Source organism: Phoca vitulina, unplaced genomic scaffold (genome assembly GCF_004348235.1).
Source record: "Phoca vitulina isolate PV1807 unplaced genomic scaffold, GSC_HSeal_1.0 scaffold34, whole genome shotgun sequence".
In the NCBI taxonomy this organism is placed as follows: domain Eukaryota; kingdom Metazoa; phylum Chordata; class Mammalia; order Carnivora; family Phocidae; genus Phoca; species Phoca vitulina.
The window spans coordinates 9,706,944-9,849,794 of NW_022589737.1; the positions used below are offsets into that span (position 1 = coordinate 9,706,944).

The 142,851-nt window shown below is 47.2% G+C and overlaps 2 protein-coding genes across 3 annotated transcripts; one reads left to right on the forward strand and one right to left on the reverse strand.

Moving 5' to 3' along the window:
• The first annotated feature begins 13,015 nt into the window (after positions 1-13,015).
• Positions 13,016-67,887, forward strand: LOC116645800 (beta-galactosidase-1-like protein 2). The gene is made up of 20 exons (XM_032426212.1): positions 13,016-13,101; positions 25,920-25,967; positions 26,400-26,597; positions 28,018-28,086; positions 28,626-28,721; positions 30,420-30,528; positions 42,163-42,255; positions 45,058-45,139; positions 50,771-50,841; positions 53,858-53,942; positions 55,546-55,683; positions 56,265-56,345; positions 56,761-56,867; positions 57,539-57,679; positions 61,038-61,109; positions 61,394-61,472; positions 63,674-63,761; positions 64,058-64,169; positions 64,610-64,726; positions 65,004-67,887. Exons 1-20 carry the CDS (start codon positions 13,016-13,018, stop codon positions 65,088-65,090), a joined length of 1,959 nt encoding a protein of 652 aa, XP_032282103.1. The 3' UTR covers positions 65,091-67,887.
• A 246-nt stretch (positions 67,888-68,133) lies between these two features.
• Positions 68,134-98,910, reverse strand: B3GAT1 (beta-1,3-glucuronyltransferase 1). Of its 2 annotated transcripts, none has more exons than XM_032426138.1 (7): positions 98,653-98,910; positions 77,786-77,881; positions 77,474-77,620; positions 73,685-74,193; positions 72,728-73,024; positions 71,869-71,969; positions 68,134-70,563 (listed from the first exon to the last, which is right to left on the reverse strand). In XM_032426138.1, exons 2-6 carry the CDS (start codon positions 77,853-77,855, stop codon positions 71,883-71,885), a joined length of 1,110 nt encoding a protein of 369 aa, XP_032282029.1. In that variant the 5' UTR covers positions 77,856-77,881; positions 98,653-98,910; the 3' UTR covers positions 68,134-70,563; positions 71,869-71,882. The 2 variants fall into 2 exon arrangements, with proteins under 2 accessions (XP_032282029.1, XP_032282030.1); XM_032426139.1 differs by having other exon boundaries at positions 77,769-77,881; positions 98,653-98,767.
• Positions 98,911-142,851: the final 43,941 nt, after the last annotated feature.

A 142,851-nucleotide genomic window follows, 5' to 3' on the forward strand; every position in this document is an offset into this window, starting at 1 on the left:
TTAGTGGTTATAGGTCTGTTCAGGTTTTCTATTTCTTCCTGGTTCAGTTTTGGTAGTTGATACATCTCTAGGAATGCATCCATTACTTCCAGGTTATCTAATTTGCTGGCATAGAGTTGCTCATAATATGTTCTTATAATTGTTTGTATTTCTTTGGTGTTGGTTGTGATTTCTCCTCTTTCATTCATGATTTTGTTGATTTGGGTCATTTCTCTTTTCTTTTTGATAAGTCTGGCCAGGGGCTTATCAATCTTGTTAATTCTTTCAAAGAACCAGCTCCTAGTTTCGTTGATCTGTTCTACTGTTCTTTTGGTTTCTATTTCATTGATTTCTACTCTGATCTTTATTATTTCTCTTCTCCTGCTGGGTTTAGGCTTTATTTGCTGTTCTTTCTCCAGCTCCTTTAGGTGTAGGGTTAGGTTGTGTACTTGAGACCTTTCTTGTTTCTTGAGAAAGGCTTGTATTGCTATATACTTTCCTCTTAGGACTGCCTTTGCTGTATCCCAAAGATTTTGAATAGTTGTGTTTTCATTTTCATTGGTTTCCATGAATTTTTTAAATTCTTCTTTAATTTCCTGGTTGACCCATTCATTCTTTAGTAGGATGCTCTTTAGCCTCCATGTATTTGAGTTCTTTCCGACTTTCCTCTTGTGATTGAGTTCTAGTTTCAAAGCATTGTGGTCTGAAAATAGGCAGGGGATGATCCCAATCTTCTGGTACCGGTTGAGACCTAATTTATGACCTAGGATGTGATCGATTCTGGAGAATGTTCCATGGGCACTAGAGAAGAATGTGTATTCCGTTGCTTTGGGATGGAATGTTCTGAATATGTCTGTGAAGTCCATTTGGTCCAGTGTGTCATTTAAAGTCTTTATTTCCTTGTTGATCTTTTGCTTAGACGATCTGTCCATTTCAGTGAGGGGGGTGTTAAAGTCCCCCACTATTATTGTATTGTTGTCGATGTGTTTCTTTGCTTTTGTTATTAAATGCCTTATATAATTGGCTGCTCCCATGTTAGGGGCATAGATATTTACAATTGTTAGATCTTCTTGTTGGATAGACCCTTTAAGTAGGATATAGTGTCCTTCCTCATCTCTTATTACAGTCTTTGGTTTAAAATCTAATTTGTCTGATATAAGGATTGCCACCCCAGCTTTCTTTTGGTGTCCATTAGCATGGTAAATGGTTTTCCACCCCCTCACTTTCAATCTGGGGGTGTCTTTGGTTCTAAAATGAGTCTCTTGCAGACAGCATATTGATGGGTCTTGTTTTTTAATCCAATCTGATAGCCTGTGTCTTTTGATTGGGGCATTTAGCCCATTTACATTCAGGGTAACTATTGAAAGATAGGAATTCAGTGCCATTGTATTGCCTGTAAAGTGACTGTTACTGTATATTGTTTGTGTTCCTTTCTGGTCTATGTTGCTTTTAGGCTCTCTCTTTGCTTAGAGGACCCCTTTCAATATTTGTTGTAGGGCTGGTTTCGTGTTTGCAAATTCCTTTAGTTTTTGTTTGTCCTGGAAGCTTTTTATCTCTCCTTCAATTTTCAATGACAGCCTAGCTGGATATAGTATTCTTCGCTGCATATTTTTCTCATTTAGTGCTCTGAATATATCATGCCAGTCCTTTCTGGCCTGCCAGGTCTCTGTGGATAGGTCTGTTGCCAATCTAATGTTTCTACCATTGTAGGTTACAGATCTCTTCTCCCGAGCTGCTTTCAGGATTTTCTCTTTGTCTCTGAGACTCGTAAGTTTTACTATTAGATGTCGGGGTGTTGACCTATTTTTATTGATTTTGAGAGGGGTTCTCTGTGCTTCCTGGATGTCTGTTTCCTTCCCCAAATTAGGGAAGTTCTCTGCTATAATTTGCTCCATTATACCTTCTGCCCCTCTCTCTCTTTCTTCTTCTTCTGGGATCCCAATTATTCTAATGTTGTTTCGTCTTATGGTATCGTTTATCTCTCGAATTCTGCCCTCGTGATCCAGTAGTTGTTTATCTCTCTTTTTCTCAGCTTCTTGATTTTCCATCATTTGGTCTTCTATCTCACTGATTCTTCTGCCTCATTTATCCTAGCAGTTAGCACCCCCATATTTGATTGCACCTCATTGATAGCCTTTTTGATTTCTACTTGGTTAGATTTTAGTTCTTTTACTTCTCCAGAAAGGGTTTCTCTAATAACTTCCATGTTTTTTTCAAGCCCAGCTAGTATCTTTAAAGTGATGATTCTGAACTCTAGATCTGACATCGTACTAATGTCCGTATTGAGTAGGTCCCTGGCAGTCGGTACTACCTCTTGTTCTTTTTGTTGAGGTGATTTTTTCCGTCTTGTCATTTTGTGCAGAGGAGAATAGATTAATGAGAGAACAAAATGCTAGCAGGGTAACAACGTCCCCAGAAAATATACTCTAAACAAATCAGAAAAGACCTGAAGCAGTGGGAAAAGAAAGGGAAAGAGAGAAAAAAGAAAAGGAAAGAAAAAAAGAAAAAAGAAAAAGATAAAGATAAAAACAAACAAAAGCAGAACAAAACAAAACAAAACAAAAACAGAATGTGATCAAATATGATCAGGCTGGATTATAGATCAGTGCCACACACTAGATTTTGGGTGTATTTTGGTCTGTTAAAAGAAAGTCCCTCCCAAAATTTTAAAGAAAGAAAAACTTATATATGTACAAAAATAAGGGTTGATATGATGAAGGGATGGAATATGACTGTAAAGATGGAAATTATAAAAAAATTTTAAAAAAGGATTTGATAAGTTGTTTGAAAAAAGAAAGAAGAGGATTAAAAAAAAGAAAGAAAGAAAAAAGGGAGAGAATGTGATCAGGCAGGGGAGTAGAAAAAAACCATACACTAGAGATTTAGAGTATATTTTGATCTGTTAGAAGAAACTATCTCAAGATTTTAAAGAGAGAACAACTTATATATATATGCCAAAAATACGGGTAACTACTATGAAGGGATAGAATATGACTTTAAAAATGAAAAATAAAAATTTTTTTTTTTTAAAAAGGGATTGATAAGATGTTGGTTGAAAAAGGGAAAAAGAAAAATTCAAAAAAAAAGAAAAAAGGAAAAAAGAAAAAAAGACAGTTAAAAAAAATAATTAACTTTGAAAGACTAAAGAATCATGGTAAAAAAGCCATGAATTCTATGTGCAGTATTCCCCTAGCGCTGGAGTTCTGCCGTTCTCATTGATCGGTAAACTTGGTCTTGGCTGGCTGTTCTCGCTGATCTTCTGGGGGAGGGGCCTGTTGCCGTGGTTCCCAAATGTCTTTGCTGGAGGCAAAATTGCCCCGCCCTTGCCTGGTCCGGGCTAAGTAATCTGCTTGGGTTTGCTCTCCGGAGCTTTTGTTCCCTCCAAGCTTTCCGTACAGCTTTGGAGGCGGAGAGTGAAAATGGCGGCCTCCCAGTCTCCGCCCCGGCGGAGCCGAGAACTCGGGGTCCCGCTCCTCAGCGAGCCCCCAGAGAAAAGCAGTCAGTCACTACCGTCTCCCCGGTCTCTGGCCACACTCCGTGCTCACCCGGCCTGTGACCGCGCCTTTCTATCCGGCACCCGACCCCGGGTGGAGTCTCCAAACCCAGCAGATCCCTGCGGTGCGCTCCCGCACCTCTCCTCCCGGGGGAAGAAGGTGAGTCTCCCCGGATCTGCCGCTTGTTGGGTCCCTGCTGGAGGAGCAGTGGCCCGACTGTGCCGCGGATCACGGTTTATGGCAACCCCGAGCTGAGAGCCCGCGCCTGGGCTCCGTCTCTGCAGCCGGCTTCCCTGCTCCGATACTTGGGAGCTCTGCCGCACTCAGGCACCCCCGGTCTTTCTGTGACCCCGAGGGTCCTGAGACCACACTGTCCCGCGAGGATTCCACCCCCCACTTCGCCAGCAGAGTGACGTCCCTCAGCGGAGCAGACTTCTAAAAGTTCCGATTTTGTGCTCAGCTGCTCTATCACTTGCCAGAAGCGGCCGACGGAGGCCCCTCCCCCGCCGTCTATCCTCCCGAATATCGCCTCGGATTCACTTCTTCGCACGTCCTACCTTCCAGAAAGTGGTCGCTTTTCTGTTCAGAGAGTTGTTGCTATTCTTTTCTTTGATCTCCTGTTGAGTTTGTAGGTGTTCAGAATGGTTTGATCCCTATCCAGCTGAATTCCTGAGAGGAGACGAAATCCAGGTCTCCTACTCCTCCGCCATCTTCACTCTGCTTTAAAGCAAATATTTCTTGTTCTATATATAGAAAAAGACAAATAGAAGTACTTTACATTTGAGAAAAGTTTTTGAAATTGAGATATGGTTCATATATGAGAAAATCCACCCTTTTAAAATTTACAATTCAGTAGTTTTTAGTGTAGTATATTCATAAAGTTGTTGTAACCATCTTCTAAATCCAGAACATTTTCATCCCTCTGAAAAGAAATCCTGTACCCATTAACAGTCACTCCCCTGCACCCCTCCCCAGCTCCTGGCAACATTAATCTACTTTTCATCTCTATGTATTCACCTATTCTGAACATTTCATGTAGATGGAATCATACAATATGTGGCCCTTTGTGACTGGCTTCTTTCACTTGGCATAATGTCTGTAAGATTCATTCACGAAGCATACATCAGTACTTCATTCCTTTTTAGGGATGAATTAAAATCTGTTATCTGGATACCACATTTGGTATGGATATTGTGAATATCCATTCATCAATGAGTGGACATTTGAGTTCTTTCTACTTTTTGGCTATTGTGAATAATGCTACTATGAACATTCACACTCAAGTTTATGTGTGAACGTATCTTTTCAGTTCTCTTGGGTATATACTTAGGAGTGGAATTGCTGGGACATATGGTAACTCTATGCTTAAGTTTTTGAGGAAACACCAAACTGTTTTCCTAAGTTGCTGCACCACTTTATGTTCCCACCAACAATGAATGAGGGTTCTAATTTGTCCACATCCTCACTAACACTTGCTTTAATCTTTTTTTTTTTACTACTATAGCCATCCTAGTGGGTGTGAAATGCTGTCTCATTGTCGCTTTGATTTGCATTCCCCTAAACATGTATCCTTTTAAATACTGAATGTAAAAATGTAGCAATGGAGTAATGTAACTATACTTTGAGATAACAAAAATAATCTCTGAAATTTCATCTGCATTTCAGCTTTCATTTTCACAGCGTACTAGTATTCCTCAGCATGTGTTATGTTAGATAACTTTTCCTCTCAAAGCATATCAATGTGTTCCTTCTTCAGCAGGTTCAAGAAAATAAATCATTTGCTGTTTGTATGGCCTCCTATGTTGCTATTATTTTCTGTAAAGTATAGTATTAAGGCTTTCTTTTGCTAAAGCTTAAATTTTTTTTTTTAAACATGCATTAGCTGCTACTCAATCTTTCTGAACATCTTGCATAAAGTAAAAGGACAAGAGAGTTTCAAACTATCTTGTGTGTCAAAGAATTTGTTTTTGGTTGAAAAATGCTTACTTTATACTATGCTGAAATTACTTTCTAAATATGGAGCTGAAGGTCATAAATGAAGCTACACATTTGTAATTCCTAAATCATTTATGGCTTTAGCCATGTTTGTCCTTTGCCAATGACAAATACATAGCACCTGTATTTCCTAATTTTTCATTTTATAAATATTTCTTAGTTTGCTGTGCTAGACTTATTTCTTAATCATGGTAACAAAGTAAAGGAGAAGCATAGCTAAATTCATCATTAATTTATTATGCTGTCAAGCTTTAAGAAAATTTCTGTTTGTTCCTATATGTCCAGATATCTGATATACAAAATATGGATATTTCATATCACTAACTGGTGCATAGCAAAATATAATTTGGGAAAAAGGTTTTCAGTGACATGTATTGTAGAAGGAACTTCACACCTGGGAACCATAAGTTGGGCAGATTGAAAAAAATCTTTTGGCAGTTGGAAATGACTGAAAATAGCAAAATAGAGCAATTATTTTGAGACTTTACTTTTAGCCTCACTAGACTCAAATCTATAAGAAATTGTCTTCTTAAAATATTATAAGTCTGTCTTTTTGAAGTTTGGTAGTGAGAACAAAGTGTGCCTAATTTTTGTTTAATGCTTTCATCCTTTTTTCACATGTTGTTCATTATTTGTTCTATCTGGATTGAACATGATTGATCATAGATGTAGCTGTATATCATGTTGTAACTCTTCCTCCTCATGAAATTTCAAGGTGGCAAGAATTCCCAAAGAAGACCTTTTTCCAAGACTCACAGCTGCAATGAAATTATGTGATACAATTAAATTCAGCTTACAAAAAGTATGCTGTTTAATGTTATGAATGGTAGACATCAAACAGTTCTAAAGTGATAAAATTGTGATATAACAATATTGATAGCTCTTAATTATTATGTATATTTTTAATTTTTATGCTATATAAATATATGTCTACTTATTTTTTTTAAGGTTTATTTATTTATTTTAGAGAGAGAGAGGAGAGAGAGAGTGCATGTGGGGGGAGGGAAAAGGAAGAGGAAGAGAGGGAATGTTAAGCAGACTCCCTGCTGATCGCGGAGCCCAACGCGGGGCTCAATCTCATAACTCTGAGATCATGACCTGAGCTGAAACCAAGAGTCGGATGCTTAACTGAATGAGCCACCCAGGCACCCCTATCTTCTTTATTTTTTAAAGATCGTCTATTTACATACATTTGTTGGCTCAGAGAAGATATCATATTCTTTCTTAGAACTTATAAAGGTAATGTACTCTCTTAATATTCTTACTGGCTATTAATGTATTTCTCCAGGTGCTTAAGAATTTGAAAGTTCTTAATAATTACTTCTGTACATTATGGACACACATATCCCAGAATATTATTAAGCCACTTGCAACAACATGGATGGACCTTGAGGGCATTATGCTAAGTGAAATAAGTCAGGCAGAAAGACAAATACTGTATGATCTCACTTATATGTGAAATCTAAAAAACAAACAAATACTGAACTCAGCTACAGAGAACAGATTGGTAGTTGCCAGAGGCAGGGAATGGGTGGTGGGTGAAATGGGTGAAGGAGGTCAAAGGTACAAACTTCCCGTTATAAAATAAATATGTCATGGGGATATAATGTACAGCATGTTGACTATAGCTAATAATACTGTATTGTATATTTGAATGTTGCTAAGATAGTAAATCTTAAATGTTCTCATCACAATAAAAACAAATTTGTAACTATACGTGGTGATAGATATTAACTAGACTTACTGTGGTGATTGTTTTGCAATATATACATACATTTAAGCATTATCTTATACATCTAAAATGAATATAATGTTATATGTCAATTATATCTGAATAAAAAATTATGAACATGCAAAAAAATTACTTCTGTACATTATGGTAATAGTTTTCATAATAATCATTAATCATTACTTTATTTTGCTTAAACTTATCAATAAAATTTTAATGTTTTACTTCATGTCACATCTGAAATGTATACCTACATTTTAAAGTTAATAATCAGATATTAACAACAAATTCATATGATGAGTCCAGTTCTCATTTCTGACAATGTTGCACTGTCTGTATTTGAAATTAACCTAAGTGATCATTCTATCACAGAGAATACAGTGATACCTTAAATGATCCTATATATGCTGACTCGGTCACCAGCCCCTATCCACTTCACCTACTCAAGGATAAAGGATATTGCTCCAGAGATTCTGCAAGGGCTCTGCTACTTCACAGTTTTCACTCTCTTTTGATCATGATCACTATCAGCATACAAGTATGTGGTAGTTTCTATCTAAAATAGAAATGAAGATAGAATACTACCCCTGACTCCAAGTTAAAAACCACCAGCTACTGTTCCAATTATTGATTCCCCTTTCACTCTTAGATTCTTCATCCTCTCTAAACCTATTCCAGTCAGCTTCCCTGACCCTAACTCCCACCTCCACCTAAGCTGCCTGCATCCTAGTCACCAAAACCCTCCATGTACTGAATCCACTGATTCTTTTCAGCCTTTCCTTAACTTGACCTGTCAGCACCATGTAACATAGGTCATTACTGCTTCCTCCTTGGTAACTTCTCTTTCTTGGTGTTCAGGATGCCATCTTTTCTGGGTGTTCTTCCTGCCTCACTGGCAGCTCCTTCTAGTTCAACTTTGCTGGTTTCTCCTCTTTTCTCAGTGTCAGGTGCCTCAGGGCTCATCCTTGGTCCTCTTTCTCTGCCTGCACTTACTTCATTGGTGATCTCACCCAGGCTCATGCCTTTAAATACCAACTATATATCAATGTCTAAATTTATATCTCCATGCCAGACCTCTCTCTTGAACTTCAGGCTTGTGCATTCAATAGCTTACGTGATATTTCTACTAGCACGTTCACAGATATCTCAAACTCAACCAGCCCAAGTTGCGCTTCTGATATGTTGGAGTCATTCTTGAATCCTCCTTATTTCTCTCGCCTGACAAATGATCCTGGAATCACGACAATCCTCCAGTCTCTGCTTTCAAACTATTTCCAGAAATCCAACACTTCCCACCACCTCCTTCCTGCCACCCATGTGAGGGCCAGCATCATCTCTCACTGGGATTGCTGCCTCAAAGCGGGTCTCCTTTCTCCTGCTCTTGCCCACTTCTGGTGAACCTCAGCACAGCACCAGAGGAGTCTTTCAAAGCATAATTGATGTCCAAAGCCTGCAATGGCTCCCATTTCATTTGGAGTCAGAGTCCTCCTCTGAAAGGCCTTCCATCATTAGGCCCCTGTACTTCTCTGACCTCACTGTCTGTAGTTCTCCCCCTCCCTTTCACTTCCCACGGGGATCTTGCAGTTCCCAGAACACCCTGTCATGCTCCTGCCTGAGAGCCTTTGCACTGTGGGTTCTCTCTGCTTGCATAGTCCTTCCTCCAGATATTTGCATGCATGGTTAACTCTCACCTCTTTCAGATCTTTGCTCAGTTAACATTGTTTCAGTAAGGCTTCCTCTGTGCACGCCCCTCCCCCCAACGCTCACAATCCCCTTCTTTTATCTACTTTCTTTTTGCAGTGCAATTTATTACCTGTGGACATACTCTACAATTTATTCATTTCTTAATTTTTGTTGTCTTTCTTCCTCAGCTAAAGTATAAATTTCAAAGGGAAGGACCCTCATTTGTTTTGTCCACTGATGTACTGTAAGCACCTAAAACTGTTCAGCACATAGTAGTCATTAAACATTTGTTGCTTACTTCTTAATGAATGAAATATTGAATTAGGTCTTTGGCTTTTCTGCCTTCCAAAGGCTGAGGCTGAAAAGTGATATTTTTGGACTACAAAGGCCAATGATGAAGTTCAGTGCATCCCTCCCCAATGGATACAGGTCCCTTCCAGTCCCACTGACACATCTCTTGGAGTGAGAAGCCTTGACTACTTATCTTAACTTGGATCTGCTTTCTATTTCTTTTTCCAAAGCCAAAATCACCTTCCCGGGACTTTCTATTTTCTTTTTTTTTTGTTTGTTTTTTGTTTTTTCAAATTTTTATTTATTTATTTGACAGAGAGAGACACAGCGAAAGAGGGAACACAAGCAGGGAGAGAGGGAGAGGGAGAAGCAGACTCCCAGCTGAGCAGGGAGCCCGATGCGGGGCTCGATCCCAGGACCCTGGCATCATGACCTGAGCCGAAGGCAGACGCTTAACGACTGAGCCACCCAGGCGCCCCTCTATTTTCTTTTTGTCTATGGTTGAAATTGCCCTCATTTATTCCCAGAAATTCCCCCATGTTCTTAATTTCTTTGCTCAAGACTCTTTCGCAACTTGACATCATAACGGGTCTTGTCACATAACATGGAGCAAAAGAGCTGGAGAGGGTGGGTGGGGAGGGCAGGTCCAGGTGTCTGTCTATAAGGAGGAGGGTGAAGAAGAGCTGGTTGTATCATGGTCCAGGGACCCAAATAGCTGCTCTACAGAAGCCACATTTTGCATCTTTTTCTCATGACTTTAGGAAAGACTTCATCAAATGTTTTTCTAAAATTCAGACACATTATACTCAAGGCATTAGCACAGTGCACTAAAAAATAAGACATGTGAATAAATGAATAATTGATCTATAAACCTGTTTGTTACCTGTTAAAAATAAAAATAAAACAGCCAATAAGGTTAGTTTGATATGATTATTTTTCTTGAGAGCCTCCACTGTACTGATTCTGAATGACTGTAGCTTTTATTACCGTTCCCCCCCCCCCCCCCCCCCCCCCCGGCCCAGGGTTCTTTGTATACTATGTGGGAGAGGTGACTTCTCAAAGAAGGAACTGTGCTCTCTGGGTCTGTTGGAGCTCTAACTTAGAGTCGTGGGCTGAGGATGTCAACAGGATTTTATTAAAAAAAAAAAAAAGTTTTGTATGTTTTCTAAACCAAAACCCTGACACCAGAAAGGTAGCCTATGAAGATTGATTCCTGAGCATCAGGGATTTGTTTCCATCCATGAGCCTTGCCAGACCACGTTTTTACATCTCCACCAGGTCAGTTCATTTAACTGTAGCTTCTGTTCCCAGGATTTGAGTATTTCATTGTCTGCTTTGGGTTAAACTCACTACACATTTTGGAAAGGAGTATTTTGAAGGAGTATCTTGCTAATATTTTAAAAACCAAAAATCTCGACTCCTCAGCAAAACACCTCTCAGATTAATGCTATCTTTGTAACACTCTCTGTGGTATCATTAAAGCCAGATAAAGTGAAATTGTTCCTAAATTGTGGGTAGCTGTATCTATAGTTCTGAGCTTCCTAGAAAGTTAAGGGCTAATGATTTTTTTAAAAGAGCTATTTATGTTGGGTGCCTGGGTGGCTCAGTTGGTTAAGCGACTGCCTTCAGCTCAGGTCATGATCCTGGAGTCCCTGGATCGAGTCCCACATCGGGCTCCCTGCTCGGCAGGGAGTCTGCTTCTCCCTCTGACTCTCCCCCCTCTCATGTGCTCTCTCTCATTCTCTCTCTCTCAAATAAATAAATAAAATCTTTTAAAAAAAAGAGCTATTTATGTTTCTTTCATAAATAAAAACGAGGGATACAGGGATGGGCTAAGAATTTCAGAGGTTTTATAGCTCATGTTAACAGGTTTTTACTAATATCTGAAAAAAATATGGAGATGCTGGTATTGATTATTAACTTCAGGATATCCTGATGTGTAATAGATTGTACTACTGCCCAGCAATACACAAGGAGTGAGGGGTGAGTGTTGGGTATGTGCCAGGAATAGGTCTCCAAAGGTAAAAAGGGGGCTAACCTTTGATACTTTCTCCATGTCTCATGGGCTAGCTTTTATCCCAATTATATCAGAATATTTTCATCATAGTCCAAAATACTATGAAGCAATTATATGTCTTTAAAAAAATGGACTGAGGGTTGCTGGAGTGGTGGGGGGTGGGAGGGATAGGGTGGCTGGGTGATAGACATTGGGGAGGGTATGTGCTATGGTGAGCCCTGTGAATTGTGTAAGACTGTTGAATCACAGACCTGTACCTCTGAAACAAAGTATACATTATATGTTAAAAAGAAGAAGATAGTAGGAAGGGAAAAACGAAGGGGGGGGGGAAATTGGAGGGGGAGATGAACCATGAGAGACTATGGACTCTGAGAAACAAACTGAGGGTTCTAGAGGGGAGGGAGGTGGGGGGATGGGTTAGCCTGGTGATGGGTATTAAAGAGGGTACGCATTGAATGGAGCACTGGGTGTTATATGCAAACAATAAATCATGGAACACTACATCAAAAACTAATGATGTAATGTATGGTGATTAACATACATAATAAAATAAAATAATTATTAAAAAAAATAAATGGCTGCCTAATTACCAAAAAAAAAAAAAAAAATGGGGAAAAGGTACTGATTTTGTAGAGTGTGAAAGAGGAGCTACTTCCCTCTCTAAACGTCTCCAGGAATGTTTCTGGCCCTGCTATCCGCCCACCCCCCGCAACTTGTTTGGTTGTTTTTTCCTCTCCTTGGTTTAACTTTTGCTCCATACTAAATATTTGCCTAATGCTAGTCAAAGGACCCTTCACACCAAACTCTGCATGTCTTTGTTCTGAGAAGTAAAATCTCATTTTGTTCCTATCAGCTTTACAAGTTCAAAACTATGTACAAGTGTAGGAAGTGGTTTTGAAACATGCAACAGGGGATATTTTCTAGAAACTCGGATGCTCTGAAAAAACATTAGCCTTCCTAGAAAATGTTTCAGATTTTTTGCAGTAAAATCTGAATTTTGTTCTTGGGATGAATTGGGCATATGATTTTTAGAAAGCATAAGTTTGCCCAAATATTACACAATATCCTTTGTGACATAATTCTGTACCCATAAGAATTGTATTCATCCTTTCATAAAATTTGAGGGTTTTATCTGGACTTTTTTTAAAGATAAAAAATTGAAAGTGCTGGGAGTCAGGACCAGAATAAGAAACTAAAGGCAAGAAATATTTTGGTGCTCCTTCTTGGGCACCTCACCACCCCTCATGCTACACTAAGTCATAAAATATGTCTAAAGGAAATTCTACAATGTTCTGACTTTTCATATGATACTTCACTACTTCAAATTTTTTTTCTTCAAAATCTGAATTGTTTTAAAACATCGTATTGGCTTTGCAGGCGCCTTTAATACATGCTTGCTAATGTAGCGAGGTGGGGGGTGTGCTCTACGATGCGCAAGGACTGGGCAACACTGGCCCAGTATTTTTGCACCTGTTTGCATATCTCGTGAAGTAAAATAGAAACAGCCAGCGCCTCCCTGAGACTAAGGGCAGGTGGGCGGGGGAGACCCCCAAAGCCTCCCGGGAACGTTCCGGGAGCTGGAAACTGCTCCGGGAGGCAGCCCGCCCCGCCTCCGTTGCAGGCCCCGCCCCCGCCTACGCTAGGCTGGCGACGCATGGGACGGGGCCGAAGGCCTCAGCCAATGAGCGCCTGCGGGCCGGGCGGGACGCGGTCCGGTCGCCCGGGCGACCAGAGTGCGGCCCCGCCCCCCCGTCCCGAGCCTCCCGCGCGCGGCTGAGTCCCGGCTACAGTGCTAGCTGCGGTCCCTGCGCGCTGCGCGATCGCGCGATGGGCAAGTGGAGCATCGGGCGAAAGCCGGGCCGCACACTCGGACTCGTGCTGCTGGTGATCTTGAGTTTCCTGGTGCTCTGCAGGTGAGAGATCCCCGCCCGGCACCTGCCGGACTCCAGACACCTCAGCCTTCCACACCCGCAGTTTGCGTCTCCCCTCTCACCTGAGGGAGGCAGCCCCGGGAGTCCGCGTCCCGCGAATCGCGATTCCCCACCGGGAATGGGTATCCGGCCTCTTCTTTGTTGGGTCTGGCATCCCTCTCCACCACTAGGCACTCTGCTTCTTGCCTCGAGATCCAGGTGACACTAGGTGCTGTCCTCTCAATCCCTAGCGTCTGTGTCGAGCTTCCCCACTTTCTCGAAGCTTGTGATGCCCGGGCTCTGCTTTCTTCGTGGATACTCCCAGCTCTCTGGGAAGGCCAGCAGAGCTAGCCATCAGGTCTCTTTTCAGATGTCCCCCGATCACTGCTCCGCCCCTAGTCCTCCTTGGGGAGCCTGCTTCTGCTGTTCTCCCGGGTCCCCACATTTCCTACCAAGCCTGCTGGGAGGCTTCTCTATTCATCAGAAGCCAGAGCTCCAGGGCTCACAGCTATGGTCGATCTCACTGCCCAGCGCAGTCATGAGATCGCTGTCCTTTGGGTCCTTCAAGATCTTCAACCCTGGATTTACTAGCCCCACTTTAGGATTGATATGTCTTCTCTCTCCACTTGCCCGCGTTGGTCAGTCATCAGCTCACTCCTTCCCAACCCCCTTTTACAAAGTGTTATGTTTGACAAGTGGTTGTGTTTAGTGGTAGAAGGACCTACCCACAGCCTGTGTGGGTGCCCTAGCCCAGAACTTTTGTAAACTGTTATCTATTTATAGGATTCTACAGTCCTGACCATGTCTTTCAGGTCGATGGCTGGCACTTTCCATATTCAAAACCTCCAGTGTTGCTGGGAAAGCAGACCAGCAGTATCAAATGCTTTGGCACTGAAAGTTAAGTTTGAAGCAGGTGATGTGGGGGCAGACACACCACCCCTTCAGCTTTATCTTTTGCTTCTTCCAATCCCCTTTGTTAGTTTCTCTGACTCTCCTCTGGGAGATAGGGAAGTTTTTGATGGAGATGAATATTTGAATGTTTTTGCTGCCACAGAACACAGTCAGAAACTATTTCCACCTTTTTAAGACATGTGTCTTTGTTTTACATCTTCTTGGCTTTGGAGTTGGTGAGGATGTCATAATATTGTTTGAGAGAAAGAAATGGTGCTCTTCTCACTCTGGGGCCCAGAAAACTTAAGAGGCATTTTGTTTTCTGAGTTGCTCCTAAGACTTTTTTCCATCTTGTCAGTGATCTCTAATCCATTCCTTTCTGAAGGCTGATCCTGGCTCTTGTAGGATGCTCAGCCTTCCTCCTGACGCAAGGCTGATGCAAAGCCCAGAAGGATTACTCAAAGCAGAGGCAACAGGAGCCTCCAGCATGCAGCAGGGTATCAAGGAGCCCACACCCCAGAGAGAAAGGCCAGAGGTGTGCAAGTAGCATGTGGTTTGCTCATTGTTGGAGGTCAAGGATATGGCAGTCCATGCAGGGGCATTGAGGGGCAGCTCTGAGGGGCTTGAGTTGGGCCAGGTAGTGCACCCTAATAGTCCACAGGAAAAGGTGTGGGAAGGAGGCTGGGTGTTTGTTGGTGTCTGGCAGAAAAGAAGATGAGGTGTCAGGTAGCTGACTGGCGGTGAAGAAGCCTGAGCTTCTCATAGGTGAGTTAACCATGTCCCTACCTGGGTTGGAGTGGCCATAGCAGGAGTCAGTCAGGGGCTGATGGAGGTACCTGGGAATAGCTACAACTCAAGCCTGAGGAAATAGTTTGAAATGCTTAGTAAAGTCATTTTTATTCCTGATATCCCTCCTTTCTCAGCAGGTAAGACAGAGGCCAGAGAAGCTCTGACCCAAATTCAGGGCCATCTCTTAGGGTCCTTCAGAATATGTCTTTTGGGCATCTTTTTAATTTTATTACCCTCATGGTATTGGGCTTTTTGCCATGGGCTGGACACCAAGGATTACCTCTGGAGGGCAGAGGAGAATACACTCTTTGTTGCTTCCTCTTTTTGCCTTGCTCTAGCTTTGACTGGATCATTAACTGAGTGGGAGGTGGGGACCCCTCCCAGCTGTTGCTGGTAATGTGGATATGGCCAGTGGAATATAGGTCACATGGGAATTGGCTACTCAGCTGGCAGCTTTGTGGAGCTGAGCTGTCAGGATCAGCCTTTTCCTGTACCTCAGAAGGCAGGTATTTGGGTAGGGGGTGCCTGCTGGGCTCCAGCTTTTGTTTTTTCCCATGAACTTTACCTTGGGCTGGGTTTCATAGCTGTTTGACTATATCACATCCAAGAAATAGGAGGACCAAGATGACTTTTGAGGATGATTTCAACCTTTGATATTTTTTAGCTTGAACGATGTTCTGAAATTTACCTTTATTGCAGTATAATTTTCATGCAATAAGCTGTACATGTTTAGCTTGTACAGTTTGATAAGTGTTGGTGCACATATCCATCTGTGAAAATACCACCACAGTTAAGAGAGTGAAAATATCCATCAGCCTTAGAAATTTCCTTGTGCCCTTGTGCATCTCTCTCTCCTGCCCTTCTCTGCTCCCCCACTCCTAAGGACACTGATCTGTTGCTTTCTGCCACCATATATTAGTTTGCATTTTCTAGGGTTTTATGGAAATGTAGTCCTAAAGTATGTACTCTGTTTTGATTTGGCTTCTTTTACTCAGTATATTATTTGGAAATCTTTGATGCATATCAGTGGGAACCATGTCTGAGTGAGTTGCCTTTCCTTGTCTTTCCTCCTCCCACTCCATGGACGCAAGAATGCCTGCTTGATATGATCAAGGCATGGTTCCCACTCATGACTCTTTTCCTTAATATAAATACATCACTGAGCAATAATACAATGAACTCTGCATCTCTTATACCTCATATATTAGCTGGCAAAAGTCAGGAGAGGAAATTGGCCAGGTAGGTACCCTGCATCATGCCTTCTTAAAGGCAAGTTCATCTGTTTGCCCAGCTCTACCTCACTCAGTGCTCCTACAGTGGCATTATTTGGATTCCAGACCCCAAACTCTTCCTGAAGGAAAGAAGAGGAGCCTATCAAAATCTTCTTTTTAGAGAAGGTGGATGACTTAGCAACATGACCTGGTCACCTTTGATCCAAATCATGGCCAGTCCTGCCTTCCAAGGATGTGTGGGCAAATTGTGCCTCCTTTCCTGGGCTTCTGTGTGGTCACTGATTTTATGAGCTTTGCCTGTTCTAGGACTCTACCCTGTGAAGCCTGAGTCATATTCCCTGGAATGTTGGAACTCTTTGAACACTGTTCCTTTCATCTTCTAATAGTGAAGTTTTCAGCATCTGGGAAGTGTCTCTTTCAGCAGGTAGTCATTTATCTGACACAAGTGGAGAAACATGGCTACCTGGGCAGTGGCTCAGTCAGAGAGAGAGAGAAAGAGAGAGAGAGAGGTAGGATGTCTGAACCACCCTGTTCTGGGAAGATAGAGTTGGCATTGGGATTCTTTCACTGCCATACTAGCCAACTGAAGGGGACCAGAGTGTCTTAGAGCAAGAGCATGGACATTATTACTGTATTGTAATTAAAGGGACTGGGATACCCAGGAGATTCAGGGAAAAAGCTACACAGCCTTGGCAGCAGAAGTATCAGAAGGTTGGCCAAAGAGTTCTCTGTACCTTGGGTCAAGGAAGTAGCAAGTGAAATAAAAGCACTTAATCTTTGATGAAATGACTCAGAGTTCCATTATATCACCTTGAATGCTATTCTAATGAAGATTCAGGAGATGCTGGAGTTTAGAGAGGTCTTTTCAGAACATTTAGCACCTGAAAAAGACTCTGGAGGCCAGCCCCCATCTCCCTGGTCCCTCCCCCATCATCCAGCACAGTTCTTCTGGTATAGGGACATTTGCTGCTTCCTCCCCACTCAGTTTTATTTGTTGCTTAAGCCTTTTGCTCTGGATATTAAAGGCCATGTTGAAAAAGAGTTCCCATTGTGTGAGACTTCTCCTGGGAAAGAAGGGCAAGGGTATTTTTAGAGGCTAATGGTAATGAAGCAAATAACTCTTGACGGGTCTGCTAGGTAGAGACTCTTAGTTGGTGATGCTGCTTTCATAGTCACACACTCAGCAAGACAGATAGTGGCATTTTTCCTTTCAAAAACATGTTTTCCTGCAAAATTTATTTTGTAAGTAATCTATGTAAAGGATTAAATATTCAAATAATATAAGGAGGAGAATAAAGCCCCCACTCCTGGCCCTTAGGCACCCCTCTCCGCCCCACCAGAGGTGATTACTAATAATGGTTTCTCCCAGGGCTATTCTGTGCATATAAGAAGGCAGCTATATGTATTACCCTGTTTGTCCGTTAGGGGTATAATTTATTCAAACAGTTCCCTATTGATGGGCATCGATTGTTTGCAATCTTTTAGCTACTGCAAAGTTGCAATGTATGTTAACTACACTGGAATTAAAATACTATAAAGTAAAAACAACAACAAAAAACCCCCCAAATTGCAATGAATATCCGTTGGGTATATTTCTGTCCCTAGCATTGCTGACCATATGAGGTATTCATTTTAAATCCTGGTAGACTTTTTTTTTTTTTAAAGATTTTTATTTATTTATTGGAGAGAGAGAGATAGCTAGAACCCACGAGTGAGGGGGGAAGGACAGAGGGCGAAGCAGACTCCTCGCTAAGCAGGGAGCCCAATGCAGGGCTTGATCCCAGGACCCTGGATCATGACCTGAGCTGAAGGCAGACACTTAACCGACTGAGCCACCCAGGTGCCCCTAATCCTGATAGACATTTAAAATAAGTAAGTAAAAATAAGTTAAAATAAGTAAAATAGCACATTCTATTTCTGTTGGATCAATGTGAGGAAGATTCTGAGCTCTATAGTCTGAAGGGGAAATTCTGTTTATTCTTCATGTGTATAGGTTCTTTGTATCTTTAAGAACTAGTCCATCTCTTACATATCTATGTACATAAGCCTCGTGTGGTGGATTTTAAAAAATATTGAACATATTTATGTTTCCCGTTTCACAAATCATTCTATTCTGATTCCACGAGCATCTCTAAGAGCAGTCTTTTTTTTTATGTTATGTTAATCACCATACATTACATCATTAGTTTTTGATGTAGTGTTCCATGATTCATTTTTTTGCGTATAACACCCAGTGCTCCATGCAGAACGTGCCCTCTTTAATACCCATCACCAGCCCATCCCCCCACCCCCCTCCCCTCTAGAACCATCAGTTTGTTTCTCAGAGTCCATAGTCTAAGAGCAGAGTCTTGCTATCAATAGAGTCTTTTAGGTTATCTAACAGAATTTTCACCGCTTTCTAGGTTGGGATATAACCCTTTTTTATTTATGATGCCGCAATGGAAATTTTCCCCCAAATGAAAAATTTCTGTCATATAACATCAGGATATTTTTTATTATTAATATGTGGTTGATTACTATTGTTAATATATAGTTGAGCAGTTTTGTTGCTTCACCAATGGGTCTCAAGGTTTTGGTCTAATAAGTGTTCATTAAATTTCCTGCAGTATTTGGTAGACATTGCCCTCTGAACCAGCAGCATGTCCCTGGATCATGTAGACAGCCACTTGGCCTGACTTGCTGGAGCCTGGGTGCTAGGCCATTTCCTGGCTTACCAAGAAGCCTTTTCAGAGGGAAGGACAGAGGTACTAAGGTTGCAGTAGTGCCGTTGACCTGCAAAATGCTGCAAAATGACCTCGCATCTCTGCAAAATGAGTATACTAGCTTTTGGAATGGAAGGTTCAAGCCCTTTGGAAATATTTAATGCTGTTCCAGCAAAGCAGGAGCCTAAAGCATTGGGCCCAGGCCAAGGATCACATTTAGGAAGCTGGATCAGCTACAAAGACAGAGTTCCATTTTGCTGGGGCTGAAGTTCTTGGGGTTCCAGGATTGATCCAAGAGCCATTATTCTGGATTAGAGGCATTAAGGGCACTGGCCTGGGCCGCAGAGTGGGCAGCGCCTTCCTTTGGCCCTCAAGCTCCCCTGCTGAGGGAGGAGTGTACAGCCTAAAGACTGGTAAGGCCGAAATATCCTCAAGTGGGCAGTTGAAGGGAATGGAATGCCCAAGGCAATGGGACCTCATGGGAACCTGTAACCATATCAGAATCTTGGAGTGATGACTAGAAATTTGTATTTTTGATCCAAGTGAGGAAATTTCTATGCATGATGATGTCTTTTGGGCAGTTTAACATAACTGCCATCTAAATAATTGTCTCTGGGCATGACCACTTGAATGAACGAAGAGGTGAGTGTTTTCTTGGTCTTTAATATGATGCATTGGACTCAGATGCAGGTGAACCTCTGCTTAGGGTAGCCCTAGTAGGATCACAGTGCACCTGGAAATTGGATTTGTAAGTTATCTCTCAAGTATACATTATGTATAGTGGCAAAATAACCAATCCCTAGGATCAGCGAAGACTTATGCTCTGTGAATTGGAGGACTATTTCTGCAGATTCCTACCTTATGTACTGAGCTTGTCCACACCCTTGGCCAGCCTAAAATTGCATGGGCATTGCCTGGTCTCTGCTGGGGGCCAATATGCCTCAGAAGTTGATGATGCTCTCTCTGCCCCATCTGGTTGGGTGGATACTACCTTGTCTGAATCTGGTCAGATTGTGTGGTATGACAGAAGGCTGAAGGAGATGGCTGTGACTCCAAGTGAAGCCTCCCAGTCCTGCTATGGCCCCCATTACTGATCAATATTTGCAGGATTTACAGGTGACACAGGGATGACTTCTGGCATGGCAAGAGCCATTTCAGACCTGCCTTGATCTTTAGCACACTCTGTTCAAGGAGATCGTTCAAGTAGGTGACTGGATCTGGCTCTTCTCCCACCGCACCTGGAAGACCGTCTCTGAGAGCTGAGAATCAATTCAGGGGCCCATTTCACATGAAAGAGGTTGTAAGCTTGTCACCAGCTCATCTGCCTTTTTTCCATATTCAAGCATACTAACCCAGCACTTTTGACCATGTCCAGTGACATCCGGCCTGTGTGGAGCCTGCACTGTGTCCTTTGTCATCATGATCCACGACAGTGATAAAGTATAAGAAGGATTCGTTCCTCTACCCCCAGCATCCTCCCAGTCACTGCCTGATGGCAACTCCTGACCATAGGGAACTCAGGCCCCAAGCCCTCTGCCTGTGGTTTCCGCTGTAAGCTGTTGTTGTGTCTCTGGCTTGCACAACCTAATATCACCTGCCAAAAGGGATGGTAGTGACCAGAATACAGAGGTCTTGTTACATGGTGTGAGGCCCTGTCAGAAAGCGTGACGCATGTGCCTTCTTCCAGGAACCTCACTGTGGACTGTGGACAGAGTGTGGCTCTGAGCAGAGCAAACCTGAGGACAGGTCAGGTCGGTGACCAAGGCCTGCTCTTCAGTTTATTCTCAGACTGAAAATTTACTTAGCCTACAATGAAGCAAAGATACAAAGGCAACAAAATTTCCAGGAAAAAGTAATATATGCTCCAGCCAGAAAGAAGGCAGATGCCCTGGTCTCAACAAAAATGTTTCAACAAGGGGCGCCTGGCTGGCTGGTGGAACATGCGACTCTTGATCTCGGGGTTTTGAGTTCGAGTCTCACATTGGGCGGACATTACTTAAAAAAAAAAAAAAAGCTTTCCACAATCTAAATAAATAAATAAAAGCTTTCCAATTAAAGCTTTCTACAATCTAAAGAAAAAAAAGTTTCAACATGAATTGCTTGCTCACTGGGAAAAGCAACAGAAACGAGGGTTTCCTAAGGATTTGGTTATCACAGCTCCTAATTTAGAAGGAAAGTCTCTCTGACCTGGTGTAACCACCTAGTTTCCACTTTCTTTATTTTGTTATTACTGAGTTAATTACTCAGGAAGCATGGGGTTATTACTAATTTATGATCACTAGTACTAATGACTGTTATCAGTATTAACAACTATTTGCATGGTGCTTTCTCATTTATGAAGCTCTAATGTGTAATTATCTCATTTTCTCACAGTGAATTCCTTGGAGAAACCCCACATTTATCATCCTCATTTTCTCAGTGAATTCATCCTTTTCATTAATATATTAAAAACTCAGTAACCTACCAGAAGATTTTCAGAAAGAAAACAGTTGAATTCTCCAGAATTTAGAATTTGATATGAGCTAGTTTTTGTTGTTTGCAGTGTTGGCTTCATGCTTCTTAATAAGCACTGAGAGGAAATATTTTTAAAAAAATCTAGAAAATAAGAGCACATAAAGACAGTAGCAAATAGAAGCTCTATCCAGGAAGAGATTATATATACATATATCAAAGGACAAGATACAGATTAGTGCTTCTCAAACTTTACCTTGGGTTCTGGTTGAAATGCAGATTCTGATTCAGGTCTCAGTTAAGGCCCGAGTTTCTGCATTTGTAGCAAACTCCAGATGAAGATACTTTGCAGGTGCAGACCACAGCTGGAGACATAAACCCAGAAGGAGGTTTCCTAATGACTAGGTACCTGCTAGGGGACAGATTAGGGAGAGTGTGTTACTAGCAGGGAGTATGTTGGAACAAGGGGTCTCAGAGTGCGCTTCCAACTGTGTCTACACCTCTTCACTGAGCGGGTGCGGAGAGGGAGGCTCTCACAGCATTTGGGAGACACCTTAAACAAAAGTTAAGGTCCGTGATATGAGCTTGGTGAGTTGGAGATTGTTCTTTTGAAGTTCTGGCCAGTGAATAAGGAGTGCTGCCCAATGGAGTGATTGCTAAATTGTATTTTCACTGTCTTTAAAAATAATGAGATTTTGTGTGTGCATGTGTGTATTTTTACCACTGGACTGTCAGTATACCCCTGTGTTTAAGAAGAGAATCTGTCCATCAGTTCTTCCTCATTCTAGCCTGGGGCTAGCCTGGAGGGTGGGGCACCCGAGGGAATGCCTGGGGATGTCAGGTGGGGAGAGTATGTAAAGCCTAGTGAGTCCATGAGGCAAGAAGGCAGAGTGTGTTCTTTGGAGCAGATACGGTGAGAACTAAGGGAGACCAAACTCTCCTGTGCCTGCAGTATGAGAGACTTCAGACACAGCCAGAATACCAGGAGCCTGTGGCCAAAGGAAAGAGTGGGGGTGGGGAGGTGGGGGGGGTAGTGAGAAGAGCCAGACCAAGGAGGTGGCTAGGAGGCCCCGACAGTGGTCATGGGGGGCCTGAAGCCTCCTTTGAGTATCCCAGGCCTCATCCTTTAGGGCAGGGTTGGCAAAGTTTCCTGTAAAGGGCCACATAGTAAATGTGTTCAGCTTTGCAGTGTCTATCCCAGCAACGTCACTGTGCCCCAAAGTGGCCACAGTCAGGACTGAAAGGAGTGGGCATGGCGGGGTGTCAGTAAAACCATTTATGGACATTGAAATGTGAAATGTGAAGTTGATATAATTTTTTGTGCCCTCAAATCTTGTTTTTTGGGTTTCTTTCCAACCACTTAAAAATGTGGAAGACATCCGTAGCTTGCTGGCTGCACAAAGACAGGAGGCAGGGTGGCTTTGGCCCACACCTGGGGTTTGCTGGGTTGGTTTGACAGCATCCTGGTGGATAGACCTTTCACTGCAAAATTTTAGAAATTGTAGTAAGATGGCACAAAATCTTGCATATAAAATATGATTAGACAATAAATTAAATGGTTAAGAATGGAAAAATTGGGATGATTCCATATTAAGGACATAAAAAAACCCCACTGAGGTTGTTCTTTCTAATATGCAAAGCATGCAAAAATAAATTTATTGCAAATAGTGACAAAATTCTTTTATAGCACATTACAGAGTATTCTGTTAATATCTGACCTTCACAGCAGTTAGGACAGGCATGCACCCCATTTCACAGAGGAAGAAACTCATGCCCACAGAGCTAGGGTCACTGACCCAAGGTGGCCGTGCTACAAGGGTAGGGCCAGGATTCATGTCCAGATCCTCCTCTTACAGATACTGTTCTTGTTTTTGCTTCCCCATATAGATGGTCCTTTGGAAGAACTGTATTATTACTATTTTTTAAGTAGGTGCCACGCTCAGTGTGGAGCCCAACACGGGGCTTGAACTCATGACCCTGAGATCTTGATCTCAGGGCCTAACCGACTGAGCCACTCAGGTGCCCCTAGAACTATATTCTGAAATATCCTTTCTAAGTCACTTGGAACATGGAACTTTTCTCTTTAGAGAAAGAAAACAATAATTAGGTCCCCAGGTTATCCACAAATGACCATTTCAACTGTACTATAATACAACTACAGTCCGCAGAGCACCAGGAGTTCTGGGTCCTGGGGGCTGTGAGAAGTAGGAAGGAGGGGTCAAATTAATTTTTTTTGCCCATGAGTGGCCGTTGACAAAATTTCCAAGCGGTCAGTGATGTCTGTGGCACTTCTGTCTTCTTGGCCTCCTGCTCTCCCATCTCTGGCCATCAGGGTCCCTGATTTGCCCCCAAGCCCTCCTGTAACACTTCCAGGAGCTCAGCCTCACCCAGATCTGTGGAGGAGCTTGTAAAAACTACCAATCCCTGTGGTCCATCTCCACCGTCATTAATTGGTCAGGGGTGGGGCCTGCACATTCCTTAGTTTTAAGCTTCCCAGGTGATTCAGATAGGGGGCCAGCTTTGAGAACCACCGTGGTGGCTAAACCCAAACCTCCCTTCTAGTCGTGTAGCCGACTTCAGCCAAGTGCTGGGAAGGCTGCTGATGAAGCAATTTCACACCGTTTTGGTCTCACGCGTCCTGCATCCCATTTGGTTACTAAGCCTGTTAAACCGAACTGGTCAATATGTTTGTCCTCCCAGCTCTGATCACAACTGCCCGAGGCCAGACTGTTGTTTCTGGTCTCGAGCAGTATTTCTCAATCTCTCTGTGCTGAAGAATCATTTTCCTTTTCTTCTTTAAAAGTTTTTTTCCCCCAATGTTACTTTATCAAAGACATTGAAAACGCATTACTAGAAAAAGGAAATGAAGAGATCCACAAAGTACATGCCCCAGTCTTTTATGATGAGCTTCAACAGACATAAAATGACCCTCATTGCTCTAAAATTATCTCCGTTTCTGTACCAGTCGCAGACTAGCAGGTGGTTGGCAGCGGTGCGTGCCCATGCCAGGCCCACGCTGCGGAGGGGCCCCGGGTTGGGGTGCGTGCTCACACAGCCTCCTCACCTGTCTGCTTGCCATTCCCTGAGTAGACATGCTTTCACTTTTTAATGCTTTTGCCCCTAGTTCCCTCTGGTTTCTTATATTCTCTGCCTTCAAACCTGTGAATATGTCATCTTCTGGACGAAGCTTTCTCTGACTCCACCTGGATGATATAGATAATTTCTTCATTTGACAATTACGTGTGTGTGTGTGTGTGTCTATTTCAGCTACTGTCCTCTGCCATTGCTAGGACTACCTAATTTGTGGAGCCCGGTGCATAATGAAAATGTGGGGCCTTTGTCTAAAAAACATTGAGAATTTCAGGATGGAGATAGTGTGTCTGAAATCATGTGTACAGTGTGTGCTCTGATACATTTATATATCGTAATGTGATTGCCACTGTAACAATAATTTATCACATGACATAATTATAGTACAATATAGTCTATATTCAATATACTGTGGATTAGATCTCTGTGGCTTATTTAACTACTTGTTGCAAGGGAGCCTTCTGAGCTTGGGGCCCTGTGTGGACTGCATGGATCACATGCCCCAGAGGCCAGCCCTGGCCTTATCTTTGTGCTTGCCTTACAGCACAGCATGACACCGACTTGTAATTATCTGAGTGTGCATGGAGGTGGAGAAGACTGTATGTGTCAAGATGCCTTATAGGGACCGTGAAGTCTGTGGCTTGGAGGAACTTTGGTAGGATGGGAGCTGGCTTCCTGAGGAGCATGCACACCTGCAGTGGATTTTCACTAAATGCCATTAAAAATTTTCCCACCAATAGCAGGGCTCTGGCTGCTTTACAGTGTAGGGTATGCACGTTTATGTTCCGAGCTGAAGCACTTGGCACTGTAAGCGGAGGAGAAGCTGGTTGGCATGTAGGAAAAGGACACAGCAGGAGGACAGGGCTGTGGCGGAGATGGAGAGAGAGTGGAAGGGATGGCTCATCCCATAAGCATACTAGGAGAGTCAGCAATGGGATGTGCGACATGCATGTGCCCTCTGCCCCCATGATCTCCACTCCTGGTCCCCATGGAGGCCAAAGCTCTGTGAAGGAGCTGCCCCTTTGAAGGACACAGAACTGTTGAATCCAGAATCAAGATTGAAGCTCTTAGCCTAATTTTGGCTCCTGTATCTCTGTTTCTTCTAAGAGACGACAGTCCCCCGTCAGTGTGTATCGATACGGATTGCGTGGAGCAATTTGGGCCTTAAGCAGAGCATGTCTCTCAGTGGCACAGTTTTAGCTAGTGTTACAAAATGAATGGAAAGACCGATAGGCAGCAGTTTAGGGAGCTTTCTGATGCAGAAGAGCCCTGAGGGGCAATACGCCCTCTAGTGTCAGGAACTGTAATGAAAAGTGGGTGCGGAAAAGGCACCAACGGAAATTTGCTTTCCCCTCAGACCTACTACCATTTTCTGTCTCCAAACTCCTAAATTTTTTGGCTCCCCCAACGTCTCTTGCTGGGTTTCTCTCATGGTCTTTGGAGACTGGGGAGGAAAGAGAGGGAAGGAATTCTAGTCATGGGGATCAGTTTAAGGGGACTCCCCAAGACCTACTTTTTTAGGGACTAGCACTTTCCAACAGCCCTCCCAGGTGGGGCTCTCTGTTGTGCTGGATTATCTCTTGAACTTGATCTTTACGTAATAATTAATACTTGGAATGTTGGTCAATGAACAGATGCTGTTTCTAACCCAGATACCTCCTTCTAGGTATTTGCATCTCAGGCTGGGCAGCTGTGACCATGAGGCGGCTCAGAGGTACTATTTGAAATAGCCGCTTCTTTGATGCTTAGTCAAATGGCCTGGACAAGCTGGCCATTGTAGGAACCTGCCCTAGGCACCCTGCACGCCCCTGAGAATACCCTTTCCATGCTGTGTGCCCCCCACCTCATCCTCTCTCCTGTTAGCACAGTTTTCATGTTGACCTTTGTGTTTGTCTTGTTCCTGACTATGGCCTCAGCTTGCTCTTCCCCTGCAGTGGGATGCAGATGAGTGTACTGAAGAAAGACTCCTTCTAAGGTTCGGCTAAATCGGAGGGTGGGGAACCTTTTCTGAAGGCCTCAGAAGCAGGAGCTCTTAGAAACGCAGAGGGCCTGTGGAGGAGAAGAAAAAGCCTCTCTCCTAAGACTCTGTACCCCTGCTCACTGGTGAGGATGAGCCAAGCTTCTCGGCTGCCTTTTCTCTTTGCAGATTGGATTGGTATAATCTCCTCCCTACGTGGCTAAGACACCGGCAGTCAGGGCTGCAGGCCAATGGCCAATACTTCATGCTGGAGGACTCCACTTTCTGGATCTTCGGGGGCTCCATGCACTATTTCCGGGTGCCCAAGGAATACTGGAAGGACCGTTTGCTGAAGATGAAAGCCTGTGGCTTGAATACCCTCACCACGTGAGTGCTGGCCCACCCCACCACCAAGCATTGGCATCTGTCGCATCTGTGTCCTGGGCTTCTTCAAGGCACCCCAGACTGTAGGTCTCCATTGTGTCAGGATGGGGGGAGCCCTGCCAGATCCTGCACGTGAGCTGTCCCTGAAGAGAATCTTTAGGCTGACCTTTGTGGGGAAAAATATAGGAGGAGCCCACCCCTCTGCATAAGTCTGCCAGGTTCAACAGCCTCCTTCCCTCACCTGCACAGCACTCCCCATTAGTGTGGTTGAGAAGACAGGATGGATGTATAAGCTTTAGAGGAATAGAAAGAGCAATGGCGTACAAAGGAATACAGTGAAGGAGGTGAGTGTAGGTGTAGGAGGTGATTAAATTATCCAATTTTTTTTTTTAAATAAGCACTCCAGTCCCCAATTTATTCAGCAAATGAATGTGATCTTTTTCAAAATAGCTTCCTTGGGAAAGCTGTTTTCAGGCAAAAATATATGATTACAGATCAAGGATGTGGATTTTCTTGAGTGGTTCATGAGCTAGCTTTGAAGACAATTTCTAAGAAGAATTACAAGAATGTTCTGGGCCATCACAGCATAGATGAAACAAATGTATGATTTTCCAGAAGGATTACTTAAAAGGATCCATTTATTTGCATATGTAAATTCTGGTCCTGGGGGTACATTCACACATCACAGGACTCCTGAAGCTTGTGGGAATATTGCAGGCTAAGCATTTTACCTTATAAAAGCTAGGTAATCTGTATTTTCTTAAACAGGGAACTCCTGAGTCTGAATTGGAAGCAAGCAAACCTCTTCCCCCTTTACCTGTGCACATTCTTTACAGTTGGAGAGGGCTCCACTGGAAGCTAGGGGTGGGTGGGAGTCCAGGAGAGGAGCTGCTGTGTTACCTCTGCCTCTTGAGTTGGGCCCCTTAAAGAACTTATTTTATTTCCTTATCTTCTAAAGAGAATATAAAGAAAGAATTCTTTGGAATTTTGGTTGCTTCAGTAAAAATAGGACTGACCACTGAGGTTTCCTCTTATCTTACTTTTAACTTTTTCTCTTAAGAAGTTACTTTTTTTTTTCTCTGATGAAGAAAAAGTGGGAGAGATGGGGAGGGAGGGAGGAAGTGGGGGGAGTGCATGCTCAAGCTCACCTGTGGTCACATCTTATGCTTCACCCAAATCTTACTGGCCTTCTCTCCCTTCTCCTAAGGAGATGAGGTATTAGCCCCCCAGGGACTGGCCCTGGATACTCTAAGGTCCCTAAGTCTCTTCACTTAGCTCTTGGTTCCATTCCTGACACCATTAAGACATGTATATAAGAAATACATCTTCAACCATCATAGTGGGTTTTAGGGGTAAAGAAGGTAATCTAGAAGACAAAGTGGAATAAATGAAAGCTCATTCCTGTAATTATCTTCTATTACAGCTATGTTCCATGGAACCTCCATGAGCCAGAAAGAGGCAAATTTGACTTCTCTGGGAACCTGGACCTGGAGTAAGTGCTCTTGCTTCTTCTATGGCCTGGCCTGGGGTGGGGAGGCAGAGAGGTGGCCCCTTGGGGTTGATCAGGAACCATGGGACCATCTTGGTTCTGCTTTGAGAACCAGAGAGAGGTGGGTCAGGAGCCTTATTCATGGGACCCACATGCTCTCCATGAACCTGTTACTCCTGGGGGTCTGGGTCTGCCTCCTCTGAGCCCAGACCTCTTCACTGCAGCCCAGAGGTGCCTAATCCCCAGTGTCTGCCCTGCTTTGCAGTGTGGGCCAGCCACCTGTGCTGGGACAGGGGTTGCCCCTCTATGGTAGCAAGGCTGTTGGGGTCAGGTTCACTGTTAGGACCCCCCCCCCCCCATACCCTGTTTGATGCCCTTCCTCCTTATGCCCCCAGTGGGGCTGTGCAGAAGTGCGAACCCAGCTCCCAGGGCCTGTGAAGGGAGGGAGGAAAGGAGCTGGGCAGCTCTACCACCTTGTGATGCTGGGCTTGTCCCCACCGTCCCCTCTGTGTCTTGAGAGCTGCTGACACTGACCTCCCTAGGGCCTTTGTGCTGATGGCTGCGGAGATCGGGTTGTGGGTGATTCTGCGTCCAGGCCCCTACATCTGCAGTGAGATTGACCTCGGGGGCTTGCCCAGGTGAGTAGGGCTGTGAGGGGCTTCAGCTGTGGCTTGCGTTGGACCTCTGTGCTTCTGCAAAATGGTAATCACAAATGGAGGTTTAATTTTGCTACTAAAGTATATTCTTCATTCTGTACTGAAATTCCTTTTCAGAATAAGTGATGCCCAAAGGATCCCATTTTAAATGATGTCACTTTATTTGATAAAGTATAAGAGAAACAAATTATTGTTTTTGTTTTGTCTTATCTTCAAATCTCAGGCTTTAATGAATTATGGAGTAGAAATCTGGATGGTAATCACCTGGTACCACATTCATTCCTTGTCCTCATCATTACTGCCGTTAATTTTCAGCAAAAAGACTTTCTTTTAATAGGCATAACCTTTCCCATCCTCAGGGTGTTCCAGATGGTTAGATCCACTTTCTCCCTACCCCATGCAGCCCCAAGGGGGAAGAAGGCTGGTCCTGTTTGCCTTGTGGTCTCCTTCGGGAATGGCCTCTCCCCACAGCACAGCCACCAGGCCAGGCCTTGTTTTCTCTCTCGTCTCCAGCGCGACCCATCCCTTCCCTAGGGATCCCAAGCAGGCTCTATCTCCCTCTCCTTCGCTCTCTAGGATCACTTCTCTGTCTCTGTGCCCTTGACAAGGCTGTGCACACAGCCAGAGTGCCCTCCCCCTGCACCTAGGGATTAGAAATCTGTGTGTCAGCGATGTCCTCTGGCTCAGCCGGAGCTGCCAGGAGGAGGATTTAAGTGTTAGCTCAGAAGCAGCGGGAGCTCCAGCACTCAGCCCTCCTCCTGGGCAGCACTATCCATTCAGGTCCTGGCACTAGGGCACACCCCAGGGAGGCCCAAACAAGCAGAGGCCCAGTGTTGATGAGAAGCTAGACCCTTTTAGGTGACATGGAGGGTGGAGGTATCTAGAGGAAGCTGCTTTCTCCTTAAACATTTTTACCTAACATAAACTGATAATTTTCTGACCCTGTTCAGGACTTCCAAATTAGGACAAGAAGCATCAGAGCCTTTATGAGAAAATATAAGTGTTTTCTCAGAATTTCAAGTGAGAAGGAAAAGTTCCTGACTCCAGCTCTGGAAGGAATGATCTGTGTACACCTGGGGAATATGATCACAATGGACGGGTTGTGGGACACATTCACCTTTTCTTGCTCATCAGCAACTCCCCTGAGCTGAGCTCTGAAGAGCTGAGGAGGCTGATGCTAATGAGCCCCCCGGGTCAGCCTAGAGAGAAGTGGGGAGAAGTGGGATTAGCCTCTCATGGCCTCTGTGTCAGGCCTGGTTTTCTGGGTGACACTGGAAGGTTACATCTGGCCCCAGTGATTCCTTAACCCCTTTGGCTTCACCCCTTTGTAATGAGATGTTAGAATAAATGCTTCAACACTGGGCTTGAGTTCAGTGAAAAGCTTTTCTCACTCTGACTGCAGCCAGACCGATAGCCACAAAGCTGGAAATAAAATCCCTTGCAGTGCTGGTTGTCTTTTCGTAGGGAAGCAGTGCAGGGTGTGGGGCTGGAGCTGTGGCAGAGTTTGCCTCTGGATCTGTTTGCACAATCTCCTGCCTTCCTGGCTGAGTGGACGTAGTGGCGTGGGAATGGTCCTGCTCCCCCCAGGACTCTGAAGCTGCTTCTTTTCTCCCCACCATCATCCTGCCCAGGACAAACCCACAAACAGTGCAACTAATTCCCACCCCCCTTTTATTCAAGCTGGTTACTCCAAGACTCTGGCATGAGGCTGAGAACAACTTACAAGGGCTTCACCGAAGCAGTGGACCTTTATTTTGATCACCTGATGTCCAGGGTGGTGCCACTCCAGGTAAAAGCGAGGAGCCTCCTCTTTGATCTTCAACTGTCTTCCTACTGGGAGTAAATAGTCCTAGGGGAGCTCTCAGACCAGGGGCTCACAGTTCCTTTCAACACAGGAGTGCATTCTTCCCCACCGCCTGAGATCTATAATTGGAGGGGTTTGTAATAGTTGTCTTTTAAAAGATGTATTTCGGTGTTGTCCTAGGTGGTATAGTGCTGAAGGGATAGACAGGCACAAGGACCTACGTCTATCCAGACAGTGTCAGAGCTGCCTCATGTGGTGTGTTGGTAACTGAAAAACCCACCAACTGGTGTCCCAATAGTGTACTAACCGGCTCAGTCCTACATGGAGAGGAGCGTAAATGGATGGGCCCTTACCTGTAAGACAGCAGGACTTTTTGTAGTTATAAAACAACAGTTGATGACTTTTCACGGTACATCTTTTTGCTACCTACCAAAAAGGGGCTGTGTATGGTATACATTTTATTCAAAACATAGGTGATAAAAATGAATTTTGGGGAGAAAGTATCTTATCATTGCATGTAATATTTGGAAGCAATAAAAAGGCAGGAATAGGAATAATTAATCCAATAGCTTATATAAAAATTAGAAGAGTCATGCTGAGAAATTAGTACATTTATAAAAAATTAGTACATCTATAAAAATTGCTCTTGAGTCAATGGTTTGGAATGTTCACAGCACACATAGATCAAAGGAATTACTTGACCATTTGTAGGGTAGGCAAATAAAACACAGGGTATTCAGTTAAATTTGAATTTCAGATAAACAAGGAATATGTTTTTTAGTATAAATATATCTTAAATATTGCATGGGACATACCTATGTTAAAAATATTCATAATTTATATAAAAATTTATTCGTTGTAAATTCAAGTTTTTTTTCAGGTTTTTTTTTTTTTAAAGATTTTATTTATTTATTTGAGAGAGAGAATGAGATAGACAGCATGAGAGGGGGAGGGTCAGAGGGAGAAGCAGACTCCCTGCTGAGCAGGGAGCCCGATGCGGGACTCGATCCTGGGACTCCAGGATCATGACCTGAGCCGAAGGCAGTCGCTTAACCAACTGAGCCACCCAGGCGCTCCCAGATTTTTTTTTATTATTATGTTATGTTAATCACCATACATTACATCATTTGTTTTTGATATAGTGTTCCATGATTCATTGTTTGAGTATAACACGCAGTGCTCCATGCAGTACGTGCCCTCTTTAATACCCGTCACCAGACTAACCCATCCCCCCACCACCCTCCCCTCTAGAACACTCAGTTTGTTTCTCAGAGTCCATAGTCTCTCATGGTTCATCTCCCCCTCCAATTTCCCCCCTTCATTCTTCCCTTCCTGCTATCTTCTTCTTCTTTTTTTTTTTTTAAACATATAATATATACTTTGTTTCAGAGGTACAGGTCTGTGATTCAACAGTCTTACACAATTCATAGCGCTCACCATGGCACATACCCCTCCCCAATGTCTATCACCCAGCCACCCCATCCCTCCCACCCCCCACCACTCCAGCAACCCTCAGTTTGTTTCCTGAGATTAAGAATTCCTCATATCAGTGAGGTCATATGATACATGTCTTTCTCTCTTTGACTTATTTTGCTCAGCATAATACCCTCCGGTTCCATCCATGTCATTGCAAATGGCAAGATTTCATTCCTTTTGATGGCTGCATAATATTCCATTGTATATATATATATACCACATCTTCTTTTTTTTTTTTTTTTTTTATGATTTTTTATTTATTTGACAGAGAGAGACACAGCGAGAGAGGAAACACAAGCGGGGCAGAGGCAGAGGGAGAAGCAGGCTTCCCGCGGAGCAGGGAGCCCGATGCGGGGCTCGATCCCAGGACCCTGGGACCATGACCTGAGCCAAAGGCAGACGCTTAACGACTGAGCCACCCAGGCGCCCCTATACCACATCTTCTTTATCCATTCATCTGTCGATGGACATCTTGGCTCTTTCCACAGTTTGGCTATTGTGGACATTGCTGCGATAAACATTGGGGTGCATGTACCCCTTCAGATCCCTACATTTGTATCTCTGGGGTAAATACCCAGTAGTGCAATTGCTGGATCGTATGGTAGCTCTATTTTCAACTTTTTGAGGAACCTCCATACTGTTTTCCAGAGTGGCTGCACCAGCTTGCATTCCCACCAACAGTGTAGGAGGGTTCCCCTTTCTCCGTATCCTCGCAACAGCTGTCATTTCCTGACTTGTTAATTTTAGCCATTCTGACTGGTGTGAGGTGGTGTCTCATTGAGGTTTTGATTTTGATTTCCCTGATGCCGAGCGATGTTGAGCACCTTTTCATGTGTCTGTTGGCCATTTGGATGTCTTCTTTGGAAAAATGTCTGTTCTTGTCTTCTGCCCATTTCTTGATTGGATCATTTGTTTTTTGCGTGTTGAGTTTAAGAAGTTCTTTATAGATTTTGGATACTAGCCCTTTATCTGATATGTCATTTGCAAATATCTTCTCCCATTCTGTCGGTTGTCTTTTGGTTTTGTTGACTGTTTCTTTTGCTGTGCCAAAGCTTTTAATCTTGCTGAAGTCCCAATAGGTCATTTTTGCCCTTGCTTCCCTTGCCTTTGGTGATGTTTCTAGGAAGAAGTTGCTGCGGCTGAGGTCGAAGAGGTTCCTGCCTGTGTTCTCCTTTAGGATTTTGATGGACTCCTGTCTCACATTGAGGTCTTTCAACCATTTGGAGTCAATTTTTGTGTGTGGTGTAAGGAAATGGTCCAGTTTCATTCTTCTGCATGTGGCTATCCAATTTTCCCAACACCATTTGTTGAAGAGACTGTCTGTTTTCCATTGGACATTCTTTCCTGCTTTGTCGAAGATGAGTTGACCATAGAGTTGAGGGTCCATTTCTGGGCTTTCTATTCTGTTCCGTTGATCGATGTGTCTGTTTTTGTGCCAGTACCATACTGTCTTGATGATGACAGCTTTGTAATAGAGCTGGAAGTCCGGAATTGTGATGCCGCCAGCTTTGCTTTTCTTTTTCAACATTCCTCTGGCTACTCAGGGTCTTCTCTGGTTCCATACAAATTTTAGGATTATTTGTTCCATTTCTTTGAAAAAAGTAGATGGTATTTTGATAGAGATTGCATTGAATGTGTAGATTGCCCTAGGTAGCATTGACATCTTCACAATATTTGTTCTTCCAATCCATGAGCATGGAACGTTTTTCCATTTCTTTGTGTCTTCCTCAATTTCTTTCATGAGTATTTTATAGTTTTCTGAGTACAGATATCTTTGCCTCTTTGGTTAGATTTATTCCTAGGTATCTTATGGTTTTGGGTGCAATTGTAAATGGGATCGACTCCCTAATTTCTCTTTCTTCTGTCTTGTTGTTGGTGTATAGGACTGCCACTGATTTCTGTGCATTGATTTTATATCCTGCCACTTTACTGAATTCCTGTATGAGTTCTAGCAGTTTTGGGGTGGAGTGTTTTGGGTTTTCCACATAAAGTATCATATCATCTGCAAAGAGTGAGAGTTTGACTTCTTCCTTGCTGATTTGGATGCCTTTTATTTCTTTTTGTTGTCTGATTGCTGTGGCTAAAACTTCTAATACTATGTTGAATAGCAGTGGTGATAGTGGACATCCCTGCCGTGTTCCTGACCTTAGGGGGAAAGCTTTCAGTTTTTCCCCATTGAGAATGATATTCGCTGTGGGTTTTTCATAGATGGCTTTTATAATATTGAGGTAGGTACCCTCTATCCCTATACTCTGAAGAGTTTTGATCAAGAAAGGATGCTGTACTTTGTCAAATGCTTTTTCTGCATCAATTGAGAGGATCATATGGTTCTTGTTCTTTCTTTTATTAATGTATTGTATCACAGTGATTGATTTGCGGATGTTGAACCAACCTTGCAGCCCAGGGATAAATCCCACTTGGTCGTGGTGAATAATCCTTTTAATGTACTGTTGGATCCTATTGGCTAGTATTTTGGTGAGAATTTTTGCATCCGTGTTCATCAAGGATATTGGTCTGTCATTCTCCTTTTTGATGGGGTCTTTGTCTGGTTTGGGGATCAAGGTAATGGTGGCCTCATAAAACGAGTTTGGAAGTTTTCCTTCCATTTCTATTTTTTGGAACAGTTTCAGAAGAATAGGTATTAATTCTTCTTGAAATGTTTGGTAGAATTCCCCTGGGAAGCCATTTGGCCCTGGGCTTTTGTTTGTTGGGAGATTTTTGGTGACTGCTTCAATTTCCTTAGTGGTTATAGGTCTGTTCAGGTTTTCTATTTCTTCCTGGTTCAATTTTGGTAGTTGATACATCTCTAGGAATGCATCCATTTCTTCCAGATTATGTAATTTGCTGGCATAGAGTTGCTCATAATATGTTCTTATAATTGTTCGTATTTCTTTTTGGTGTTGGTTGTGATCTCTCCTCTTTCATTTGTGATTTTATTTATTTAGGTCATTTCTCTTTTCTTTTTGATAAGTCTGGCCAGGGGTTTATCAATCTTGTTAATTCTTTCAAAGAACCAGCTCCTAGTTTCGTTGATCTGTTCTACTGTTCTTTTGGTTTCTATTTCATTGATTTCTGCTCTGATCTTTATTATTTCTCTTCTCCTGCTGGGTTTAGGCTTTATTTGCTGTTCTTTCTCCAGCTCCTTTAGATGTAGGGTTAAGTTGTGTATTTGAGACCTTTCTTGTTTCTTGAGAAAGGCTTGTATTGCTATATACTTTCCTCTTAGGACTGCCTTTGCTGCATCCCAAAGATTTTGAACATTTGTGTTTTCATTTTCATTTGTTCCCATGAATTTTTTTAATTCTTCTTTAATTTCCTGGTCGGCCCATTCATTCTTTAGTAGGATGCTCTTCAGCTTCCATGTATTTGAGTTCTTTCCGACTTTCCTCTTGTGATTGAGTTCTAGTTTCAAAGCATTGTGGTCTGAAAATATGGGGGAATGATCCCAATCTTTTGGTACCTGTTGAGACCTGATTTGTGGCCTAGGATGTGATCTATTCTGGAGAATGTTCCATGGGCACAAGAGAAGAATGTGTATTCTGTTGCTTTGGGATGGAATGTTCTGAGTATATCTGTGAAGTCTATTTGGTCCAGTGTGTCATTTAAGGTCTTTATTTCCTTGTTGATCATTTGCTTAGATGATCTGTCCATTTCAGTGAGGGGGGTGTTAAAGTCCCCCACTATTATTGTATTGCTGTCAATGTGTTTCTTTGCTTTTGTTATTAATTGGCTTATATGATTGGCTGCTCCCATGTTAGGGACATAGATATTTACGATTGTTAGACCTTCTTGTTGGATAGACTCTTTAAATAGGATATAGTGTCCTTCCTAATCTCTTATTACAGTCTTTGGTTTAAAATCTAATTTGTCGGGGCGCCTGGGTGGCTCAGTTGTTAAGCGGCTGCCTTCGGCTCAGGTCATGGTTCCAGGGCCCTGGGATCGAGCCCCGCATCGGGCTCCCTGCTCCGCGGGAAGCCTGCTTCTCCCTCTCCCACTCCCACTGCTTGTGTTCCCTCTCTCGTGTCTCTCTCTGTCAAATAAATAAATAAAATCTTAAAAAAAAAAATAAATAAAATAAAATCCAATTTGTCTGATATAAGTATTGCCACCCCAGCTTTCTTTTGGTGTCCATTAGCCTGGTAAATGGTTTTCCACCCCCTCACTTTCAATCTGGGGGTTTCTTTGGTCTAAAATGAGTCTCTTGCAGACAGCATATCGATGGGTCTTGTTTTTTAATCCAATCTGATAGCCTGTGTCTTTTGATTGGGACATTTAGCCCATTTACATTCAGGGTAACTATTGAAAGATAGGAATTTAGTGCCATTGTATTGCCTGTAAGGTGACTGTTACTGTATAGTGTCTGTGTTCCTTTCTGGTCTATGTTGCTTTTAGGCTCTCTCTTTGCTTAGAGGACCCTTTTCAATATTTCTTGTAGGGCTGGTTTCGTGTTTGCAAATTCCTTTAGTTTTTGTTTGTCCTGGAAGCTTTTTATCTCTCCTTCTATTTTCAATGACAGCCTAGCTGGATATAGTATTTTTGGCTGCATATTTTTCTCATTCAGTGCTCTGAGTATATCATACCAGTCCTTTCTGGCCTGCCAGGTCTCTGTGGATAGGTCTGTTGCCAGTCTAATGTTTCTACCATTGTAGGTTACAGATCTCTTGTCCCGAGCTGCTTTCAGGATTTTCTCTTTGTCTCTGAGACTCATAAGTTTTACTATTAGATGTCGGGGTGTTGACCTATTTTTATTGATTTTGAGAGGGGTTCTCTGTGCCTCCTGGATTTTGATGCCTGTTTCCTTCCCCAAATTAGGGAAGTTCTCTGCTATAATTTGCTCCATTATACCTTCTGCCCCTCTCTCTCTTTCTTCTTCTTCTGGGATCCCAATTATTCTAATATTGTTTCGTCTTATGGTATCACTTATCTCTCGAATTCTGCCCTCGTGACCCAGTAGTTGTTTATCTCTTTTTTTCTCAGATTCTTTATTTCCCATCATTTGGTCTTCTATATCACTAATTCTCTCTTCTGCCTCATTTATCCTAGCAATTAGAGCCTCCATTTTTGATTGCACCTCATTAATAGCCTTTTTGATTTTGACTTGGTTAGATTTAGTTCTTTTATTTCTCCAGAAGGGGTTTCTCTAATAACTTCCATGCTTTTTTCAAGCCCAGCTAGTATCTTTAAAATCATCATTCTGAACTCTAGTTCCGACATCTTACTAATGTCCATATTGATTAGGTCCCTCGCAGTCGGTACTGCCTCTTGTTCTTTTTGTTGAGGTGATTTTTTCCGTCTTTTCATTTTGTCCAGAGGAGAATAGATGAATGAGAGAACAAAATGCTAACAGGGTAACAATGTCCCCAGAAAATATACACTAAACAAATCAGAAGAGACCTTCCAGAAAGTGGTCGCTTTTCTGTTCAGAGAGTTGTTGCTATTCTTTTCTTCGATCTCTTGTTGAATTCGTAGGTGTTCAGAATGGTTTGATCCCTATCTAGCTGAATTCCTGGGACCAGACGAAATTTGGGTCTCCTACTCCTCTGCCATCTTGCTCCTCCGCCTCGTAAATTCAGGTTTAACTGGCTATCTTGTATTTTTATTTCTTAAGCCTAGAAGCCCTAATCATGAAAGAAGTAAGAAGCCAGGAAATTATTAGCCTAGATTTTTGTAAGGAGGCTGGGATTACTGAGATGATCCAGCAGGTTGTAGTAGATTGGGTGCTGGAGGTAGAGGCAGGGTTGTAGGGAAGGTCATGCCAGGAATATGGCTCAGAAGCATTCTTAAATATTTAAAAAAAAAATCTGGGTATAACATAATTATTTTGTTTTTCGTTGTGGCAAAATATAGATAACATAAAATTTACTACTGTTACCATTTTTAAGTGTAGATTTCACTGGCCTTACATCCATTCACATCGTTGTGCAAACATTACCACCATCCATTTCCTGAACTTTTTCATCTTCCCAAACTGAAACTCTGTATCTATTAAACATTAACTTCCTATCTCCCCTCTCCATAACCTCTGGCCACCACCATTCTACTTTCTGTTGCTATGAAATTGACCATTTTAGGTACTTCATATAAGTAGAATCATACAGTATTTGTCCTGTTATGACTGGCTTCTTTCCCTTAGCATGTCTTCAAGGTTCATCTGCATTGTAGCACGTGTAGCAGGTGTCAGAATTTCCTTCCTTTCTAAGACTGAATAATAATCCTTTGTATGTATCATATTTTGTTCATCCATTCATTCATCAAGGACACCTAGGTTGCTTCTGCCTGTTGTGAATAATGCTGCTATGCTAGTTAATCTTACTAAAGGTTTGTCAATTTTGTTAATCTTTCCAAAGAACTAACTCTTGGTTTTGTTGCTTTTTCTCTATTTTTTTATTATCTTTTTATCTCCGTTCTAATCTTTAATATTTCCTTCCTTCTGCTACCCTTCAGTTTCGTTTGTTTCTTTTTTCTAGTTCCCTAAGGTGAAAAGTTAGGTGTTGACTTAAGACCTGTCTTCCTTTTTAATGTGTTTACAGCTATAAATTTCCCTCTTAGCACTGCTTTTGCTGCATCCCCTAAGTTTATGTTGAATTTTTCTTTTCTTTTTTTTTTTTTTTTTTAAAGATTTTATTTATTTATTTGACAGAGAGAGACATAGTGAGAGCAGGAACACAAGCAGGCGGAGTAGGAGAGGGAGAAGCAGGCTTCCCGCGTAGCAGGGAGCCCGATATGGGACTCGATCCCAGGACCCTGGGATCATGACCTGAGCCGAAGGCAGACGCTTAACGACTGAGCCACCCAGGCGCCCTGAATTTTTATTTTCATTTGTCTCAAGATATTTCCTGATTTCCCTGTTATTTCTTCTTTGAATCATTAGTTGTTTTTAAGAGTGTGTTAATTTTCACATATTTCTGGAATTTGAAATGTGAATTTCTCAGTGTTCTTTCTGCTCTTGGTTTCTAGTTTCATTCTATTGTGATTGGAAAAGATACATTGTATGATTTCAGTCTTTAAAATTATTAAAATTTGTGTTGTGGCTTAACATATGATCTGTCCTGGAGAATATTCCATGTGTATACATTTGAGAAAAATGTGTATTGTGTTATTGGATGGACTGTTCTATATATATTTGTTAGGTTCATTTGATCTATAGTGTTGTTCAGTTCTAAATCTGGGTCTTTTCATTGGGGAGTTTAATCCATTTACATTTAAAGGAATTACTGATGGGGAAACATTTACTTTGGTCATTTTGTTATTTTCTCTATGTTTTGTAGCTTTTTTCTCCCATATTTCCTCTGTTACTATTTTCCTTTGTATGTAGTTGATTTTTTATAGTGACAAGTTTTAATTCCCTTTTCATTTTTTTGTGTGTATATTCTATAAATATTTTCATTGTGGTTACCATGGAAATTACAAATACTATCCTAAAGTTATGACATTCTATTTTATATTGGTGCCAACTAAACTTCAATCACACGCAAAAACTACTCCTTTATAGCTCCACCTCTCTGTATGTTATTGATGTCACAAGTCAAATCTTTATATGTTGTGTCCTCATTAATATAGATTAGTAATTATTTTCATGCATTTGTCTTTTGAGTCCTATAAAAAAGAAATAGATTTATAAATTAAAATTAGAACAATACTGGTTTTTATATTTTTTAAAAAAATTTTACTTATTTATTTGACAGAGAAATAGAGCCAGAGAACACAAGTGGAGGGAATGGCAGAGGGAGAGGGAGAAGCAGCCTCCCCACTGAGCAGGGAGCCGACGTGGGGCTCAATCCCAGGACTCTGGGATCACGACCTGAGCCGAAGGCAGACACTCAACCATCTGAGCCACCCAGGCACCCCTACAATTTTCTTTTTTTTTTAAATTAGTTTCAAGAGGTAGTATTTAATGATTCATCACTTGCATATAACACCCAGTGCTCATTACATCAAGTGTCCTCCTTAATGCCCATCACCCAACTACCCCTTCCCCCCACCCACCTCCCCTCCAGCAACCCTCACTTTGTTTCCTAGAGTACAGCATCTCTTATGGTTTGCTTCCCTCTCAATTTTCATCTTATTTTATTTTTCCTTCCCTTTCCCTATGTTCATTTGTTTTGTTTCTTAAATACCACATATCAGTGAATCATATGGTATTTGTTTTTCTCTGACTGACTTATTTTGCTCAGCATAATACCCTCTAGTTATATCCACATTGTTGAAAATGGCAAGATTTCATTCTTTTTGACATTTACCTTTACTGGAGAACTTTGTATTTTCCTATGGTTTCAAGTCACTGTCTAGCATCTTTTCATTTTAACTTGAGGGACTCCATGTAGTATTTCTCATAAGTCAAGTCTAGTGGTATCAAACTCCCTCAACTTTTATTTGTCTGAGAATGTCTTAATTTCTCCCTCATTTTTTGAAGGACAGTTATGCTGGATGTAGAATTCTTGGTTGATAGTTCGTTCCTTTTTTTATTTTCCTTCAGCACTTTGAATGTATCATCCTTCTGTCACTGCCCTGCAAATTCTTGGTGAGATAGCCACTGATGGTCTTATTGGGGATCATTCATACATGTCAAGTTGCTTTTCTCTTGCTCCTGTCAAGAATCTCTTTTTGTCTTTGGCTCTGACAGTTTGATTGTAATGTGTCTTGGTTTAGGCTCTTGGTTAATGCTACTTGGAGTTCACTGAAGATTCTTGGATTTGTATATCCATGTCTCCTCAAATTTGAGAGGTTTCCAGCCATTAATTCTTCAAATAATCTCTCTGCCCCTTTTCTTTCTTCTTTTTGGGATTTCTGCAATGAGTGTATTTGTCTGCTTACTGATGTTGTGTATGTCCCTCAGGTTCTATTCACTTTTCCCCGTTCTCTGTCTCTTTTTGCTCTACAGACTGAATAATTAAAATGACTTGTCTTCAAGTTATCCCATTCTTTCTTCTTTCTGTTTGAATCAGCTGTTGATCTTCTATGGTGAATTTTTCTATTCAGATATTATATTTTTCAGCTCCAGAAATCCTGTTTAGTTTTTTTATACTTTCTCTTTATTGATATTTTCACTTTGCTGATATAGCCTCTTCCTGATTTCTTTGTCCATGTTTTCTTTAGCTCTTTGAGCATATATATGGCAGTTGTTTTAAAATCTTTGTCTATTAAGTCCAGCATGTGTTCTTTAGAGACTTTTTCTAGAGACTTACTTTATCCTTTTGAATGAGCTGTGTTACCCTGTTTCTTTGCCTTGTGTTTGTTGTTGTTGTTGTTGAAAATTGGGCATTTGAAACAACAGTCACCTCTCTCAGTCTTTGCAGACTGGTGGGGAACACCTTCATTATTTGGTGGGCACCTAAGCATTAAGATCAGCATGGGGTGATGGCTTTAGGTCTTCTCAGATGTTTTCTGGGTACACATCTAGTCTATCCTGTGTGTCGCCACCTTTTTTTTCCTCCCAACTTTCCCTGGCTGGTTTTACATGTCTTAATTTCCCAAAGAGTCTCACGCCAGCTTCTTTTTGTGGCCTTAGATGTTCTATCATATTCCTCTGCCTATAATCCCTTGCACCCTGGCATACATGGGTCTGTAGACCCCCTGAAATTTTCACATGCTGTGACCTTCATTGCCTTATGTAGCTTCCAACCTGAGGTCCAAGCTATGCCATTTCCTGTCTGAGCTCCAAGTCAGATGAGACTGAAACTAGTCTACTGGGCAGCCTACAGACGGCTCAGAATATTGCAAACAAGTTCCATTTTGCTCCTTCTGTCTTGAGGGAGGGAACTGGGAATTGGGTTGCTTTTTTCTGACTATGCCATGCTATGCCGGGGAGGGGGTAGGGCGAGAGTGAGCAAAGACACCATGAGATTTCTTATCATTTTAAACATGTGTTTTCCTTGATTTGCTTAAACATTTAACTGGTTTCCAGAGCTCTTATAAATTATTTTAGTCAGTTTGTAATTGTTTATTTGATGTTTCCATAAAAGAGCAAGGACCTGGAGCTCCCTACCTACTCTCTGTCTTACTGACATCATTCTCAATTATATAACCAAATCTTTTGAGACTTTTGCTTTCAAATGGAATATTTTGCTGGTAATTGGTGATAAGTGTGGTGAAATTAGTACAGTTTCCACTACAAACTCAGCTTTTGTTTGTCTCTTTCCCCAGTACAAGCACGGAGGCCCCATCATTGCTGTGCAGGTGGAGAATGAATATGGTTCCTATAACAGAGACCCTGCCTATATGCCTTACATCAAGAAAGTAAGAGTCAGCTTGGTTTATTTCTTCATATTCCTTCCTCTGAAATGTAGTATGGGCTATGATGTGACATGTTGGCCTAATTCTTTTCTCATATTAATACCACATTTCCTAGCACCATTTATTAATTAGTGAATCCTTTCACCATACTTTTATTTCAGTGGGGTCATCACTTATTTACCCTCTATAGATTGAGTCTAATTGGGGGTTGCAGTACCTACATGGAATTGCAATGGCTGAGAATAAAGGGATGGGCTTCATTGAGTGTGATGATTAGTGAAGTCTCTGTAGAGGCTGCTCTCATTCTAGCATCTAAAGCAAGGGTTCCCAGCTTCATCTGAACATACACTTTAAAAATCCCTATGCCCAGGCCATATACCATACCAATCAAATAAGAATCGCTGGGGTGGTCCTCAGACATCTGATTCCAATGTGTAGGTTAGTTTGAGAACCACTGATTGAATGTATGGCAGACCAGTATATGGCAGGGATAGATGACACTTAAAAAAACAGGCCTGTTTTTTTAGATCTCATTTCTATCCTTTTGTAGCTAAGGCCTTGAGCAAATGCCTTAATTTTTCTAAACCTCCATTTTCTCTTCTTTGAAGTGGGACTAGTGAGAGAATTTGCCTCTCTGAATTGTGCATGTGTGTGAGATCACTTGGCTCAGGACTGTTCTAGGCATGTAGTAAGTAGTGAATAAATAAGACTTTGATAGATTATTGGCAGTGGTTTTAGGGTACTTAGAAGGACGCGCCATGGTGTGGGTTGAGGAAATGTTAAGTGGCCTCAGGGAATCCACCTAATTAAAGCTGCTTTAGCTTTGGCCCTTGATGTCAGCATCTCTTCTGCTGTCATAGGCAGATTCATTTTCCATCTGGAAATTACTTCAGTCCCTGCACACAGGCAGACCAAGCTCAAGCACTCTAGCTTATAGGTTCTTATCTACTCTTGCCCCCTTCTTATCACCTGCAGAAAGCCCTGTGTAGGGAATAAGCCTGTATCTAGGAAGAGGCATTCCCAGGCATCCTGATAGTCAAGCCCAACTGCAGCCTGTTTAGACCATACCTCCAGCTCCATCTTTGCCTTTGAATTAGCTAGAAAGATCCCAGCCAGGGCTTATGATAGGAGAGCTTCTCCCACTATAACTCCTTCCCTTGGACTGTCTCTCAAATGCTGGGGCTTCTCCAGCAGGTGTTTACTGAGTCCTGAGCTGTAGAGAAGGAGAGTTCTGCTAATGGGTGGGGAGGAGAGGGCAACCCCTTCAAGGGGCTTCTCCAGCTCAGTCAACACTTCCTTTGTGTCTGGGAAAGGTATCCATATGTGAGACAGATGGACAAAGGGAAGCTGCAGCACCCACCCGCTGTCATCCTGACCTCTTGGGAGGATCCCCTCTTAAGCTGTCTTGCAGCTTGTCCTGGGTGTTGCGGACATATGGACACCATCAGCACAGGATGACCTTGGGTAAATCACCTCACCTTTTTGAGCCTTAGCTTCATCATGTGCTCAATGGAGACAGGAATGCCTTTCTCTAAGGCTGCTCTGGGAATGAAGTGAGATTATAGACACAAGACCCCTAACTCTGCTTGGCAGATTGCTGGTGCTCAGGAAATAGTAATTACCCCTTCCAGTGTGCAGTCAATAAATTAATGCCTGTAAAAAGTCAAGTGTAATAGTACAGCTGTAAAAGAAGCTTGCACCCTCCCAACCCCCACGATTTATATGCATAAGGTAGGAACTGAGGCAAAGCCTGTTACGTATTGGCGAATGACTGGCTGGAGAGTTGCGAGGTGCTGGGTCCAGGGCTTTTAATAAACATCTCACCTTGCTTAATGGATTGAACTTCTGCAGCTTCTGTTGTCTCTGAGAATTAGGGCCCCCTCTGCTCTTTCCTTACTGGCATCAGGCTTTAGACATGAACATTATGTACCCACTGGATTCTCTCTCTGTCTCACCTATTTCCCAAAGAATTTGGTTGAAATAAGCAGTCTTGTCAAAATATCTGTAGGGAAAATTAGAGGAAAGTCCCCCTTGCTGGGGTTTCTGATCCTTTAGAGCCCACAGCCCCAGAGCAGACCTTCCAAGGTGGACAGACTCTTGATTCAGGTCCATACTATCTAATTTGCTCTGTATCCCTTAACCCTTTATCCAACCTCTCTGAGACTCTTCCTCTGTACAGTTGTTGTGAAGAGTGAATAGGACAGTCTATGTAAAGTGTTTAGCAGAAGGTCCAGCATGATTGTAAGTAGTTCATAAATGGTAGCAGTCATTCTGAGTAGTAAAATGGTTATTGCCTCTTAGCACAGTGTGTGCTCCTTCCACTTCTTCATTTGACAACTTTCAAGGAGCTCTTCCTGTTCTACTGGGCACGTGCAGTGTGTCATGGGCATGTGACTGTGTTGGACAGAGCCCTTCCTGGCCCAGTGTGGGGCAAGGATGGGCTGCTTGCTTCTGGTGCAGGGGGAGCTGGAGGGTCAGGAGGGCCTGGCCTGCTCGTGGAGACCCTGCAAGCCGGCCTCTGAGTGGGGCTGTCTAAGAATAGCGCACGCACTAGCCAGATCTGGCACCTCACCACATCCGAGGCAGCCAAGGGATGCCAGAGTCTGATAGCCCTACCCCTGCCACAGCTGGGCTTCAGCTGATAGGAGCTTTGTTGACCATGTTGGGCACAGACAGGATAGGTTTCTGTCCACTTTTTGCAGAGAAGTAAATGCTTTATTTTGAATCTTCCCCTCTTTCTCTTCTAGCTGCCACCTTCCCAGCTCTGAGGAACGACAGATTGACTTGTTTTCTTTTCCCCCACAGGCCTTGGAGGACCGAGGTATTGTGGAATTGCTCTTGACTTCAGACAACAAGGACGGCTTGCAAAAGGGAGTCATGGATGGAGGTGCCTGCCTGGACGCTGTGCGGGGGTGGGGGGGTAGGGGGGGAGGCGGCACCCTGGTCTCACTCTGCATGCTTCCCCAAATGGCCTGGGTCGCAAGTGGAGTTTCCCTGATGTCTGGGCTTCTCCCATTTGCATGGCATTGGGCCCGAAGCTCTGGGCCTCAGAGGGTTGGAGGATCTGTGGCAGACGGATCTCTGGTCTCCCACTTGGGCTGAGCACTCACTCAGGACACTAATAGTGCTCTGCAGACTGCAGGACAGGAATGGTGAGTTGGTCATCCTAGACGGAAGTTCTCTGAATGTCTGCAGAGAGGGCAGAGCAGATGAAGCGTTATGGGGTGTCCTGGGAGGGTGGCTTACTCAAACGCTGCCAAAATCACGGAGATGGGTGACCACCACCCAGGGGGTATGTAGCCCCTGTGGTGATGGCAGCTGGCTGGGCAGCGAGTGAACAGAAGATCACCGTGGCGGCCCTCCATCAGCGCTGTCTGTTTCCCTTACTCTGCGTCTCTTCCTGTTACTGTAGAGGCTCTGGCCAGCTTCACCCTTGCGCACCAAGCCCCTTGTCCCTCAGCTACTCAAGGGCATTGCTCCAGCAACTCCTGCTTCTGCCCTGGGTCATCAGATTTTCTCTAATGGGTCATTCCCATCGGCATGTAAACATGTTGTTATTTCTCGCTTGTAAAACAAATCTCTTGATTCATTTCCCTATCCAGAGGCTGCTGTGTTTCTCTGCTCCCCTTCAAGAAATCTCCCCATGTCCATGCTCAATGGCCGCCCCAGTCCATTTCCTCTCCATCTCTCTCAAACCATCGGGGTCACGTTACCACCCCCACCATTCCACTGCCACTGCTCTTTTCAGGGTTGCCAGTGACCTCCATGCTACAAATTTAAATGCTCGTCCTTGTCGCCTCTGACCTCTCAGATTTTGTCAGCAACCATCAATCTCTTTCGTCCCTTGGTGTCTGAGACCCAATTTCCTGTTTCTTCTCTGACCTCACAGGCTGCTCCTACTTGGTACCTCCTGCTGGTCACTTCTCTGTTCCTGAGTTCTGATGTTTAAATTCTTTACTTCTCACTCCTTGGAATGAATGTTCCTCCTCTCCACACACTCACCACCCTGGTGATGTCATCCAGGTGCCTTTAGGTCTGACCTGCGTGTTGATGAGTGTGAGGTGCACGTCTCCATGAGTGACCTTCCTGAACTCCTGCCTCACGTGTGCATCTGCCTACTGGGCACAGCACCCTGGGAAGGCTGCCGGTCTCAGTGGAACCCGCGGGGAACTGAACTTGTCTGTTTCCCTCCCAGAGCCTGTCCCACCTTCCGTCTTCTTTTTCTCAGTAAATTGCAACTCCATTTCCCCCAGTTGCCCAGACCTAAACTTTGTAGGCACTTTCAGGCCTCTCCTTGTGTATGCCTGACACACAGCAAATCCTTTTTATCTTTAGCTTTATCTTCAAATTTATCCAGATCCAAGTAAGTTTTACCCTGTCTGCTATTACCATCATTCTCATGTGGGCTGTTGCAGCAGCCCTGAACTGATCTCCTTTCTTCACTGCTGACTCCGACACAACTTTTTCTCAACATAGCAGCATTTGCAAATGTCATTTGGATTGCCTCAGGCCTCACCTTAACTCCAGGTACACCCAGCCTTCCTCACACTGAAGCACAAGTTATGAGAAAGGCCTCGAAGGGCCTCCTTTGACCTGTGACCTCTGTGACCTGGCTAGGTGTCTCCTGGCCCCCCTCCCCCTGCCATCCTGTTCCACCCTCCTACTGGCCTCCTATCTGTTTCTGGAACATACCGGACACCCCCAGCCTTCCTGCAGAGACCTTTCCTCCCACTTTTCTCCCAGGTCACCTCGAAGTGAGGCTTCCTCTGAGCACCCATTTGAAATGCAGCTCCTTCTGGAGCTCCCCCAGCCCTTGGGCCCTGCTTTATTTTTGCCTTCTAACATTCTGGGTAGTTTCTTTGTTTTATTCACCTGTTTGACTGCAGCGGTAAGATCCACCAGGGCCTGGGTTCCGCCTTGCTTGGCGGTACCCCTGTGCCTGGACACGGTTCATGCTCCGCAAGGATGATGGTCGTTGAAGGGCCTCCTTATCAGCTGCTAGATACTTCCTAAGGGCTCCCACCACCTGCTTGCCTCTGCGGCAGCACGCCGGGCTTCCCGTTCCTTCTGCGTCGCCCTCCCCTCTACTAGACTGAACAGATAGGGCCTTTCATCTCCGCAGCCCTAGGCCAGCGCCGGCCTGCGGGGGGCACTCGGGGGTGTCTCGTTGGATGAATGGGCAAGAGAAAGCCCTTTCCCCAGACCCACTGAGCTCAAGGACCAGCCGCGATTCCCGCTCCTTCCACGCGATGGCACTGTCTCCTTGTGGCTGCTTCCAAGGCCTCCGCCGGCCCATCACTTCCGGTGGGGCCTGGGAGGGGCTGTGGCCAGTGCCCGCAGGCAAGACCCTTTGGAGGCGGGTGCACAGGTTTAGCGCGTGAGCACCGCGCTGAGCAACGCCTCCGACGCACGGAGGGAGTCGACGAGGCCGGCTGCGGGACTCCGGGCCCTCCTCCACGGCCTGCTCCGCCCCTCGCCACACGCCCGCTCCGCCCCTCGCCACACCCCCGCCCCGCCCCGCCGTGCCCCTCTCCCCCGCCGTCGTCCCCTGTGCCCCCCTCCTTATCGCCTCCTCTCTGCCCCCGCCTCCGCGCCGCCCCCCGTGCCGCCCCTCCCGGTGCCCTGCACCCCAACCCTGACCTCCGGAGCTCTGCCTGCTGTCGGAAGGACTTTTCGCCATTACTTAAAAGTGTATCTAGAGTTAAGGCATCCACAGGTGTAGAGTAAGATCACAGAAATGCTGCCGCCTCCTTCCCGTCCCCAGACGTGACCCTGGCCCGCGGCATCCCGGCGGCGTAGCTCCTCGGTGATTCTGACCGGCTTCGTGGGCCGGCCTTACCCGCGTGGAGATGCCTCTCCTGCCCGCTGCCGTGCCTACGAGCGGTATTCGGGGCGCTGTTGGTGAACTGACTCGCTTTCGCTGGGCTTAGTTTTCACTTTCAGTGTAGCTGTCCCGTTTCCTTTTCTTTTCTTTCCATTCTCTTTTCTCTCCCCTTTCTCTTTTCATCGTTATTTTTTGTTTAAATTTGACTTGACACACACATAGTTGACACACGTTACGTTAGTTTAAGGTGTCCCCCCCTTCTCTTTTAAACAAACGCTTTACCAAAGATTTTCCAAACTCGTGTCACGTGTGTTTCAAATACCTGTACATATCAGACTCTATGTCAAGTCCGATGGGTCTGAGACCCCACCGCCCCGACCTGATGCAAGCCGGCTACCCGGCTTTACCCGAGGCTGAACTCTGGGTCTCCTGCCCAATCCCCCCTTCTCTGCGCTGTGCCCAGATTTTCTAGCACCCACCGTCACTGCTGAGGTACAAGGACACTCTGGTTCCCGATCCTTTTATATGTTCTTCCTGGTTTTTTTTCCTTCCCATTTCTAGAAAATTACAGGATTTTCCCTTTGTCCTCGGTATTCTGGTATTTCACAATGATGTTCTTTGGTGTGGGATTTTTTCCTTTTGTGGAACTTTCGGGCGTCATTTGAATTGAAACAGTGGAACATCCAGTCAGTGGATTTTTTTTTTTTTATATGCTTTCCTTTTTTCTGATCTTTTGGTCACTCCTGTTATTTGTAGGTTGGACTCTCATATCTATTCTCTAAGTTGCTTATCTTTTTGATGTATCTCTGCCCTTTAGTTCCACTTTCTGGGTGACTTCCTCAATGTGTCTTGTAATCCTCATATTTCCTGGGTCTTGTTTTCTTGAATATATTTCTTTTCTCATGGCATACTTTTTAAATGGACACTATCTTTCTTACTTTGCTCTGAGGATATTTTACTTTTTTTTTTTTTTTAAGATTTACCAGTTCTGCTCAATCTTCCATGTGAGGGGATTTCCTCAATTGTTTGGCTCTGGAATGAGCAGTTTAATGAGGACTGAGCAGTTTAGAGAGGAGGCACTAAACGGCCAGTTGGGAGCTGAGTGCCAGGAGGGGCTGGGGCAGGTGTGCTCCCCTGTAGCGTGATTGGGCTGGGGTGTGCTGTTTCCAGGAGGGAAGCGCAAATGTCGGTGTTTGGAGATACTGTCTTTAGCTCTGTTAAGTGTTTCCAGAGACGAATCCTTTGGTCTGTTGCTGCAGATATCCTGGGAGCAGACAGGAGGAATGGGCAGGAATCCTTTGGCTGAGATGGCCCTTAATGACCAGCTGCAGATCTCTTACTTCACAGTCTGCTGCGCTGATCCCTCCCAGCCTGGAGACACTCAGCTTACCTAGAGAGTGTGGTCCTCCAGGGTGGGGCACCAATGGGGAAGAGGCTTGAGGAGTGTGTGAGGCAGGGGACGGAAGTGTGTTCCCCGCTGCACAGTGTCTGGGACGTGAGACAAGGACTGGGGCTGGAGGGTGGGGAGTCGGTTGAAGCTTCTTCCACTCTTCTAGGCTGTTTACTGACCCACTGCCCTTTGCAGCCTCCTGAGATTTTCTTGAAACTTCTCTCTGTTTTGTCTACTCTCTAGGTCTTGTTCTTTATGGACTTCCACCTTTGGATTCCTTTATTTTTATATTAGTGAGGAGTCAGGAAGGCTAGGAATAGATGCCATGTTTTTAGCCATGCTAATCCTGTTCACTTCTGAGATTTCTACCTGCTCAGTTTCAGACAGGCATCCTGTCTTCAAGGTTTCTCCTTTAGGTGAGGAGGTGTCTGGATGTGTAGGGTCTTATCCAGTGGCTTGCTAGGGGATGGTGACATCACAGGACAATGGGTCAGTGTCCGATGGGCCTGGGTTGCAGCACTACTCTGCTGCTCACCAGTTGTGTGACCTTGAGGCAAGTTATTTAACCTCCTAGAGCCTCAGCTATTGTTTATTTTTAATCACTGGTAATCAGTGGCTTATGTCTACCAGGAGAGTGTCAGGGTAGCCAGCTTGGCGGGCTGGTTGGTCTCTGTCATGCATTCCCAGACCTGCGGGAGCTCAGGCCAAGCCCAGTGCATATGAGGCCTACTGTTCAAGCAGACAACAGGCAGGCAAGGAGCCTCAGAGCCAAGTTCTGCAGCTGGGGTAGGTTAAAAGGTCCATGACCATATAGGCCAAATGTAGCACATCTTTCTTGGGCATACTTTTCACTGATGCCATTTAAAATATAATTTTAAACTAAAAAATGGACACATTTTGGAATGAAATAGAAAATTAGCCCTCGTTTAAGAAATAAAAGGGAAGTCTTCATTTAGATCATTACTTTGCACTAAATGCTTGAGGTGCAAAACAAAGATCAGACTCTGGGCTCCTATGAAAGAATAATTACCAGAAATGTACACTGTGCTCGTAAAAATTACATTAATCAAGAACAGATGCCTAGTGAGTGATTGCCCTGTAAGCTCTGAGCTGAGTGGTAGAGTTTCTGAGAGGAACAAGATAAATCTCCTGACATCAGAGCAACTAAACTCTAATTGGAGGTGGGAAACAATGTCAAGATTAATTTATTTTGCTGGTAAATTGGGAAAGGCCTGGGTTAGTTCAGAAAGTCTCCCTGGCTTTTAAGACAATGCTTTGTTTCTCTTTCTCTTTTCCATTCACAGTGCTGGCCACCATCAACCTGCAGTCACAACATGAGCTGCAGTTATTAACCAACTTTCTCTTAAGTGTGCAGGTAAGTCTGGCCCAGGGGCAGCTTCCGGCTCTGCTTGGTGTGAGTGTTGAAAGTCCTAGAGTCAAGTGGAGCCTCTGCAGGAAGTGTGAACTGCTGTGAGGTACCTGCAGCTCTGCCCAGGACTCCAGGATGGGGAGAGGACGACTCTGGGCTCGCTCAGCCTTTCACCTCCCAGCCATCCTTCTGCTGTTCACAGAGGCTCTGGACTAGAATTCTGTGGACTCCGTTAGCCCCAGATATGCCCATCTTGGGATTGAGAGGAGTAATGCTTTCCTGACCTGTACTGTGTGTCTGACTTTAACCCGTAAGGTCCCTCTGGGCCTAGAAAGATTATTGTCATCAGCAAGTTGGGAAGCCTGGGCCATCCCTGGTCAGAGGAGAGAGGAGAGGAGTTTCTGAGTATAAGTTCACATCCTTCAGGTTGATGGGAATTTACAGTTAAATCCTATTCTGATTGATTCTTTTCTCTTGAGTTCACATGCCTCTCCTAAGGAGGCAGATGGGATCTGGCCATGGTAGTGACAGCCCATTCACAGAGCTGGGGCCCCATCCCTCACCGTGTCCTGCTGAAGGGTGTGAATGCCCCAGACTGTCACCACCTATTAGGTGTAGGCATTGATTCCCCGGGCCTAGTGGGGAGCCGCTGGAACATTAGTATCCCCCGTGAGTACATGCCTGCAGAGATGTGGGGGCTGTTCTCCATTCCACCTGTTCATTTCTGAGCAGAAGTAGGTCCAAAGGCACATCCATATGAAGTCACCAGGGGAGTGTGACGCTGTGGAGGATGAGGGCCACCTGTGTGTATGATGGGGCTACTATCTGAGTTTAGAGGGACAGGTGGAATGCTCAGGGAAGGTGATCAGGAAGAAATGGGGCAGGATGGGACCTGATACCAGGCAGACTTTGTTAGGCTGAGCAGGGGAGAGACAGTGGGTCCTGGTGGGCCCCAAGTCCAGCCCCTTTCTCCTTTCCTTCCTTCCTCCAGTGTTGACTGAGTGCCTGCTCTGTGTGTGGAATGTGGCCAGGCCCTGTTACCCTGTGGTGACTAAGATGGCAGGTCTTTGCCTTATGGGTTTGTGACCAACCTGGGGAGTAAACAAAAATAAACAATAGCCCAGCAACTAAAGAGGATCGTACCTGAGTGCTGTCTAAGGCAGGTATAGGATATCGTGAGCTGTCTCTCTGCCCACTCGGTAGTGTGACCCCTCTGCTTCTCTTTCCTCTCCTGTGAAGTGGGGATAATGATAGTACCTACTCAGGGGGTTGTTTGAGGATCAAATGAAGTAATATTTGGAAAGCACCCAGGAAAGCAGGGCTTCATGTTGGCTCCTTTATGGTCATCCTTAGATAGGGGCCCCACAGCTGTGCACCCAGGCCGGGTCATCCTGCCTTCAGACTGGCACCGTTAACGGCCTTTCTGTCCGCAGTTCAGTTCAGTGATGTTTTCCTCAAGGAAGGGGACTTAGATCAGAGTCTGCTTTGAATGCTCAAACAGGACAGGCCCAGCTCTGCTCAACTTTGGGCTGTCCAACAGCACCCTGCTGGGCCCTCATGTGCATGTCCAGTGATGAAGATAATTAACGTGGGTGTTTCTTGAGCACTTCCCAAGTGCTAGGCACCGTGTGCGAAAGGCATTATGTGCATTATCTCATTTAATTCTCCCAGTAACCAGGTCAGCTGGCTACCATGGTTACTGTTGTACAGTCAGGGAGACCGATTGGAGAACAAATAGAGCACCCAGTAAATGGCAGGTGAGGGCGTACGGCACCGTCTGACTGAGGCAGAGCTCCAGCTCTTACCCACATCGTGCGGCGCAGTGACCTGGGCCACTGGTGGGCATCCCTGTACCTTGGGCCTGGCGCCCTGAAGTCAGGGAGCCCCCTCCTAGCCCTGGAGACTATTGACATGTGGCACATAGAATCTACTTCACCCTTAGTGACTTAAACATGGCACAGTGTATCCCCTTCTTGGGAGGTGGACAGGTGTAAAAAAAAAAAAAAAGCCACAAGTCTTGCTAAAAAAATTATTGTGACTACTTTGGCTTTTCCTCTGGCGTGGTTGGTATCTTCTATTCAACAGATAATAAATCTGTCCCATTACTGTGGACTAGATTTGGTTGCTCTGTATGTGTTGCCCTCTAAATGTAAGGCCGTCGCTAACAGAGAAAGTACTTGATGAACGAGGACGGCTCTCTGGTGCGGAACCTGAAACACCAGCGTGTTAGTCCTTCTGTCTCCCCCGATGCTCTGGTGTTTCTGCAAACACGGCACAGTAGAACGTGGTTCTGGGAATGGTTTCTGCATCCCTGGGGCAATCCCACACCAAAGTCAGCATTCGGAAGTAATATTAAAGACTTAATTGTTACCGAACGTCCTAGCCAAGGTATGAAGCCAGATACCGCGGCTGCAGGGCCTGCACTGGAATAGCTGTGCTAAATAACTCCCTGATTTTCTCGTCCAGTTTTGTAAACTAATGTTTAAACTAGACCTCAAAGAGGGGCCTACTCTACAGCCCTCTGACTCTTGCAGCTAAAGGGAAACAGCAGCTGAGGGGTCTGCATCCACGGGGTGCCCGTCAGAAATGGAATTATCCTGATAGAACATTCTCCTTCCCTGAGAGGGGATAGGCAAAGCTTGGCTTGACCCAGAAAGCAAACCCACGTAGGAAGAGACTCCCAGAGCACATGCTGCCTTCTGATGCAGACTGACTTTGAACACATCCCTGTGTTTTCTTGCTAGCTCCGTATGCAACATTAAAGCCACGTTAAGGCATCAGGGTCTGCTGCATCAGCTTTGGTGGTTCATTCCACTTTCTACCTGCAGGGGGAGGCACATGTGGAGGATAAGCTGGTGCAGGGGCATTTGGTCCTCACCTGCGCTCTGCTTTTGATGGCCCTTACGGCAAGGAGTGTGTGGCCAGGGAGGAGTTGGGAGGGTAGAAGGGCTGGGATTTCCCTGAAAGAAGGACTCCTCTCTGCCTCTTTTGGCCAGCTAACTTCTCATTTTGTGGTGCCCAGAGGGTTCAGCCCAAGATGGTGATGGAGTACTGGACAGGGTGGTTTGACTCGTGGGGAGGCCCACACAACATCCTGGATTCTTCTGGTAAGTGCTTTGCAGTACCTACACCCAGCATGTGTATTGACCTATGAAGTAAAAATCAGTTCCAAATAATGTGCTAATTGATGTAAATGAGCTGTAGGGTGCAAGGCTCCTGGGATTATCTGCATGTCATAGTCAGCTCTTGATATTCCAGACTCATGTGTCTTGACATTTGAAGTGAATGGTAGGACTCTTAACACTGCTTTATTATGTTTTGATAATTAGATAGGCAATGCACACCTACTGCAAACATCCAGCAAATACAGAAAATGTAGGAAGAAGAAATAAAAACGCCAGAGCCCGGAGAAAACACGTACAGTTGACTTTTGAACAATGCAGCAGTTAGGGGTGCTGACCCCCCTGCACGCTTGAAGTCTGGGTATAACTTTTGACTCCCCCCAAACTTAACGATTAATAGTCTACTATTGACCAGAAACCTACTGATAACATGCAACTGATTAACACATATTCTGCATATTGTCTGTGTCATATACTGTATTATTACGATAAAACCAGCTAGAGAAAAGACAATGTTATGAAGAAAACTGTAAGGAGGAGAAAATACTTTACAGCACTGCACTGTAAGAAATCATGTGTAAATGGAGCCATGCAGCTCAAACCCGTGTCATTCGAGGGTCAGCTGTATATTGTGCAGGCAGTTCTGTGTCTGTCTGCAGCCCTGCATGCACACAGAGATACGGATGCTCGTAGGCATGGCTGCTCTTTGTTACCTGCCTGTGCCCTGAATGGCACAAATGAACAGCCTTCTATGCTATTAGAGATTCCATCACTGTTTTAAAGAGTGCAAAGAACCCTGTTGTATTGGTGATTAAACCAATTTATTTAGCCACTCTCTTACTGATGAACAATTGGATGTTTCCAGTGGTTTTTGTTGATTGAACACCATTGCAGTGAACATTCTTGAACATCCAGTTTTGCAAATCTGGCATATTATTTTCCTAGGATAAGTTCCTAGCAATAGAATTGCTACATTAATTCAATTTTGGTATGTATGTACTAAACTGCTCTCTGGGAAGATTATAACAATTCTTATTATTATTAAATGAGAATACCTACTTTCCACAGATTCATCAACACTGAGTATTAAAATAATTTTTAATATTTGTCAATCTGATTGCCAATATATATGTATGTGTGTATATGTATTAACACTTTATATTTCTCTTTTGATGTTATCTTTTCACGTCTTTGGCTAATTCTTTAATAGAGGTGGGACTGGGGAGGTGGTCAGAAATTACATCTCCAAGTAGGAGTCCAGTGACTCTTTGCATCTTACCAAGTGTGAGTAAGTGTTGAGAACAGTGGAGGTGGAAGGCTGCCATTGTTCAGATCATAGTCATTGGAGACTTGGCCATGATGGAACCAACAGCTGGAAGACTGCAGCTCGGGGGCTGTGGTGCTGGCCCTTTTCTCTTCATACACCTCATCTTCTGTGATTGCGGTTCTAGTGGAAGCTGAAGGGCAGAGCTATGGAGTTGAATTTGATGGGATTGGGGGGGATTAGGAAAGCTGAGAGGCCAACAAGTTTGTGACTTGTCCCAAACTGAGTCGCTCTGCACATCCCCTTTCTCCCCTCCTCCTGCAGAAGTTCTAAAAACAGTGTCTGCCATCCTCGATGCTGGCTCCTCCATCAATCTCTACATGTTCCATGGAGGTACCAACTTTGGCTTCATAAATGGAGCCATGCATTTTCATGAATATAAATCTGATGTCACCAGCTACGGCAAGTATTCCCCAACACTGACCCTCCCTGGAACATCCCACATTAGCATGTCTGCGGCTTTTTATGCAGAGTCCTTTAGGGGCAGTGTTTGGCACCTTTAATGCATTTGGTTCTAGAGTGCCTGGGGAAGGGATGGTTTTGCCCGGATTATTACTTTTAAACTTTTAGAGCAGTAGGAGACTGAAGCCCACTCACATGCCTGTGAGTCTTTGGAAGTCTTTGGAGGAAGTGAGAGGTACAGCCAGGATGAGGGAAGGTCCTTTGATGAGGGCAGCCTCTTCTCCCTACTCAGGTCCTTGAGATGTGTGACTCCTGAACCCTTTAGGTTGAGAGTCCCCTGAAGGTAGGCAAGATGCAGGAAATTGAGGGTCATGCCATGGCCATGGCACTTTTGGTGGAACTTTATAGTATTTAGTATTTATTGTATTCTGATTGATGGCTCATACCAGAAGTGTTCTGCCTCCCAAATTGCTGGGATGAGGACCTTGTTGCCATACCCCAGCTTCTCCCTTCTCTTTTTGCTGCTGTGGACACTGTCCTGTGACACAGGTGACCAATGACAGCATCCTGGTGTCTTGCAGACTATGATGCTGTGCTGACAGAGGCTGGGGATTACACAGCCAAGTACTTCAAGCTCCGAGGTTTCTTTGGCTCTATCTCAGGTACCTGACAGACAGCCGACTCAAGCACCAACTTGGGCCCTTGCTTTTGCTCTGAGACCCCTGAAGAATTACTTCTTCACTACCCCATCTCAACCCCAGTTGACCTATGTACAAGAATGTCCCTAGACAAGGACAGGCAAGTTTTAGAGACTGTTTTCATCATGGTTTGTGTGTCATCAGCTTTGCCTTTCTATGGGCATTAAGACTCCTGAAGATATGAGAAAGTAAAGTCCCCTGCACCCCCCCGCCCCCATGTTGCCTTCCTAGCAGGGCCAGGCAGTCTAAGAATGTTTCCCTCTTGGCTCTAGGATAAAGGAGCACATTGGGCCGTGGACAGGAGCCAGGGGCTGGGGAGGCTGGAGGTGGCAGTGACTTTTTGGGTCCTCTTGGGTTGGCCCTGTTGTCTGTGTTGCAGGTGTCCCTCTTCCTCCCCAACCTGACCTCCTTCCCAAGACTGCGTATGAGCCCTTGAGACCGAATTTATACCTGTCACTGTGGGACGCCCTGCAGTACATGGAGGAGGTGAGTGCCTTGGGGCAGGGAAGCTGGAGCAGTAGCTAGGTGGGCCAGTGGGGCTGTGGAGGGAGAAAAACCAACGCTTGATAGCTTTGAGGTCCATTCCCTGACTTCAGAGCTCAGAGGAAAGAGCATAAACTTGTGCTAGAGTATGAACTGGGAAGGAACAAAAAGAATTTGAGGAAAAACTGGTTAACACAGTAGGTAGTCTCTCTCTCCAGCCTTGGTGGACAGGGAGGAAGGTGAAGAGGCACGTGAATGGGATGTATCCCCCCTCTGAGAAGAGGGTGCACCCCTGGAGCTGACCTAGTGGGGTGCCGTGATGCAGAAATGATGGTGGATTGAAAGTCTACAGGTCTGGTACATCTCTGGGCTTCATTCCGTTGTTATCACACATCTGCCCTCCCTGTGACCCTGGACAGCATAGGGCTAATAAGATGAGAAGTCAAAATCAGAATTTTGGAGCTTGAAGAGCCAATCGGCCGGATTGGCTCCCTATGTTTGTATAGTGAGAAGTCAAACTAGAAGAAAAGGTTAGAGGGCCTCTTCCCCCAAATCCCCAGTCCCAGGTGGGGATCTGTCTGCTACCTTGCACTCCCCCAGAAGGCTCAAGATGAGGTTGCTGCCTCTTTTCTCCTCTTCCTAGCCTATATCTCCCCCTACTCTTCTCTATACAGCCAGTCAATTCTGAAAAACCAGTCAATATGGAGAACCTGCCAATAAACAATGGAAATGGACAGTCCTTTGGGTACACTCTGTACGAGACCACCATTGCTTCATCGGGCATCCTCAGTGGTCTTGTGCGTGACCGGGGACAGGTAGGGGCGGTTTCTCTTTTTTACAAAAATTCTTTATTTAAATTCAAATTAATTAACATATACTATATTATTAGTTTCAGAGGTAGAATTTAGTGATTCATTAGTTGCATATAACACCCAGTACTCACTACATCAAGTGCCCTCCTTTATGCCCATCACCCAGTTATCCCTCCTCCACCCCCACCCCCCGCCTCCCCTCCAGCAGCCCTCAGTTTGTTTCCTAGAGTTCAGCATCTCTTATGGTTTGTCTCCCTCTCTGTTTTCATCTCACTTTATTTTTCTTTCTCTTTCCTTCCCTTATGTTCATGTTTTGTTTCTTAAATTCCACATATGAGTGAAATCATATGGTATTTGTCTTACTCTAACTTGTTTTGCTTAGCATAATACACTCCAGCTCCATCCATGTCATTGCAAATGGCAAGTTGACGGCTGAGTAATATTCCATTGTACATATATACCACATCTTTATCCACTCATCTGCTGATGGACATCTGGGCTCTTTTCATAGGCTATTGTGGACATTGCTGCTATAAACATTGGGGTGCATGTGCCCCTTCAGATCACTACATTTGTATCTTTGGAAAGTACCTAGTAGTGCAATTGCTGGGTCATAGGGTAGCTCTATTTTTAACTTTTTGAAGACCCTCCATACTGTTTTCCAGAGTGGCTGCACCAGTTTGCATTCCCACCAACAGTGTAGGAGGGTTCCCCTTTCTCTGTATCCCCGCCAACGTCTGTCGTTTCCTGAGTTGTTAATTTTAGCCATTCTGACCAGTGTGAGGTGGTGTCTCGTTGTGGTTTTGATCTGTATTTCCCTGATGTTGAGCATTTTTTCATGAGTCTGTTGGCCACTTGTATGTCTTCTTTGGAGAAATGTCTGTTCATGTCTTCTCCCCATTTCTTGACCAGATTTTTTTGTTTTTTGGGTGTTGAATTTGATAAGTTCTTTATAGATTTTGGATACTAGCCCTTTATCTGGTAAGACATTTGCAAATATCTTCTCCCATTTCATAGTTGCCTTTTGGTTTTGTTGACTGTTTGCTGTGCAAGAGCTTTTTATTATGATGAAGTCCCAATAGTTCATTTTTGGTTTTGTTTCTTTTGCTTTTGGGGATGTGTCTAGCAAGAAGTTGCTGTGGCCAAGGTCAAGAGGTTGCTGCCTGCATTCATCTCTAGGGTTTTGATGGATTCCTGTCTTACATTAGGTCTTTTATCCATTTTGAGTTTATTTTTGTGTATGGTGTAAGAAAGTGGTCCTGTTTCATTCTTTTGCATGTGGTTGTCGAATTTTCCCAACCCCATTTATTGAAGAGACTGTCTTTTTTTTTCCATTGAATATTCTTTCCTGCTTTGTCAAAGATTAGTTGGCCTTAGAGTTGAGAGTCCGTTTCTGGGTTCTCTATTCTGTTCCGTTGATCTGTGTGTCTGTTTTTGTGCCCGTACCATACTGTCTTGATGATTACAGCTTTGTAATACAGCTTGAAGTCTGGAATTGTGATGTCACCAGCTTTGGTTTTCTTTTTCAACATTACTTTGGTTATTTGGGGTCTTTTCTGGTTCCATACAAATTTTAGGATTGTTTGTTCCAGCTCTGTGAAAAATGTTGATGGTGTTTTGATAGGAATTATATTGCTTTGGGTAGCATATACATTTTAACAATATTTGTTCTTCCAAGCCATGAGCATGGAATGTTTTTCCATTTTTTTGTGTCTTCCTCAATTTCTTTCGTAAGTGTTCTATAGTTTTCAGAGTATAGATCCTGCATCTCTTTGGTTAGGTTTATTCCTAGATATCTTATTGTTTTTGGTGTAATTGTAAATGGGATCAATTCTTTGATTTCTCTTTCTTGTGCTTCATTGTTAGTATATAGAAATGCAACTGACTTCTGTGCATTTATTTTATATCCTGTCACTTTGCCGAATTCCTGTATCAGTTCTAGCAATTTTGGGGTGGAGTCTTTTGCGTTCTTTACATAGAATATCATGTCGTCTGTGAAGAGTGAAAGTTTGACTTCTTTGCCGATTTGGATGCCTTTTCTTTCTTTTTGGGTTGTCTGATTGCTGAGGCTAGGACTTCCAGTACTATGTTGAATAATAGTGGTGATAGTGGACATCCCTGTCATGTTCCTAACCTTAGGAGAAAAGCTCTCAGTTTTTCCCCATTGAGGATGATACTCACTGTGGGTTTTTCGTATATGGCTTTTTGATATTCGGTATGTTCCCTCTATCCCTACACTGTGGAGCGTTTTAATCAAGAAAGGATGCTTTATTTTGTCAAATGCTTTTTCTGCATCAGTTGAGAGGATCATATGATTGTTGTCCTTTCTTTTAGTAATGCTGTGTATCACATTGATTGATTTGTGGATGTTGAACCAACCTTGCAGCCCAGGAATAAATCCCACTTGGTCATGGTGAATAATCCTTTGAATATACTGTTGGATCCTATTAGCTAGTATCTTGGTGAAAATTTTTTTATCCATGTTCATCAGGGATATTGGTCTGTAATTTCCTTTTTTTGTGGGATCTTTGTCTGGTTTTGGAAACAAGGTAATGCTGGCCTCAGAGAATTGAGTCTGGAAGTTTTCATTCCATTTCTATTTTTGGAAGTTTCAGAAGAATAGGTATTAGTTCTCCTTTAAATGTTTGGTAGAATTCCACTGGGAAGCCATCCAGCCCTGGACTCTTGTTTGTTGGGAGATTTTTGATTACTGATTCAATATCTTTGCTGGTTATGGGTCTGTTCAGGTTTTCTATTTCTTCCTGTTTCAGTTTTGGTAGTTTATATGTTTCTAGGAATGCATCCATTTCTTCCAGATTCCTTAATTTGTTGGCATATAATTGCTCATAATATGTCTTAGAATTGTTTGTATTTCTTCAGTGTTGGTTGTGATCTTTTCTCTTTCATTCATGATTTTATTTATTTGGGTCCTTTCTCTTTTATTTTTGATAAATCTGGCTAGGGGTTTATTGATCTTACTGATTCTTTCAACAAACCAGCTCCTATTTTCCTTGATCTGTTCTACTATTTTTTTGATTTCTATACCATTGATTTGTGTTCTAATCTTGGGGCATCTTATTTCCTGTGACCTTGTGGTCATCAAGCCCTACCATATGCATCTGACTCTCTCTCCTCAGTGCTCACATACCTGCCTGTTACCAGTGTGTAGAAATGGCCCATCACCATCAGCTCTGCTGTCCTTTTCAGCTACAGTCATGGGCTTTCATTTTTCCTCTATGCCTGGCTAACCCCCACTTTCACTGCACACACATAATGTTACCCCTTTCTTCACTTATGAGAGATCCCTATTATGCCTCCCTCCTGTCGACCCATGGATGCTTTCTGTCTGTTCATTTGGCAGGTATTTGTGAATACAGTGTCTGTAGGATTCTTGGACTATGAAACGAAGAAGATTGTTATTCCCTTGATCCAGGTTTGTTATCCTGGGGAGCTGGGTGATGGCTAGCACCAAGCTGCTTCCCGAGCAGGTTTGGTGGGAGTCAAAGAGGAAGACCTGGAAGACAGGAAGCTCCTTAACCACAGAGCTGCTGATGGAAAGAGGGGCAAAACATTGCTATCTGATCAGTGGGTACTCTTTCACCCCTATTCTCAGAGTTCAGGGAAGAACTGGGGTTCCACAAAGAAACTCTGAGGTGCAGCTGTGATCTTATGGCTGGGGAATCAGGTGGTCATCATCGACCACTATGTTCCTGGCAGGGTTACACCAGGCTGAGGATCTTGGTGGAGAATCGCGGGCGAGTCAACTACGGGGATAACATTGATGACCAGCGCAAAGGTGGGTCATAGCATGTGCTGAGAGAAGAGCTTCTAGTGCTCAGCAATGCCTGGCTATTTTTTCTTCAAACCAGCGCACCAGCTGGTCATGGAGGCTGACTGTAGTGAGGTGGAGTCATGGTGGCCCATTGGAGGGAATTGGGTTGTGGGAACCCATTGAAGGGAGGTGGGTCATGGAGGCCCACTGGAGGGAGGTGGTTTGTGGAGGCCCATTGGAGGGAGGTGGGTAATGGAGGCCCACTGGAGAGTGGTGGATTGCAGAGGCCCATTGGAGGGAGCTAATTCATGGAAGCCTATTGAAGAGAGGTGGAAGTGGGCCTTCCTGAAAGGCCCATGTGGGTTCTGACCTCTTTCTTATGCATGTTGTCCACATGGCCATGGTGAACACACAGGGAACACTGAGCCAGCCTCTCCAGATCTCCCTGGGTTGTAGTCTGCTTTAGTAGGGGACTATCTGCTGGGGCTGGGCTGGGGGTGGTGAGGCTTAAGGAAGGGGATTCCCAGGAAGCCAAAAAGGGCATACATAGGACCCCTGCCTTCTTGGGTCTCCACACTGAAGTTTTCTTTTCTTTTCTTTTTTTTAGAGTTTTTATTTATTTATTTTAGAGGGGGAGAGAGAAAGAGAGCATGTACACATGTGAGTAGGGGGAGGGGCAGAAAGGGAGAGAATCTCGAGCAGACTATGCGCTGAGCATGGAGCCTGACACAGGGCTTGATCTCACAACCCTGAGATTATGACATGAGCCGAAACCAAGAGTTAGATACATAACTGACTGAGCCACCCCGGTGTCCCAGAATTTCTTTTCTTGATCCACTGTGGAAACGCACTGATGATCTCAGTTGTGGTGGGGAGGAAGAGGTAGTACCTGCAGTAAACCAAATGCTCTTGATGGAATGCTCCCCTAGGAATATCCCACTAACTCATTTTATTTTTCCTGGCCTTCTAAAACTTCTCTGCTTAAATTTGCCTCTTCCTTTTCATCTATCAAAATGTCGGTGATTTCATGTAAGTTATAACATAAGAATTCAGACAAATAAATCCTACTATGGTAAGGGATACTGGTGACCTCCCAACTCTCTCATGGGTGTTTGCCTTTGTAATGAGGAAATTTGTGCATCCCTTCCTTTCCTGGCTGGGAAATGCTGTAGCCCAGCCATTGGGGGTTTCTTGGGTCTTGGGGTTTGGCCCTCTCCAGATAGGCCTCATGGTAGCTTCTAGTACTGTCCAGGGTTATCTTCCTTTTCTCCTAAAGAATCTCCCAGTGTTCCTCTCTGGATATTGGCTTCTTCCCCTAGGAGCTCCATCTCCAGGCCCATCTTCACTTCCTTTGCTCTCTTGTGGGCAGGAAGGGATTGCCCGGCTCACCCCGTTCTCAGTCTTTGCCTCCCCAGGTTCCTGAGTAAGATGTGCCCTGGACTCTCACTGTGGAGTGCTTATTCCCTAGAACAGTTCAGTGTTTATAAGTCAAAGAGCTCCCCCCGCCCCACACCTGTACCTGTAATTTAAGAGTCTGTAGGCTCTATGAAACCTGTTTGCACTTCCCAGCCTATTCAGATTCCCTCTCTAGGAATTCAGCAGCTCCATGATTGTGAGGACCGTGGGAGCTGCTCCAGGACTAACATTGCTGGCCCCTTCCCCAAGGCACTAGCTAATCACTATGCAAGTCCGTGTGGGTCCTCAGACTTGGATACCCAAGTCATATTGCCATCTGTTCACAATTTAAATACTTAATATATCTTTATTCCTAGGTCATGTAGAAGATTTCTGGCTGAATTATTAGGTCTGTTCAGTCTGGGACCCTACTGAATCTGATCTTGAAGCTAAGTTAGAACTGCTGTGACCTCTTGATTATCTGCCCTTTGGGACTCATTTTAGGCCCCAAAATGGAGCTTCCCCTTCAGAGAAAGGCCAGAGATTGTTCTCACCCAATGACATTCTCAGCTCCCATTACCCTCAGATGTAGTCTTCTATGCAAATCCTAGGGAGGTCCTGGCAAACACTGCTGTTACTAATTCTTTTCTCCTTTGGGATTTCTAGAGAAGGTTTTATGCCATATGAAAAGCTCTGTAGGGAGTATATACTTCTGGAGGAATCCTCACTGAAACTTTTCAGAAATTCTCCATATATGTGCAGGGCCTTAGCTGGGTCAGCTCTGCCCCTGCCTCTGGCCTCATTCATGTTTCCTTGACTCCTTCCCACAGGTTTAATTGGAAATATCTATCTGAATGATTCTCCCCTGAAAAAATTCAGAATCTACAGCCTGGATATGAAAAAGAGCTTCTTTCAGAGGTGAGTCCCCACCGCATGAAGTGTTTGAACCCATGGATAAGGTGCAGTAAGAGGCTGGAAGGCCCAGAGAACTGCTCTGCCCTAGCCCCTCCCACTCTAGTGTAAACAGACCCAGAACCCAGAGAAACTTGCCCAAGGTAGGGGCAGTACCAGCACTAGAGACTAGGGAATTTCCATGATACCCTGGTTAACAGGTGGGGGTGGGTGAGGGTATTTGGAATGCCTTTGTAATTAGATTCAGGACAGGCACTGAGAAAGTGCCCTCCTTTCTTTCTTGTCTTCCATTCTGTTCATAGGTTCAGCGTCGACAAATGGAGCCCTATCCCTGAAGTACCTACGTTCCCTGCTTTCTTTTTGGGTGCCTTGTCTATTTCCCTTTCCCCTTTTGACACCTTCATGAAGCTGGAGGTTTGTAGTCCCCTCCCTGCCTGGGCTCTCCGGTCTTCCCTCAGAGAGCTCTGAGCCCAAGCCCTGTACCTGTCCTTGCTGGAGCCCTCTATACCACGTGCACCCAGAGATTCTCTGTTTTGCCCTGTCTGAAGGGCACCTGGGGCCTCCCTGGGGCCTCCCTGGGGTGGGGGAGTGGATTCAGATCAGAAGAACCACCTGGTGGTACTTCTCAGGGTCCAGGTCTGCTCTTGGGTACCTTGCTGGGGAGCTCAGAGCTAGTGGATTCAGGAGATAGAACACCCTTGTGTTAACCTCATGGCTGTTGAAATACTCATTCACACTGGTATCTTGGAAGCTGAGAGAAGCACTCATGGCATGTGTCTGTCTCTGTCTTCCCATGTGACTTTATATTTGGTGGCTGTCATGGTCAACTAATCCTTTTCCCACTCTGCTTAAAGGGCTGGGAGAAGGGGGTTGTATTCATCAATGGCCAAAACCTTGGACGCTACTGGAACATTGGACCCCAGGAGACCCTCTACCTCCCAGGTGCCTGGTTGGACCAAGGCATCAACCAGGTGGGAGCACTTGCAGCTTCTTCCCTCGACCCAGCCCTCCCTGGTATCACAATGTTTTCCTGGGGGCGGGGTTCAGGTAACAGTCTATTTAGGCTCATTACGGTAGGAGATGGGGCAGAAGGTTTAGCCAGCCCCTTCTGCATTCCTCCTTGGTGATGATGAGTTGTGGGTCCCTGTTCCTTCCAGTGTGGCTCTCAATCCCTTCCCCTAAGGCACCCTCATCTGGCTCCAAGACAAACCTTTGCTGCTGTCATACACCAGCCCTTCTCTCCCCCAGGTTATTGTTTTCGAGGAGAAGACGGCAGGCCCTGTGATACAGTTCACTGAAACGCCCCACCTAGGCAGGAGCCAGTACCTTGACTGAGCAGCACCGCCCCGCACCCCCTGGTGGCGGGAAGCAGGAGAGCACCACTGTCCCCCTCAGCTGACCAGAGCCGGGTGCTCTGCTCCCTCACACCCTCCCATGCAGGAGAGGTTCCTTAAGTAGCATCCTCAGGCAGCCATGTGGCTACAGCAAGGCCCACTCGTTCAGTTCAAGACCCTAAACTTGGAAGAACTGAAGAAGAAAAGTGGGATAGGAGGGTGGGGCCCCCTCCTTACCTAAGTGGCTTTTAAAAAAAAAAAAATTATTGTTATGTTAATCACCATACATCATTAGCTTTTGATGTCCTAAGTGGCTTCTTGACTGGGCTTTGTTGCTGGCACCTGTCCTACTTCCCTTGTCTTCTGGGAGAGGACAGAGGGATGCCTCTCTAGGGTAGGAATGTGTAATCAGATGTCCACGTGATGATGCCTGGGGCCCTCAGTTGGGCATAACTTCTAGACACAGGTTTGCCCCTATGATGTTCTCACCTGTGCTCAACCACGCCCCTCCTGGCCCCTTTTCATCTGAAATGGAAGGTTTGTCACCATTTGTAGAGGATAGGGAAGCGGGTGGGTGTCTCACCTGAATCATCTTTGTTCTTCTCAACCCTCCCCAAGCCTTCTCTGGGATTCTGGAAGAAACTCTGAGAGACACACACATTTTCTCCTTCTCATTTTCCACTCTAATTGCATCTGACAGGATGACAACCCAAGCTTAGGAGAAACAGAAATACTCAGCCACTTACTTTCCTGAATTAGAGAGTATTTCCAGTTTAACTCAATGAGAAGAAGCATCAGCTGAGGAGGGAATGCAGACCCTAGTAAGAACCACACCCTGGTCTGAAGGCCCAGCTCTGGGGGCACGGGCAGGTAGTCTCCCCGGAATGTTGGCGTAGCCACGGGGCCCACAGGCCTAGACCAGATCTTGCCTCCAGCTCAGTCTCTCTCCCTCAACTCCCTGTAACTTAAGCAGCAGGGAGGAGAAGCAGCCTTCCTTTGCAGTTGTCTATCCAAATTTGAGGCGCTTGTTCTAGGGATTGAATCCACTGGGTTAGCTCTGGTTCCCTGTCCTGAATTGCAATAAAGCAACAGAATTGAATCAAACCCTTTTTGGTGATACTTTCCTGGTCCCGTCTGTGCCCGTTTATCACAGGCAAAGGCATCGTGGGGTCGGGTACCCACTTAGCCCATCTGGCACTCAGAGTCTAGACAGACTTGACCCGGTTAGTGGATGATCCAGCCCCTGTCTCCTTACCACCTCCCTCCTGACCTTCATTCTGCCTGAAATGTCATCATGAATCGGCAGTGCCCTTGGGGAGGAGAAGTCCTATACAGATCCGTTCTGGTGCTGGTAGGCAGGTGGTAAGAATCTGCTGGACAGCCAGGAGCTCTCCATGTGAGGTAGCGGGTGAGTTTTCCTCACATGTAACATCTGGATTGTACTGCCACAAACTATCTTCAGTAGTAATCGAAGTTAGATAGCCAACACCTCCTCGGAACGGTGCCTGTGCCAGGAGCCCATAAAGACCTTTGGGGGATAGCAGGCCATGAGGCTCCCAGCAGCCCCATGGCTCCCATCTTGGGCCTGCCCAAGGAAGGGGGCGTTTGTAGTGTGTAGCCACTGGGCCCAAGAGCTGAGCCTGGGTCAAGGACAGACAGTTAGTTACAAGGGGCTGGGCCCAAGGGTCCACTAGGGGCAGAGAAATAGAGCTTATGAAAGTGAATTTCATGGACAAGGGCTGGGGAGCCAGATACAGGTAAAGTCCCCAGTCTTGCTCAAACTCATCTGCTGTTCCTGAATTGCCTTGGAATGGAAAGCACACAGCTAACACTCGGCTGAGACCAGGGCTTGGGCATGGCCGGCACTGGGGAGTGTGTCATTGCACCTTACTTTACACCTGAGCATAATTTTACAAAGGTGTACGTAAAAGTTGGCTTCTGTTGGAAAATGTGATAGGGAACTGGTGTTTAAATGTGATCCTTTTGTAAAGTGAAGAATCCCCTTGAATTGCTTTTATCCACATCTGTGCAGGGCTGCATTGGTCCTCTTGCACCAACTCACTGTTCTTGACCTTCTTATCTGCCAGCTGACCCTGCAGCTTCCGTCAAAGCCCCTTGGCAGAGCTCGTCTTCCAGAGTTTATTCATGGTTTGTCCAGACCTTCCTACTGGATGGCCTCATCACAGAGTCTTTAGAAGACTCCTCATAACCCTTACCTCTAAATGCTGAAGGTCTCCAGGCCTGCTCCTTGGGCCTTTTCTTCCCTCTGTCCACACTCACTGTGATGGGGGCCTCACTGACTGGGGGGTTTGTAAATAGCCTCAACATTCATGCTCTCTGATGTTTTTCTCCATCCAAGCTCCAGGCCCACTCACAGTCCACTCACCTTCTCTCCTGCGTGTGACACCAAACTCCGATGACTCCCCCGTGATCCTTCCTGCACTCCGCCCTGTAGCAGGAAATGGCAGTTCTATTCTGTGTCTCAGATTTGTTTTGGCTCCTCTCTTTCATATTGCATAGCCACTCCATCAGGTGATTCTCCTGGCTGTACCTCAGACACGTCCAGAACCTGACCACTTCTCTCTGCCCCAAGGTTTGCTCTTCTGACTCACTGTCCTCTCCTGCCTGGATCATGGCAGGAGCGGCCTCCCCTAGCCTACCCTGCCCTCTGTTTATCGTCAGCACAGGAAGGGGAGTGATTTCTTTACAGTCCAGTTAGATCGTGTTGGTCCTTTGCTCCAAACCCTCCAGTGGTTCCAATTCCCTTTTCCCTCGGGGGAGAAGCCGAAAGCTTTTCCCTGGTTCCCAGGGCCAACGTATTCTGCACCCTCCACCAACTGCATCCATCCCCCCTCCCATCCTACCCCCTCCCATCTTGCCAGTCACTTGCAGGCACACTGGCCTTTTTGCTGATCTTTAAACATGCTAAGTACTCTCTGCATGGGAGCGAGTTCTTTTCTGGAAAGCTCTGACCAAAGTAATTGCTGCACTACTCTGTCCCCTTATCAGGGAGGCTCTTCTTATGGCCCTAGGGCAGGGATCAGCTCCTCCTCAGCTCCACTCTGACACCCGCATCCAGCTTCATACTTCTCCTTAGACCAGATCGCATCTGAAATACTGTAGATTTGCCTAGTGTCCCTGTGTCTCGTTTCCCAAGGAGGGAAGCTCCATGAAGCCAGTGCTCTGGTTTTTCGCTGCTCTGTCCTCGCTCCTAGAATCATGCCTGCCAAGTAACTACTTGTTGGATGGTTAAAACAGTATATGAGAATAAGGCATGGCTACGGAGGGTTAGGGCTGTTAAAAACCATGTTTGACTTTTAATTTTGGAAACAAATTAAATACAGTTAAATTAAAACCGACCAGATGGTGCAGCTGCATGGGCTCTGTTCTCGGGGCTCTGAGCCCCCAGCCTCACTCCTTTGCGGTGGGGGGCAGGAACAGACTGGGTCTGGGAAACGACTTGTAGTCATGGACCCACCTCTGATTTGGAAAAAACTCATTCCCAACAAAGATGAAAGCTGCAGTCCACCAGGGTTATAATTATAAATAAATACACATGCAGCTAAGAGAGGCTATTAGGTGAAAACAACGGAAATAGCATCCGCCAAAAAAACAAAAACAAAAACAGAGAGAGGGAGGATATCCCATTTTGTTGTTCATTATCAATTTCCTGAAAAATGAGCCCTGGGTTTTTGGCTAAGAAGGTGGCCTAAGACCAGCCAGGCTGACCTGAGCATTCAGGGCTGGTTTTGGTGAGTGAGGCAGTGCCGTGCCTGGGCATAAATTCACTCGTTTGGGGGGTGCTCTGTGCACACCTCCTCCCTCCCCTCCCACGCCACCCCACTTGGTTCTGAGGGGTTGATTCCACAGCCACCATTGAAAGTGTAAGAGGCTGGGGAACGTCCTGCAAGGTGGCTCAGGGTTCTCAGGGATGCGATCCCGTCGGGTGGTTTCACGAATGCCGTGGGAAGTTAAATCCATTTCAAAATTGGCAGCCAATGCTATTTTTTTTGAATGTTAGGTTGCTGGACTGAATCCTACCCACCCACCCAGGAATGGGTTCTCAGCGGTCCTCAGACTGGTCCTGTGAGTTTAAACGGAGTGGGGGCTGTTAGCGTTAAAAAATAAACACCTCTTCAGTAGGCTCAGGCCTTTCCTTTTCCTCCACTTGGGAGGGAAATTGTGCTTCCAACTTTCAGGAGCATGAGTGAGAGAATCAGAAGAGGGCTGTCTCTGTCAGTGGCCTGTCCTGGTGCAGGGAGCAGTACATGCACACTGTTCTTTCTCTGGGGGGGCGGGGGGGGAGAGGGGACAAGCAGCAGGCTTGTTCCTCGTGCTCCCAACTCAGGGACAAGCGAGGTTTTCATTCCCATTTTATGTTTAAAATAGAATGATTTCCAAAGTAGTGTGTGCTCAGGTCTCCTTTCCCCTCAGGGTCCAAATGATCTCTGCCCCTTTTCCACAAATCCCTCTGTTAACCCAAAGCCCCCACCCCCCCCCCAACCAGGGGCAGAAAGGAGTATGGAACTGCCCCTGCCTCCCTCCTCTTTCCACCTTGCCCACCCAGGCTCACTTCAGCCCCTGAGGTCTGTGGTTCTCAAGAGCTCTGGAAAGAGGGCTCCTGGCCACCCCAGTCCCAGCCCAGGCAAAGGGCCCTGGGGCCCAGTGGGCAGGGGGGAGGCAGTGTGTAGACTGGGGCCTGCATGGTCTTATACCAGGTCAGTCCATGACCTGTGCTGGCTCGAGGGCCCACCTCCTTCTCTGTGCTGGAAGGAGCAGGTTTGAGGGATGTGTGGCCAGAGTAAGGGGCTCTACTCCTACCACAGCCTGGGGTATGGGGGAGCCTGATGGCAGGCCCAGGCTCCCCTCATGCAGGGTGGTCGCCTGTTGGGATCAAAGACAGCCTTATGCTCTGGAAATAGGAACCAGAGGAAAGCCAGAGAGGTATGTCTACTTGAGAACAGCTCTCTGAGGAGGGGAGGGGGTGTTCCTGATGCCTGGGCAGGGGGCTGCTCTCTGGTCTTCAGAATTCCCTGGCCGGATGGCCTGTGCGGTCATGCTGGGCCCCAGGAGCAGGGAGCCAGGGAAGGCCACACTGCACTGGACATCCGGGGTCTTTTCACCTCTCTCCCAGCCTGGCATCACTCCAGGGCTTCGGTGCCCACTGCGTCTGCTCCCGCAGGCCCTGTCAGCGCGGGAAGCTCTGGGGAGGCATGCTGGGGCACCGGCTTGCTGGCTGGCATGGCTCGACTAGCAGCTGGGCCCCTGGTCGTGCTGGATGGAAGAGAACAACAGGTCTGGGATTTCTGTGCTTTAGGTTCTCCGTCCTTTGTCCTGGCATCAAGCTGGGCTCTCTCTGAAGCCCTCAGAATAGAAAGGAGGATGATGGTGATTCCTTAGGAGTTTGCCTCGGAGGGACCATCAGCCATGGGAAGAGGATGGAAGGCCAGGAACAGAGTCTGAGAAGGAGGCTCCTGTGAAGGGGAGAGGAGGAATATGGGTGAGGCATGAAGAGGGGAGGCAGGTGAGGGGCAGCCAGTCTGGCCAAACTGCCCAATCCTGAGCCCCCATCAGAGTTCACCCAGGAGCTCTGCAGAGCCCAACCCCTAGGGTCCTCTGTGGATCCCTAATTGCGAGGCGGCTGGGTTCTTCCAGTGACCAGGTGAGGAGGCAGGGAACGGGGCTCAGTACTGGTGCATTTTCAGCAGCACTGGTCAAGCTGATTTTTTGGTTCAGGGCACAAAGCAGGCCGACTGACACCCTGTGGTCTCCTGTGGGCAGGGCAGTGGCAAACACGATAGGGACGCTGAAGCTTAACTCTGGGGCCGGAGCACAGATATGTATTCCACTGTCTGAGCTCCCACCTCTGTGACGACATCCTAGAAAAGCCCATAGACAATTCCTGACTTGGAAAACCAGCTGGCACAATTCACTTCATTTAGCTTTTCTGAACACCATTTCTTTACCTCTAAAATGTAGATAGGTCCTGTGGCCTACTTCAATAGAAAGTTTTATTTAGTTATTTATTTTTTATTATGTTATGTTAATCACCATACAGTACGTCATTAGTTTTTGATGTAGTGATCCATGATTCATTGTTTGCGTATGAATCATGGAACACTACAAAAGTTTTAAAGACTCAATTAAAAATAGCAACACTTATATAAGACTCCTTGTGTACCAAAGATTGTTCCTGGTCCCCCCAACAGCCTGTTTTACAGACCAAGAAACTGAGACCTAGAGGAAGAAAGTAAAGTCAAAGGGTGAAAAGTGGTAGGCCTGGAGGCTGAACTAGGCTCTGGGGTCCGTGCTTTCACCCCTGCACTACACGGTTACAACTAAGAGACACATGGACGTGCCTGATGAGATAGAAGCAGTGAGTGAGGGGTCCCTGTCACAGCAGCATGGCGGACGACCACAGGGGAAGACAGAGCCTAGGAGAAAGCGTGCACATGGCAATGTCTTCCAACAGGACCGGTGTCATGGCCAAGATAATAGCAGTAATGACAGGAGGTTGTCATGAGGCCATGTCTAGAAGGTGAGGCCTTCAAAGTTGCTGGTGGCAGAAGGACCCAGCTGTGTGGGGCAAGTTGGCTCCCGGTAACTTCCAGGTGGCACAATGGGACGGGGACTTCAGCTATGCCCTTTCCGCTCTTGCCCCCCTTTGCCCTGACCTCCCACAATTAAAAGCCAAGAGGAAAAGCCTCGGCAGATTTATTCTGCATCCCAACCTGATGTGCCCTTGCCTCGTGTGTGGTTTACCCTCATCCCTGCCATACCTGTATCCTGGAGCTCAGATCTCCACAGTGGGGTCAGTGAAGCCTTTCTTCCCCTCATTCACCAGCACCGGCTTCTCCGTCCGTGTGTGCCAGACCAGGATCTGTGTGTCCAGAGACATGAAACAACATGGGGCAGGCCCCCCTGACCTCAGCCTGCCACCTCCCTGTTCACTCCCACGCTCCGCAAGTACTTTTCCTGCCCCTCCTGTTCTGTCCTTGTTCCATCAAGATTTTCTCCATTGTTCTTTATTTTTACCTACCCCCCCTCATTCTTGCTGTTTATACATAAATGATGCATTCAAAATATCTGTTGGAAACAAAAAGTGCGTAGCTACAAAAGATAGACAAGTCAGTTCCAAGATCTCCTCTTGCTTTTCGTCTTCCCCTGTTTCTTCATAGGTCTCTCTAGAGAGGGAGGAATTTTCAGGAGGCTTTGGCTCAGCCAAGTGATAGTTCAGGCCCTAGCTGGAGAAATCCAAACTAGAAGCAGTGTGTGTGTCCACGTGCATGCATGCATGTGTGCGCCCGGGTGTGTGTGCATGCACCCAGGCAAGCATGTGTTTGTACATACGTGAACACTTGTCTGGCAGGGCGGTCGTGGAGCCTAGCTCTTTTGAGGTTTGGGAGGGAAGGCAACCCTTGGCCCTGCTCACTGACCACCACCCTCTGTATTTCCCTGCTTGACTTTAGTGTGATGGCCTCTGACAGGATAAGCTACCTTCCTGAGGAAGGCATGGCTCTAGGCTGGTCCTTTGCAGGGCTGTTTTGAGGTCTTTATTTCCTTCCCTCTGATCTGTAGGAGGGTTTGGATGGGCTGGAAAAAGCTTGCATTATAGCTGTCAGTTCTGGGAGGGTTTACCTTGGTGCAGTTCGCTGCCTTGGGCTCCAGGTCATTGAGGGTAACAAGTTCTCGGAGGAGGCTGCTTTCCTGGTAGCCTCCTTTCACGCCACGCAGCTTGAAGTAGGCCTGGCTACGCTGTAGAATGAGCCTCAGGTTGACAGCAAATCCAGCCATGTCTATTGCAAATGGTCGGTGCGGGTCGAACACTGTCTTCCAGCCGACCACCTTCCCTGCCCCGTTGACCCGTGGGGCCTCGTACCGAAGGCCACCAACGAAGGCAACGGGCCACACAGACACCCTCCTGGTGCTGCGCATCTACAAGAGGGGATCCAGAGTCAGGACACGTGGGACTGCTGATGGGGAATGGAGCCTGGCCCCAGAGAAGGGGAAATCGATGAGCTCTATGCAGACAGGCCATCTGAAGCCGTACCAGGGGATCCAGCCCAGCCCTGTCTCCAGATGCATTCTCCATGGTGGGCATCTACAGGGTAACCTGCCTCACTGTGGACAAGGCCTGACCTCTCACCCAGCTGACATGCTGCTTCTCCACAAGACTTGGCAGCCCAGCTTTCTCTCCTGCAAAACCTCCATCTTCCTAATTTAGAGTCTAAAATGACTCCTTCCCCTGCCCCAGACTCCCATGACTCACAAACCCCAAGAACAAACTGTTCCACATAGAATCTAGACCCCCTCGAGGCCTTCGCTGAGACAATGCCTCTAAGGCAAAGACTTTGGTCTAAGAGCTCCACCACCCACTTTCTTCCCTTTAACCAGGGATGACTGCTGAAACTTGCAGCGAGTTTTTTCCATCCCTTTCCTGGCTCCCTGCAGTCTACACTGACCCCAGTTGGCACCCGCCCCCCCCCCCACCCCAACCCTATGGTTTCTCTATGTGCCCATTCCAAGGGGCCCCACACCAGAGGCCCTGCGCCGGCATCCTCCCGCCCCTTCCCCGCCTTCTGCCTGGTCCCACACCTCCTCAAAGAGCTCCAGACTGTAGGTGTTGTCGTCGTCGGCGAAGTACACGACGCCGGGTTGGCTGGAGTTGCGCGGGAAAGTCTCGCGCAGCCAGCGAAGGGCCAGGTTGCGCTGCATGGTGCCCCGCGGGATGCGCGGGTCGCGGGCGTCGCCGCGCAGCTTGTAGTTGCGGGGCGTCTCCACGTGCAGATGCGTGTAGTTGAGGCCGGTGTCGCGCAGCAGGCGCGCGGTGAGCGGCGTCCGGCGCGGTGCGTCCTCCACCACCAGCCAGTGCAGGTTGGGCACGTGCAGCAGCGTGTTGGCCATGCGCGTCAGCTCGGCCTTCTGCACCGGGCGGCTGTAGGTGGGCGTCACCACGTGGATGGTGGGCAGCGTGTCCGACCACGGCGGGGGCCGCGTGTACACGTACTCCGTGCGCACCACCTCCACGATGTCGCGGTCCGACATGCAGTACTCCCTGGGGTCGGCGCCCGGGGGCGCATCGCGCCGGGGGTCGCTGCCGTCATCTGTGGGGTTGGGAGACACACGGTGTGGGGACCGGCCGCGCAGGCCCGGCTCTGGCCTCAGGTACTGGGCCGGAGGCCGCCCACCCTGCTAAGACGAACCTCTCTGCTCCTTCTGCAGGATTGTCATGGGAAACCTGCCTGGGGCTCTAAGCTTGTAAGCTCACCCAGAAAGCTGCATCTCTGGAATGCTCTCGGGCATTTTCCTAGTTCTGACTCCCGAAATTACACAGAAATAACCTCTCCCTCCTTCTCACATTTGACAGCTCTGTAGCTATTTGAGTGTGGCTGGCCAAGTTCCAAGGCTGCCTTCTCACTTCCTAAATGTGTTGGGTTTTATATGACAAAGTGTCCTGACGCTTCCCACCCTAGAGCCCTCCCCATCTGCCTGCACTTGCCACCCCCGCGGCCCCGCCCAGGACTGGGGTTGCCCAGCACCACAGCGCTGCCACCCGTACTGGTGTAGATGCCACAGGGCCCGAGCGCAGTGTTGGGGCTTTCTTAGACGCGGCACACTGTGCACCCCACGAGCCTGAGGGTGGCTCAGCCCGATTTTTCACAAGTTTCTACTTAAGTGGGGCCTCTCCCTTCCTGGTCTTAGGAGTCTTGGTGCAGAATTTCATACTTAATTATCACGTTTTCTTCCAGGGTCATGCCTATAGTTGTCAAGATAATTTTGAATCCTGAACCTGTTGTTTGTACTTTTAGATGTTCTTAAATTTTAGCCTACACAAGAAGACAGAGCGGGAACCTGTTTTAGCTCTTCTGTTGCTTCGATGTCATCTCCTGATCTGTACTTTTGGACTCCTCCAGCCATCTGGGAGACTAACTCGACCACTGACCCCAACTGTGCTAACATCCAGCTAGTGTTTATGCATTACTCCCCAAGACACCATGAGGGACGGTGTGTGGGACATTGTGGAGTTCTGGCCTCTGGTGAAACACTCACAGTCCTGGGGAACCCATTCCTCCTTGAGGGCAACCTGTTTCGGTTGGGGCAGCTCTAACCAAGCTTTTTCTAGATCCTGGACATTTTTCTCATTACTGACGCTAGTAGTTCTGTCCAGAGGAGAAATCAGCGGCATTGGTATTCTTGTTTTTAATGAGCCCCTCCTCTTCAAGTTATGTCTTTCTGTTTGAACAACTCTGTGGCCCTCACTGCTCTTACAGCATCTCAGCAGGAGGTGGTACGGGTCAGAGGACATACCTAGGAATGTGAGTGCCCAGGCTCAGACCCTGTCCAGTTCTATCACTTACTATTGCCCTTGGGCAGGTCACTTAGCTTCTGGTGCCTCAATGTTAGCAACTGCAATATGGAGCCAATAATAGAATTAACTTTATTGAGTTACTCTATGGATTGAGTCAATAGATGTAAAGGACCCAGAACACTGCTAGGGAAGACAGTTGCCAGCCCTACATCTGCATGGCTTCATGCAGCTGGAGAAGAGCATTCTCACCATTGGGTAGAAGTATGGTTCCAGGGAGGATGCTGGGAATCAGCCATTCTGTCACCTCCCTTCCTTCCCATCGCTGTTCTTTGCAGATGGGTGTGTGTGTGGTGGTCGTATGAGGTGTGCCGCTGGGCTCTGGGAGGAGGTACAGATGAACCCAGAAGACCGGCTCTGGGCTCTTGGGGAGTTCACATAGGCCAACGGCACAGTAAGACATACAGCGATAGCGAGGAGTCTGCACCAGGGAGGGAGACACACTGCCCCCGGGGTGTGAATGCTCAGCCTCTGTTGATCAAAGGCGACTTTTTGGAGCGGTTTTGGGGTCAAACTGGGAAAACATAACAGAGTTGAGGAAAGAGAGGTGGATGATGGGGATTCTGACCAAGATATATATAAGGGTTTATTTATCCTGCAGTCAGTGAAACTGAGGCCTGGGAAGAAAGATTCAGAGCCATCTTCCCCACCTTTCTTCCATTCAAGTCCTCCCAAACAGGCGGGTCTGGGCCCTGGGAACGTTCTCCATGCCTTCTGACCTGGCCACAGCGTGAGCTTAGCTCTTTGTGCTGGCTCCAGGGCTTCTGCAACCTTTGAGTCACAAAGGCCTCCTGGCCACCCTGACATGATTTCACTGCAGCTTTCCTTCAGCCCTCTTGGCATACTCTGAGGAGACAGAATGCCAGCTCCCCATCCTCAGGCACTATCATCAGGGCTTAGTAAAACATTCTGACACCTCTGACCCTAGAGCTCTGCCAAGAATGGAATCCACATGATACTATGTCACTTGGTATATGGTAGCTTTAACCCTTCTGGAATGATGTAGTTGTAGGATAACAGTTCCAAAATGAAGAGCACCAAAGAGAGAAGTTGGAGGATAAATGTCAGGAGAGGCTCTTAAGTGCCCAGCATTGGACAGTGGGAATTCCTTGATTTTCAGCCTGGAAAATCTTCCTCATGGAAGCTTCAGGAACTGCTGGGGCTGAGCAGGACCCACTGCATAACTGTGGAGCAGCCTGCCTTCCGACTATGATTCTTGACTACTGCCGGCATCCAAATCACTCGGGGTTATGAGCTACATGTGGATTTGCAGGCCCTACTCCAGACCCATCCTCTCTTTCTCTGGGATGGGCCTGGGTGCTTTTGTATTTTATCCTGTAATATGATGCACGTTTCAATAGGAGAATTGCTGCCTTAGAGTACTGAGTCTGTACGTGCATGGAGTACATTGGAGGGCAGAAGAGTGTGAGATGAGAGCCCAAAGAATGAGGGGGTAGGCCATATATGGGGCACATGGAAGGGGCCAGGGTATGGGGAGCCCTGTGTGAGAAGGAAAGGCAGCCTGGTGGAGGGGAAAACTCCGGACTCAGAGCCAGGAGAACCTGGCTCCAGCCTGTTCATCCACGAGTGCTTTGTGGGCCTTTTTCTCTAGCCGGGCCTATTCTCACTAGGTAGGACTGACTAGGTTAGGGTTGCCTAAACAGGAAAAAGGAGCAAACAATATGCTCTCCCTGAATGGTTTTAAAACACAGGCCAGAAACCCTGTCCATCCTTATCCTTCACTACCCACAGCTTAGAGCAAACAATCCTCACACATCCTGAGACTGGATGCAGAGTTGTGCATGTGTGTGTCTCTGTGCATACATGTGTGTGGTGGCTTTCACCAGATTCCCGAAAGCACCAAGACCTCCATAAAGGTAAGGTCATTGGCCTGGACCATCCTATGGCTCCTCTCAGCTGCCTCATAAATGAAAATATGAACTCCATCAGTGTTGGCTGTGGTCATTCTTATGACAGAAGCCTGGCTGGGGCTGGGGGCCAGAGGCTGGGGGGCTCACCCTTGTGCGTGGTGAGCAGAGGCGCAATGGTGCTCTGGTGCCACACAGTGACTAGCAGCGTCCAGGGCAGTACGATGAGGACGATCGCAAGGATGTCCCGTCTTTTCGGCATCTCCAAGGCTGGCTGGGCCCACAGCTCCTCGTTACCTGAGCGGTGGCAAGGTCAGGAGAAGGGTGGCCCCAGGGGCGACGGCGGCAGACAGTGGCGAGCACAGGGGAGAAAAGAACAGGAATGGGCCGGGCAGGCCAGGCACAGGGAGAGCAGAGAAGCCGAATGTTGGCTAGCAGATCTTACCAGCACTCACAACCCACCCATTGCGGAAGCAGGTTTGCAGAGTCTGGCCAGACTGGAGACCGAGAAGGGGTGGCTGTCCAAGGGCATGATCAGGAACCCTGTGAAGTGGACACCTGCAAGAGAGAGCAGAGCAGGATGGCCAGAGACCTGGGGCCTTGCTGTGGGGCTCACAGCACTGAGGTTTTCACAGCAGAGCCTGGACTGCCATCTCTCTGAGGACTGCTCCGGCTTGCCTGCCTGAATGAAATGAGCCTCTGTCCCCCACAGGCTTGGGGACGTGGCGCTGCCCAGTTACATGATTCAGCAGGGCACAGAAGTTAAGGGCACGACCTTCAGACACACGTGTCTTGTTTTAAATCCCAACTCTGCCACCAACAAACCATATGCCCTTTACCAAGTTATGGCCGCTCTCTGTGCCTCTCTGTTTTCTCATCTGCGAAATGGGGTACGATCACTACCTACTTCACAAGGTTTTGAGAATTACATCAGTTCATACCAACAAAGGCCATAGAATGGTGCCTGGCATGTATGTATGTGTGTGTATCTCAAGACACGTTGGCTAGTTGTCCACATGTGTCCAGATGGTTTCTTTCAAAGCTGAGATAAAGGGGTCAACACTGGGGTGAGGGCCAACAAGACATGTTTTGGGGGATAGGCCCTGGGAGGAAATGCAGCAAGTGCCTTCCCTTTGTCAATGTCAATCGGGAATTTTTGTGAATTTTACATGGCTTGGGCATCAGCAAGGTGAAGAGGCGTCCCTGTGGGGGCTGCCACGTGCTGAGGAGACGGCACTCACAGTGGCAACGACAGGGGCTCCAGGAGCGATGCCCCTTCTGTGCGGAGCGTGAGCCTGCTGGAGTTTCTCCTCAGAAGTGCCTGCAGAGGCTGTCTCAGCAGCACCCTGCTCTGGGCCTTGTCGTCTTGTGCGCTCATGACCACCACGGAAACGGTCGCATCCTGTTCTCTGCCTCCCTTTCCCTTCTGCACTGAGCCCTGTGTCAGATGCAGGATCCGGGCAGCCCCTGGCTGGTCCTGGCGTGCTCACCACCCCTGGTGGCCAGCACTGTGCAGTGACATGCCTCAGGGAGGCCAGCCGCCCCGTCCAGACCAGGGAGCACATGCTCGTCACCTCTGGCAGTGTCAAGGGCCAAGGTCAAGGAGAACTCTGCTCCCCCCTACCCCCCCAGCTTGGGAAACAGTGTGTTTTCCTCTCCTTGTCTGGTCCTCTCTCCAGATAGTTTTGTCACCTTGTAGAAGAGCCAGGTGTGTCTTCTAGTAAAGCGCACCGTGGTTCCCAGGGTCAGCGAGCATGCCCCAGCCAGCCACCTACCTAGCAGAGGCCTGCTCGGCCCCCACCATCTCCTTGTAGGCAGGTGGTAAACAGGCTGCCCCGCTTTCCTCAGGGAAATGGAAGGTCCAGCAGGCTGCAGTGTTACAGGCAGGGACAAACGATGCGGGCACAGAGCAGGGAGAGTAAGTCTACAAACTCCTCTTTTATGCCCCCCTCCCCCCAGGTGACAGAACCCAGTGGCCTGCCTCAGGAGCCCTGTCTGGTTCTTGCGTGCACAGTATGATGAAGCGGAGTGACCTCTCGCCAGCCCCAGCCCCAGCCCGATCCCCCCACTCCAAGGCCACTGACAGGGCTATAAAGGGCTGAGTCAAGGCCTTGGTTTGGCTGGGTGATCTTAGGCCACATTTGATGGAGGACAGGGGAGCTTCTAGGAGGCCTGGCTGCGAGATCTCTTTTGGATTCTTAGTGACTCAAAAAAGGAGCTTTTCCAAATGTCCTTCATCTTGGAGAGGGTTAATTCCAGGGTGGAGAAAGCACCGAGAGGCAAGCTCCAGGGCAATCTGCTGCATGCACGTCCAGCCTGCTCACTCTGCACTTGCCTGCTTTTATACCTTTTTCCTCTGGGCAGCCTCTTATCCCAAGCCTCCTACCTCTGGCACCTGCTCAACCTCCCGCTTGTCTGTTTGGACTGTCATTAGTAAAAACAAGCTGTTAGGCAGCACTTGGTGATGCTCAGAAATGATGCTCAACTCTTCACAGTCAATCCTCAAGACGCCTCTGGCCACAGGTGCCATTGTAACCCCACTTCACGAGGAAGGCATTGAGGCTAGGGAGGATCAGTGCTCGTCCAAAGCTGCAATCAGGTCACGGTGGAGCCAGACAGAAGTCCTGACCATTTGGCTCTATGTGGTCCGCGGAAGTGTGGGAGGAGAGGTTCCAGGTCCCGGAGCCTCGAACCTGGCTCAGGTGCAGAGTGAGCACAGGTCTACACAGACCGTGGCCTAGCACTGCTTCAGAGCCAACCCTCTTCATGAAAGCTGCCTCCACTGTGGGGTCCCAGCACCTCCCTGAAGGTGGGAGGAGGAAGCGGATTCTGGGGGAGGAAGGATGTAGGCAAGGGTGCAAGGGGGCTCTGGAGAGAGAGTTCTGAGCCCATCTAGTCTTCTTGGTCAAAACATCTATGAAAGGAAAGGGAGGAGGGGATGAGGGAGAAAAGCTCTAAAAATAAACTTAGCAATAAACCCAGTTGTGCATTAATTACTCTGGAAGCCATTACGGCTTGAAAACCCCATAACTTTAATGGAGGCTATTATAAGCATAGTAGCAAAATCGTGGAGCTAATTACCAGGCAGTTATTAAACAGCACAGAGAGAGCACCCAGCCTTGGAGAAAGGTGGCTGGCCAGCAGGGGGCAGGTTTGTGGGAAATGGGACCTGGGGGCTGCAACCCCCTCCCCACCCCCAGACCTGGGCTTGTGTGTAAGATGGGAGTGCAAGGATGCCCACCGGGCCACAGCCTGCACCTTGGAGGGAGGGCAGTGGCTTGCCTGTGGCCGGGCTCAGGCCCCAGAATTACTCGGGCCCTCACTGGCTAGGGCAGAAGGATCCACACAGAGATGGAGCAGGGGATTGGCCATTCCCTGAGGCCAACAGAGGGGAGGAGGCCAGTCGGGAAGAATGGGACGTTTGAGGAAGCCGTGAGGGCTGGCTGACAGGAAAGTGCAGGGGCCTGCTGGGGCCATGACTCCCCACCTGAACCTCGTCACTCGTGTCTGTGACCAGCCTCCGCTGTCAATTGTCCCCCAGTAAGTGCAGACATGAGGAGGCCCTTCCAATGCCCTGGTGCTCCAAGAAGGCTCCACGGGACACAGACAAAGGCTGTGCTGTGGGTGGAGGGTGTGGGGCCAAGGGGGGTGGGGCCAGTCATTTGGCGACAGGAGCAGGGTGCTGGGCAGCTGTGGTAGGCAGACAGGGCAGCAGCGGCCTGGACAGTGTTCTGGGTTGTGGACAGTGTCCCCCTTCACTGGGGGACCAGGTCCCATTGCCTGCCCTCCTCCTTGGCCGCCACCTTCATCTTAAAATACAGAGTCTGGGTTGGGAGAGTGCTAATGAATTTTCAGTTCTGCCATTTTAAGCAACCTAAGGTTGAGACGTTTAGGCCTCTGTGACGGTGAAGAAATGTCCTGTGTGAGAAAAGTGGGGTCAGGTGGGCATCCAAGGCAGGAAGCCAAACTAACAACTTTGCATGGAACTTAGTCATGATTTAAGGACCAATTAGCTACGGAGACTGGCCATGTCTGCCAAGACCTATTTATAGGAATCTGCCTCTGGGTTTAAGGGTGTCTTGGTCTGTGTGTGAGGACCAGGGGGCATCCTGAAGGAAGTGCCCAAGAATGGGGCAGAGAGAATCAGGCTGGACAAGAGATGCTGGGCCTGGGGAGGCAGAGCAGGATGCCAGACTGGTTTCAAGGCTGGATGATTCCAAATGCATGGAAAGGCTTCCTCCTGAGCCTACAGGTGTTCCAACGGAAACCTCATCAATGCCCCTAGTCCCCGAAGAGGAGGGTTATTTAATTACATTTAACAAATATTAACTCAGCATCTGCAGTGGGTAGGCACTGTGTTCGGTTCTATGGGCAATGCAGCAGCATGGGAGAGGGAGGCGATGGCTTCCTTCCAGCATCTCGCAGCCCAGAGGGAGGGAGGGACTTCACACAGGTGTCTGTGAGGCCCCCACATCAGCACTCAGGGGCATGTGTGATGAGTACTCTTGTTGTAGAGAGGGCGTGTGTGTGTGTGTGTGTGTTTGTGTGTGTGTGTGAGATGGAGGTTAGTTACTAACAAGCTCAGAAACCATCCAAGCCCCTTGTCTCTGGAGGATGATAAAGCCATGTTACCCAGTAAGTTTGGGAACAGTAGTTGGCTAGTGAAAGAAATCCATTAAAGTGAAGAGTCCTTCAAGATGCACACATATGATACATGTTTCAACTAAAGTAACTTTTAAAGAGCCAAGAGCTCAATAGGTGATGTTTTTCCAGGACTGCACCATATGTGGTCATTTTCCCCAAATCCAAACCACTCAGCACTGGCTAGCTTGTAGGCTTCTGCTGTTTTGACACAGGGCCTCAGCGTTTCCTAGGGCCGACAGACAGCTGAGGCGAGTTCCACGTTGCCTAGCCAACATCATCCACACCCCAGCACACTGCCTGTGGCCTCCAGGGCTGATTTCTTCGAAGTGCTCCAGGACCTGAAGGACACCTGGTAAGCAAATCAAGTGCTCCATCCTTTAAGATTTTTTATGACATTTCCCACCCATCTTCACCTAATTTGGAGAACTTTTTCCCTAGACTCATCTTAGAGAGTCTTTTGAGAGTATTCAACTTAGTTTTCATAGAGACAACACATTTCTTTCTTTCCAGCTCATGTTTCATGGTCCCTATAATATCCCATGATGGTGATAGCAAGCACGACCATTGTAAGCAGGCTGGGAGCAAACATTCTGGCCTCTCCGCAAGCATGCGGCTCAGCTGGTACAAGTGGGAGTGGGCCACCAGAGGGGAGGTCCAGCATCAGGCTTGCACAGGCAGCTGGTAGTGTGCTTTACAGATGGGGTGAACATCAGTCATGTGCTCAGTCAGTCGAGGAAAGGTTGGTTAAGAGAGCTTCTGCTGTCCTCTGTCATCTGGGAGCCTGAGACCCCTGGGGCTGATGAGGCAGATGCTGAAGCCTCCTCAGGCAGAAGCATAAGCAGCTGCAGTGGTTTGGGCCCAGCAGGAGGGGTGGGTGGGTGGAGAGAGCTGGGGCAGCCAGAGTGGCTAGGGAAGGCACCAGGCCTTTGAGCATGGGAGCAGGGATGTGGCAACAGGAGGCAGAAAGAGGGGAAATTTTAAAAGAAGAGAGTGGGAGGGATGCTGGTCAAGGCTCCAGCTTTACCCTTTAGCCCCAGACAGCGCCCCTCTCAAAGAGAGGCACAGATTTGTCCCAGAGACCCGCAGGAGCCCCTAATGGGATCAAGGGATTAGTATTGATTCTGCTGCCACTGCTCAGGAAAAACCCACTGCCAGAGCTAATCAGCGCCTGCGCCAGTCAATCCATACTTCATTAACCCAGCCCCAGTCTTCGGCCACCTGGCCCCCCCCACCCTCCATCCCCCCAACCTGGCCCCCCCCACCCTCCATCCCCCCAACCTGGCCCTGGCTTCCAGCCACCAGCTCCTGCTGGGATGGCAGCAACAGGCACGGGCCTCTCTCTGCCCACCGTTCCCCAGGACACTCATGGGGGGAGTGTCCAAGGAGCTGCACTGCCCAGGCTTCCTGCTCCTCTTTGTCCTCCCTTGCCCCCATGACCTCAGAAGAAGTAAAGTGAGGTCCTGTGGGACACCTGGCTGGGACTGTAAGCCTTCCCTGTAACAGCGCAATGCTGGGCCAACAGGATTCATCTTCCTTTGATCTTAACAGCCCTACGAGGCAGGCAGGAAAACCGTACCCCCATTTTATCTTCAAAGGAACTAAGGCTTAGATGGGCTGTGTGACTGGCCCAGGGCTCAGAGTCGACCACTGGCAGAGTGCATGCTCAGGCCTTTGGACTCCGAATCAGCATGCCCCCCATGCCCATGCTGCTTCCCTCGCTGCAGACCTGGTGCTTGCTTCCTGCCTCCCCCACCCGGCACTTCTGCCCCAGGGACACGGCTTCCTGAGCTGGCTGGGGCCCACCACTGGCCTGCCCTCCTGGTGGTCAGGCCGAGGGCCCCAGGGAGGGGCTCTCTCACCCTGTCTTCACGGTGCAGCGCTGAGGAGAGGAAGACCTGGGCCCTGCGGAGAGGTCTGCCTCCTGCCTTGGGGCCTGGCCACTGCTGGCTTTCGCTCCTGGGTACTTCTGATAGGATGACATGGATTCCCGATCTTCCACCATCCTGTTCCTTTCTAGCTAGGAAAACCCATCCAACGGCTTGGGCTGAAAGAAGTGTTCCTTCAGTTCAGGCTTGGCGTAAAACATACTCTTAGGCTTTGGTTTTCTTCCAGCCCAACAGTGTCAGAAAATGCAACTCACGGTTTGTTTGTTTTAGGTAGCTCCTTTGTTTTTTTTCTTTTTGGTTTTTCTGAAACAGCCTTTGGATTCAATTTGGATTAGGATTCAGTAAGAAATGAAAATTGGGGTTTGGTTTTGTGTGGTACTCTGCAAGGCAAAGTCCATTCTGGTTCACTGTAGGAATTTAAACAGAACAAGAGATGGGCCCCAGCTGGTTTCACTGAAGTTCCTTGAATCATGTAGCTTGTGGGCTTCAGGCAGACAGGCAGCCACTCATTCCAGAGCCTCCAGGCAGGAGGCCCTTAGAGAAAAAACCCAATGTTTCATTTTGTGGGGACATAGGTTGCTACGCTCAGTTGGGGCCTGCAGAGGCTGGAGCCCAAGCACACAGATGACCACAGCTCGGGAGGGCGCAGTGGCCAGGGAGACAGCAAGCTGAAGGACACAGGCCTGATGGAGGTTGTGGAGAGCTGAGCAGCGGCCCACCAGGCCCACGGGGCAGTCCTGTGCAGGGCTAGCATGCAGCGGGTGGGGAGGGCTGACTGCGGAGGGCTGGGTGGGCAAGACGGTCAGCAGTGACATGCTGATCACCGGCAGGACAGTGGAGAGTCCCAGTGAGGGCACATGGCCACTCAGCCCTTGCCTGCATGCTGGGGGAAAGCAGTGAGGGTCACGCCTAGCTGTGGAGCTTACAGACGGGGGAGCAGTCCCTGCAAAGAGCCGTGCAGCCCAGTTTCTGGCACAGCCTTCGGCATTCGGCTGGGGCCTTGGGGCCAGGGGAGGGCTCTGGGCCTGCAAAGTGCCACCACCATCACCTCCTTTGCCCTCGTCCTTGCTATCTGTCCACCTTCACCCCAAGCCCATTCTGGCAGCCATGCCGACTTTTCGAAAGGAAGGTCACTGCTCCTGAGAGGAGCGCCTTCGTTTTCTGCTGCTATCTAACAAGCTATCACACACTTAGCCACTTAAAATACACTCGTCTATTCTCTTCAGTTTCTGCGGCTCGGGAGCCCAGGCATGGCCCAGGGGCTCACAAGTGTACTCTGCCTGAGCTGCACTCTCCTCTGGAGGGCTCACCGCGGAGGAACCTGCTTCCAAGCTCAGGCTGTTGGCAGAGTCCTCTGCCTTTCGGGCATAGGACCGAGGGCTGCTCTTCCTACTGGCTGTTGTCTGGGGGCTGCCCTCAGCTCTTAGAGGCTGCTCGAAGTTTCTTGCCGCATAGGTTTCTCCAATAGAGCTACTTACTCCATCAAGCCAGCAAGGGGAGGATCTAGAGCAAGTCTGCTAACAAGACAGAGTCCTATATAACATAATTATGGGAGTGATAGCCCATCACTTCTGCCACATTCTACTGGTGAGAGGCTGGTCACAGGTGCCATACACACCAAAGGGGAGGAAGCTATCCAAAGGCATGAACAGCAGAGTCAGGAGTCATGGGAGGACGCCTTAGAGTCTGTCCACCCAAACAAGGAGGCCAGGTCCCCTCCTGACCCTCAGCTCCTGTCTGGCCCCCATAGCTGCTGAAGGTGACAGCAGGGTCTAACCACAGTCACGGCCTTCTGTTCCCTCCCTTCATCTTGGTCTGTTCTCCTCTGCCCCGAAAAGAGGCACACAGGTGGATAGTGAAGTAGTGGAGGGCCTGTGCCCTGGAGTCCGAGGGCCCTGGGCACAACACTAGAGCCCCTCCTCCTCGGTTGTGTGATTTAGGCAAAGTAACCTCTCTGGGCCTTGGTTTTTCCACCTGTAAAATGGGAATAAAAATAGTGCTTCCCTCACTAGGGTTGACAGGTGATTAGGCAAAATCAGTATAAACTATCTGACACATGGTTGGTGCCAATAAGAGCAGCTGTTACAACTGCCAACCTTGCAGCCCTGGAAAGGGCCGGAGATGGGTCTGCTTGGCCTTGCTTCCCTCCAACTCCCTCCAACTGAACTAGCTGCTGGAAGGCAGGGTGGAAGCCACAGAGCCTGAAAGCCCCGATCACCCCCAAAGGAGGAGGAAGTGAGGATGGGTGGCTGGGCTAGACAGAAGGGACACCTCCCTGTCTCAAGGGCTGACCTTGGCCTTCTACAGTGTGAGGCCATTGATAAGTACCTTTGACTTCTCCAGCCTCAGGTTCCCCATCTCCAGCTGTTTTGCCTCTTTTATTGTCTGGCATATCCCATTGTGACCTTAAATACAACATGACTAAGATTCGAGTATCATCTTTCCTCCTAGACTAGCTTCCCATCCCTCCTTTCCTTCTGTCATTCAACTTCAGCCTGTCCCAGGAATGCCCTAGATCCCTCTGCCTCTTTGCATCAGCTGGGCCTCAGCACCTTTGGCCTGGCCTGCCCCTAGGCCTTGGCCTGCATCCCTCTGATGCAGGTCAGGGTCATATCTCTCTTACCCCAGCCACCCACTGTGATCTTTCTTCAGATTCTAGCTCACTGCCTGGCCCCTCCCCCCTTACTGATTTGCTCCCACTCAAAACCTTTCGTATCTCCTGCTAACTGCAACTTACTTAGCTTGGCATTCAAGGCTGTTTACCATGTGGCCTAGTCCACTGCTCTAACTGCACCCTCTTCTGTTTCCTATCTACCTCCTGCCCATGGCAGTCTCTGATCTCTACCATCCAGAGCCTTCTCCTCTCCCTGCAGCACTTGGGAAAGCTCTGGAAGCAGGTAGACCTGCTTGGTTTATTTAGATGGTAACTAATTCCTACCTAGGGCCAGCATCTGGGCCAGGCCCAGGGGCAGAGGTCTCAATTTAGAGTCAAGATGTCCTAAGACCAAGCCAGGCCTGGCCCTCGCAAACTAGCATCCCCCCTATTTCCTTCCATCTGCAACCTTGCTTCTTCACCTTGGCCTCTGACCCATTGTCCCTCTTTGCTAGACCTCTGCCATCACCCCACATGGGGGAGAGGGTGGTACATACCCGCACCTGCTGGCTGTTACAGGTCCTTGCCCCGTGGAGATCTGAGTATCAGACTGGTGTTTGTGGCCCTCTTGCCTCTTGCTCACCACCCTCTCTACACTGATTGGGAAAGGTGACTGAAGCACCCTGCTTCACATGCCCCTGGCTGTGGAATTTGTCATTTCACTCAGGAGAACGGCCAGGCTGAGTCTTCCATTCTAACAAGTCCCAAGGCTGTGCCAGCAAACTCCAGAGCCCCCCCTCAGAGCGATTCCACAGGGCAGCAGCAGCTCACTTCACACACATGTGCACACAGTTCTGTGTTCATGGCCAGCACCCCATCTGAACGGGTACACGCGTGTTCACTGGCACATGCAAGCACGCCCCTGGCTGGGTTTGGTTATTGCCTCTGCGCCCTGTTGGAGAATCCCATGATTGGGTCTCTGTTCAAATGAAGGATTACCTCATGTGCCCTTGGCCTCCAATGGCCTCAGATCCTAGAACACAGATCTGGACAGGCCAATTCGCTTTCTCTGTGGTGCTGTGGGGAGTGGGCAGCCTCCCCTAGAAACTACTGAGAGCGCAACTCATACTCAATAGTGATTTGCAACTTCCCAAATGATTTCACATTGGTCATCTCATTTAATCAATAAACCCTTGTAATTCCAAAGCTTTATTGATGCTTCGCAGATGAAGAAATTGAGGCACAAAGGGGTTGAGTGTCCAGGCATCCTGGGTCCAGTCAGACAGCGGCCCAGCCTCACCCCTGCCTGAGACCTGCTCTCTGGGTGGCAGTGGCCCTTCCAGGGGTCCTGGAAGTGCGGCCCTTCTCTCTCCTGGTCCAAGCTCCCTTCAGGCTGCCTCTGGGGGGCAGTCTCCCACCTCTGTGCTGGGCTGGGTGGAAACTAGGGCTCCTCCTCCTGGCCTTGGAGCCCATACTGGGCATCTGTGCTTAAGTCACCCCCCTTGGCCCTGTCCATCAGACTGCATGTGACCATATATTTATTATCCAAACCAGGGCCCTCCAGACTGTGCTGAGGTAAGAAAACAACAGGAGTCAATGCATCAGCCATAGGCACGCTCAGGGTCTGGTCTGGGCACAGGGGGCAGCGGTCCCCTTAACTGGAGCCCACTGTCACCCAGTATGTGGCACCCAGTTATGGGGAATGAATGCCAAGTGTAGACCGAGTGCTTCTCCCCTCTGCCTACTTCCAAAACTGGTCTTCATTCCTGCAAAGGCTGCCCAAAGCACAAATCAACACACTTGGTTTGTGCTGTGAGCAAATCCAGAACAGCTCCTCTGCCCTCTGCATTATGAGCTCTGGGAGCACTGGGGTTCTCACTGCTGCTAGGAACACCTCCCCATATCCTCTGCCCGCCCTGGCCTCGCCTCAACCCCATGGAGACAGGGGAGCAGAACTGGCAATGTGTATTACCCTAGCACAGGTCAAGGCCACACCAGGATACTGTCCTGCCTTGGATTCCACGTGGGGCTTTAGCAAAATGCTCTTTAGCCTTTCAGCTCAGCCTGCTGCCATACTTGCTCTGGGAGAGGTATGGGGCAGCTCAGGACGCAAGGTGGGGCCTTGCCTTCAAGCGGCACACTCCCACGGGGTCAAGCCGCCCGGGGCACCTAGCTGGCTGAGTGGGAGTGAGGGGAGTAGAGTGGAGGGCTCAGCAGATTCTGATACAAGACGAACAGCAGGGGCCAGTGGGGCAGGACAAGCAAATCGACAGTTGCTAGTGGAACGTGGTGTCAAGAGACACGCAGGCTGCTGGACGACCCCCCTTTTCTGCCAGGCTGCCTAGCAGGAGCAGTGCGGGGAGCCTGCTACCCGCTGAGGCTGAGGTCAGGGCACACTCCAGAACCCAGAAAGACTGCAGTACCCTAGCGTCCTGGGCTCTGGTTGCCAGGGGGGCACAGCCCTCATCTCATGGGCCCCTGACTATAGAGGAAGCCCAGGGAGGATGAGACAAGTCCAATGCTGGGCTAGTGGGGGCCAAGCACTGGTCGCGGTGAGGGTCCATAGCATGGAGCTGGGAACAGGTCATGACTGACTTGGCCCCCACTAGACCCCTGCAGACGGCAGGTCATGGCAGGGCATGTGACCAGGGCCTGGGGACCGGAACCAAGCAGGCCAGGTAATCCTGTGGGTCTGGCCCAGGGACTGAGGGTCCATGGCGAGGGTGGGCAGGGATAGCCAAGCAGAGCCTCTCAGACTGTGGGTGAGGCTGGGATTCAGACATCTTGTGGAGAGGGTGTGAGTAGCCAATGCTAATCTGTCCCCATAGTACTGTCCTTCCTGCCCTCATACTGTCCAGGCCACTCTCTGCCTCAGTTGCCCTTAGTGCTGATGTCTGTGCAGTTCTGGGTGAGGGTACTGACTAGGTGAGGCCATCCTGAGCCCTATGCCCTCAGCCTGCCCTTCCTGCTTTGAAGCCTTTCCTGGCCATGCTCTTCCCCAGGCCTGAGCACTCAGTGTCCATGAAGCCAAGGTCCAGCCCCGGAACGTTCTGTGTGCTTGTTGGTTTTTATGTTTGTCTCCAGCTCCTGGGCCATGGGTTCCTCTGGGGGCACCAGGCCTTACTTACCTCTGGAACCCATCACAGGGTCCATGCCCTGACACAAAGCAGAAGCTGCACCGATATCCCTGTGACTTAGTTTCCTTATCTGTAACTCTTACTGGGCTCTTTTTGGATCAAATGAGGGTATCCATGGAAAACATCTAGCATGGGGCCTGCAAACAATGAGTACTAAAAATGTTAGATAATGTAAAGTAAAATAGTAATTACAACCACCACCACCACCACCTTGTTCTAAGATTCAGCTGAATCGGGGTGCCTGGGTGGCTCAGTCGTTAAGCATCTGCCTTCAGCTCAGGTCATGATCCCAGGGTCCTGGGATCGAGTCCCGCATCGGGCCTCTTGCCCAGTGGGGAGCCTGCTTCTCTCTCTGCCTGCCACTCCCCCTGCTCGTGCTCTCTCTCTCTGACAAGTAAATAAATAAAATCTTTAAAAAAAAAAAAAAAAAAAAAGATTCAGCTGAATCCAAGTGTCTGAAAGAGAAAGGGAGAGAGAGGGAGCATCTCAGTTCCTTCCTTCCAGGTCAGCAGGACCAGCCTCTGGGGCAGCTTTTCTAGCAGATTCCTTCCTTCAAGGATGAGGCTGTGTTGAGACTGGACCCCACGGAAAGTGGGCAGATCAGCGCGCAGCAGGGTGATAAACAGAGGTGCCTACATGCTGGGGCCTGGAGAAGGCAGACTTGCCACAGTGGGGAGGCCATGCCTAGGAAACCTGGCACTCTGGCCCTGGTTCCCCAGCCCTGCTCTGAACTCCAGGCTGGGCTCACCCCTCTCGCAGGTACTTCATAGTTTAGCAAGCTCTTTCGCATACAATTGCCCACCACTGCCTGTCAGCACAGCTCCCTTGGGAAGGCACTGCTTTCCTGTTCCTCTTTTACAGATTGAGAAGCTGAGCGCAGAGCTGAAAGGCTGTGCTATGGGTAGACAGCCGGGCCTGCCCTGGTGTTGGGACACTCAGCCCATGTCTCTGCCCAACCCTCTGAGACACGCACTCAGGGAAGGACTGAGTATTTCAAGAAGGTCTGGTGCCCCCCTTCTCTCTCCTGCCTCCAGAGCTGTCAGAACACCGAGACTCTTGCAGCCTTGGGGCTGAGAGTTGGCCATCAGCAGGGGGCTAGTGCTGTTGACCCCTGGGCCCTGTCATTCCCCGCCCTTTCTCCCCTGGAAGCAGGCCAGGTTCCTGGAAAGCTTCATCTCCCCCCCTGGAGGCTGTCCAACTTCCTCTCTTACTTCTGCCTTATCCCTTAGATCCCTCTTGGCATCAGCTCACCCTATTGTCTGGATGAGGAATAGTTAAGGGAAGATGTTGAAGGGGTTTGTGTGTGTGTGTGTGGTGGGGCGAGTCCAGCCTCAGCAGGCCTGGGAGTCTAGAGTAGGCAATGTGTGCTCCCCCTGTGAGCAGGCAGGCATGAATGTGATGAATGGAGGATCCCTAAATCTCAGTCCCCCAGATGGTAGATTATGCTGACACTATCTCTATGTTTTACAGGCTGTGTATTCTACAGCTAGCGCGGCACGGGGGCTACAGATCATGAAGAACGAGCCTGCACAATGCAAAGGCCTGTGCTAAGGCAGGCGTGCCACACACACAGGGGCTCTCTGGGGTCACCGAGGGCTCCTGCCCCTGGGGAAGAGCTCTGGGAGTATGGGGCAGATTCTTTCTCAGGGTCCTGAGAAGGTGGCAGGTAGGGAGGGATCTGGGACAGGATGCTGGCATCACTTCCCTGGCAGGTATCTCTGCCTGGAATGTTTTTCTCCTCACTGTTCCTAAATGTGCTGAGCTCCTGCTTGACCTTCAAGGACTGGGCCAGGTACACTTCTAGGGAATGCCACACAGGGGCTGGGCACTGAGGGTGCTCAGTCAGCACTGGGAAGTGAAGGGAGCAACCAGAGGTCCAAAATAGAACACCATTCTCTTCAAATAAAATGGGGCTCCCTCCTCTCTGCTCCTAAGATGCCTGTCATGTAGGTGAACTCAGAGCACAGAGGTCTCTGCTGAGACACCCCCTGAATGGGAAGGAGGGTCAAGTGGGGAGAACCACCATTATCAAGCACTTTTTGCTCCATTGCCTGGCACCAAAGAACCTGTCAACTGGCTGACCAGATAAACACACGTATACATACACTGGAGTATTATTTGGCCTGAGAAAGGAAGGAAATCCTGAGCGATGCTGTAATATGGATGAGCCCCGAGGACACCATGCTAAGTGAAAGAGGCCAGTCACAAAAGGACCAATACTGTACGATACCATTTACATGAGGTATCTAAAGTAGTCAAACTCAGAAACAGAAGGTAGGAGAGTGGTCACCCGGGGCCGAGGGAAGGAGAAGTGGAGAGCTGTTGTTTAATGAATATACTTTCCAATTTGCAAGATGAAAAAGTTGTGGAGATAGACGGTTGCATGACAATATGAATGTACTTAATACCACTGAACACTGAGAAATGTTAAGATGGTAAGTTTTATGTTATGTGTGTTTTGTTTTGTTTTACTGCACACACCAAAAAGAACTGGTTGTCCAGAAGGTCCAGTTAGATCTGCCAACAATGACACATCCCTTAGGGCCTGCACACTAGGCACGGTGAGGGGAGGGAGGGTCAGAGGGCTTTCCTGGCAGCAGGGCTGCAGTGGGCAGGCCCCTGTGTGTAGGCCCAAGTGGGGCTGCTGGGCGCACCTGCCCGCTGGCTGCCATGGGGGAGTGTTGCCGTGAGGAAACGTGCACAGAGCACCCTGCAGAGGTTCCAGGTGTACTGCCAGGAGTGAGCAAGATGTGGCGGAGGAGTGTGTGCACACATGAATGCACACACACACTCACACACGCACGCACACGCACACGGCAGCCTGCTGTGTCGCCCCGTCATGGGGTCTGGAGAGGGACAGAGACAGAGAAGCTGGGACATTTGTTTCCAGAGAGAGATCTATGAGTGGGAGAAGAAGTTAGTATCGACAAGTGATGAGTTAGGCTAGTAATACTTCAGCTTAAGTTCAGAAGCTCTGATGGAAAAAGAAAATAACATGCCCAGAGGTTGTATATCACCCTAAGCAGGCTGGGGCATGAGCAACCTGCTGCCCAGGAGCGGGGATCCTGGAGCCCTGGGTGGGGGGGCGGTGCCGGCCAGCCACTCCTTTGGAACACGGGGTTGTCCTTCCTGGTCTGTGCTCCGTGCATGAAGGGGATAGAGGAGAAGAGAGCACGAGGTACTGAGTGGGAAAAATATATATACGCCCAGGATGGCCACAGGGAAGAGGCGTCTCCTCGAAGACCCTCGTGTGGCCTGCTCACCTGGGCTGCATTATTCTATTAACTACGCCTTCCAGGGGACAGGGTGCTGACATCTCTAGGAGTCAGCACTTACCTGTCTTAGGGCATTAGGATGCCGATGATGGGGGAGGTGGGCTGAGAAGGATACCCGGATTTCCTCAGGCTTCAGAAGACATCCCCTAGGCAACCCCCAATCAGCCAATAGGGACCCAGAGGGCTTCAGGTCTGGGCTGAGCTGGAGCCAGGTAGCCCCAGAACCTCAGTGTCAAGCTATGGAGGGCCCCTGATAGCTCACTCAGCCTGATGATTTCCAGGCTGAACTTATTCTTTCGGTCAGAGTGCTCATGGACATACAGTAGCAGGGTAATGATTCACTGATTTAATTAAAGTTTTCTATGTATTTTTAATGTGTTGCCAGTGGCCTGAAGGATCTGACCTTCCCTGGGGTCCTGTCAAGGATAGTTTAGGTTTGTCCTCTTGGGCCAGTTGTCAGAGGAGGGGAAAGAAGACTTGTTCCATCCTGGATGAAAGGGGCCCTGGGGTCTCAAGCGTCGGCGTCTTACCCCATGCCTGGGTGACGCAACTCCTGCTTCCACGCGGTGCAGGACAGGCAGCCTGACAGAGCGGGAGAAGCAGGGCGCTGGGAGACTCAGGTCACAGTCTAGGACAAGGCACTACAGCGCGGTGTGACCTGAGATAAGCCTAGAACCTCTCCAGGAGTTGGGTGTTCTTATCTATAAAAAGAAGGAAGCAACCCAGAGTCACAGAATCCCAAATTCTGCGCAAAGCCTTATAGGCCGGATAGTTTTCAGTGTTCATCCAACCGTTTGTGGCTACAGATGGCATGTTCTTGCTTCTCAGACCCATTTCCTTTACCAAGGCAAGTGGTATAATTCAGGTAGGACAATGTTCACATGGTTCCTGCTCCTCATATTTTAGATAAGGAAGATGAGGTTCTACAAGATTGTCACACAGTGAGCTGCTGACGCAGCTGTGACTAGTCACTGGGTCAGCCAGCTGATGGTGGCATCCTGCCCAGCCAAGGGCCCTTCTCCCTCTTCCTGCTGCTGAGCTCAGGGCAGCAGGCTCCTGGCTTTCTTTCCCTTAGGACCGGGGAGGGGGTGAGCCTAGGCAAGAGCCCCTCAAGTCTGCTGCCTCCCCACTCAACAGGATGCTGGAGGTAGCTGGGACCTCATTTGCCCCTTTTATGTTGAACTTATGGAGGCTTAGGAAATGCTTTTTGGTGAGAGTAGTTCCAATAAAAAGAGAATTTAAGTTGTATCCACTTCCAAAAATGTCAGCCCCTGTTTATCCGGAAGTATCGTGGGCAAAGGAAGACATTCCTCATCTCATTGCATCTCACCAGGGGAGAGGTGCAGGGGTTATTACCTGGCACATTCCCATCACAGGTGAGGAAATTGAGGTTCAGGGAGCAAGGTCACATGCTGATGACTGACAGCCCCAGCGCCTGGCATCATGCCCGGCATAAAGTATGTAGTTCACTAAGTGTTTGTTAAGTGAGTTGTTAAATAAACGAATAATAGAAATTGCCAGGCAAAGCACTCACTATTGCATGTTCTGAGTGATTATCATGATTAACTGTAATGACTCATTCTCTCCTCATAAATATCCTAGTATTATCCCCATTTTAGAGATGAGAAATCTGAGGCACTGAAAGGATAAGTAATGTCCCAAGGCCACACAGTTATTAAGTAGCAAAGCCATATTTGAGTTTAGCCAGTCAGGCTCCAGAGTGCATGCTCTTAACCACTAAACCATCCACGTCTAGTCTAGAATGGCACTTTCAGTAGAACTTCCTGTGACGCTGGGAATGTTCTGTGTCTGTGCTGTCCAATATGGTGGCCACTAGCGCATGTGGCTACTGAGCTCTCGAAATGTGGCTGGTGTGAATGGGAGACTGCCCACCATGGGAAGGAAAGCAGCCCACCCCACATCTAGTGTTGGGCTATGGAGGTTTCTGGGTGATGGTCAAATGAATACCCCAGGGTCTTGAGCCTAAAGAGACTCCTGGCTTCAGAGGCCAGATTGCCCAACTGCCTCATAAGGAAAGAAGCAAGATGGAGAGAAGTGAAGGAGGGAGAAGGGATGAGCTCGGCCACACACAGCCAGTCAGGGAGGACTGGCAGCACCAGGCCCCCAACCTCAGGGCTGGTCCTATAGTTCCATTCCAAATAACCAAGGCCATACTATCTTATCTCTGCTCCTTCCAGCCTTCTTCCCTTCATAAAGAGATAATAACAGATCACAGTTCGCACATACAGGAAGAAAGAAGCCCTGACCATGGCTCTAATACTTGGTGAGATACACAGCCCCGTGGGCAAGGTTTATCCCTGAATCCAGTCAACTCTTGGTGATCCAGATTGAAACTCTCCACTTTTGGGCTTATTGGTGGCAAAGCCCTAATCCCTGCCAGGCACTTGGCTGGGAGGCTGCCTGCCCTGCTGTCAGCTGGTGTGCGCAGGGAGCGCAGACTCATTTTAATATTGGCTGGAGCTGAACCTCATTAGAAAAGTAAATTTGCTGTAGCTGCAAAAAAAGAAAAAAAAAAAAAAGCAACCCATATAACCCTTCCAAAGGCTAAATAAAAACTCCTGATTTTGGATTACTTGATGCCTTATGTTCCCATCACTGGCCCAGAGCCTGGAACACAGTAGGTGCTCAGTCAACGTCTGTGGAAATGAAAGGAATTTTGAGTTATGTCTGTCCACCTTGCCTTCTTTCAGCATGGATAATAAGAGGTCACAGAGCTAGAGTTCTTTTAAGTTGCATAAATTGTTTTGGGCAGTCACTGGCTGATGAACTGGAACAATTACACTGACCACTAATTAGACATGGAAACACTGTAGTTGCTGTTGTTCCAAGGAGACATGAGAGTGTCCTTGCAACAGAGGCACATCACAGGTGGGCCTGGGGAAGGCCCCGAGTCTGGAGGAGTGGCAAAGCAGATGGGGTGGAGTGGCGTGGGAGATGGAGAGACTGTAACCATCCCGGTGTAATTGGTTCCAGGGTTGGCCAGAGAATTGCTACTCCAAATTCTAGAGCCATCCAGATCCTGGAAGAATGTGGGGGAGGGTATATAAAATAAGTACATAAATTAACATTCATCAGGCACTTCACCTAAAAACAGCCTGGTGAGATGAGGCTTCCTCAGTTTAGGTGTTTAGGAAACCAAGGCTTAGAGGGCTCAGTTTTTCTGGTCATGGAGGGTCCCCCAGGACCTGGCTGAGAGTCTCGACTGGTCATGGAGGGTCCCCCAGGCCTGGCTGAGAACCTGTGTTCTGCACTGCACTACTTCCATGCCTGGGGCATCATGAAAGAGGTTTTTCTTTTCCTTCTCCCCAGAGCCAGTCTCTCCAGAGTCCACACCCTTCCCCACCCCACTGCATCCCAGGCCTAGGACGGGTAGTGGAGCAGGGGCAGGGAGATGGGGGAAGCCCTCAGCACTGGGGGATGAGCTTGGGCCAGAAGGTCTTCCTGAAGACCCCTGATCCAACAGCCAGCCCTCTGCCTTCGGGCACCCCTCTGAACCATCCCCCGCATTTATCAGAGGCATGGAAAGGGCCTGCCTGTCCGACTGCTCCCCTGAGGACCCGCGCCCTCCCTGCCCTGGTGGATGACTGCTGATACTGTGGAGATTGGGAGGGCCCTGGACTGGCCCCAACAGCACCGCTGGGCAAGCCAGACCTCTGCCTCTGGGCCCCCCGCCCCATCGCTCTGTGAGCGTGCCTGTGTGTCTTTGTCTGTTGTTTCAGGCTGACTCCACTGCCTGCCTCAGACTCCCGGATTCCTTCTCTTCCTGAGCCCTGCCTCCCTCACCAGTGTCAGCAGACAGCTCTCAGGCATCTCTACGCCTGCTCATTCCTCTTTCCTAGCCAAACTGAACCAACGCGCTCCCCTATCCTTTAGCCTGACTCCCAATCAGCTCATCCTTCTGCACTTCTCACACTTGCAAAGCTCCTGCCCTGCCTCCTCACCCTATGCTTCACAACAAGAAGTACAGCCCACTTGTTCCCCTCACCCCTCGAAAACTACTGTGGGTAAATCCAGGTCTATCCAGATGCCTGAGGTAGGGAACTGAGCTAACTCCCCCCACCCGCAATCTTCCTCTGGAGCCCCTGGTCTCTGCTGCAGGCTCCAATCCTGTCACAGGAGCTGTCCCACCTCAGTGATTTACCTGCCCCATGCTTCAGGTGGGCCAGTTAGGGCCTGCTCATCCAGAAACCTATATGCATATATTCAATCCAGCACAGATGGACTTCCAACATGCCTGAAAATAGAGTGATTTCCAAGCACCTAAGATCAGGTAGAGAAATGGGCACAGCAAGCCACTTGGTTCCTGTGCTGAATGGGGCACAAATTCATTAACCCTCCCTGTTCCATTAACCCTGGCAAGCTTTCTTGTTCCCACTAAAGGGGCAGAAGTAAATGGCATGCAACTCCAGAACCTTTGGGTATGCTGGGCATGGACTTGGCAGAGTGGACAGTTTCTCAGAGCGTCTCATGGGAAGGGTCTTCACTCCATATGAAAGAAGGGGGAACTTGTTTGGCCCAGTAAGCCAATAATGGTCACCATTTAAGCAAGTTCTGGGAGGAAATGTCTCGGTCTCTGTGGTGGCTATTGGCAGAGGTAGGGAGACATGAGGCACAGAAGACAAATCTTAGAAAGCCCTAGAGCATCAGTCCTGCGAAGTCACACGCCCCCACAACCCCAGTAACTTAAGCTGTGTGCCCCCCATTTCCACACAAACACAGAATAACTTCACAGAGCTATGCACAAAGACATTCACACACAATCCTTTTACAGTGCGTGTCACGGAACCCAACCGGGTCCCAGTGGATCCTCCATCCAGACTGGTACCCATGCAGATAGAGCTGCCCCACCAGCACAGGGCTAGCAACTGTCAGCAGAGGTCCGCTTCAGAGTCCTGTGAATTGGAAATCCCTGGAATCCTTTAGCTCCAGCTTCTATAAGAATTCATCCAAATAGTTCATGGCTGACAGGAGGCCTGGCTGGGTGGAGGCAGGGGAAGGGGAGGCTAATCAAGACTGTTTGTTTATGTATTCATATGTGTGTGGGGGAGGGGATGTCTCTTGACATTAGCTGCCTGGTACCGCCCTGTCACCTCCTTTCTCTGGCACTGTTAGGTCCTGTGGCTTCCTCCTTTCTCCTATCCTGCCTCACCTCTCAGCTTCCTTTTCTGAAGTTGTATGCTCTGACTTCGAAGGAATCAGGACCTCAGGTGCGCAGGGGTGGGTGGTGAACTTGGTCATGTCTCCTTCCTGGCTACCCTGACGGGCCCAAAGGCCCTTTGCCACCCTTGTCACCTCACAGTCCCTCAGGTTCCCCAGTAGAGTGGGAGAGGCTGGGTCCCCTGAGGAGAGTTAACTTGCCAGTGCCCGCAGCTTCAGAGCAACTGGGAATGACTGCTGGGGAGCAGGGGTGCGGCGGGCGTGCTGGCCCCTGACTCCTCCGGGCGGCCAGGAACCACCTGCTGAGGTGGAAAGGCGCCCAAGACCTAAGAGCCTGGGCCAGTTGTTGAAAGCTGCCGAGAACCAGCTCTCCCCTGGAGGCCGGCCGTAGGAGGGCAGGCATCGCCCGGGTTTTGTTTCGCAGCCCCTCGGCGGCAGCGCCTCCCAGCCCCGGCCCGGTTCCCGGCCCCTTTCCAGCTGCCCCCGCTGCGCGCGCGCGCGCACACACACACACACACACACTCGCACCCGGGAGGACAAGGCGTGGGTACCGATGGGGACGCATAAAGGGACTCTGTGCGCCGCGGCGGCGCGCGGGGGGCGCGGGGGCACTGACCTGCGGCGGCGAGTCCGGATCGTCCCCGGCGCGGTCCATGGCGGGCGGCGGCCCCTACGCGCCGGCCCCGGCGCCCCTCGGCTGCTGCCCTGGGCCGCGCGCACCTCCCTCCCCGGGGGCTCTCGGGCTCCGGGCCCCCGGGGGCCACTTCATAGCCGCGGGGTCCGCGCGCCCGCCCGCCGCCCCGGCCCGGCTCCTTCTGGGCTCAGGGAGGCGGCAGCCGGAGCCTGGGAGCGCGCGGGAGGGCGCAGGCAGGGAGACAGGGGGCGGGGGAGTAGGGGAGGGGGAGGCACAGGGGATGGGGTGGGGGAAGCGAGGGGGGCAGGCCCGGGGGGCGGCGAGGGGGAGGCGCGGGGCGGCCGGAGCCGAGCCGACCCGGCCGGTGCGGAGTCCCGTCGGCGGCAGCGGATGCGCCGGTGCAGCCGCGGCTCTGACAGCGCCTGCCGCCCCGCCCCCACTCCTTGCTCCCCGCCCCCACTCCCCCGCCCCCGCCCCCGCCCCCGAGCGCGCGCTAGCTGCCGGCGGGACCCGCGCTGCTAATGGGCGGTACCAACCTCGCCAGCTGAGGCGGGGGGCGCGGGGAGGAGGTGGAGAGCCCCCCCGGGATTGGTATCGCCCCCCCGCCCCTACACACAAGCCCTCCCCAGCCTAGGCGGCTCCGGTTTGAGGCGCTGGAGCAGGGGCTGCGGGCGGGGGCCGAGCCATGCCGGGCCTCGGCTCTCTAGAGTTAAAGCTCGCCCGGCCCGTTGCCTGCACCCCCATCCCACCCCGCCTCCATCCTGGCTGTTCCTGGCGCCCAGCTTGGCAGCCTTTCTCAAAGGGTGATTGTTTCCGGGCTGGGCAGTTGGGGGGCGGTTCTCCGGGACGGGGAGGCAGAGCTGGGGAGCGGGGAGGGTGCGGCTCCCTCCTTGGCTTCAGGCACCCAGGAGTGGGAGATACGGTGGGGGTGGGTGGTACCTGCCGGGCGGGGTACAGGCTGCCTATGTGGGGTAGAGATGGGGGTCCTCGGGCACCAGCCAACAGGACGGCCCCACCTGTCGGCACTGCTGCCTTGTCAAAGGGCATGCCCAGCTGCTGTTAGCCTCCACTCCCCCTCCCACAGTGCCCTGGACATTCCAAAGAGAAAGCAGGGAGGCAATGCGTGGGGTAGAGAGGGAGCTGGGAAGGAACAGGAAGGAGCAGAGATGGAGAGAAGGGGGCTAGTGGGCTATCCAGCAATTTCCCAGGGCTCCTTGGGCACAGAAGCGCCTGCATGTTTCCTGCCTGTGTGTGCTGGATGGCTGAGGGTGTGTGTGACCAGGGAGTCCTTGTGTAGGCACATGTGTGTGCATGTATGTACGGGGTACAGATATAGCCGTGGCAGGCAGCTAGCTGTCGAGATACTTCCAAATGCTCTTGTGTCAAGTCGCCAGAGACTTAGAGGCTATCGTCATGCATGTTTTAAGGGTTTGTACCCCCAGGCTTGTCCTCTTCCTGGACACCTGTAGTCAGGCCACCCCGTGTTCTCTTCACAGCCCCAGGAGAGGCCAGCTTCTGTAGCTGGGGTTCTGGTCATAGCAGGGCCAGAGGATGTCAGTGTTTTTTAGAAGCTCAAACTCTCCCACAAGGTCTGATGCCCTCTTTCTTCCACCAACTCTAGACCCACTGTAGGCATTGCTGAATCAAAGTCGTACCACCAGGCACTGTTTTTCTATGTACCCTGGGCTGATGCTGAGAAGAACGGGTCCCCTTCCCCTACCACCTTCCCTACCCTGGTCACTACCCAGCAGGCCCTGCCCTGCTCCTTCCCTGAATATGTATGGTGAGTGGAGGATGGGGGGAGGGGCAGAGGCTTCAGAATCAGCTACTTTGGTCAAGATCTTGAGATGAGGAAGGGGCCTCATCATCCATATCATCTCACAGATATTTGAAAATATAATTACTGCCTCTGGGGACAGCTGTCCCACCCTCTCATTCCCTCTTCCTTTCCTGTGTTTAACAGCCCTCCTTGCCAGCAAGGAAGTTCTGCCAAATCTAACCTGAGTACCTTCTGCTACAGTACAGGATCATTTCCTCATTCTCTTAATGAAGCATGAATTATAGCAATCCCTACTCTGTTTTTTCCTTACCCTCTTGGAGTAACCCTTGCTCCTTACACTCTGCTAAGAGAAACTTTTCAGAGACCAGGTTTTCCTTGTCTCCACATTCTGCTTCCCCACCACACCAACTGGAGCAGGAAAGGGCAGATCCAGAGAGCACAGAGGAGGGACATGACCATGAGTTTGCATGGAGTATAAACTGCCTGTCTCCCCAATTAAACCTGCTGGTCCTGGATATACAATCATCAAATGGTAGGATAGAAATGCCCTTGTAGAGTTCCTAGTTCAGTCCCTCGTTTTACCAACAAGGGAACTGAAACCCACAGAAGATGTCAGCATCAGCAATGTGTGGACTATGTGCGTGAGGATATGCCAGGCATTACACCCATTTCGCCATCAATTCCCCCAGGACAGGGCACAGCCTCCTTGTGGTAAGCTCAGGCAATGAAGAGCTTCAGGCTGATTGTGAAGACACTACCTGGGTGACTGTGTGGTCAGTCTTTCACAGCCACTCTTTTCAGTAATAAAACTAGGTGTTAGACTAAATGGTCACCAATCCTGTCTGGTCCTGACAGGCTGTGGCCAGTTGGACACTTCCTGCAGGTGTTCTCCGGTACTCTCCCTTTTACTAAGGGGAAGCTAACCAGATGGAACAGGATGCGTGACAAGCTTCACCCTCACTATTCTTATAAGAACAATAGTGATAATAAAACCCCTTTCTAGAGACCTGTCTTGTAAATTTGCCCCAGGCTCTTTTTACAGAATTTTTTAATATTAATTTTTAGAGCCAACTTAAAACAATAATGTGGGATTAAAATTAGCATGATAAGCCTCAGTGAAGAGAGAACAGCCTGCCATTAGTTTCGGTGGGAAGTTTTGGCAACACCCCAAGTGCGTGAAACACATAAATACACATACAGCTATATAGATACAAAATGTGCGCACAGAGGCAGATACACGTGCAGACACACACAAGTCTCCTATTCCTGGAGTGCGTTTATGCGTGCATGCAGATGTGTATACCTGAACACCCAAACACATAGACATGTATGTGCACACACACACACACCAGTCTCCACAAGGTGGTTGGGGCCATAATGATTGCCTTCTACCTTCTCTGTTTTCCTGCGTGGTCTCGGCAGATCTGTGGAAATCCTTCCTGTCCACATCTGGATTTAGTGCATCCCACGATTTAGCCCTTGCTCCAAACATCTGGAGTAGTCCCTGAATCTCCCTGAATGATTGATCTTCCCCTTCCCCCTCTTCCCTGCCAGGAGTAAGTGAGCTCCTCTGCTCAGAGGCCCCCAAAGCCTACCACCAAAATGTTCAGTATGCAGAGCCTGGATCTGTCCTCTGGGACAAGTCGTTATGTGTTTATTGTGTAGTTAAACAGGATGGGAGCCCTGTCCCTGCTCTGGTCTTGGCCCAGCTCCTACAATCTGACTCTCAGAAGGATTCCATAAAACCATCATCTGCAATGCAAAACCCAAAAAACATCTGGGAGGGTCTGTAGGCTTTCTTGAAATCACCTGTGCCCTAATTTAATATGAATAACAGTTTACTCTTATCAGTTAATTGTTCCCCTTGTGGGTTCCCTCTGCCTCTGCTGGCCTCTCTTTCAGCAGGAGCTTTGGCCTTCTCCTGATTTGTAATGGTATTTCCTTTTCTGACCACCCTTCCTCCTCAGCTAACCAATCACCCCAGAGAGGTAACAGAAAGCAGCTGAGCTGCTCTCTGCCTATTTGGGATCCAGTGCTGGGCTTTGCTGTCTAATTGTTGGGGCCCCCATTTCTAGGGAGCCATCCTGCACCTCGGAGTCTATAGCAGTGATTTTGCTGATGTGAATGTACTGGTCCAGGATGACTCCCCACCCACCCACCACACGCTGCATGTGCTCACCCGTTATTGCAGCCTCTCCCTCACCACAGTGGTGGGAGTTGAGAGGATAGTGTAGTCAGGGTGAATTCCCCAGTATCTGGGGAATTCAGTATACTTCCCCAGAAGCATCTGGCAGGCACACATGGCTTATTCCTGCAGTGGCTCTCGCTGGATGTGTGTGCATGTGTTGTTTTGGATGGTTGAGCTCATGGCCCAGAGAAAGGAGAGGAAACCTTTAAGCTCTTCTTCATCAGGAGGTCTCTGGTCAGAGCTTTGGATTTTGAATATTCTCGTTTCCCCATAACAAATTGGAAATGGTCCTTTGCCCTCCAGGACTCTCAGCCCTCCCACCCTGCTCCCTCCCTTCCTCTCCAGCAGGGCCAGCATTCTTCCTGAGCTGTAGTGACAAGGCTGACCTTGCCCTTCTCAAATCCCTGCATCCATGGGGAGGGTGCAGTTGCATGGCTTTAGACCCCCAAAGTGATCTCAGTTTTTTAAATTCCAGTATAGTTAGCATATAGTTTTATATTAGTTTCAGGTATACAATTTAGTGATTCAACAATTCTATTCATTACTCAGTGCTCATCAGGATAAGTGTACTCTTTTTTTTTTTTTTTTTAAGATTTTATCTATTTGAGACAGAGAGAGAGAGGGAGAGAGAGAGAATGAGCAGTGAGAGAAGCAGAGGGAGAGGAAGAAGCAAACTCCCTGATGAGCTCGATCCCAGGACCCAGAGATCATGACCTGACCCAAAGGCAGACACTTAACCATCTGAGCCACCCAGGCGCCCCTGGATAAGTGTACTCTTAATCCCCTTCACCTACTTCACCTATTCCTGCTCCACCTCCCCTCTGGTAACCATTTGTTTGTTCTTTATAGTTAAGAGACTGTTTCTTGGTTTATCTCTTTTTTCTTTGTTTGTTGGTTTTCTTAAATTCCACATATGAGTGAAATCATGGTATTTGTCTCTCTCTGACTGACTTATTTCACTTACCATTATACTCTCTAGATCCATCCATGTTGTTGCAAGATTTCATTCTTTTTTACAACTGAGTAATATTCCATTGAATATATATGCCACATCTTTATCCATTCATCTATCGATGAACACTTGGGCTGCTTCCATAATTTGGCTATTGTAAATAATGTTGCAGTAACGTAGGGGTACATATGTCCTTTTGAATTAGTGTTTTTGTATTCTTTGGGTAAATACCTAGTAGGGCGAATACTGGATGGTAGGGTAGTTCTATTTTTAACTTTTTGAGGAACTTCCTCCATACTGTTTTCCAGAGTGGCTGCATCAGTTTGCATTCCCACCAACAGTGCACTGGGGTTCCTTTTTCTCCACATCCTCACCAACACAAAGTGACTGCAGTTTTGTTTTGCTTTGTTTTTCCTGTGGCTGAGGGAGGCATGAGAGACTATGGGAGCAGAGCCCTGTGACTTGGAGGTGCATCTTTCTGAGGCAAACTTGGGAACAGTCTCTGTCCTCTTGGGGCAGTACAAACCACCCCAGGTTGCCCCTTGACCTCTCCAACTACTCTCTAACTATTCCCCAGAATCCATTTCTCCCAAGTCCCTTTAGAACTCCTTATGACCCAAGCCTGGGTCAGTCACGGTGAGACCTAGGGGCTCCCTCAGTTCCTCCAAGAGCCTGCTCTGGCCCTGCTGCCCTCATCCTGCAGCCTCTCCTGACTGAGGCACCTCAGGAAGTAAGCTCCTTTCCTCTCAGTGCGTCACACCTTCTCTGGGCTTCTCTGGAGGTTCTTATTCATGCATGGATGCTTTCGTTTGTTCAGCAGATATTCTGAGTCTATTATAAGCTCCTCTATGCTACACTCTGTGCTAGGCACCAGGATAGAGCAGTAATAGTGGATGTGGCAGTAAATAACAGCAATGAGAAAAGTTAACTTTCACTAGGCCCTTTATACGTACCGGGTAATGTTTGAATTCTTCGTGTGCATTAACAAATTTCATGACATTTGTTTATGAGGCACTGTTAACGATAAGGTTCTATTATAAATTCCATTTTATAGGTCAGGAATCCAGGGCATAGTATTTAGGTAATTTAATCAAGGTCACATGTTTAGTGAGTGACAAAGTTGGCATTTGATGCGGGCAGTCTAATTCTAGAACTCATGCTGTTCATCATCCCAGTATAGCTCAGGAGCTTATATGGTAGGGGTATAATAGACAAGCAAACACGCCGAATAAACACAGATGTTGAATGAGTTATAAGAAGGAAATCACAGGGCAAAGAGCTAGGGAGAATCCTGGGAGGGGCTTTTTACATGGGAGGATCAGGGAGAGCCTCTGTCAGGAGGTCAGAGTTGAGCTGTAACTTGCAGGATGGTAGGGCCAGTTGCATGCAGAGCTGGAGATCTGGGGCTCAGTCCTAGAGAACAGCAATAGGCAAAGTTAGGAGTCAGGAAAAGGCTCAGTGTGTTTGAGAAACAAAAACAAGGCAAGTGAGGCTGGAGTGTGGAGAGCAAGCACAGATCAATGTGAAGTGAGAAGAACATTCCCTTTCAGAGTTTGAGGATTCATGTGCATGACTGACCTCCTGCACAAGTGTCTTCTAGAGAGGAGCTGTTCAATAAATATGATGGATGTAGTTGCTTAATTTCCTGCCTAGACTCCCCTCCACAGCCAGGGTGATGGGCAGACATCTTAGACCTCCAGTGTTAGCAGAGCTTCTGCAGAAGTGACTTCCTCCTCCTGAGCCGCTCTCACCTTCTTTTGGAATTTGGAAGACATAAAGAAGGTCTAAGAGTCTTCCCTTATGGGTGCTTTGATTTCATTCAGTCGTTCATTCAACTCAATTTCTGGGAGGCTGTTCTGTGCCAGGACCTCTACTAGGTGCTGAAAAATAGGGAAATGAAAGATTTGGCTCTTGCTTTTGGTCTGGCAGTCCTCTCAAGCCTGGGGTTTCAGTGTTTCAATTTGCCATCTGCTTTGCCCATGTGCCCTACCACTGGATTCTTCTGAAAGAAAGAAGAGCAATGGGTTGTCTGAATGACAGGCTGAGACCTGGGCAAGGATGCTGCCCAAGACAAAATGTAGGAGGGGAGGAGAGGGGAAGCACTGGGCAATGACCTCCAAACTTTTTCTTGCCCAAGATGCTTGGTATCATGACTTCTTTTGGATAGGAGAGGAAGAATAGGAGGCTGTAACAGTTGCAGGTAAAATTCAGACTTAAAGTAGTGATTTTTGATCAGGCATATTCTGAAAGAAAAGTTTGGTATTAAAAGGTTTGAGAAATCATTTTTTGTGCTTAGTGTATCAGAAGCAGACCTCTCTCCTTCCTCTCTAGATTCCTTAGGCCTGTGAATTTCTTTTCTTTTCTTTTCTTTTTCTCTTCTCTTCCTTTCCTTTCTTTTCTTCTTTCTTTATTTCTCCTCCCCCTCTCTCTCTTCCTTTTTTTTTTCCCGGAGCCATGAGAATGGCAGAGTTGAGGAGGGGATACTCAAAATCAGTGGACATTGATGCTCTTTGCCCAAACTTCATGTGGACTGATCTATGTGTTATGGAAGACAGGAAAAGAGAGAATTCACACTAAACACTCTCTGACAGCCTCATTGATCATGGGAAGCCAAGGGGACTGAGGAATACATCCCTTCTGGTTTTGTCAAACAAGCAAAGAATTTGTCAGGATTTCTGGGCAGCAAGGAAAAGGTATGGACATATGAGTGGAAAGTGTGCTGAATGTTGAGGGTCAAGCTTTTCCTCAGACTTTAGGAAGAAATGATGGAGACAAGGCCACGTGAAAGCCTGGACACTACTCAGCAGCAGGCTGTTCAGTGAGATCCCAAAGATGGCAGTCTTGAACCTCCTGCTCAGATGATTAGCCTTCGGGCCACTGTGGCTGCTCACCAGGTAGCCCACCCACAGATGCCTGCACCCAGGCCTGTAACTGGGAAAACTGCCTTTCATCTGATGGGTACTTCCTGGCTGCATTCATTCAGGGTCTCTGTAGGGGAGTTGGTGATCTGTCGTCGCATAGCCTACTGATGGATAAAGAGGGGGAAAGGAGTTAGGGAGAGCTCTAATAGGGCCCTCTGGGTTAGAGCATACATCTGATAGTTCTAATTCTCCAGCTCTGTTTTCTGCAAATGGATGGTCATTTTGGGCTTTCTGGTCTCTAATCCTTCATTCAGCAAAGCAAACACCCTAAATCCTCAATAATGTAGGTTTTACTGTCTCATATATACATATCTATGTTTCAGCACCGAGGCCAGCGCCACTCATGAGCGGCATATGTTCTTGCATCTGGACATAAGCAATATTAGGACTCTGGAAGCCCAACTTGGGCTTGGCAGGAGGGCATCACATTGTGGAAGCCAGGCTGACATCCACATAAAACCCTGTTTCCAGGCCCTGTAGCTGTGTTTCTTTGAAAAAGACAGAATCTTCTTTAAAATGACAGGTAGATAAGGCATAGAGTAGAAACAACGTATTTGGGGACTGACTGGAAAAGGTTAACAGGGCCCATGTTTCAAATGAGGATGCTAACCTAGATCAGGGATGGCAAATCAATTTTATTTTGCATGCCAATTTCAGTGACTTGGTTGTGAATGTGTGAAGTGTTCTGAAACTACATCTGTGGTAAGCAGGACAGAGTGCCATGACCCATTAGTGATTTTGACTTGAGTAGGTGGTAGGATATAGGGATGGCCATTTCTGCTAACTAGGTGATATCTAAAATCCTTTTGACTTCTAGGATTATATGTCTTTAAAAATCAGTTTCCATGTGTTCTCTTCTTTCAGTTTTTCCTTTTTTAAAAAAAAAAAATCCACTCATTTGTTCACCCATTCAACTAACATTTACTGAGGGCCTGCTAGATGCTTGTTTCCAGGCAGTACATTTTACTTACCTTCAGTGAGCTTGCAGTCTAATAGGGAAAAGGGACAACTAAGGAGATACAGCATAGTGGGTAAAGACAATATTCTATGGAATTAATGACATGTTTTTGGTGTAGTGAAGGTATGATGATGTCCAGGCACAGTGGGTCCCCCAAATCAAATTACATTCCTTTCAACACCCTGGTGGCCCAACTGGCAGAATTCGAAAGGAGGTTTCCCATGACGTAACTCTGAGATTGAGAAAAGAGGTCTCCCAAACTGTGGGTCATCAGTTTGCTGGTAAACCTACCTGTTACGTGACATTAGCTTATTGATGTAGCTAGGGCAATCCCAGAGTACTCTCCTAGGCCTAGCCTAGCTACGGTCACCCACAGACCACCTAGTAGAACTCCACAGTTGCTATACAAGAAGGCTCAGTATATCTCTAATTTGAAACCACTTCTAAAGCTCCTAAATTTTGGGAGGAAGGAGCATACTGGAATGTCTTTATTAAGGATAAAGGGGAAGGATGGGAGTGTCTTGGCAGTGAAAGAAATTAGGAAGACCACCAGAGATGGTGGGATAGGCCATTTCTAATGAAATTTTCCTTGTTCTCTGGTAAACTATTATCATTTTTTGAGTTTCAGAAGATTTATTTGCAATAAATCAGGCCTAAGAAAACTTGAGCAATGGGAAAGTGGACATCATCGCTTTACAACTAGGCACACTGAGGCCATGCATGGTCAGTGGTCCTCCTGCATGCTCAGACCCCCAGCAAGCCTGCAGAACCAAGACATTATAATGGTCAGAGGCCCTCCTGAGGCTGAAAGCTAAAACCTAATCCAGTCATCTCAGTGGTGAATGGTGAATCTGTCTGCCTCTCTTCAAGATCCCACAATTAAACAGGCAGAGAAATGTATTTCATAAAATATGTATATTATTTGCTTTGTATAAAAAGCATTTTAATCTCTCTTAGCTCATAGCCAAGATGAACAATGGAAGGAACAATCTTTCACTGTACATTATAATCAGGCCCTGGCTAGCAGTATCTTCTGGGGTGAATGCCTAATCATCATTGTTGTCATCATTATCATCACCACCATCCCTACTATTTATTAGGTAAGTGTATAATTTCACATGAGTTCCATGGAAGTTCAGACTGTGACTTATTTATTAAATCAGCTCTTTTACCTAGCAGTGTTTGGTACATGCTAGATGTCTAATGAATATCAGATATTATAAATGTTTATCAAAAATGAATGAATGAATAAATGAGGTTTCACATAAATTATGTTGTTTGTTCCTAAGTATAATCCCATGAGGTGGGTAGGGTAGGTCTCATTACCCTCCAATTATGTATAAGGAAACTGAGGCACAGATGGGTGCCTTGTCTTTACCTGGCCCTGTCTTGGGATCTGACCTCATAGAGGTAATTGTCCTGCTGTGCTCAAGTTTTTTTCCTTGGGTAGAATCTGATCACTAACCTCCCTTCTGGTCCTGGCTGGGAGCCTCTGTTGGGGGAAGAAGGCAGCCCTTAACCTATTTGGTTCCTGTGTTCTATCAGACTAACCTCACTCCTATGGATAATGGCTCACTGTCAACCATTGAGCCCGAGGAGCAAATTCTTCATTATTGGATGGAGCTGACATGCAAGAACAATTGGACTAAATTGATTGTATTTTCCAAATCATCACCCAGCTTCTAATTCTATCTATGAGATGGACTAATTTGAACAAGAATTAGCTTCTAAATTAGGAATCCAAGCCCTTGACCAGGAAGGGAGAAAAGGGTCTTACGTACTTCAGGCAGTAAAAAGGTTTTTAGGCCCAGTAGCTTTCCAAGAAAGGGTCTCTGGGAGGGAAAGAAATAATGTACAATCAGGATGGGCCCCTGTCACTTTCCTCTGCCCCATTCTGCTGTCTTCTACCATTACATCTGTATTTAGTAATGGTATCTCAAAACCAGCTAAGTAGAGTAGTGAGCTTGTATTCCAGCTGTACTCCTGGATAGAACCAAGGCAATGGGCAGAGGTTGAACTTAAAAACCTTATACCTCAGAGTTAGAAGAAATCACAGGCCATCCATCTAAACCTCTATAGGATACTCCATTCCTCTGTACAATACCCCAGAGAGGTGTCTTTCTTGTTTCTGTGTTAACCCAATGCTAGAGGCCCCATTGCCCTTTAAGACATCCCATTCCATCTTCAGTCTGCCTCCAAATTAGAAAGTTCTTCCTATTGAAACTGAAATCTGCCTTTTTAAAAACTCTTTGGGCCATGTCCTTTAGGTTAGTGCCTCTCAGACTTTAAAGTACATAGGAATCTCCCGATTCTGATTGGAATTTGATTAAAATATAGATTCCGATTTAGATACTGATACTGATGCCAGGGGTCCACTAAGCTCACTTTGAGTGGTGAAGGCTCACTCATGGGTACAAGACAAGATAAAAGTTTGAAGGCAGTGATAATGTCCATATTTTGATTTCTTTTCTCCAAGATAAAAGTCCTACATTCCATTAAATTCATAGTAAACAAGTTTTGTAAACTCATAGAATGTCAAGTTTAGAAGAGACCTTCTCCTCCAAAAGGGATCTTGCCTGATTTTTTCATTTTACAAATGAGGAAACTGAGGTCCAAAAACTTGCCTAAAATCATAATGCTGGCAGAGCCAAGAATAGATAGAATTAAGTTTTTCTGAGCCAAGATCTTTTTCTCTTAAGCTGAGCAGCCTTCAGATAGTAGAAATAAGAGTAGCAGATAAGAGAAGGTGATAAAATGTGTTCTCTGAGCTGCTGTGGGAGGCAAAAGCACAGAAGAGGTGGTCTTCTCAGTGGTGCTCCATGGGGGTAAGAATAGTTGATATCATTAGTTCCTACCAGGGAAAAGAGGATGCAACAGGAGAGATATGTGAGAGGAAGAAAGCAACAGTCAAGAGAGGTGGGGAAACACACCATGGAGAGTTGAGACAGAAAGAAAGCAAGGCTCTTAGGGACTCCTATTGAATAGGAAGAAATGTTAAAGGTGAAGGGAAGAAATAAAGGATTGGATCCCTTAATATATATCGGGAAATTGGTACCCATTCTTCTCATTCCCACAGCATATGTGCTTTATCCCTATATAGAACTTAGCCCTCCCTCCAGTATTTCCTGTTTACATATACATTTCCCCACCTATATACAATAAGCATCTTGGAAGTGAGTACCATGATTGGTTCACTATTACTTTCCAAGCATCTAACCCAGGGCCTGGCATATAGTAGGTATTAAATACATATTTTTAAATGCATGAGTGCTGGAATAAAGAACTAGAAGCAGGAAGTCAAAATCTAGGACTGTACATCCTAAAAAGAAAATCTGATTACTATAGACATATGAAAAATATCTTGATAAGACGATCTGGTAATTAGACCTAGGATAACCAAGAAGACTTGATAGGTTTTAGAAATGCATGATGAGGGAAATGGAGGGATTAAGGTTTGTGGATCAAAGAACTAGAGGGCAGGGAATCAGATTTCTTGGGAAAAACCAAGAGTTCTGTTTTGGTCATTAAGTTTGAGATGAATATTAGGTACTTCAGGGAAGATTATGAGTTGTCAATTAGGTACATTTAATCTCCTTGGATCCAGAGAAGCTGCTGGAAGTTCTAGGGATAGTCTGAGTCCCTCCCCACCCCTGAAGCTGTAAGTGCTACTCCAGCTGACACAGGGGTAGAAGGAGTTAGCCTTCTTTCTGGAGCCTCAAAGACAGGACTGACAACTTACCCCTGGGATTCACAGGAATTCTGGTTTGTCACCTCAAACTGGGAACTTCAGTGGCTTGGCAAAGCCCACGAGGTAAATGTGGGGTAGCAATGGAATGTTGAAGCACAGTGAGGGGGGCTCTTCAGCATGAGAGAGAACAATCAGAATGCCCAGAGCAGGTGGCTCTACTAGAGAACACAGAGGAAATCTAACCGTACTAACTACAAAACCAGAGTACAAGTGAGATTAAACCTAGCATAATGGAAACTTTCTGTGATGAAAACTCATGTTTTCCAAGTTGAAAAATTCAGTAGCTCAATTAAAGAAGAAGGCAGCAACTCCTGAGAAGTAGATTAGTGGTTTAGAAGATCAAGGGGCAGAAATGCCTCAAATATGAAGCAAAAAATAAAGAGCTGGAAATTATGAGGAGAAAAGAAAGGAGATACCTGAAGAACAAATTCTGGAGATTTCACGTGGAAATAGCAGGAGTTCCAGAAGGAGAAAACCAAACAGATGGAGAAGCAATAAATTAAGAAATAATACAGAAAAATTGTCTTGGTTTGTCAAAAAACTTGAGTCTGAAGATTAAAACAGCTCACTGAGTTCTAGGTGAGACTGACAAAAATCTCCCACCTAGGCATCTACTGGGGAAAGGCAAAACGTGTGTCTTCGTCTTCACCACATCTCCCTCAGTTCTAGGGAGATGAGTATCTTTAAGCACATTGACACCCTTAATATTGACCCTGAGAGGAGCTTTGGGAGGGATTCAACAGGTCCCATCATTCCTCATTCCCATGAAGGGATGAGGGGAAAATGGAGTGGCTTTAAGCTACATACCTGCTGTGATATTCATGTATCCATGGAAACACATAAGGAGCCAAATCCTAGATGTACAATGAAGAAAGTGGGTTAGGAACTAGTGTCTTGGTTCAAGCCTAGACTTGGTGGCCTGAGTCTCCCAAATGGTGGCTTCCTGCCATGTTCCATACTGCACTGAGAGAATGACAGCAGGCGGGGGAATAGAGAAATGAGCACCGGCAGCACTGTACAATCCAGCCTCGTGGCATAGATTTGGAGAATCTGCAGGAGGGAGAGGTCCTCTTGTTTGCCACTCTCCTCTCCCTTTCTGGACTCATGTGTAGCAATAATAGTCATATTAGCTAATGTACACATCATCTCACACAGCGTAGAAATCACTGTCAGATATGTTATCTCCTTACTATGATTATGTTATAGCCTTGTGATGTTTCCGTTGGATAGGTAGGGGCAGGGATTACCATGTACCCATTTTACAGACAGGGTAATTGAGAACTGGGGTTCTTTTGTAGATGAAGAAAATAAGACACTGTGAGGGTCAGTTGGCCCTGATTCTTCACCCTTCCCTGAATCTATACCCCAGTCATAGTCTTATTGTTGGCAGTGTGTAGTTTCCTATTGGACTCTAGGCCTGTCCGTGTAACTTAATCCAGACATTGGAATGGGGTGGCAGTGACAGCAAGCCATTCTAAGGCAGGGCCTTAGAGGCCTTGTAGATCTTTGCTGCTGCAGCTGCTTCTTCTTCTTCTTCTTCTTCTTCTTCTTCTTCTTCTTCTTCTCCTCCTTCTCCTCCTTCTCCTCCTTCTCCTTCTCCTTCTCTTTCTTCTCCTTCTTCTCTTTCTCCTCCTTCTTCTCCTTCTTCTTCTTCTCCTCCTTCTCCTCCCTCTCCTCCTCCTCCTTCTCCTCCTTCTCCTCCTTCTCCTCCTTGTCCTCCTTTTTACCTTTACCATGGCTGCGAGATGAGTTGCTGCCCCCTTGACCTGGCCCTGGAATAACTACATGTGGAACCCCAGCACTTGCAGACCTATAGCTCAAAGCTGAGTTCTCCCTGTTGGTCTGCTCATCTGTGAGGACAAATGACTTGTTTTAAGCCACTGAGGTTTTGTGGGTCTCTTTTCACTATGTAGAATCATTATAGCAATAGCTAACTGATGCTCTTGGGGCAATATATCACTCAGTATACCTTCAACTTTTGTGTACAAAAGAATCACTGAGGTTCCTGTGAAAACAGACTCATAGGACCCTAGGAGATTCTGATTTACTAATTTGGGAGGGGGCCCAGGAATCTGCCTTTTCAGTTGGTGCTTCATGGTTCTGCGACAGGCTATTTGCCTTGTACACATTGAGTGGGAAGAGTTTGTCTCAGTTCACCAGCAGTGGGGGTGGGGGGGTAGGAGCGTGGGAGTGCATTTTCAGGACCAGGACTGCTGGCTCTCAGACTCCAGATATCTTCTCTTCTAGCCCAGCTATGGCAGGGGGTATGTGTATGCGTGTGTGTGGTGGTGGGATTACAGCAAGTACATTAGTATTGCAACCCGGGACCCTACTCTGTGTGCTATGAATGCTGTAGTTCTAATCTAGCAAATTATTCTAGGAACTTGGTTAATGCTGTGCTCTGAACTGCTCACAGCTGCAGCTTCTTGAAGAGAGCTGCCCCTCCCTACACACACACACACACACACACACACGCACGCACACACACGCACATGCGAGATGGCACTTTTCTTTCTGCAAAGATCAAATTGGCCTCCTTGTAGAAGGCTCAAAGCAGCTGTTTATTTGTTGTTTTCATGTTTTCAACTGTTGTGATGAGGTTTGCTTCCTTCTCCTTTAACTGAATTACGTGTCATTTAGCTCTTGAGCGCAAGCTGCAGACTGAGCTGGATTCTTCTGCATGTGGGACTTCAAATTCCTTCTCTGTTCTACAACCCAATTAGACCGACACAGCCATCAGGCACTGGGGCCCTATAGCCCCTCACACACACAAAAAAGACCAGAGGCACAAGCGGTTCCTTTGGTCAAGCTTGATGTTCTCCCTCATCTTAACTCCCTGGGAGTGCAGCTCTGGATCAAGGACCAGGTGGAAAGTGGGGGTCACCCAGAGGAGTGTATTCTCCCTCCTGCACTTGTCCTGATGTCCACATTCCATGAGCATTCAGGAATGCAGGAACCCAGATCTCATTTACCTTTGTTCACGGGTCCATTGGGTGCATTTCATGGGCGCATGTTAGCTGAGTTGAGTATAAGGGAAAGAGAATGGTAACAAATTTGCTTGCAAGAGAGCCTGTGAGCACACTCAGGTGACTGGAGGGAATGGATGGACCAAATGTTTTTCAGAAACTTCCTTTTATCTCTTGGGACCCAAGTTCTATCAACACTGACCTTGAAGGGGCCAGAGAAGCTCACCATTAGCCAAATGTCGCTTCCATTTTCCTGCTGTTGAGCCCTGGCCTCCACCCTTACCATTTAGTCTTGCTCCTGTCTCCAAGCAAGAGATACCTAACCCATCTCCATCATGCTGTAGTGTCCAGAGGAATCGTTATTACCTTTATAAGTGACTAGCTTGCTGTGTGACTTCTAGCACTCACTTCCCTTCTTGGGGCTTGAGTCTTTTTAACCTTGAAATGGGATGGTTGGTCTAGATGAGCTGGGTCTAAGAATCTTCCTAATTCTAAATGTCTTTGATGGCATGTATGGCTATGTCTAAACTAAGTACTTCTTAGTAATTCTGCAGCAAATTAGTCTGGTATAGTCAGTTTAGCATCACAATGATAAAGAACCTTGATCCTCAGGTAAAGGAGGCATGGTGATGGGCTTGACAATATTCAAAAGGAACTGGGCAGACTCTAGAACCGAGGTCTCCTAGACCTGAGGCTTTTATTTGAGAGCAAGTACATCTGGGAATGGTGAGGTCAAGAGATGGGGCAGTGCAGGGCAGTGCAGGGCAGCAAATAGAGCAGGTTTTAGCCGCAGAGAAACCAGCCAGATGGCTCACAAAGGCAATGCAAAGTTGAGGTAGGCTAAAAGCCTGGCAGGTAGGGGAGCTTGGCACAGAGGAGCCCAGGAGAAGGTCAGGCTATCAGACACTGATACAGAAAGGTCTGATGGCTGTAGAAAGGGACCTCCTGTATGGACTGAAGTTTCTAGTCCATGCAAAAGTTGGGGTAAATAGTAGGAGTACTGACTCTAGAGGAAAGCAACTGCTGAGCAGGGAACAGACAGGAATGTACCTAGGAGACTGAGGCTTGAACTGCTGCTGAGCATACAATACGCAGGGCCCATAAGTACTAATACACCTCTACCCAAGCCAGCTTGTTGGGTGTAAGTATCTTTAGCTGAGGGACACACTCCAAGTGAGGGGAGGACCAAGCTTGCCTTCCCTTTCCTGGATGTCTATCAGGGTAGGGTCATACTCCTCCCTGCCCTCCCTTGCACCTGGCATATCAGTAGGGACAGTGGAGTGCCCAGCTAGAAGCCAGGAGCCTGGAGGGCTTATAAACCAATGACGGCTCTGTTCTGGAGGACTCACTGTTCCTCAGCCCCTCCCAAGTAAATTGCAGCTCTTCACAGCAGGATTAACTGATGCTTTTAATAACAATGCAAGAAGATTATGTATTTTTTCTTCCCAATTAAGCCTCTATAAAGAAAAACACCAAAAACAGAGTTCTGAACAAAGGAATGCTATTTCTTAGAAGGAGCAAGCCAGTGTTCTTTCCTTCCAGTAGGAAGGGAAGGAGATCTGCCCCCAGGAAGGCTTGCCCATCTGCTTCCATGTGTCAGAACGACCTTTCAAGGAAGCATTTTCTTTTTAGTCAACAGATGAGGAAACCAAATGTCAGAGAGGCTAAAGCACTTGCTCAAGGGCACATAGCTATAGCAGGAGGATGATAACACCCAAGTCTTTCTGGTCCAAGCTGTCTGGCTCTGTGGGGAAAACGTTACCTGACATCCTGGTCCTTTCATTCCACCTCCTTCTGCAAGGATGTCCCCTCATGGGGCTGCCCACGATACTGACTTTAGCCAGGCTCTGCTCTGTTCTCCAGGTCCACTGAGGATACCAGACCTGGAACAAGAGCCAGAAATATTCTTAGAGATCATCCAGTCCAGTGGTGTACATACTTGATTCTTCCAAACAAAACTGTATGAAATGCTCCACTATTTAAAACAGGTAAAAGATGCCCTCCAACTGACGAATGGATAAAGAAGATGTGGTACATATATACAAGGGAATATTACTCAGCCACCAGAAAGGATGGATACCCACCATTTACATTGACATGGATGGAACTGGAGGGGATTATGCTAAGTTAAATAAGTCAAGCAGAGGAAGACAATTATCATATGATTTCACTCATGTGTGGAACATAAGGAATAGAGTAGAGGACCACAGGGGAAGGGAAGGAAAACTGAATGGGAAGAAATCAGAGAGGGAGACAAACCATAACAGACTCTGGACTCCAGGAAACAAACTGAGGGTTACAGAAGGGAGGGGGTTAGGGGGATGGGGTAACTGGGTGATGGGTATTAAGGAGGGCATGTGTTGTGAAGAGCACTGGGTGTTATATGCAACTAATGAATTGTTGAACACTACAACAAAAACTTATGATGTACTATATGTTGGTTAACTGAACATAATAATAATAAAAAAAGAAATAGTATATATATATATACCTTCCCCCAAAAAGTTAGCTGTTAACAATAATTTCCAAAAACCATCTTTCTCATCATAAACCTTCCATGATTTCCCAACCTTATAGAATTAAAAGTTCAAATTGTTAAAAAAAAAAAAAAAAGTAACAGAATTGAAAAAGTTAAAAAAAAAAAACAGTTAAACAAGTTGCTGTTTGTGCTTCAGGAAGGTGAAGCCATGTGAGCTGGGGGAGTGAGACGGGGTGGGGTGGGTACAGGGCTTGGAGAACCTCCACGGTGTTCCAAGTCTCTCAGGGGAGCTCCAGATGTTGGAAACCATTGACTGACCCAAAGCACCCATTTTCTAGGTTTGGAAACTGAGGCTCCAGGTGATTTGCCCAACATCACAGAGTGTCTGAGAGCTCTGAATAGGACCCAGGTCTCTCTGTCCTTCAGTGGGTCAAATTAATATGTCTGCCCAAGCGAGATGGGATCTGAGGAAATTTCTTCTCTCTGCAGGGAAATTTCTTCTCCCTGGACATTAGGAAGGGGAATCTATAGCCCTTCATGACCTCTCCTTCAGGATCGCATGGGAGCCAGAATCAGCTGTCAGTGCATTAACCTGCAAAGTACTTTATTAGTTTTGCTTAGGATGGGTTTGTCACATCCCAACCCAAAGCATAATGAAGTTAATTCACCTCCTCCTCCAAGAAGCTTTTTTTCTGGTAGTTCTGGGTACTGGGTTTTATAACTATTGACTTCTAATGATTATATTCACTTCAGTAATTAGACTCCTTAAATGGGTCACCATATGCTATTTAATTTTCATCTTAATTTTCTAGATTTTTGGCTTAGAAAATATGGTCGCTATAGGTAGAACTCAAAATTTAGGGGTCTCTTGGCAAAAGCAGGCCTTCTGCTCCCATTGTGGGGTGGTATTTCTGGGTCAGAGAGGTGTTTCACCGCCAAAGTGCCCACTTTCCTGGCAGTCCCTCTCCTTCTTAGTGCCCATAAGCTTCCCTCATGCTCACTGCCCCTGCTCCCCAAAGTTAACTGTTAGGCAGCTCTAGGTCCTCAGTGCATGGACTTTTGGTGGAATTCAGGTCTGTTTAAATTTGTCTTTTGCTGAGTGCCTATTATGAGCCATGCACTGGAGACACAAACATGAATAAGATGTAGTCTGCCCTGGAGAAGCTTACACTCCCGGGAATGAAATTAGATAAATAGTATGATGTGGTAGGTTCTGGGCACTTCAAACAGAGCCTTGAAGGGGGATGAGGAGTCCTAGGGGAGAGGGACTGGGAGAAGGCATTCCACACATGGGGATGTGCAGATGCCCAGTGACCTGAGGGACATATCATCTACATTAATTTTTCTCAGAGAGTCAGGGAGTGTATCTGAATCCTCTGATCCTATTTTCTTGGAAAATAATGTTGCAGTGAAGGAAAACCACTGTAGGAGAGTCCCGTGGTTCTAGCCCAGAGGCAGCTGTCCAGCTGTGAGAGCAAAGCCAAGCCAGAAAATAGCTCATCTTCTGGCTGCCCAGCACTGGAGAACACCCCCCGGGAAGGTTAACACGGCAACATCATCATTAGCTTCAGCAGGCAGAAGGCTCCTCTCAGAGATGCAGGCTGCCTGCTGGATGTGTCTAATGATGGGAATTGAGCACTAATTACCATGAAGCAACCCCGCGTGCAGCCACGCATCAACTGCATGTTCAGTGGGGTCATTAGAGACGTGCCCTTCTCCATTCTTTAAAAACCAGAGTCTTGCCTTACCTTTTCAAGGCACTTTTTGGTAAAGAACATTCACATCTGTCTACTGATCTCCAGTCTGCTGTGTGCATCATCATTCCCATTTCACTGGTGAGGAAGGGAAGCTTGAGCGGAGGATCCAATTTACATTGTGAAGCGGGGGGAGCTGGTATGTGAAATGTTTTTGACCACATTTCTTTCTAATTTATCTCTGCTTCTGGGTTGATAAAGAGGAAAGGAAGAAAGTAACATTTATTGATTACCTCTCCTGTGTAAGGCACTTTACCAATGCTAACTCATTTAATGAATAATATCCATTTTATAGGTGAAGAGACAGAGGCTGAAAGAAGTTAAACAATATACCCAATGCTGTACAGCTGCTGAGTGGTTAGCTCGGATTTGGCTTCAGATCCAACTTCACTGCATCATTACTCTTCCTATGATGTCCCCAGATACTTCTAGCCCTGGAACAGGGCTGTGTTCCTTATCAATTGCTCCTCTGTGTGATTCAGGCACTATGAATACTGTGGGTTCAGGCACTGTTAGCTCACTTAGGTCTGTACAATAGAGCTTTGCAGAGGAGTCAGCTATTTTATCTATTTATTTTAGCCAGGGCTATACTTGGTGGGCCTCTGCAAAGCCTTGTCTGTTTGGGTTGAGGGGTGTTTCAGAATTAGAACTCACCTCTGCAGCAGTGAGGACCTGGGGAATGGGTCCTTCCCCTAGAAGTCACTAGAAGTCACTGGGGATCTGACTGTACACTTTGTAGAAGTATGAAGTCTTATCCTGAAGACCTTGAGCCCACTACAGTGTCCATGGCACTCAGCACTTTCTGCCTACTGCTGTCCCCTGTGCCCGCTCCTCTCAGAACCTCCCAAGCCCTGTCACTTTGGCCGTGGCCCCCATGCTGGTCCCATTTCATTGGTCATGGAGGAAAGGAGACTGACCAGATCACTGTTATCCGGTCTTGATCCTCTGACTCCTGTCCCCATGCCCTGCCTCAGCATGGGGGCAAACACCCTAGGAATCCAGTCCAATGCCTTTTTGATTGTAAAGGTCACAGATAATAATGCTGAAGTTAAACTGTGTTTTGTATAATTGGAGTTAGGGACCAATGAATGGGATCTTCCAAATTTTTCTAATCAGTAAACAAATGTAGGTACAGTAGTTTGCAAGTTGGCTGGTAGAAGCTCAGAGAAGAAAAAGAATTTCAACACTATCTAATCCAACCTATTCACTTCACAGATGCAAAAACCAAGCCCAGAGAGGGGAAGTGATGTCCTGGTTATGCAGCTGGTAAGCAGCAGAACTAAGAATAGGATTCATGTTTACGAGTGCTTTTTTAAAAAAAAATTTTTTGTAATTATGCCATGATGTTGCTACTTTCTGCATCCTATTTCTTATCTTCATTTTGGCCCAAATTACCAAATTATTTCAGATCAAAATGTTCATTTGGGCTGTAAATTAGCTGAATAATTGCTGTATGGATCTCATACCGATAGCTCTTTCAGAGAGCCCTCCACACCAGGATGGGCATAGCTCTGCCCTGTGCCCTCTGCCTCCAGGGGAGGGGGCCCTGCCAGGAAGCCTGGGTGCTCCCTAGAGTTGTGGCACACCCCACGGCCTGCCCTCATGACCCACCCAAACAAATAAAAAAGGAAAATGGGAAGCCTGGACATCATAAATATATCAATTCTTCCCATATTAACTTACAGGTTTCATTTTTCCTCAAACTCCGAGTTTTTTCATGGGGTGAGGAAGACTTGACAAAATAATTTTTAAGTTCATTTGAAAAAATATACAGGTGAAAATAGCTAAGAATTATGCCAGAGAAGTTGAGTGAGGGCATTTGTTTTACCATATATTAGCACATATTATAAATCATCACTAACTAAGACTGTGTAGTAGTTAAGGAAGAAGAGAGAGATTTAGAGCACAGGATAACCCAGGTAAGGGCCCTTAATACAATATAGGAAGTATGACATCTCAGTACGGGAAAGGGTGAGTGATTGAACACTGTTGGAAAAAATGGCTTGTTCTTTGGGAAAAGTAAGCAGCTAAGAATTTCACTTTATACCGTATATCAAAAGAGATCTATGTTAAGAGGAGAAAATAAAAAAAAAAGAGGAGAAAATCAAACCATATTGAAATTAGAAGAAAATTTAAGTCCATGCTTGCCTCTAAATGAAAAAAGGGTATTCTAGGCATAAAAGTGATGAAATAAATAACAATGGATTTGATTACATTTTAAAAAACTCTATGCATCAAAAGTATTTGGCAATGAAAAGGCAAATGTAATGGAAAAAGTTAAAGCTATCAAAAACAAAGTATAAATGACCTGAAGAGCTCATGCCTATATTAGTAAGAAAAATACTAAGACCCCTGTAGGAAGATGGGCAAAAATCATTCATGGAAGGGTCAAAATAACAATGTCTAAGAAACATTTTAAAAACGTTAACTCTTCCTAGGAGTCAAATAAATGCACACTGACATAAATGAGATACTGTTTTCACCAACTACATTTACAGAGATTTAAAAGGTAGACTTTGGATGTGCTGCAATGAGTTGAGGACATACTAACATCATCCTCTTATGCTGGCTGCCGAAAGAAGCATAGCCAGCTCTGCATTTACGAGATAGTGTGGACACACGTATTAAAAGCCTTTATATATGTCCAAACAATCTGAGTAAATACTTCTCTTTTGTGTTTGAGATTCACCCACAAGGATGTTTATCCCAGTGTTGTTTAGTACAATAGCGACCCAAATGTTCATTTCTTCTTTAAATCATTTATTCAATAAATTTCAAGATTGGTAAGGTTCTAAATACTATATTTGATGTTGGGGACATGTTGGTGAATAGAAAGGACATGGCTCCTGTACTTTGTGACTTACCATTTAGTGGGGGAGGCAAGAAGCAAATGAGACAAATGAGACTGTTCATTATCACAAGAAAAAACATTGTAACATGTGAAGTGATGGATGTTCTGTAAGCTTACCGTGGCGATAATTTTGCAATATACCCATGCACCAAATCACTAGGTGGTACACCTAAAACTAGTACAATTTATATGTCAATTATATCTCAATAAAACTGCAAGAAAAAAAAAGAAAAACAGAATTGTTTAACAATTATGGTATAATTTTTTTTTTTATAAAGATTTTTATTTATTTGACAGAGAGAAAGCCAGCCAGAGAGGGAACACAAGCAGGGGTAGTGGGAGAGGGAGAAGCAGGCTTCCCGCTGAGCAGGGAGCCCAATGTGGGGCTCGATCCCAGGACCCTGGGATCATGACCTGAGCCGAAGGCAGACGCTTAACGACTGAGCCACCCAGGCGCCCCAACAATTATGGTATAATTATAGTATATCCTTATGACAAAATATTATGTTACCATTAAATATAAAGAATGACTTCCACCCATCCAACAAATATTTATTAAATACCTAATATGTATCAGGAACTATACGAGGCATAAGTTATCAAAACAGACACATTTCTTGCCATCATGGCCCTCACATAACAAGGCAATTCTCATAAGAAGTCAGGACTGAAATAGCCCACAAGAGAGCTTGAGAGTGAGAGTGGTCGGATAAGTCTTCCTGGAAGAAATGCCATCTAAGCTGGGATTCCAAGAATGAGCCAGTCAAGAGATCTGCAGACAATTGTGTTACAAAGAGACGTTGGGAAGTGCTTAAGAAAATGGATACACAACTGTACATATAACATGACATCGGCAGTATAAAATCTGTAAAAACATACTAGGAGGAAATTTACTAAACTGTTAGCCGTGGCTGGTGGGATTATATATGATCTTCATATCCTGCCTTATTCCTCTCTTTGGAAGTCAGGCTGCAGGGTTTTAAACCCTGCTTACTCCTCCCAGGGTCCCCCCCAGTAACTGCTGGTGAGTCCTCAGGCTTGGCCACGGCGGCTGGCTGCCGTAGCACCAAGGACAAGAGGTGGCCATCTGGGCTCCCAGGGCTTCAAGAGAAGTGGTGATCTTGTAAAGAAAATGCCCAGAGCAATAAGGGAAGAAGGGAGCTCTTACTACCCACATAGAGAAAGTGGCAAATTGTATTTTCAAGATAAATTGTGTTCAGGAGACCTTGATGTTTCCATTTTGCTTTTGATAGAAAAACCTCTTTCTGTGTAACGAGCAGCAAATGCTCCACATGGTGTGAGTGATGTTGGAGGAAGGGTGCTTGTCTTCTGAGTGGCTGAGGGGCAAGGGGCACACCCCCAAGAGTAGGCTGAGCAGGCCTTGGAGACCGTGGTTGGCCTGCCTTCTGTGCGCCTATCCCAGTTTGCCAGACATCACAGCACCGTATCTCTAGGATCTTCTGCTTCTGAATGGGGAAAATGCTCCTCTCCTCAAGCCACTCCCTTGGATTTCACATTTCACCCCTGCCACGTCCATGAACAAGCTCCTGACTCGGTGGCCATGGGTTCCAGATGTCCTGATATCTGGTCCTCGTTGACCTTATCCTTTACGTGGAATGAGCTCCCCTTTCTCTAGCTGTTCAAGCAAAGCCTGCTTGTTTTGTAAGATCCTGTTAAAAACCTCACTCTCTGTATAGTCTTTCCTGACCACCCCAATTCAAATGGGCATTTTTCTCTAACTTGTCTGGCATTTACTGTCAGAGACACTCATTTGACATTTATCACATTCTGCCCCTTATTGCCCGTTATTTGTCACTGTGCTTGCCACTCCCCTCTCCAATGTGTAATGCTGTTCTCTTTACTTAGAAGGTGATCGTTCTCTTTCCCAGCTACAGAACTCCTACTGAACGGCTCCCAGGCCCAGCTCAGAAGTCACCACCGCCCTGGGCTTCCTCTCTGTTTCTTTGTGAATCAGAATTCATTTTTATCCAACAGAATGCATTCCTCGTAAGGCTAGAAAGTGTATCTGACTTATCCTAGCATTTCCTGAGGTGCCCCCCTGAGTGCTGGGGCCTCACGGGTGATGAAATTAAATGCTGAGTCAGTGAGTGAATGAATGGAAATGAGTGAATGCTTTTTCAGGGCTGTTTTCAGCGTGTTAAAGGTTATGGGTTGGCCGTGGTCTGCTTTTGTTTATATTGCGCAGGAAGTACTATGCACAGAACAGGTGCTTAATGAATACGAAATGTTTATTAATTGCAATATATATATATATCAATAACTTTAGTGTTGACGTCAATACTGCCATCCCTGACAAGTCTGTCAGAATGACGTAGGTGTTTGATCCCTTTCCCTCTCGTGAAGGAGCACTTCCTTCTGAAGCTGTTCCTGATCATAGAGGAAGACCCTTGCAGTCCCCAAAGAGGACAGCCGGATTTAAATCCAACCCTTGTCTGCATCTGGAGGAGGGTCCTCTGACTAGGGTCCAACTGCTGTCCCCAGGCGAGGTGCTCTTACAAAGCTCCCCCACGGGAAATATGACTTCCACGCAGGCCCGTCATGCCCTGTGAGGGCCTCGGGTGGCAGGAGCAGATGTCTGGGTCTGCTTCCTGCCTGCCTGCCCGCCTATAGGACACGTTCAACTGCGGACAGGACTAGGCTTGGGATCAAAATGCCCGAACAATCCTAGGGGGCACAGAACTGGTTAACTGGCTGGAAATCCCCACTTACTACTCTGACTTGCCCGTTAAGGCAGGGGTCTGAGCTCTGGGCCTGCTATCAACCTCACTGGCTTATTCAGACACTTTTCAGAGCCATCAGCTCTTCCCTCCCTTCTCCCGTGGAGCATCTTAGTGAGAGGAGGTGTCTGTGCCCCACAGCAGTTTTATGAAGCATCTCCGCAAAGAGAAAAGAAAAATAAAACAAAAGCCCCAAAACTCTAGCTCAGCAGAGTCATGCTGTCTGGCTGGCTGTATTTATCCTGAGAGTTTCTGTCCCTTGTTTTTTTCCCCCCTGAGTAGAGATGTTCTTTTGGTCCCAGCAGCTCTGAGAGAGAAGGTGGCACAGAGATAATTATTTTTTAAAGTTGCTGAGGCATCATAGCCATTGGAGAGCCCCGCCTCTGTGAGAGAGCAGATCCTGCAGGGAGAGAGTCTCCCAGGCTTTCCCCTCCATCCTCGGTGTGAGGGGCCTTGGCTGGGCGCCAGATCACAGGCACAGGTCCCAGCCCCGAGGCCACTGTTGAGACCCCACCAGCCTTGGCTCTAAGAAGAGCCCTGATGCCATGGGTTTGGGTCATGTTGTTCTGGAAGAAATCTTTGTCGGGTGACAGAGTTGTAGAAGGACCCGGGGGTAGATCCAGGGCCACTCAGAGAAGGAGATAGGGGACAGGGATGAGGAGAGAGCTGGCAACAGCCGTCACCACTGATGGGAACACACAGAAGAGAGACAGATGGCAATGCTTCAGACTCCTTAAGGAAGCAAAGCCAGGTGGGGTGGGAATAGAAATTTGGTTTCTCAACCCATGCATTTCCTCCTTCTTTCAAATCTACCCTTGTGGAGGAAGAAATGGATGGCATAATGTCCATTTGGGGTCAGGTAAAATTCTGGGAAGTACAGACGGAACACAGATCCCCATTCCTTTTTGGGTATGCCAGGTTGACTCCTGAGCCAGGTTTATGGTAAGGGGGCTGACGCTCCCCCACCCCTTCTAGGCACCTGGCTAGAAAGCCCACCCCAGGGTGAACAGAAGTCTGCAGGTTGTATCATACTTCTGAGGCGGTGCTAACTCTTCTGGATCCGTTTGGCTGGGGCACCCCTCTCTTTATTCCTGGGCCCATCCCCTCCCCACAGGCTTTCAGAGTCACACAGATCTGAGTGAGAGTGTGGACTTGCCCCTTATTTCCTGGGCCACTCATTTAAACCTCCCTGAGCTTCTGTTTCCTTGCCCATGAAATGAGAGTAGTTTGAGAGTCTAGTCAGGTAATTTGGGTGAAGTCCCTTGCAGTCTCTGTCCCTTGTGGTCATTCTTTCCAGAGGGGTGCAGAGTGTCCTCCTAGAGCACTGAGGTCACTGGCTGGATGCCCTCACCCCTGCACCCCACTGGTTCTGGGAAAGCCAGTGTGGCATTTGGAGTGGCTTTTCTATCTCCTACATTCGGAACTATCTCTGTGATTTGGGGAGGACACAGAACACAGAACTGCACCTTTGGTGACTGGGGCTAGATGGGCTCTGGGCTGTGAGCCCCGATAAGGAGCAGTGTCTCCATAGTCACACCCCAGCCAGGGTCAGGGGACTTCCCGGATGCATTTGGGTTGGGAGGTCCAGACTCTGCAGTCCCAGGAATTTAAAGTTTTGACTCTCTGAGAGCCAGTGCTCTGGGTAACAGTAGCTTCTTAAATCACCCAGAGGTAAGAAAGCCTCCATCTAATCTCTGCATTTTCCCTGAGGCTTTTGCGGCTCTTTGCTGAAGCACCAAAGCCGCATTAGTGAGCACCAAAGCTGCTTTACAATGGTCAGTGACTTCGGAGGTCTGCTCTCTGCTGGAGCCTCCTATTTTGGGAATTGTGGGTGGAAGGGGCATATTGGAAGCTTTAGGAAAAACTCCTGATGAGACTGTATATGCTTCTGGCCACTACACTCCAATCATCAGATTAGACAGCTCATATTCATGACCTGAGAACTAACTGAAAGATGCACAGTTTTGTGGATGGGTCCTAACAGTGATGGCCTTTCTGTCCTCCAAGTCCTCATAAACCTGGGTGAACCTCAAGATCCAGCTTGTTAGGCCCAGTGAGGAAATATTTAGCCCTCACAATCCAGAAATGAGTGACCACCCACCGGCTTCACCTCTGGTTGGTTTCGGGCAGAGTGGCCCTCCCATGCCTGCCAGCACAGGGATTACTCTGGTTTCTCTTTCTAAGCGGGAAGTAGCGGGGGTGATGGTGGATTCATCTGCCCTGAAGATGAATTTAAGGAAAGAATGAGAAAGAAACGAGAGAAAGAAATAGACCTTGTAGGCAGGCCCCATCACAATCCACAAAAGGAGAAAAGACCTAGGGTCTGAGCACAAGTGATAAAGTTGCCCAGAGAGAGGGCAGGTACCAGCCCTGCTCTTGTCACCGCTGACCTTCTCACTCCTGGGCAGGGAATGGCCCCATCATGAAAAGGATCATTTCTGTGTTAGTGCATCACCTGGAGGGATCACCTCTGCAGAGCTGATGGGTGGGCTGTCCCCCAGCGGTGGTGGACTGGGCTGGTTTTGTCCTTTGCGGGGAGCCTGTGTCCGCTGGAACTTGCAGCACACAGTGATTCTTGGTTCACTTGTTACTCCCCCAACAGACCTCCCTTTGGCTCCCTTTATCTTCCTGTCTGCTGGGGTGGGGAGCCTGGAGGACTTCTCCTCACTGCCTTTCTTTATTCCACGCATATTCCCACAGAGGGTTCATGCCCTTCCCTGCAATTTCAGACTCCTTTCCTTAGCACAAAGCCTGAGGCGCAGAGATGCCCACGAGGTGTCAATGAGGTGTGAACTCTCCCCTCAAACTGAAGGCAGACACAGACTCTTCCTTCTCTCCCAAGTTCCAGGCTGGCCTGTACCTGCAACTCATTACATTAAAAATAAAACCCATTCTCTTCCAACTTTCTTATTGGTTTCTGGCATCTCCCTTCTCCTGGTCACTTCTCAAGCCCTAGAGTCAGCAGTGAACCCCACTGCCCCTCACCCATGTCCATCCGGTCTCTGTGACCTGTTGACTCTTCCTTCTTGCTTTCTGCCCACCTCCTTCCTGCCAGATCCACAGCCCTGACTCAGGCCCTCTGGCCACACCTCCAGGCCCTGGGCAATAATCTCTGCCTGGGCTCCCTGCAGACTGCAGGCAGATTAATCGTCCCAAGGCTCTACTTTGATGATATCACTTTTATAGACACATAAAAAGAAGCATTTAGGCAGTCAGTCATGTTAAATCTTAACCATCTTTACAGATTTTTTTTAGTGCAGCCCATCAAAACTGTCACCAGCCCTGAAGGTCCCACATTTACAGTGTCCATGATAGTCTCTCCTATGGTGGGAGAAAGCAGGCACCTGGAGATGCAGGGCACCGGGCTGGCATGGTGGAAGACGTTCTCTCCCGGGTCTGATCTCACATGGCCGCTGCTGGCTCTGACCTACATCTAGGTCCATTTCCTCCTGGGTACCACCTGGAGCCTGCTTATTTTACTCCAGAGGGATAAGTAATCACTCCCTCTGGACACCATCAGCACTTGTCTGCAAGAGGCAATATATCACAGCAGTTAAAAATGTGTCAGGTATTAATCTTTCAGTTGCTCGAGGGGGGAGGCCTGGAGGTCCTAGGGAGGTGCTAGAGTGGGCAGAGGGGAAAGGCTTCAGCCGCAGCTATAATCAGCCAGTATGGGAGCAGATATGTCACTCAGTGATAGGGAATAGAAGAAAATGGGAAGCAGGACCCACAGTCTTGACTTGTGGGGTTGGGCAGTGGGTGATTATTTTCTGTTAAAGTTGACACTGCTCTAGCACAGACAGTAATAATAAAAAAGACACTACTTCTGAAGAAATAAAGGCACTGGGAATAAAAACAACGTGGTGGGTTCTGGAGCCACACTTCCCGAGTTCAAAATCTAGCTCCCACACTTATCGGCTGTGTGACTTCGGCCCAGTCACTTACCCTCTCTGGGCCTCAGTTTTCTTGTTTGTAAATGGGTATAAAATGGTATCTAGTACATGGAGCTGGTTTGAATAAGTGCCTTAGGACCTGAAAAGTGCTTAGATAGTGCTTGGGTACAGTGAAGGTTCCAGACTGATGAGTGGTTAGTGGTATGGTGGTGTTGTGGGCATACTGATGTTGGAGTAGATGGTTTGGGTTAGAATGCTAACCAACTGAACCTCTGGTTTGCCTTGTAAACTTGCCTTCTGCACTTTGCTGGCATGAGTCTGCTGTCCCAGCCAGAGGGGTCTGTAGGTTGTCCTCCTGACATACCACATCTGTGCCTGCCTGTGCACACGGCATGCCTCTCCTTCTACCCACTGGAGTGTCTTGACAAGTCCTGATTATCCAGCAAAACCAACCTCATCTCCATTCCCCTCAGGAAGCCTTTCTCTGACTGCTGCAGCTCACCGTGGCCTCTGCATCCTCTGGGCCCCAAGGACTTACTCTTCCAACTGTCTACTTGGCACTTCCTACGTGGCTCCGAGAGTTGTATATGTATCCATATGAGTGGGACTTGTTTTCCCAACAACTTTGTCTATATACTTACTCTTCAGTACACAGGTTCTATTTAAATTCCGCTTCGACCTAAGTGTGCATGATCCTAAGTACTCCAGGAATTGTCTAAATAGGGCTAATTCACTCCCAAAGCCTTGTGCTTGCTGCCTGGGGGCCAGTGGGGACTATGGGACCAAGAATGCACTGGTCCATGTGGGGCATTGACCACAAGCTTGATATTGGCTCTGCCTTTTTCTCTCACTAGTGCCCCCCCCAAAGCAATCTATTTATGGTAGGATCAGAATGAGCAGAGTCCAGCAGGCTCTTCTGCCCCCTCACCCTCCTGAGATAGGGAAGAAGAAGGCTCCCTGAGTAGTCCATGTAGTGGGGGAAATGTGAACAGTTGACTTGGATGACAGCCTTCCTTGGCTGTAACAGAGGCAAGGCACTGCAGAAGCACATGTGTCTCCAGGTCTGGACTTAGCCTCAGGGCCTCCAAAGGCAATGGCAGACCAATCTGGAGCGTCCTTACCTTTGAGGGGTCATTGAGAGGTGGCCAGGTCTGCTGTGCACTGCACCCTCTGCCCGTGCAACCAGCTTGCTTTCTATGCCATTAAATAATTAAGTTGGTACTACAAAAAAGCTTTAGTATTAGGAAAAGGCCTCAATTAATTGCTTTCATTTTTGCTGTGTGTTGCATCTCCAAGAGGAGATAAGAAAGAGGAATGTAGGTTTTGAAGCCAAGAGGAGAGATGCCCTCATAAAAGGTGACAAATGTCCCTCTCATCCATTTGGGTCTACTCAATTACACAAGCGCAGTGGGTGGCAGCCACCACCAGTCCCAGGCTCTGGCTGTCTTCCATGGCTCCTGGTGAGCTGGGGCAAGAGATGTGGGGATCCAGCTTCTTGCTGTTGGGTGGCCATGTGACCGATGAGCTCTGATTGGCTGACCCAGTTCTGTGACAGGCGGCAGCAATATTGGGTTGCTTTATGGTACTCCTGTTGGAAAAACCTCTGAGTCATCACACACCTTCTTTCTGGGCCTTGTGAAGGAGGCCAGCTATTTACTGCAGGTGGCTGTCAGGGCTGAGGACATGCATGGTATCTTGTGATGTTATCACATATATGAGATGATGAGGTGAGGAATAAACTCATGATATTTTATACTTGCCTGAATTAGTGCCTGCCTCACCATGTTGTTATTATTTGGTTTTGTATCAACCTCCCCCACTAGATGTCCTATTCTGTGAGGGCAGAGACCTTCCTTCATCTCTGTTTCCTGCCTGGAGCACAAAGCCCAGGGTCCTCTCCCACCAGATGGGCTGGTCCATGGATCATGATGTGGACGATGCCTCCTGGAGTTGTGTGATCCAGTGGCCCTGACAGTAGGTGTTTAAGAGATTATTTTGAATGAATAATGAGATTCCACAGATGTTTATTGAGTGTTCATTGAGTTTTGGGGACAATTGGGTGCCCTGGGGTTATGGTTAGACCAAGAGAGACAAAATCTCCTTCATTGAGCTCATTAATGAGGGAAGATGACTGTAAACAAGTGAGAAAGGGAAATCTATAGCATCGTGGAATGATAAGGGTGAAGAAGAACAATAAGCAGTGGGATAACAAACGCCGGGGCAGCAGTGAGGAGGGACGGAGTGTCAATGTTAAAAAGAGTGGTGAGGGAAGTCCTCACTGAGAAGGTGATATTGAGGCAAAGACTTGAGAGGCTATTACCATGTGCATGTGTGAGAGAGAGCTTTCTACGCAGAGGCCCTGAGGTGAGCGCAGACCTGGCATGCTTAAGGAATCCTGAGGAGGCTCATGTGGCTGGAACCAAGTGAGCAAGAGAGAGTAGTAGATGTTGACATCAAAGAGGTAACTGGGGACCTGATTGTGCAGGCATTGTCAGAGCATTAGCTTTTTTTTTTTTTTTTTTTTAATAGGAGGCCACTGGCTAGATTTGAGCCTCCAGAGCCACATAATGGTAAGCAACAGTGGCCCCCAATGATGCCCACATTCAATTCCTGGGCCCTGAGAATGTGTGCAGTTGACCAAATTAAGGATCTTGAGATAGGGAGATAATCTCAGATTATCTGGGTGGGCCCAGTGTGATCATAAAGATCCTTGTAAGAGGAGGCAGGAGAGTCAGAGAGAGAGGAGATACGATGACAGAAGCAGGGTCCGAGAGTCACAGAGAGATCTGAAGATGAAGGATGGAGCCACCAGTCAAGAAATGAGGGCATCTCTAGAAACTGGAAAAGGCAAGGAAACAGATTCTCCCATAGTGCCTCCAGAAGGGAACACAGCTCCACTGACCCGCTTTGGACTCCTGGCCTCCTGAGTATTTGTTGTAAGAAATGTATGTGGCTTTAAACCACTAAGTTTGTGAAGATTCGGTCCCGCAGCAACAGGAAGCAAATACAGAGGTCAGGAATGGCATTCTATAACTTGTGGGCAATCCTCTGAATGATTCGGGTGTGTGATGCCATTGGACAGAACAGAGCTAGAGGTTGGGAAGCCTGGACCCCTCACCACTTAGAGGTGGGTGATGGAGAGGGTGAGGTCACCAGGTGAATGGAAAATGATAAAGGACATTGTGTTCTGGTGAGTGACCCAGGGTCAGGAGTCCAGCAGGAGGGGACAGGTAAGCAAAGCAGACGTGACTGGAACATCTGGAGGGAATCACCTCTACCCTCTGTGAAAGTGGAAGTCTCTGGGGAAGTCTCTTCCCACACCAGGAAGAGCACCTTCATAAGGATTTTGCCCAGGCCAGTCATTTGAGGTCTTTGCATTTCCCGGACCAGCCCTGGTGACAATACAGAAGGCGACCCAAGGGCTGGGCAGGTAATCGCTACTGGAGGCAAGACACAGGATGGACGAACCTCTAAAAGGACATTCTGCGCTGACCTTAGAGGATGGAAGCCTTTTCCCCTAGCGAGGGTGGAAGGAGGCGGGCAGCTCCTCAGGCTTTCTCTGGCCTTTTGGGCATTATGAGGGCTCAGAGGAGGGCCAGGTGCTAGAAAGTTGTGGCCACTGCTCAAATTCAGACTGGACTGTTCAATTTGAAGAACTGGTTCTCCTCATTGCCTCCTCCACCCATTCATGAGGCCTGGACTTCAATTCAACCTCTAATGACTCCTTTAATGCAGGCCATATGCTCCTTTCCACTATCCAGCAGGGTTTCTTCCTCCTAACAGGGTTTTAAATTTTCCCTCCTTCTAGAAACCTTCCAGAATTGGTCTGGGAATTCTGATGGGCATGTCTTCCTATAACCCTCCACTTTTAGTACACTTTTTCTCTATGTGGTTCTGATATTAAATGTGCCACTATCAAGTTACTTTAGTCCATGGTGGGCTGACTCCCTATGCCCTACCGAATTTTTTTTTCAAATGAATGAACTTTACAGTATCTTAAATAGGACTATGACATGAACATATCCCTAGAAAACATATCCATCCATCCATCCATCCATCCACCCATCTATCCAATACTTACTGAGCCCCTACTGTATGCTCAGATCTGTTCTCAGCACCAGGGATATAGCCGTGAATAATGCAGGTATATAGCTCCTGTCAAGGGGGTTGCATCCCAGCACTTCTGACCCAGTGGTATGAATCAACATTTAATTAAATCTTTTGGACATTGGTTACCTCAGAAATGGACAATGTCAAGGCTGGAAAGGACCTTAAAGATCATCTAGTAAAACCCTTTCACAAATGAGGAATCTGAGGCCAGAAAAGAAATGCAGGTGCCCAGAGGTCCCTAAGCTGGTCAGTGGTGCAAACAGACCTGAACCCAAGTCTCTGTCCAGTGTTTCCCACTGCATGGTGCAGTAAAACCTCATGCTGTGATTTTCCAGGCTTAGACTTGGTGTCCGGGAGTGGATGATTTACAAGGCCGATGTGACACATTGTAGTCACAGTTGGAACAGGGCATAGAGTGACATTTCAGATGATTGAAATCCAAGATGAGAAGGGACACTTTAAAAATGGAAAGTCTTCAGGTCTGTGTGATACATGGTAATGTCTCAGGGAGGGATGCTACCAGGACATCCCTAGAAAGACTTGGCCCTGCAGATGTTCACCTGGATTGGATTTGAACCCCAAATCCAGTCTCCACAGTAGGGTGAGCAACCCCCCACTCCCTGCATTAAGCCTGCCAGGCTGCACTCATGCTGCCTGCAATTGCACCTTGAGTTCCTTCTGGGTCCTCCATGCTATTCCCTCCTGGGGGGACATTAGCTTTGCTGGGAAAACTGTTGAATTGTGGCTGGTTGGACCCACTGCATTTATATCATCTTTTATTCATTTCTCCTTGATTTTTTTCACAATGCTTCCTGACCTTGCTTCTTTTTCATGTCATGGTATACACAGAAAATAATATTTGAATGGTGCACTGGAGCAATGGAGGGCATTTTATGGTGTCTATATGGCACATGGTGAAAATATTCATTACATTCTTTTAATTTTTTAAAAAAATTTTTTATTGTTATGTTAATCCCCATACATTACATCATTAGTTTTAGATATAGTGTTCCATGATTCATTGTTTGTGCATAACACCCAGTGCTCCATGCAGAATGTGCCCTCCCCAATACCCGTCACCAGGCTAACCCATCCTCCCACCCCCCTCCCCTCTAGAACCCTCAGTTTGTTTTTCAGAGTCCATCGTCTCTCATGGTTCTTCTCCCCCTCCGATTTCCCCCCCTTCATTCTTCCCCTCCTGCTACATTCTTCTTCTTCTTTTTTTCTTTCTTAACATATATTGCATTATTTGTTTCAGAGGTACAGATCTGAGATTCAACAGTCTTGCACAGTTCACAGCGCTTACCAGAGCACATACCCTCCCCAGTGTCCATCACCCAGTCACCCCATCCCTCCCACCCCACCCCCCACTCCAGCAACCCTCAGTTTCTTTCCTGAGATTAAGTACATTCTTTTAATATTAAAATTGATGAGAAATTTAAAAAATATACAATTCTAAGCATATATTAAATATAAATTTGTATAAGAATTCTAGATATCCATGAAAATTTTTAAATGAGAAAGTTGAACCGGTTTCCATGAACATAACTTTTTTTATAGATCAGTTTTGGTGCTTAAAATAGCTACAATGCAATTTATGCCTCAGACTTAGTGATAATTTGTTCAAATTCTTGATAGGCACCATTGACTGGAAACTTTGTTCACACAAGTAGGCGATAAAAGTTTTAAAACCGTTTTTTACAACCACTCAAAAATTTATAACATTTGAAATTATATTTAAAGGCTCAAACAGTTCTTCCTTTTCTTTCACTGACAAAAGTAATGTTGGAATTTCTTGTAATAATTTAAATAGATATCTTATTGGACTTTTTCATACCAAGTATTTCAAAATAATGAATGTGTGTGCACTGTTAGAAAAGCCAGTTCGTCCACTGCTGAAGGGCACATCAGCCGCAAATGGTATGTGGACATATACATACGGGCCCTTCACCTACAGATGCACCTGCCAGAAGCCCCTGCTGAGCCTCCCATGCCCCCACCACAACATGTTGCACCTTGGCTGCATGTGGTGCCCTTGGCCCTTTTGTCGACCAGGAGCAGGGGCTGCGGGAGCAGATGTGCGTGGGACCTAGCACCTCCTCGGACATACTCAGAGCATCACAATGTGTAGTGTGTGCTCCATGTCCTGTGAGTGCTGGAGCCACTCTTTTGAGAATCTCCTCTGCACTGCTTGGGACTTCAAGGGCCAACCTGGTCCTCTGTCCTCAGGGCTGGTGCTCACAGACTCATGGTGCATGGACCTGTCTTGGCCCCCCTGGCTAGGAAGCTCTGCTCAGCATATTGCTTCCAGAGGCAGTTCTACATCCTCTCCACATTACTTAACCCTCTAGCGCTTCCTCCATCTGTCTCATTTTGAGCAGATGACATTTTTCTCTTATTTTACTGAGAAGGTTGAGATTATTCAGTGGAAATTCCCATTTCCCTTCTTCTGTATTTCAAATTCTCCATTCCTCATCTCTGTCTGTTTCTGGCCTCCTATTTTATTTTGCAAATATTTGGTCACTGCCCACCTTATGCTGGAAACAGTGTTAGGTGACGGGGGTGCATAGTGTGGATGAAGAAGAACAAGGCAGATCTCTTACACCTGGAGACTGCTGGGCCTGGCAGGAGGTGAGCAGGGACTCAGCTGACCCTCCCCAGGTAGGCCCTCTCTCCCCTGCATCTTCCACATCTCTCTCTCCTCCTGGCTGTGTCTCAGACACATTCCCGAGCCCCTCTTCTCTACAAAATCTCTGCAACATACCCTTACACCTGCTTGCTGTTCCCTCTCACTAACTGCCTAGTTTATCTGATGCTGGCGTTCCCTCTGACCCTCCCATCCCATTTGTCTTCAACTTCACAGCCTTTGGGGCCTGTTTTCTTCAAGGTCACCAAAGACTGAAAAGCTGGATCAGTGGCATTTCCTCAGCCCTCCCCTCCCTCAGCCTCTCTGCGTGATCAGACGAGGATGATCGCCTTTTACTCTGGCAACCCTTCTCCCTGCCTTGTCTCTCTGTGACACCACATTCTCTTGCTTCCTCCTACCCCCCGGGGGTTCCTTTTTATCACTACTAGAGTAGCCTGTCTGGAGAATGAAAAGTGGTGGGAGAGTGTGACTGAGCCCGAGTGCAAAAGCCAGGGAACCACGTCTTCTATGTCCTTAGATTCAAGGGCTTCTATTTATTTACCTTTAAATCTTTGGATTTTCCCCTTTGGTTTTTATCTCTTGACATTATGGGTAGGGAACATCCTCAGTAGCAGAAATGTGCCTTGTGTTTTTTAAAGAAACAGTAGGGAACAGGTTAGTGACCAGACACTGTTTTCCAGATCAGTTATTTGGATGAAATGCGAATTTCCAGAAGAGCCAGGCTGCCTGGGCTGTCCCTCCAGTCTCCTAGGCAGAGAAGCCACACCAATCTGTCCAGCATCCAAAGGCTCCAGCATCTCTCTTGGAAGGTCTATTCTCTACATTGTCAGGTCCAGCAGAGTCCTTTCCTCTTCTGCTCTATAAATGAGGATCTCTCCCAAAAGTTTGTGTAGAGTCTCTGTATTCTGCTCCTTTTTCTCTGACAACTCACCTATTCCAATGACACAAGCCTTATCTTCTCTGTAGTTGAAGTCCAAATTCATAACACTGTAGTCATTGTCTTGTGTAGATTTTTCCTGAAAGCAGGGCCTGAGAAAAGGTCTTGGAGGCAGACCATTTGTTTGGATAGTGATACCAAGGAACCAGGGTGAGAGGCTGGGGCAAGTGAAACAGGCAAGGAGGAGAGCTTTTCCAAGGGCGAGTTGCTGAGCTAGCCATCACTTCCATACCAGCGGTTGGACCAGCATAGTTATCATGCTGGACTGTTCTAGGTCTCTTGATGGGAAGTGGAGACTGGAGCTCTGTGATTCTGAGATTCGGCTTTTTCCAGCACTGAATTCTATAAGCATCTGAATTCTATGATGCTTAATCCCATCACAAAGAGTTTAGCTCCTGTACAACCTTAGGGTTGTCAAACCCTAATCTCCCCAAAGGTGGAGGCTCTCTGCCTGTCCTCTGTCAAGCTTTGTCCAAAACACCCGGGAACCTAATAAATGCTGTTCAATGAGATCCGTAGGTCAAGAACCCAGAAGGCCTTATCTCAGCCATCAGATGTGACTTCCGCAGGAAAAAAATTGACAGTAATGATGGTAATCCACACCCTTCAATGACAATGGTGAGAGTGGTGGTAATCCACGTCTATATAATTACAATGACCATGGTGATGGCAATTCATGTCTTTATAATGATTATTAATATAGATGATATTCTTGGGGCACCTGGGTGGCTCAGTTGGTTAAGCATCTGACTTGATTTTAGCTTAGGTCATGATCTCAGGGTCATGAGAGCGAGCCATGCGTTGGGCTCTGCACTGAGCATGGAGCCTGCTTAAGATTCTCTCTCTTCCTCTCCCTCTGCCCCTCCCCACTGCTCATGCACTCTCTCTAAAGTATGTATATATAGACAATATTCTTTACTTCTCCAAACCATCATGGGGATAAGACAAAGGGCACATCTAATTATCTTGACTTTACAGATGAGGGAGTTGAAGCTCTGAGAAACTAAAGTGACCTGCCCAAGATCCCCTTTCCAGTCGTCAAATCCAGGTATTCTGTCTCTTACTTTGGATCATCTAGGAATAGGCAGAAGGGGGAGAGGTGGTGGTGAAGGTGGTGGTGGATGGGGTGACTATTGCTAAGGGCCAGTAGAAACCCAGATGGGATGTGACCACAGGCACAAATTTAAGGTGCTCTGTGTGGAAAGACAAATGCTGCGACATTTGCAGAGGAGAGGGATGTGGGCCAAGCCCTTGATAGATATCAGCTGTAAAGCTGTGGCACCAACAGGTGTGCTTTTGGTCTGTGCATTGGTGGAGAAAGAGGAAAGGAGGGGCCATCCCAGCAAAGTGCAGACTGTGCAGCACTCCCAGAAGAGGTCCATACTGGATTAGAGACTATCCTGCCAAACACAGGACCATATGAGAGCTTCTGATAAATATAAAAACGTATTTTACATTGAGGAAGACCTGGAGGCCAACACCAAAACCACAGTGTGTCTTTATAGCTGCTGTATGTAACCCTATAGAATCAACTCCTACCTATTTCTCATTATAGAGTGTGGGCTTGAGCATTCTCAATAAATGCTTTTGCTGTCTTCCTTAGGTCCTGAGTAAACAAGCCCTCTAGAAATTATTTTACATAAGAATCTGGGCTGTAGATTTTAACCTGATTTTGAGTAAATGGCCAGGGGAAAACCATACTCAGGATTTTGTGAGAACTGTGTTTGAAGAAGGGGAAGGGACATGCTCACCAGCGTGATGCTGGGGACCATTACACACACATAGTCATTACAGGCTTTTGTTCACATAAAAGTTTAATCTGAAACTCCTCTACGAATTCCCTTGGGGTCATTCAGATTGGAGAGAGATGACCTTGTGCTATCCAGCAGGTGAGAGGAAGATAAGCTCTGTATCATCAGAGAGCAAAGTTCCAAGAGGCCATTTTTTGAAAGATACATTTGTCCAGTAACATATTTAAGATCAATAAGGATTTCATAGTGTTTATCCAGGGGAATAAAACATTAATGATCCTTTGGTTATTTGAACGCTGATTTCCTTTCTCTACTACTGACCTGAAGTACTCTCTTATTTGAAGTGGGGGCTAATATCTTCATCAAAGGGCTCAGAGAGGGAAAATCAGAGAGCAGTCCCCAGAATTCTGTAAATTCGATGTTAACTTGTTTCAGGTCGGTGTGTCACATGGTGTTCTTTCCTATGCGCCTCATTTAACCCTGTAACAACTCTGGGGGAGCAATAATGGGCAGGCCTGGCCCAGATGCCACAAGCAGAAATGCCAGGGTAGTGCTGGGGGTGTCCATGTCCTCAAACTCAGCCCTTCCCTGTAAGGTCCCACTGTTCTTGAGCTCTAATTGTTTTCCCCAACAGTTTAGTGGGATCCTCTGAACTCTCTACACAGGAGAGCTCTCGAAGTGCTGGTAGACCACTACCATCTCCTCTGAGAGGCTTGGTGAGAGCAAACACTGTTCCTCTTGTCAGACAGACCTGGGCTATTGCCTGCTTTCTTCACTGATGCACTGTGGACTGGGGCAAATTGCTTAATTTCTCTGATCCTTGGTTCTGTCATCTGTAAGATAGGGATGTTGGCAGTTCCACTTTGACGTGGTTGCTGTGTGGACTACATGGAGCAGGGTGTGGGCTCGCGCGGGCCAGTGACTGCCACATCACAAGAGCCCTGCAATTACTTGATGTGAATGTGTCATTAATATGAAAGGCACCGATTTCAGCCCCCAGATTTCAGCACCTCTGCTGTAGGAATGCATCACAACTTCTCACAGTGGCTTCAGCTAGGTGAGTTACGACACTGTGCTTATTGCTGTCATGTGTACAAAGGTTTAAAGCTCCAGCCTTCAAACTTGCAGACTGGTGTCAGTGGCCTAGAAAACCACCCAGGGGACAATATGGATGGACTTTTCTAACCCGCAGGGACCAAATTGTTGGGCAAGGTGAATCAGGCTTGTGTTAGCAACTTTCCCAAAGCAAGAGTCAAAGTTGGTCAGTCTACATAATTGCAAAACCTGTTTAAGAGCTCCCAAATCTTTTTTTAGTTCTTATATAGTTTCCTTTAAAAATGTTGCGCCAGCCAAGCTTGTGATGGCACAGATGGTATCATGGGGAAAATCCTGAACATCACCAGCTCTGAATCAAAAGTGATTCAGGAGAGTTAGATTCTGAATGGGAAGCAGTTTTAAGAATATTTTACTCAATTTATCTGCTATTTTTCTTTCTACATATGTAAAAGAGTAACATACAATAAAAGACATAGCCAAAATAAACCTAACAAGCTCTTTGAACAAATATAAAACAAAAATTATGTCATAAGAATGCATTGTCTCGATTTAATTGGCAGTCCCTTCTGTCTTAAGAAATAGTACATAAAATGTATTGTATGGTGACTAACATAACATAATAAAATAAAAAAAAAGAAATAGTACATAAAATTAAAAAAATACAATTGTTAATGTGTTACATTCAGTGAAATATAGTGTTTAGGTCAACCACAAATAAATAATTCTCATATGACATGGTCATGTAAGTTGTATTTCCTCTTCTTTGGATGAGCTAGTTTGATTGACAATGTTTCTTTGTGATGGGTAATTTTCTGTGTCAACTTGGTTAGGCTGTGGTGTCCAGTTGTTTAGTCAAATGTTAGTCTAGATGTTGCTGTGGAAGTATTTTGTAGATTTACTAAACATTTACAATCGGTTATTTTCCATAATGTGGGAGCAGGAGGGGCTGATCCAATCAGTCGAAGGCTTTGAGTCCCCAACACTGAGTTTACCTGAGGAAGAAGTAATTTTGCTTCCAAACTATAGCATCAACTCTTACCTGAATTTCCAACGTGCTGGCTTGTCCTATTGATTTTGGACTTGCTGGCCCCTAAAATCACATGAGCCAATTCCTTAAAAGTAATCTCTGTTTCTTCCCTATTGGTTCAATAGGAGAACCCAGACTAATACAATCTTTTAACATGTATTGGATAGAGTTGAACAGTATGACTAACGTGGAAGAGAAGAGGGGGGTAGACTTTTGGAGTTGTATATAGAGAAAACTTGCCTTAACGTAGACTATTTTTGCACCAGCTTGTTGCGTGGCAGGTTGACTTTACTTGGTGACTCTCACTGTAAACCCCACACCTCCTCACCACCATGTACAGACCCTTATAACCATCCCAAATAATTTCTATTTCATTGACTGTGCCCTTTGCTTCAGGCATCCTTTATAACTCAGTGGACCATCACGTGGTGCTACGCTCACATCTGCAGGCCCTGAAAGTCCTGGAGGCAGTGACTTCTGCCAGTGCAGGTGTGGTGGCGCTGATGTCCTTGTCACCATCAGGCATGGAGTGGCCATCTCACTGCAGCTCAGGGTCTCCAGAGTCAATTGCTCTGGGCTCAGGCTGCATGCACATGGGCAGAAGTGAATGAACTGTATTAATAGTTTCCCCAGCATAATCCATCATCCCCTCGACAATGCATTTCTGACAGTTAATTAGAATCCACACAGTGGAATAACGAACATCGTGTTTAGAATTACAATCTATTGCTAACCAACAGATCAGACAGCCTGTTGTCTTGTGTCACCCTGGATGTCTTAAGTGTTCAGCTTCCGATGCCTGGTTAGCACTCTTTAGCCAATAATTTTGCTAAATGGTTTCAGATGGCTGAATCACACTGAGGGGGTGGGACCTGTACCTGTCCATGGACAGGAGTCCAAGGAGGGAGAGGAGGAAAGCTGCCGGTGCCGAAGGCAGCAAAGGATTCTTTCCCCTGGGCCTTGTCTCCTGAGCCTGATGATTGGAGTACAGGAAGTCTGAGCAACAAAACGTGAGTTACAAGGGGACTCAGGGATATTCAGTTCAATCCTTTCTTCATTCAGAAGCTTCCCGGGGAGGTAGACGTGGCCTCCTAACTCCCAGCCTGCTGTACTTTCTTCTGCTCCCCTACCCAGGTCAGGGGTGTTGCTGCTTTTTGGGCTCAGGCAGCTCTCACCAACTTCTCAGCTGGCTAAGGGAGGATGCTGGGGTCCTCATTAGAGCAGTCAGCTGCTTGGCAAATCGAGAGTCTTCCTGTCTGGCTGACCCCACTGTCTCTGGCCCCACTGAGAAGGCAGCTACCCCTACCACCCGGCTCTACCTGGTGAAGTTTGGCTCTTGTCCTGTTGCCACCTTATGGGTGGCCTGTCCCACACCAGAGACCAAGAGGAGTGTGCTTGTGGGGCAAGGACCCTGAGGGTCCAGCTCTGGGAGACTCATTATCATTCAACAACTTGGTGTCGGTGGCCCCCAAAAGAAGTGTTCTGCGTTCTGCCATATTCTTGTTTGGGGGTATGCTGAGGCCCCCGCAGTGGTTCCCAGGGTGCCCCTGAGGTTAGAACCCATCTCCACAGTGTTGGGTGATCCCGGCTTTAGCTATGGAACTAGACCTGTGCGCTTAGGGCTCTCTGAGATTCAGTTTCCTTATCTGTACAACAATGGGCATAAAACAAGTATTTATTTCTTAAATTCTAAAAAAAAGGAATAATGTAATCAGGTAAAGTGTTCAATAAATATGTGGTCTGTGTGTGTGAGAGAGGAAAAGAGAGAGAGAGAGAGTTCACTTTCGTGATCACTTACATTTATTCTTGGTTCCCCCAACATGGGCAGGAAGCTGCATCCTTGGGAGAGATGGCACCTTCCCTTCATGCCTTGGGGGTGGGTGGACATATCTTTAGATCACTTCTGACTTAACAGAGCACTTTGCTGGCCTAAGGACATGAAATGTCAGAATCAGTTTAAGAATAGGTTAGAGACAACCAGAATTCACTTTATTCTAGCCATTCAGACTTGGAGGTGTGGTCGTGTGCTGATTAAGTGCTTCTCACCTGGCAGGGGGAAAAAAAACCTTAGTGTGTGCTGGTTTCAGTGGAGTAAATACTCTTGCCATGCTGATTGTGAGCTTCCAGTGTGGTCACTCATCTTGGAGTTGGAAGAAATGAGCACAATTGGCTCTCACGAGTGGGTCTGAGTGGGCTCCAGCACCACTGGGGAGGTGTAGATACATTATAAGTGGGGTTTAGGCTGCTTGGTGGTTGAGTACCCCCTTATTAGCCACCTGTCATCCCACCCTGAGCTGTCAGGCTGTGCCGAAGGTGGGGCTACCCGTTCTCCCAGCTATTTCCTAAGTACCTTGCTCCAGGGCTGGAACCCGCAGTGGCACTGGTTGGTTCAGGGGGCCCATGCCGCAGCCCCCGGATCTCTGAGATCCTGCATGGAATAGCTATCCTGGTATCCCCTGCTGGGTGGCATTTACCACCTTTGTAACTGCATTCCCCACTCTCCCATCCTTTTCTGGTCCATAGCCAGGCGTGTTGTAGGCGTTTTATGAATGTCTATTCAATGACAGGCGTTTTCAGTCACGAGTCACCCGTGGGCACAGGCGAGGAAAATCTCTGAAGCTTCCCTTTACCCGAGCCCTGGAAAAGCCTGTAAGGGCCTTTGTCTTTCCCGTCAGCACTGTGGGCTCTCACTCAGGGGCTTGCTTGTTCCTCTTCTGTATTTAGCAGTGACAGACAACCCAGTCCCTCTGTGCTCGTGGCAGGCTGGCTCTAAAGTGATTCTGCTCCGCCCCACACCCCACTACTGGGGGCTGGGTTCACAGCTCCTTCCAAATCCTCTAGACTAGGGCCTGACCCAGAGAAGCCTGCCGAGTGGACAGGGCTCCACTCCCCAGCTCCTTGCTCCGGAGGCAGGAGGAAGACACACTTGAATGACTCAGAGTTGCAACACCTTGCTATGGCTTTATGAATAAATTGGGTGCCTTGCAGAAAGATCACTGTATCTCTGATGCAAATCCCCACAAGACAAGAAATATAGATTCCTCTGTTGTAATTACAGCAGCATCTTGATCTGCCTGTGGTGATTAAAGTGTAACCAAACTGCCATTTACTTTCATTCTAGGCCATTTCCAAATTGTGTTGTGTAAAGACATCTCGATACAGAAATACTCCCTGCAGCTCAGGCCCTGTTGGGAGGGACTGCATTCTGAAAACTCAGGCTTCTGCTGGGGGATGAGCTCCGATTTGGCCACGTAGGGTGCCTGCGCCCCTGCCACCCCTGCCTCCTTGTCTTGGCCTCTCTCACTCCGGAGACTGTTCCTGTTCTACACTTTGGGAGCCTCTTCCATCCTCCCATCTACTGATGGAGAAGCTCAAACTGCATCTTAGAGAGGATGAACCCCTTGCCACATCCCCTTAATGAAGGC

Excerpts from the sequence above, each read along its gene's own strand:
- LOC116645800 (XM_032426212.1), top strand. The coding sequence starts at position 13,016 with ATGGGCAAGTGGAGCATCGGGCGAAAGCCGGGCCGCACACTCGGACTC. Across the intron at positions 26,598-28,017 it reads GGCTTGAATACCCTCACCAC|CTATGTTCCATGGAACCTCC; the intron begins GTGAGTGCTGGC and ends CTTCTATTACAG. Across the intron at positions 56,868-57,538 it reads CCCTGCAGTACATGGAGGAG|CCAGTCAATTCTGAAAAACC; the intron begins GTGAGTGCCTTG and ends TTCTCTATACAG.
- B3GAT1 (XM_032426138.1), bottom strand. The coding sequence starts at position 77,855 with ATGCCCTTGGACAGCCACCCCTTCTCGGTCTCCAGTCTGGCCAGACTC. Across the intron at positions 77,621-77,785 it reads CAAACCTGCTTCCGCAATGG|GTAACGAGGAGCTGTGGGCC; the intron begins GTGGGTTGTGAG and ends GCCACCGCTCAG. Across the intron at positions 73,025-73,684 it reads GTCTGGAGCTCTTTGAGGAG|ATGCGCAGCACCAGGAGGGT; the intron begins GTGTGGGACCAG and ends CCCCTCTTGTAG.